The 133,529-nt window shown below is 40.4% G+C and overlaps 1 protein-coding gene and 1 pseudogene across 1 annotated transcript; one reads left to right on the top strand and one right to left on the bottom strand.

Annotated features, from left to right (window-relative positions):
- Positions 1 to 14,758: 14,758 nt before the first annotated feature.
- LOC115782310 (NT-3 growth factor receptor-like) lies at positions 14,759 to 126,734 on the bottom strand. Its single transcript, XM_030732420.1, has 18 exons — positions 126,457 to 126,734; positions 104,077 to 104,151; positions 92,308 to 92,379; positions 76,458 to 76,529; positions 61,165 to 61,319; positions 54,351 to 54,496; positions 52,071 to 52,212; positions 44,738 to 44,850; positions 42,381 to 42,564; positions 40,753 to 40,776; positions 40,185 to 40,231; positions 38,907 to 39,009; positions 25,724 to 25,912; positions 23,264 to 23,394; positions 20,927 to 21,099; positions 19,683 to 19,926; positions 19,398 to 19,556; positions 14,759 to 14,983 (listed from the first exon to the last, which is right to left on the bottom strand). The coding sequence occupies exons 1-18, from the start codon at positions 126,732 to 126,734 to the stop codon at positions 14,798 to 14,800; spliced, it is 2,493 nt and encodes an 830-aa protein (XP_030588280.1). The 3' UTR covers positions 14,759 to 14,797.
- Positions 94,118 to 96,329, top strand: LOC115782311 (protein ILRUN-like; annotated as a pseudogene).
- Positions 126,735 to 133,529: the final 6,795 nt, after the last annotated feature.

The raw sequence follows: 133,529 nt of genomic DNA, 5'->3' as shown, positions 1-133,529 counted from the left end.
ACCAAATTAGGATCCCTGTTTTGGGAAGAATTTAATTTTGCTCCTAGCAATACCTTTAATATACTCAAACCAAAAATACATTTCTGGATAACTTTACCCCAGTGGTGTCCCATCAGGGCAAACAGTGCTTGTCTAGTGAAATCTAAAATAGACATAAATTCTTCAACCAGGAAGGCTGCAGCGAGGTAGCAGCACAAAACGGTGGTTCAATTATTCCTGTTGAACTTGTTACACACACAAAAGAAAAAAATTTGTGTGTGTGTGTGTGTGTGTGTGTGTGTGTGTGTGTGTGTGTGTGTGTGTGTGTGTGTGTGTGTGTGTGTTTCGGGGGAGGGGGTGTTATGAAGAATAGATTTCTGGTTAATATCAGATCAAATAACAGGGGAAATCAAATCTGATATCCTACCAGCACCCCTCTTAGATCACAGACCTGATTCTTGAGATAAATGTCTCAGTACAATACACAAGAAAGGCAATATGTTGGAAAGCTGTGTGTGTGTGTGTGTGTGTGTGTGTGTGTGTGTGTGTGTGTGTGTGTGTGTGTGTGTGTGTGTGTGTGTGTGTGTGTGTGCAGGAGAGGTGGTCTAACTAATGGCAGATTGTGTGTCACTCAGGCAAAGAGCGTCCTGTGGGATGATGTGATAAAAGAGAGCAAATTAGATTAAAATACTGACAAGCCACACACACACACATAGAGTAGAAAGAGAGGACCGAGTGGGAGATGGTAAGATAAATGCAGTAAATGAGTGAAAATAATAGAAACATTTATGAAAATTGATTTGATTCTATAATCAGGTTAAAGAGTTTGATAACTGATGTTTTAATAAACCACACAATCCCGCTAAGAATCACTTAAAGAAAGATTTCTGCATTTTTGAAATGGTCACCTGCAGGTCACCCTGACTGTACTCTCCCACATAACAACAGATCTACTTTGACCTTTTGGAATTTTTTGAATATGCAGTTTTAACATGGGCAGAATCCAAATAGCAAACAATGAAGAAAGAACGCAGCAATATTGGCTGAATGTCTTTTCACTGGTTTAAAGCAATGGATGTAATTGTCATTAGAAAGACCCAATTAAAGTTCCAGAGGTTAATAAATTCTCACTTTTCCAACTTTGTGGTAATTGTAAAGAAACACGGGCTCCTAAATAACTCACTGATGGAAAGAATGCTGTGCAGTTAAGTCTTAGCAGCGCTCAGGGGTGAAGTACGAAGGAAGCTCAACACAGCTTTTCTTTTCTAGGTTTTCTTTCTGTTCGCTGTTGTGAAAAAACCCGAAACCCGAGTCAGAGGTAACGGGACTTTCTGCTTCAGGCTCGGAGCGCCCTCGTAAAAAGGGATGCTTTGTGTGAGACTCTTCTTCAGCATAAAATTATCCTACTAAATAACCCTACTCCAATCAGAGACATTAAAAAATGATGATGATAAAATGGTGATAAAAATATGTAAAGAACATTAAAAAAAAACAACAGTAAAATGCAACACTGTTACAAAAAGAGAAGAGATTAATGCTGCAGAGAATCTTGGAATTTAGCTCACAGAGCAGTAAGATGAACATTTTAACCTGAGATAATTATTTTAATTGTTTTAATGCTGCTGTTGAATTCTAATGTGATGGCTGCACATTAGAGCTCTGACACTTTAAACTAGATCCATCTAAACAGTAAAGGTTGCTCCCCCACAGCCTGCGGAGGGAGACGTGGAAATTACTTTAGTTTGTCAGCAGATTAAAGTGAAATTAATTAGAAAGGCCAGTATGAAGAGTTGAATCTGTCCAGAGACACAATGTGCTACAGGTTCACACTATCTCAGAACCTTTATGGACACTAGCACAGAATGATGAGTGATAATCTGCTTTCACTGTTTCCATTTTAACAGGCTTCTAAAATCAAACTGAATACCAAACCTAAACCATTATTATATTTAAATGCCTTTAAAAAAAGTTCAGCCAATTATAGCATCAATGTATACATTAATATTGATGCTGTAATTGGCTGAACTTTTTTAAAGGTTTACATGCACATGGCAGGTAAAGGCAGTGTACTTGGTGTTTAAGAGAATTAATGGTGTAGCCGTTAGTTAAAAAGTTAAAAATGAATACATCTTGGGATAAAGAGAAATTCTAAATGATTAAATATACATATAAAAAAATGTAACAATCATAAAGTTTTAATAAGCCTTGTTTAAAGTCTGGGAAATTAAACCTGAGGTCTGGACTTTTCAGATTCCAGCCTCTCCCGTCCCACTGAATGCTTGTCTGCCATATTTCCTCCATGTCAGTCCGGGGGAATCTGAGGTTCTTGCGTTCAGCCCTGACAGTTTCTCCAGGGAGGTCCGTCTGTACATCAGTCCCCTTTCCAGTAACATCTGATAATCTGGTAAAAACCTTGGTATCATCTTTGGACATTCGAGTCTTGAGTTTCACATCTCTAAGCTCATCCAGTCTCGTTTCCTTCATCAAAAATCAAACCTTTACTGTCATTCAGTCATCTGGAACTTTAATTTTCTCTCACCTTGATTATTGTGGCTCATTTTTCATGTAAATTTGTAAATGGAGTAGTTCTTATAGAGCGCTTTTCTGCCCTGACTGAGCACTCAAAGCGCTTATACAACACATTTGCACTCACCCATTCATACAAGCACTTCCATATGAGACTAAGTTAAATGCTTTGTACTGTCTAACATTCACACTCGTGTCAGAGATCAACTTGGGGTTCAGTATCTTGCCTGAGGATACTTTAGCACACAGCCTGGAGCAGCCAGGAATCAAACCGCCAACCTGCCAATTAGTAGGTGACCTGCGCTACCTCCTGAGCCACAGCCACCCTATGTGCGTCTCTCAATCCTCAACAGCCTGTCTCCAGTTGGTGCATAACGAAGCAGCAAGGCTGCTAACAAAAGCTAGCCGATGCTCACATATCACACCTATTTTTGTTTCCCTTCACTGGCTCCCAGTAAAATTCATAATCCACTTTAAAATCCTGTTATTAACATATAAAGCTCTATATGGACAGGCCCCTCCTTATACTGTATATCAAGGCTTCTGAGACCTTAGCACTGCAGCCGGCTTCTCCGACCCTCTACCCAGGGTCTCCTAACTGTCGCACGCTCTAAAACCGGAGGTGATCGTGCTTTTGAGGCTGTAGAGCCCAAACTTTGAAACAGCTGCCCTCAGCCTATCAGGTCGGCAGAGTCTGTGATTTGTTTCAAACAACTGCTGAAAACTACTTTTCATCAGTTAACGTTCCCTTAATCTTTCCCCATTATTTCCTGTAATCGTTTACATCTATGTGTGTGTATGGAAGTGTGTGTGTTGGAATGAATGTGAGACCATTGTGTGTCTGTATGTTGGAACATGTATACTTATTTTTTTAATGTGTGATCCACTTTGTAACGCTGTGTTTTGAAAAGTGCTATACAAATAAAGTTATTATTATTATTTGTGAACATTTCAATAACACACACACACATACAAGAAGGCTAAAAGCCATGAGTAACTACTACCAGAGGCAGACTGCTTGCTTTCATAAGCTACAGTAAATATGCTTCTGAAAAAAAAATGAGAAGATGGCAGCATCTGTAGTATGTGGTCATTCACTTGTATCATGTCTCCTTTAAAAATTCATGGCACCAAAAGGCTGCTCCCTTATTGCTGCTGATAAATTCACCCCAGACCATGTGGAGGCTGATAGGCAAGCATTTACCATGCAACTCTATACTAAAAGGTCACAAAGAGCAGTGCCAGAGTGTGTGTGCATGTGAGTGTGTGTGAGTGGCTCTTGCTCAGTAACTCTGCACAGAGAGGATTACAGCTTCAGTTAACAAATAATATGGATTTGGTGTGTCTGTGTGTGACTAGGCTCGAGTCTCTTCTGGGGATCAGTTTCATGGTTGACAATGTAAAAAAACGACTGAAAACTGAAGTGACAATGGATAAGCCCCCACCCACCCCACCCCCGCTTGTAATACCTAAATGGTTTTACAGTTGGCACAGCTGTCAAAAAGACTGGTGTTGCATCACACCACATCCCTGTGTTTTCTCAGAACCTTGTTCTCTAACAACAGCAACAACACAAGATGCTAAGCCACAGAATACAGAGGCCGCAGAGGTTCACTGAAGAGGTAAATTAGTATCATATTGAGTAATAAATTAATAAGTTATTTGGAATACTGTTTCATGCAAGTACGTTTGTATAGGTGGGGCTGCCGTCGAGATATGCTTGTGTTCCCCACTGGGTTGGGGGACAAGTCCTGATTGATTGTCACCATTTGGTGATGAGTTGGATCAGGTGGTTGAAGAGGTTGCTGGGCACACCAAACATGTAGTGAGGGTGAAAAGGCATTTTAGGCATTGTAGCTTTTAAACTTTCATGTGAGGCCACAAGAAAGTGAATATTCTATTGAATATTCAAAACATTTGGAGAAATATAGACATGTTGGATACATGTGTAGACTAATACAGTCACCTTCAAAAGTATTGGAACATTCTCTTTATTATAGACTTTTTTTTTTTACATTAAAAGCTGAATATGAGACAAAAGGTCAGCATCTCAGGTTTTAATCAGTTCCAGCAACTTTGGTGTTAATGAAGGTGCACTAGAGGTGCAACAATGAGACAACCCCCAAAACAGGAATGGTTTTACAGGTGGAGGCCCCTGACATTTTTTATCTCCTCAGACCAACTCTGGTTATTGGCAGCTCTGTTTGGAAAAACATGAAGTTAGCGACACCAGCAACCATAGCTGATTGTCTTCCAGGGGGCAGAGCCGGCGATATTCAAGGAAATCTAAAACTGCTGGCTAAGGCTAAACATAGATTTGGTAAAATTATAATTCACATCAGCAGTAATGACACCCGGATACATCAGAGACCACTAACGTTAATACTGAATTGGTGTAACTTTGCCAAAACAATGTTGGACTCTGTAGTTTTCTCTGGACTCCTCCTGAATTGGACCAGAAGTGACATGTTTAGCCGCATGTTCTCCTTGAATCGCTGGCTGTCTGAGTGGTGTCCAAAAAATGACGTGGGCTTCATAGATAACTGGCAAAGTTTCTGGGGAAAACCTGGTCTTGTTAGGAGAGACGGCATCCATCCCACTTTGGCTGGAGCAGCTCTCATTTCTAGAAATCTGGCCAAATTTATTAACCCTCCTAAAAACTGACTACCCAGGGTTGAGACCAGGAAGCAGAGTTGCAGTCTTACACGCCTCTCTGCAGCTTCTCTCCTCCTGCCATCCCCCCAAAACCCCATCCCCATAGAGTCGGTGCCTGCTCCCAGACCACCAAAAACCAAAGCTAAAATCAGCAAAAAGCTATTTAAGCATAAAAATTCAAAAACAATAACTAATACAGCTTCATCAACTGCACCAAAGAATAAAACAATTAAATGTGGATTGTTAAACATTAGGTCTCTCTCTTCCAAGTCCCTATTAGTAAATGATTTAATAATTGATCAACGTATTGATTTATTCTGCCTTACAGAAACCTGGTTACAGCAGGATGAATATGTTAGTTTAAATGAATCAACACCCCCGAGTCACAGTAACTGTCAGAATGCTCGAAGCACAGGTCGAGGAGGAGGATTAGCTGCAATCTTCAATTCCAGCTTATTAATTAATCAAAGACCCAGACAAAGTTTTCATTCTTTTGAAAGCCTGACTCTTAGTCTTGTCCACCCTAATTGGGAAAATCAAAAACCTGTTTTATTTGTTATTATCTATCGTCCACCTGGTCCCTACTCAGAGTTTCTGTCTGATTTCTCAGACTTTTTATCTGATTTAGTGCTCAGTTCAGGTAAAATAATTATAGTGGGTGATTTTAACATCCATGTAGATGCTGAGAATGACAGCCTCAACACTGCATTTAATCTATTGTTAGATTCAATTGGCTTCTCTCAAAATGTAAAGGAGCCCACCCACCACTTTAATCATACTCTGGATCTTGTCCTGATATATGGCATAGAAACTGAAGACTTAACAGTATTCCCTGAAAGCCCCCTCCTGTCTGATCATTTCTTAGTAACATTTACATTTACTTTAATGGATCACAAAGGATATAAGGATAAAGGATATAATTCCACAGTGCAGAGCAGCTGCCTAAGCTCTGCTCCCTCAGAGGTCGATTATCTTGTCAGTAGTTTTACATCCTCACTTTACCATGAAAAGCTGACACAACATCACAGCCAGTAAAGGCACAAAAGGACAGTATGCTGCTGGATTTCTCTGGACCAAGATTCACCACCATCTCATGAAGTGGCAACGATCCAATAGACTGACCTTGGCCACATTCTACCCAAATCATGTCTAAGCCTGCATCCCAAAGAGGCGGAAAAACACTGACTGCAACAACAAGAATATCTGTGTCGCATGCCTTTATCAACATAGACTTCATCTGTTGCTTGGCTCCATGAAGAGCATGTGTGAATATTCTGGAGTCAGCTTCTTCATGGTTGCAAGGACTTAAGCCTTCAAGGCTGATGGGACACAGGGTCACTATCTTGTCAGCTAGGAACTCAGTCCTCTTGTTGCTGTCTTGCAGGAAGCTTTTGCAGTTGGGTAGTACTTTGGCTTTGTCTGTCGATCTCCCTTACCTCTGTTTGACCTTGTTTCAGACATCAGGCTTGAAGTCCAGTAGACATCAGAAACAATGTCTGTTCTCTCATACCTTGATGAGTATCTCTGAGTCTTTGGAACTACATCTTGGACCACATATTTCTCAAAGGTCTTTGATGTCTTAGGAGACAATGAATACACAAGAAAGGAACCGTCTACAATACAATTCTGGTTGTGTGTCAGGATGAGAAATGGTAGCTTCCAGAATGAGACTTCTGACCAGAGTGGAGTTTCCCTGTGTCCCTGCTGCAGGGAAATACAGATTCTCATGCTTAAAGAGTTTTATCTGAATTTAAAGGCAGGAAATTAGAGGTCATCCAGGTCTTTATGTCTTTAAGACATTCCTATAGTTTAAATAATTGGTGCATGTCATCCGGCTTCATGGCTAGATAAAGCTGGGCATCAACTGCATAGAAATTAAATTTTGTGACAGAGGTCCATGTATAATGTAAATAAAATTGGTCCCAGCACAGAACCCTGTGGAACTCCATAATTAACCTTAGTGTGTGAAGAAGACTCCCCATTTACATGAACAAATTGGAGTCTATTAGATAAATATGATTCAAACCACTGCAGTGCAGTACCTTTAATACCTATAGCAAGCTCTAATCTCTGTAATAAAATGTTATGGTCAACAGTATCAAAGCTGCACTGAGGTCCAACAGGACAAGAGCAGAGATGAGTCCACTGTAAGAAGATCATTGGTAACCTTCACTAATGCTGTTTCTGTACTGCAATGAATTCTGAAACCTGACTGAAACTTTTCAAGTAAACCATTATTATATATTAATTTTATTTATTTAATATTTAATGTTTAACCTCTGATTGGTGTAACCTGTGTCATTACTGCTGACGCTATAGCCTCAGCCAGCAGTTTCATATTTCCTTCTATGTCGCCTGCTCTGGCTACAGGAAGACATTTGACTATGGTTGCTGGTGTCGCTAGCTTCCCATTTCTCAAAACAGAGTTACCAGTAACCTGAGTTTGTTCTGTGATGGGTGTGTCACCGAGTGGGGAAAAGTGATTTGAAAAGTAAATGGTGTGGTGGTGTACCGGGGCTTCTGTTTAGGACTACGTTTCCTTCTCACAGTCACCCAGAAGGCCTGTTTTCCCAGCTGCTGGGGACAACCTGCTAACAGTGGCTCAGCGACATTTTTCTGCAATGACTACAGGTGCCTGGCTGGATTTTCCAGGGTGTGAAGCCAGATCTCCAATTCACTATGGTTACTGTACATGAACATAGAGTGGCTGTAGCTCAGTAGGTAGAGCAGGTCACTTACTGATCAGAAGGTCAGCGGTTTGATTCCTGGCTACTCCAGGCTACGTGCCAATGTATCCTTGGGCAATATACTTAACCCCAAGTTGCTCTCCGACGCAACTGTCGGAGTGTGAATGTTAGATAATTAAAGCACTTAGCTTAATTAATCATGGACGTGCTTGTATGCATGGGTAAATTTAAAAACGTGCTGTATAAGTGCTTTGAGTGCTCAGACTGAGTAGAAAAGTGCTATATAAGAACTAGTCCATTTACCATAGAATAACAATTTTGATGATAGGGTTTTGAATGTGTCACATATGTGTTTACTTGATGCATAGTCGTGACCTGTTTTGCTGGATGGAATCAGGTTTGAGAACAGAATAGTTTGGAGTGCTGTTTCATTTTGCGTTTAGTGTTTTGAGAAATTGATCCACAGTGTCCAGAAATGTGTTTGAATGTCTGCCAAAAACTCAATGAACTGATATCGTGTAATGAGAACAGTCAATCATTTCCAGTTTTCCTGTTAAAAATAAAGTTAACACAACACTTAATTGAAGTCAGATTTAATCAGAATTAAGAGTCAGAATCATACAGAGGGCCACCTTAAAAATTCACCACATCTAAGCTTTTCAGAAAGATGTTAAACAAGTTATACAAGTCAAATGATCCAGATACATAGATTTAGGTATGTAGATGGATATACAACACTTCACTTAGAAAAGACATGGATTCATTTCTAACACACTGAGCTGAGAAAGTGACTGTGGTAAAGGGGATGAGAGTAAATAGGAAGATGATCGGGGAGTTCAGGGGATAAAAATAAGAATAAATGTAAAGTTGAGAGCTAGTAGAAAGAAACAGACGTTTCACTAATAATACTCTCACTCAGTGAAAAGCTTAAGGCTTTGATAATATGGAAACATCTTAGTAGTGATTTCTGTTTAGTCACACAGTTTGAGGTTTGCTAGCCAGTTTTGTCCTCCAGGAAGTTTGCATGTATCAGCATGTAGGGTTGTAGTATTTTAGGAAAGTCTCCTGGGTGTCTACCTTAACCAAAGTAAACATGTGGTTGACTTTGTCCTACTTCTCTCATTCATCTTGTAATACTTGTATGTCTCATACTACAATTAACCTGTGAAAGTGAACAGTTTCAAATTTTTCTAATCCAAGATAATTATAAGCAGTGATCTATCACAGTGGCTGAATTCCTGATCTTGACCTTTCTTATCCTTGTCTACTGCTTCTGCCTCTCAGATTGTTTCCAACCATTCCTGCACACCTCATGCATTTTGGCTCACAGTGTTGTAGTTCTTTCCTTCTGCTTCTGGTGAAAAAAAGTGTTTCATGTAAGAGAAAATTATTTATATTTTATAACTCCACGTCTCACAAACAGAAAGAGCACTCCATACATACTCTCTCTTCTAAAAGAAGTAAATAAAACAGTCAGAAAAGATGAGGAGGCAAAAAATGTCAGTGGCCTCCACCTGATGAGGGTTGTCTCATTGTTTCCCCTCTAGTGACACTGTTTCATGAACACCAAAGCAGCAATTTTTTTAAGCAGTGTATCTGTGTGTGTTCTCACCCACTTAGACAAATTGTGTCTGAGCAAGAACTCCTCTGAGCTTTTGCCAGAAGAGTGATCAGTCCAATAAAGTAGTTTATATCATTTAGTCGAGAAAATGGGAATTTTTGTTTTAGAAATTTAGAAAAAAACAATGTTCAAGAATGTATTCATCACATTCCAGTCCATGGCTTACTGGCTGCCTATTTTTGATGCGAGCACAAAAACGAAACTGAGTTCACTTCATAAATTATTGTTTCCCCAATTTATATACCCCCAAAATTTTAACTATGTACACAACTGTGTATCAACAGCATGACTCCAAGCTGCTAAACTCTAAACACAGTTGCACTGCTCTCACTCAAATAGTTTTACAAATTTCAGAACACAAATTTCATTATTGAACAAACACACTGTAAAAAAAAAAAAAAAAAACACGACCTCAAAATGCAACACGCTGACCACCAACCAGTGTCACTCATGCTGTGCCCGTTCAGACTCAAGTGTTCAAGTGATTATTGAGGAGGACAAAGGAACAGGAAGCCGAGGGCATTTTTTGTCAGTTCAGCTGAATACTTCGGATTGCGGTAAGAAATATTTATTTTGTTACTTTTTTGCATCTGTGCAGTGATTTGATCCCATTGAATTTCCACGACATGTGTTTTACTACATAAAATAACTGTAAAATGGATTTCAGGATAAAAAAAACAAAACTTTAGACTTCACCCAAACATGAAAAAGGAAACTTATTTCCACACACTTGTGTATGTCCTCATGAAGCCAAAACACACACAAACACTGTTTATTTGATGCTCTGTCAGGCATAAGCATATAACAGCTGTGTGTATTGTTTTGGCTTGAAGTGCTGTTTCATTTTGCAAGACGTGGAGTTTTGACAAAGCAGTGAACTCTTATCAGTTTGTGTTAGTGTGTCTAGAAATGTGTTTAAATGTCTGCAAAAAACTACAAATATTTACTCGATTTTCATTTGTTATTTTCTGATTTTCATTTGCGTGAAGAAGACTAACGACACACAAGTTCAACTGTGTAATTCACTGCAGAATGAGGTTCTAATGAAGCACCTTGTAGACCTTATAAATAACACACAACTTCCTGGAGGACTGAGTAAGTAAACTCTGACAGTGAGAGAAATATACATGTATGTAATGTAACATGCCATAATGTATGGACCTTGCATGTATGTCTAATTTACATGTTTGACTTTTGCCCCTTCATCAGCAGGCTTTGTAACAAGTGTGAAGACAGAGGCTGTGAACAGCGCTGCAGCAGCAGCACAACAGTGAAAATCCAGCTTCATACATATTCACACTGATCCACACATCTGCTAACAGTTAAATCACCCGTTTATTAATGCAGGATTACTGTATGATGCAATAGTTGCTGAATGGCTTAGAAATAAAATTCACATCGTGGGTGATATTTAGCAAGCAACTCTGCTGTAGGATCATTTTAACACGTTTAATCCTTGCATTATGATTAGAATATTGTTTTGGAACAAATATGCTTTTGAGAAACATACATGACACTCAAAGATGATACACACAATAGGTGACAGTGACTTGCACATACCTTTCTCACAGTATTCTAAATCTGTCTTAATCATTTTCTGCTAAGGGACAAAATATCCAAAGTCTGCCTTTAACTCTAATAATGCATTCAAATATCAATAAATAATTATTCAAAGGCTTTTCATTTTTCTCTTCAGACGACTCTTCTAATGGCTTAGTAGGGGTTTCATGTATCAAGTTAATGGACAGCATTGTTGATTCCAGTAAAATGAAAGATTACTGATTACTGCATCACAAGATGCCTGCTGAAAATTGAGGTATAGAGTCAGTAAGGCAACACTTAAACCAGGACCCGCTCACTGACCGAGAGCCTGTGAAGCCAACAACTCCACTGATCAGTCATTCACACTGATCAACAGTTCACGTCTCACACACAGCGCTGCCACACTAGCTGCATGACCCATCAGTGACACACCGATGATCATTTTCTGACTCTGGGTGATGAATAAACTGTTTCTTTAAAATGAAAGAATGTGTTGGCTCCTTGAACTTGAAGAGGGTAATAACACAATGGCTTTGTAGCTTTAATCTATTTTCCTGACTTACTATTTTTCATTAATTTGCTCATTGATTTCATACTATTCATTAGTATGAAATGTCCCACGACCCTGAATTGGATAAGAGGAGGAAAATGGATGGATGGATAGTATGACATGATAAAAAAAAGACACTTCTTAAATCTAGATTATTTTGTCATTCTCTGACTAGACAAATACAACAGTAAGTTACAAGTGGAAAACAAATCAAAATATCTACTGGATTTAACTTAATCATATAATAATGAATTGGGAAACAAAACATAACCAAACAAAAGAAAATGAAATAAGTTAACATACCTCAAGACAGAGATTTACAGTATATACATCCTTTTTGAAAAAACTAAATTTCATTCATTGATTGGTGTCTCAAATGTTATCCTTTCAGCTCAGAAATCATTTGTCAAAAAAGATGTTCCTTGGTTATCGCCAGTATTTGAGGTCAGAGCGGGTCAAGACAAACTGCATTGCACAAAAAGCTCCTAAACGAATCATTTAAGGTTGTTTCTGTGTTCAGTTCTTTGATGTTGTGTTGGCTTGGGAGAAGTGAAAAGGCTCATCTGTGAACTGGCCAGATGTACACTTTGCTATTAGTGGGTTCTGCTTTCAGAACGGCTCTAATTCTTTGTGCCACAGACTCGAAAAGGCGCTACAAACATTCCTCAGAGAGTTTGGTCCGTATTGGCGTGATAGCATCATTCAGTTGCTGCACATTTGTTGGCTGCACATCCATGATGCCACTCAGACTCCACCACATCCCAAAGGCGCTCTATTGGATTGAGATCTGGTGACTGTGGAGGCCATTTGAGTGCAGTGAACTCGCTGTCATGTGATGCAGTCAACAGAAGACGGGTACACTGTAGTCATGAAGGGGTGGGCATGGTCAGCAACAATATTCAGGTAGTTTGTGGCAGTGATAGTAAGGCTCAGTTGTTATTAAAGGGCCCACCACCACCAGCCTCAATTACTGACACAAGGCAGGTTAGATCCATATTTTTAATGTTGTTAATTCTGACCCCACCATCCGACTGTTGTGGCAGAAATCAAGACTCATCAGGCCAGGCAACGTTTTTCCAGTCTTCTATTGTTGAACCACACATTGCGCATTCACAGATGCTTCTCGAGTGGTTATTTGAGTTCCTGTTGCTTTCCTGTCAGCACAAAACAGTCTGTCCATTCTCCTCTGACCTCTACCATCAACAAGGCATTTTCACATAGAGAGCTGCTGTTCACTGGATATTTTCTTTTTTTTTTGGACCATTCTCTGGAAGCCCTGGAGATGCTTGTGTGAAAAAAATCCAGGACATCATCAGTTTCTGAAGTACTGACCAGCCCGCCTGGCAACAACAACCATGCTATGTCCAAGGTCACTTACATCACGTTTATTCCCTAGTTTGCTGATGGGTTTGAGCTTCAGGAGGTCATTTTGACCGTGCCTAGATGTGTAAAGGCATTTTGTTGCTGTCACACGATGGGCTCATTTGCCATTTGTGTTAATGACCAGTTAAACAACTGTACCTAACAAAGTGACCGGTGAGTGTATATGTTGAAATGTTAGTTCACCTTGGGTAGTTTGTTTTTTAGTCAGTATTTTTCTACATAACTTTCATTTTGTTCTTGCTTTTAAGTTTTTTTTTTTGTTGTTTTTGCAGTAGATAGTTATGAAAGAAGGCTGGCTATAAAAAAAAAAAGAATTTACAGCTAGTGGACATTTAGGCAGATAAACAAAATGTAAAAGTGCTCTTATTTTAAAAGACTACTTTCCTGGTTCCTAGTATTTCGAAAGAAGTGGGAGGCACTTAGGTCCTTCTCTGCATGCTTCCAGGCTCAGGATTGGAAGGCATGGTCAGCTTCTTGCACAGCCGAGTAGCTCCGTGGACTATCATGAGATCATGATTCAAACTAGTAATAAAGATGCTTTAGATAAAAACTGTGTCGCAAGCTGACACTGAACTAACACATAACAGCAGTCATGTATAGCTGTACATGGAATATTTGATTAATATGCATTGTCCTGTTTTGTCACCTCCTTTAATTTATAAGTGAACAACAAAGTCATGAAATATAATCTGCTCATGGCCATATGAGCGGCACATTCCTAGACCTTCAGATCAAACTGCCCGGTCCTCCTGGATGCTCAATAAATGTGGTGCATTCCTCACACACCAGCATCAGGATCATTGAGCCACGATGATGCTGCTGGTTTCAGGCAGGGGCAGAGCCAAACTATGTTAACACAATTAACAACCAACAGCAAAGCCCATTATGGAGCCGTGTGCTAATCCACAGAACTGAATTACATCTAGTAAATACTGTTTCTCAAAAAAACAAAAACAAAAAACAAACCCCTGAAAATAGTTTGGCTCTGCCTCTGGATTCTGGGGCAGAGTCACAGCTGCCATCACAGATTATGAATGTTCATGATGTTCATAATTTAGAAGCAGAAGTATTTCACAGCCAAAAAGTAGATCATTCATTAGAATCAGAAAACAGAAGTGTTAGTACTTTCAAACTGTATGGAGTCTCATCATCACTATGTATATTATATTAACTGGGGGGCAGTAAAACAGAAACACGTTGGAAAGTTGACGAGCCTGAGCAGCCATCTAAAAAAATAAAATAAAAAAAGATTCATCCTTCTGAACATTCACATTCCATAAATGAAGACCAGGCAAAGATGAGCCAAAGGAAGACTGGAAAGTTATTTAAGACATACTAAGGGATACATGTTAGGGTGAGATCACTGTACTCCTGGGCAGGATTACTAATGATATTACCAAACTACAGCAGTCCAAGTCAGGCTTCATTAAGACTTAATTAGAACTAATGCTGCTATGATCTAAACAGGGTGAAACCCACATTATTTCGATGTGACACCTTAACCATATCAGATCAGAAAAATCATCATAATCAGTCCACATTGTTGCAATAAATACTTTATACTGAAGTCTTTTTCATTAGAATTCCGTTTGAAAAAGACTTGGGCACAGAATTTCTGTTCCAAATTACTACGTACTGATACACTTCAGATCATCCAGTCCAGTTAAATAAGCATCATATAAAATGTGTTAGTTCCAGTCCTTAAAGATCAGGCAGTTGAAAATGGCATATTTCAGCCCCAAAGGTTCACCACAGACTTCTGCTCTGAGGCAGTTCAGTGCGTTATGATCTGTTTCCATTAATGTTTATTTTCAACTTAAAATATATCCCATTACTGTCCCGCTGCATCTCTTGTTATCCCAGTATATCCAGATAGACTGGTGTGGCTTTCATCAACGTAAACAGCATCTTCTGGATGTCCTTAATGTTGAGACGTTGTTGCGGTTCCCTCTGCCAGCAGCCAAGCATAATATCGTAGACTTCCTTGGGACAGAGCCTCGGGCGTTCCAGTACCCTGCCCTGAGTAATACACTCGATCACCTGTAAAGACACAGAGACAGGTAGTTAAAGGACTGTTATGCAACCAAACTTAGTTGTACACTGCACTGCACATTGGCTGTATTGTGGAGTGTTGTACCACTGATAGGCAACAACTGATACATGTACTGTAGTGTATAATGAGTGCAACATACAAATAAAAGGAATGGTAGTGGTACTGTATGCTTTTTAAAGAGAGGGAGGGGGGCAGAGCTTATCCCATCTGTCACTGCGTACACAAGTATGCTTTACTTTGTCTTTCATATTGGTGATTTGGTGTGGGTCCTTTGTGTCACCAGCTCTTAGTTCAATCCCGTAACAGTGTCCACACAAGGTCTACGATCCACAAAAAGAAGCAAGCAACAAAAGCAGGGACCATGCAAATACCAACAGACACACAGCCACAGACTCACTAATACACAACAGTTCTCAAAGCAGTGAGACGGTGAGTTAAATTTGGGTCCATCAATCAACTTTTTAGTGATGACTCTTTCAAAAGATTCTCTCTTAGCATCATCGTGGTAAAATAAAGGTTAAACAAATTAAATACAAGCAGTTTGTGCCTGTTTTCCAGTTTCACCACTGGACATGTGCTTCTGTCAGCTGTTCAACAGCTGTTACAGATTCAGGAAACACAAATTAGTGATGATCACAGCTTAACACAGGCAGCTGCGACTCATTACAACATAATATTGTGGCATTATTTTGAATGAAATCAATAAACGTGCATCGTCTTTCATCACTTCAGACACTTAGGCTGCTCAACGAATGTGTAACCATAACAGTAACTTATTTGATTTAAAAGTGGTGCATTAAAAGATGAAGCAGTGAATGTTTCTGTGAGGAGTCGTCTGAGAACCAGGGTGGATAATATGATTTCAGTAAGCTGCAAACATTAACAGGACAATCTAATCAACAGATGATCGTTCTCCCTTTGTGAGGTGTGCCGAGATGAAACCTGCAGTTGTTTAATTCATGATAATTGATATTTTAGTTTAGACTACACATTTTCACTGTGTGCCTTTCTGGATTTGATAAACATGAAGCCTCGTGGGTCCTGCCATTGGTTATGGTTTGGTCTGTGTCATTCACTCACTGTCAGTCCTGGTCTGCTTTCAATTCAATTCAATTCAGTTTTATTTATAGAGCTCCAAATCACAACAAACAGTCGCCTCAGGATGCTTTATATTACACCCTACAATGACTACAGTTTTTCTCAGAATGTCTTCTGTCCTGTTGGTGTGTCAAAGCTGTGTTTTTGTTCTGTGTGTTTGCTGTTTGAAGAAAAAAAAAGGACGCCATGACTCGTCTGTTTGAATTTATTCAGTAATTTATTCACTAATGGATTTTAGCAGCTGTCACAGGTCAGTGCTTGAGGCTAAACATGAAGTGGCCAATACTTCAAATTCTATTTTACTCAACCTTATATTTTTGATCTTATGTTAAAAAAAACAAGACAAAAAAAAAACTGTGACGGCTCTGCAAAGTCTGTCATCTTCCGTTATGACAAAGGATCACAATTATGGAACATAATGACCATTAAGCAAACTAATAAAGGTTAAAATAAACAGGACACAAAAATAATTTGATTCTCTTTGATTGGATGTTTGAAATGTGTGTATCAGCACTGGCTACAGCTTGTTTTGGAACAGCAGCTGAGGGAAAAAATGATCTCAGATATGTATTTGATCTGGCGCTATTCAGGAAGGTAATCTGTCCCAGTTTTCTTTTTTTTTTAAAACGCATGTTGAGGTCGCCAAAGCAACAAATTGTTGCAAACTGTAAAAGTAACTAATAAGAGATGAATAAAACATTTCCAAGCCTGATGTGTCACTAAAACCCTTAAAGCCTAACAAAGTAGAAAAGTAGCGCGTCTGTCTCCTGAATCCAAACTGAGAGCTGGATCCACTGAAGAAAAATAAAGTTAAGTTTCTTTATGTAGCGCTTTTCACAGACATAAAAGTCACAAAGTGCTGTACAACAATTAAAACACAATATCAAAAAGGAACCATGTTAAAACAGAATACAAATAAATAACAACATGCATAATAAAACAATGTCAGAAGCTGAAGGCTCTGCCTCCCACTCAAGGAGCCAGAAGTTAACCTGCAATCTCAGAGCGAAGCGGGTAATATGAGCTCTTTTAGTATGGACTGGACTCAAAGTGCTTATAAGCCACATTGATATCTGAATAGAGATCAAACAGATCTAACAGAGTAAATAATCTATTAGTTTTTGAGAGCTCATTTCCCCCACAGACATCAGAAGAAAGAGACCATAAATAAAAAAAAAACATGACATTCAAAGAATCCTGAGTAGCAGTGGACTGATACACAGCACCTTTGTACTCTACCTGAGCCAATCTACACGTGAGCTCTCTAATGGCAAACAATGTGGCTGCTATGCCACTGCTACCAAGAAGCCAATCAAGAGCCAATCAGTGGCATGCTGTTCTTCGACGTCACATTTTTAGATCGACTCGGATCGCTTGGAATCCCAGCTGAGTGGGTACTAAAAAAGTACCTGGTACCAAGGTCTACATTTTTTCTCAATTGCCAAAACACTAAACCCTATTGTCTGAACGTAGTGCTCAGTGCCCTGAACCCATTTGTTGAAATGGTCACATTTTTGGCAGAACCTTAAGCACTTTTCACCTTGTTGCAAACATATTTTCACTCTCTAAAACACATTTTGCACTGTGATGCTCTTGATTTGCATAATGGTAAGCACAGGTAGCAAAAGGGAAACTCAGTGAAAGCACAGTAAACACAACAACTCAAAATTGATCACACTTGTGGCTAATGATGTGAAGAAACCAATATAAGCCAGTACAAGGAGCCCTGGTCAATGAGGTTTCACTATGGACAGAAACAATCAGAGAGCAAGAGGAGGAAGAGGAGTAGATACTGTATGCACTTTTGTTGTTGTAAAGTTTTAAAGTTTATATATATATACAGTCATCCCTCGTTATATCGCCGTTCACCTATTGCGGCTTCACTGTATCGCGGATTTAAAAAAAATATAAAAAATATATTACTAATTCTGTTACGCAGAGTTTTCACTATATTGAGGGATTCTGCGGTATATAGGTATTTCTGTAACACTATGTTCATCACTCGGATGAAGAGATCAGTTACGCCTAGGCCAGTAGTGGAAATAGAAGTTACGGCTGAGGGCGAAGATACTGCACCACCTTCATCGCCATCAGTACTGCACAGCTACATGATTCATCATCTTCATCATTCAAGTTTTAGTACGAGAGTGGGAAAGGTTTACATGAGTGTGGGAAGGGTTTATAAAGCCTTAAAATATATATAAATAATAAAATAAATATTACTTCGCGGATTTTCACCTATCGCGGGGGGTCTCTGGAACGTAACCCCCCGCAATAGGTGAGGGATCACTGTGTGTGTGTATATGTGTACTACAATTGCTAAACAGGAGTTTTGTTTTGAAAAAGCATTTTTGTGAACAGTAAAGATTATTTCTTAAGACTTTATGATCTGATCGTTGTGTTTTCCTTTTTTCTATATTGTGCATAATGACTGCTCATTAGTGTTTTTCATTTTGATTGACTCGAGGTCTGATCTGACAGCACTGTTTGCTTTTGAGCACTGTTTGAACTGTTTTGAGGCATTAGTTTGGTTTTGCAGGAAGAGTCAGAGGTTTCGTGAAAGTAGTTAAAATTGAGTGTTGTGTTTACAGATTAGGGACATGGAGGGATGGTTTCAAGAAATGTGTCTTGGCAATTGAGAAAAACTATAATGGAAAAGCCTACAAACCGTGCTCAGTCAAGTCAAGCCGCGTTAAGTAGGTACTAATGGAAACGTGGCATATATGCCTGCAAACAACAGTGATTCTCTGTGTTTCATCTTCTAAAGATGTGTTCAGCTGCTCTGTGAATTTTCTCCTCAGTTCAACACTAAAATCATTCTTTGCCTGAGACTAAAACCTTACGTCCTTTGCTCATTTCCCAGAGCGCAAAATCCCATAAATCTATAGATGTTTGTTGATCACTGTGAGCTTCTGAGTTCACCTGCGTTCTTCATCATCTGTCAAGGATTTAATTCTGGTTTTGTTAGTTCTGCCATATTCCAATCAATTTTAAGGCAACATTATAAACATATGAAAAATCATAGAATGAACACTTGGAGTTTTCAACCTTGGAGTGCTTTTGCAAAGAAGAGTGGGCAAATACTGCCAAGCCAAGATGTGCCGTGCTGATAGACTCCTACCCAAGAAAAACTGAATGCTGTGATTAAGTCAAAAGGTGTGGACAATTAGTTTTTGAACAATTTATTGTGATGTCATTTTTTAACATCACAAAAACCTGGCATTTTAAGAGGTGTGTGTAAACTTTTTATCTCCACTGTACATACTCATTCCATATTGTACACATGTGGAAATAACAGCGTACCTCATTATTGGCGAGCTGGAACCATGGCTGTTTTCCATAAGTAAAGATCTCCCACAAAATGACTCCAAAGCTCCACACATCACTTTCTGTGGTGAACTTCCTGTACATGATGCTCTCTGGGGGCATCCAGCGGATAGGCAGCATGGTGTGACCTCCCACCTGCACGCACGCACACACAGGTCACAGTGCTTTTTGGTTAAGGTATAAACACTATTGTAAATTCAAGGACTGACGCACACGCCACACTTAACATGCTGAATCTGACAGGCAGAAAATTGTTCTTACCCTGTAATAATCTGTGCTGTAAATGTCTCTGGACATGCCGAAATCTCCTATTTTAACCAGAAGACCATTCCCCACCAAGCAGTTCCTGGTTGCCAGATCACGATGCACAAAGTGCTGAGATGCCAAGTAGATCATCCCACCTGCAATTTGGCTTGCTATATGAAGCATCTGGGACAGACCCAGTTCACCATTGGTCTGTAAAGGCTGTCCGTCCACCAGGATCATGGCATCTGGCCCATGGGCTCTGAGGAAACCATTAGAGAGTTTGTTAGAAATTCAGGACATTTCAACTCAATTCAATTTTATTTATATAACACCAAATCGCAACAAACTGTTGCCACTTTATATTGTAGGTGAAGACACTACAATAATTACACAGAAAGCCCAACAATCAAAACGACCCCCTATGAGCAGCACTTGGTGACAGTGGGAAGGAAAAACTCCCTTTTAACAGGAAGAAACCTCCAGCAGAACCAGGCTCAAGGAGGGGGGGGGGTCATCTGCCGAGACCGGCTGGGGGTGAGGGGAGAGAGACAGGACAAAAGACACAGTGTGGAAGAAAGCCAGAGATTAAAAATAACTAATGATTAGATGCAAAGTATATCTCTGTGTATAAACACAGAGAGTGAGAGAGGTGAATGAAAAAGAAACACTCATGGGAACCCCCGTAGCAGCCTAGGCCTATTGCAGGGAGGGTTCAAGGTCACCTGATCCAGCCCTAACTATAAGCTTGATCAAAAAGGAAAGTTTTAAGCCTAATATTAAAAATGGAGAGGGTGTCTGTGTCTTGAATTCAAACTGGAGCTGGTTTCACAGAAGAGGCAGGGTTCTAGCCAGCAGTTGATCGCCCAGCGATTGATCGCCCAGCGCTGCGACATGCTGAGTGCCGGGTTTACAATTTCATCGGTTTGCTACTGGAACTCTTCGCTATCACTGCAATTAACTGCTGCCAATATCAGACTGTTTTTTTTTTTCTCCCTGGCTAGATCTGGATCATATCATACATGCGGAGCACCTCGTGTATGATATCATTAAATAATTTCAGGATAATAATGATTTAAGATTATGTGTCTTCTTTTACACCCACACAAGTGCATGCCCTCACACGCCCTCATGCAGTTATTGCTGCTGTTATAAGTAGAATCTAAATATTTCTAAAAAACGAATTAGCTCCTCATGTGAATAACGTATTTCCAAAAAGAAGAAGAACTAAGGCACACCTGTCGCTTTTCTACTCGACTTACCTGAGAAACTTATTGAGATCGCCATGCTTCATGTACTCAAAGACCATGATGAGAGGGTCTCCATCCACACATACTCCATAGAACTTCACTATGTGCTCGTGCTGAAGGTTGGTCAGGAGCTCAGCCTCACGCTGGAAATCCTTTCTGGCTGCAAGCGTGGGATCCTTCAGAGTCTGGGAGATTGAGAGAGCATGTTATTGTTACATGATCATATGGTAAATGGACTAGTTCTTATATAGCGCTTGAGCACTCAAAGCGCTTACAGTATACAACACAAGTAACTTCATTAATTACTTACAATATGATCCTAAAATTGGGACAAATTTTACCAGTACAAATGACAATTATTTTGTTTATGTAACAAAATAAGGCAACAAAAATTCTCCCTTTTTTTTTGTTGCTGTGTTGAGTGACAGCTCGTTACAGCAATTACAGTTGTTGTTTACTGTTTTACTAACTTCATAACCTGACTAAGGTGGTTTTCCATGCTTGTTTTATTTCTGAAGTGAAACAGTTATAAGTCTAAAAAAAGGAAAGTTTTCTTCTCTTTATCCTCTTGGCAATTGGAAATCTGCACCAGGGGTTCACACTGGCAGTCCTACAGCCTGGAGAAAGGCCTGAAATCTTGAGGTAGCTACATGGGAGACTTAGTGGAGTGCTAAGAAGAAGAAATATAAACTGGCGATTCCAGTTGTAATTAATGTGAAGTCCTTGGAAAACAGATTGACAAGCTTAACAAGCTCATTAATACCAAAAGGGAATATAGTGAGTGTACACATCACATGTTTCATGGAGCTGTGGTCACACTTTCACTTTCACCAGTACATAGCTTCAGGAATTTTTGGGTGAACAGGGACAATAATCTGAGCATTAAGAAGGAATGTGTATGGACCGGTCTGTTTGTAAAAAGAAAGCGGTTTAATCGCAGACACATTACTGTGAATACTAATATTGAAAACTGAACTGCTATCTGTGAAATGCATCCAGTTTATTTGCAGAGGGAATTGTTTGGATCCCTCCATGAGCTGATGCAGAGGTCATCCCAGTGACTCTATGGTCAAAGTCCATAGATGATAAATGGATATTCCAGACCTCCATCTGCACCACTTAGAGGACAGAGACAATAGAAGAATTTCTTACATCTGTTTCACTTCCACTTCCAAGCTTCCTTCTTTAAAATAGTCAGATTTTAACATTTGCAAATATAGCTTTTGGAAAATGAAAATCAAAGGTTCTGGATTTTCCTGGTACTGCAGTCAAGACAACTGTTGCATCCAAAGATGACACATCATCACTGTTGTTCAGTCACCTCTCCTACATGGTGATAGGACTCTTCAAAATCTACCCAAAAGAACTTTTTCAAGTTTTCTTCATTGAAAACAGATACTGTAAAGCATCCGGGGTACCAGTGCTTGTTTCTGTATCATAGACATTAAATTTGAGGTGTTTAGTTATTGAAACTATGATATATAGGTGCAAGATATTGATGCCAAAGTCAGTTATAGAAAAAAATCATGCTGAACATGTAATTCACAGCGCAGGTGACTGCCAGGAGTGAGAGTGCATGCAAAATTAAGTAATTTTGGCACTGGTCAGTTCAGTCAGAACCAGGACTTCAGTGATGTGTGCGCTCCCCTGGGCTCATAGTAATTTGAAACTGTATTGTAGATATGGGAATAGACTGCATTCCAATGTTCCTTCATTGACCTACACAATTTTTAGAATTACTAATTAACCTGTCATAATTAGGCCCTAATCTGCATAAATATACATGGATATAAACGTTATTGTACTTATTATGGCTCCATGACCTATAAATGCTTTTCAATGAGATGACTTCCTGAACCTTCAAAACTTTCAGTGCTTTTTTGTTATACAGATGACACGTTGGCCATTGCACTCATATTGTGCTTTGAGGCGACTGTTTACTGTGATTTGGCACTATATAAATAAAATAAAACTGAATTGAAAATGTGGGGTTACTAGTCCTTAGGCAGCATTTGAAAAAGACTGAAATTAGCATGCAGATAAATTCAGATGAGATTTAAAATAGAAATTTTACTGTAGATCTTTAATAGAAATTCCATAAGAGTGTACAGCAAAGCTGCTGGTGCTCTGCCTTGTCCCAATACAAGAGAAGTCTGCTTCATTTGCCCTCAGTGATGATGGACCAGTTGCCTTAACATCTCACATCTGGTCTCGGCCCAGCATGACCCACTGCAGTCTGCTTGCTGCCAGAACCCTGAGCAGCATCTTAGCTGTGCACTCTTCTGACAGAGGATCTGAAGTTAAGAAACACACACATACCAACCCCTGTGGGGTATCTATGTAATTTACCTTTACAGCTACCAGCATCTTGTCCTTGGTGGGACTCAGGTTGTAACACTCAGCCAGGAATACCTTCCCAAAGGCTCCCTCCCCAAGCTCCCTTTTCAGAATAATGTCCCGCCGTTTAATATGCTGAACATCTGAAAAAGACAAAGATAGGAAGGGAATGTTATCAGACATTATGCTACAAAGTAGCCACTTAAATTAAACCTTCCCAGTATTCCTTCCTACTGCTTCTGTTGTGTCACATAAGAGGTTATGTTATGGTTGCCACCTGTTGGCAGGATTTATATGAATACTATCGCCCAGTTGAACCAAACTGCAAACCTCATAGTTAGAAGTTTTAAACACATCTACTTTAAAATCATTAGAAACAGAAGATTACTGACACTGTTCTCTGTGGATGATCTAAAATAGTTTTTGATGTGTCTTATGAATTTTATAAATGTCATTTTTCATTTGAACACTGTTTTGGCTATTTAGCAGCAATGGGTTTTCTGTACAGACGATAATTTTTGTAGCAGTTAATGCTTAATCGATATACTTTCAGAAGGTAGAATTAGCTTATAGCATACTATAATATTTCATCTCAAATAGTGGATATTTATAACTAAGTGAACAGGAATTGTTTGGATATTAATTTATGGGAGTTTATGCCTAACTGGTACAGTTACTGTCATTAAGGGGGCAGTCGTCACAGACTGACCGACTGACCACTGGGTCACAATTAGTGCTACTGAAATATTCTTTGGGGACTCAGACCATTCAGCAGCATGCATACTGTATAGCTGCTACAGCAGCGCTGAGGAAGACAATGGCAGCAAAGTAAGTGAACATCATAATAATCATCTGAAAATCTGAATGTAACATTTTGTGGAATGATTTAAAAACATCAACATCAGGATTTTATTTAACAACAAACCGATCTATTAATATCTGTCCATTAAAGGACAGAGGTATTTGGCCCTTCTTGGTGCTTCAGGACTTCAGCTCTGTCTGAGACCCATTAATAGCTTCATTTTGACATTGCAGTTTGATGTGTAATTGCTCTTTTGTTAGAAGGATGTAAAAGAAAAGAGGAAAAAACATAAAAGTCACTTTGTGTGCAATGCTGGGAAAAGATATGGAGGGATGTTTTCATTGTGGATCCATCTTTATGAAGAAATGTGTCTAAAACCAGTTTCATCAAAAAACCTGTTTTACTGAGGCGCAGAAATATGTGGGGCTTTGCTCTGTCACAACTGTCACAACCTCAAGCACAAAGCACAATTTGCAGTACATTGCCATAATCATTATATGATTCATTTAAATACTTTCCTCCCCAAATTTTGCAAAACAGAAACGTGCAGCAAGAAATGACCTGTGTCCACATCTTGTAGGCACACAACTCACATCGCAGCTCTTTAGTAAATACTCAGTGACTTTTTAACACCAAAAGTGGGTTTTGCACAGGTGCAGACTGTAAATCTGGGCCTTAAAATACATAGAAAATAAGTGCTGTCTGTGAATGGTAGAAGCACACAACACCAGTGGAAATAAAGCTGGTGATAATCATACAAAGTGACTTCTGTGATGGATCAGCACTGCCACTGGTAGCAGCAAGAGGAGAGTGCATTTGTACTTCTGTGTGCGTGTGTGTGTGTGTGTGTGTTTGTGTGTGAGCTGAGCTGAGATTTATATGGCTGTAAAGGGAGTGCTGTAAAAAAAATTCTGTGCTTAGAAAAGACAAAGAGAAGGTGGAGAGACTACAGGTGGAAAAGGAGAGAGAGAGAAAAACATTTCACAGAACTACTGTGGCTAAGACCTGTGATAATAATGTATAGTGAGGCTTTCATACATTCATGCTTATTTCCCAAAAATACAGTTTCTAATAAAGCTTCCACTCTGTTTTTATGGTAATTTGATTTCTCTTCTCAACACTAGAGACAAACATATTGGACTAAATCTAACTCTTTAAGTCCACACTGTATGTAGTGATGCTACTACATACATCACTACATACAGTGTTAACAGCAAACTGTTAACATTGTTCCTTCATTTATCATTCAGTAGCCATGTTTCATAGTAGGCAAGAAAAAACAAGCACTGGACATTTAAAATACTTGTGTTGTGATACATCTTGACAATTCCTGACAACAGGGACAGTCTCCCCACGGCGCTGACCGGCTAATTGTTTTTCCTTCTGCTGCAATAATTTAACATTGACAGATCTGAAAATTCTGTGTAGTAGATAGATTCAAAGGTCTGTTCAGATGTGATTGTCTATCATCTTTATAGCGTCTTTGGATTTATATTACTGGATCTCACACATCTGCCTCTATTTGACCTGCATGTGAACTACCTCAATGTTGTAGGGTTTTTAAAAATACAGATTTTATAAAAATCTGCAAGATATATCCATGAATATACTTCAGCACATGCACAGTGCCTGGCTTTTTAAAACATTTTTTTTTAGATGTCTTCACTTACAGGTGGTAGGTTTGTTGCAGTTGTGGCCATGTCTGAAGTACTGTGGGTTCTCTATTACAGGAATTCTAGTCATTCCAATCACCACCGCAGCTGGCCCAGCATCCAGAGTACAGGGGCTAATGATCCCATGGTTAACATGATGAAGGGGGCTGGTAGAGTCTTCCTCACCACTTATCACTGCTACTGGACCTACAAAGACACAGAGGCGAATGTTTAGACTGGATGTCTGTATTGTCGGTCACCAATTGTTTCTGAGCCCAGGATGCTTTACTCCTTCACACAGATCCTGCCATATCAGGAAAACCTATGAAACAAAGGGAGTAGAAACTTGCCCTGAACTTTTATCCAAATCTTTTTAGTCACTCCTCAGTTAGTGAAGATATAATACATATTCCAGCAAAAATGTGTTTTTAGTATTAATAGTTATCATTTAATCAAAACAATTTTAAGCATGGTGTAAGAGATTGATATTCTGTGATTATATTTAACATTTCTGCAAATATTTTTGGTAACCACATCCCAGAACAGACACAAAACATTTCCATGGTAAACAAATTGCACTCTTGTACAAGGGTGTGTATTACATAATGCATTTATATAATAAATAACAATAAATAAATAAATAACAGGATAAGCGGAAGCAAATGGATGGATGGATGGATAAACCAGACATAATCCATATTTAAAAGGTATTCGTATCATATTATACTTGACATGACATGACAAATTGCTAATTATAAGGCAACCATGTTGTTTACATTTGAACAATATTGCTGAGCAGTAGGTATGGCTTTAATATTGTTCAATGATGAGTCACAGTCTGTACTATTTATGGCCATGAGTCGTCCCTGACCAACATTTTAGACAATGCTCAGCCAATCAGTAGTTGGCATCTCAGGCTAATCAATAAGGCTGCAGCCTAGAACTGATATTACTATAAACAGACTGGCTCTTTACCTAGAAATTTGGGACTTGGCTACTGCCAGCTGTTCAGAAACCCGTCAGCTGCTAGATATGGGGAGTCCCCACTTTCTCCATTTTAGTCAATAATGGTCAGGTAGGTATAGCCAATCACACAGCACAATATGATCACGTGATTAGACTAAGCCAATCAGGCATGAGAAAGTGGCTGCATATCATTAACATATATTATCATTGCATTAGCAGCCTGAAATCCTCCAGATGAATAAAGATGTCCCTCGCTATATTGCGGTTCACTTATTGCGGCTTCGCTGGATTTTAAAAATATATATTACTGATTCTGTTTTCACTATATTGCAGGATTTTGTGGTATATGGGTATTTCTGTAACACCCCATAACTATGTTCATCACTCGGACAAAGATACCGCACCACCTTCATCACCATCAGGACTGCACAGCTACATAATTCACCATCTTTATCATTCATGCTGTAGTAAGTGCGTGGAAAAGGTTTATAGGAGTGTGGGAAGGGTTTATAAATCCTTAAAATATATATAAATAATAAAATTAATATATAATAAATATATCGCTACTACTTCGTAGATTTTCACCTATCGCGGGGGTCTCTGGAACGTAACCCCCGCGATAGGTGAGGGATCACTGTACAGCCAAAGTGTACAAAGGGTACTAAACATCCAGGAATATGAACATCACTTTGCACATCTTTGAAGAATAAAGAACACATGTCAAATTTCATGGCTCTACTCCTTGTGGTTTTGGAGTCTATAGACTGGAAAGGTAAAACCTCATGGACAGCCAGGTGGTATGATGAAAATATCCTCCTGCTTTTTATTGGGTGGGAAGATAAAAAACAGAATTTGATCGTTGCTTATGGGTGACCAACATCTAACTTTATCAGAAAATCAACAAACAAGAATCCAAGCAGTGTGATTGCCTTATCTACCTCCTCTTACCTTGATATGAGCAATCCCACTAAGTTGTCACACAAAGGCAATTAATTACCAATGTGGTGCATTTTTATCACTTTGACATCAGTATTTACTATCAATATTTTATATCATGTATTGCTACATATATTAATCACACACACACTGGATTAATGGTCACATTATATATTATTTGTCACCTATATTGTCACACACTGGAACGCTGCATGCTTTAGGTGAGTGGAAAGGACTGAGGCCTGCTCAGCCCAGGGCCTTGGGTTTTTTTCCACTAGTAGAACTGCACTCATTCATATTTAGAGGCTCTTTTGACACTGTATCGCCAGTGTGAAGGTCAAGTAGCTGGGAGTTGTGTGCCCCGAAAGGGGGGGGTTGAAGTCCCACCTGAGCTAATTTAATAATGTAAGGGAGTGCTAAGATAAGACCGCCCTAAAAGTGGTTCTAGTAATGTGAAAATATGGATAGAAGGGCGGGGTAGTGCTCCGGTGGGAGGTACTTTCATGTGGTAAAGTTGGTTGTTTCGACAGCCCCCAGAGAACAGTCATGGAGCCATTGCATGAGGATCGAACTAGTATGGTTCATAGTGGATTGGGAGCATCCTTCTATGCCCACTAGCCCTGATAACAGCAGGGGGAGGTGTGAGTTTGGGCAATAAAAGGTGGTGGTAAAGTTGGGAGGGAGCGCTCTTCTTGCTCTTCCTCTGTCCCCTTTGCAGCAGCTCTGAGGCACTCACTCCCGGGAGGGCTTTTTGCTTTCTTGTACTCTTTTAAACTCTGGCCTTCTACTTCTTCTTTCACCCCATTTTACTCACTTTTCTCTCTCACTACTTTCTTCCACTCTTTTGTACTTTACTTCTCACTTCTTACTTTTTAACTTCACTCACTTACAGTCCTGTCCTCTCCTTCTACTCCTCCTGTTCCTGCATCTTTCTCTGTCTGTGTGCGTATTTCTGTCTTGACTATGTTACTGTCTGTGTTTTGTGTAACTAAGATGTCTAATAAACAGCCTGCACCAGAACCTGTTCACCTCAGTGATTTATTGGAAACTTTGGATTTAATGGGGTTTGAATTTTTGGCTAAAAGGAACATGGAAACCCTTAAAAATGTTACCAACACCAGCTCAGTCAGTCAACCCAGAGTTTTCCAATCTAGCTACTCATCTAACAATAATCTGTGCTGCCCAGAGGACTGCACTACAAACCAGGATTTGGTCTTATCCAGGTAACTTCAGAGGTAACTCTGCTTCTTCTATACTACAAAAGTGGTTCACTTCCTATTGGGTACATTTCTATGGTAACTTGTACTGCAGATTAGAGATGAACCCGTTTGAAATCACAGCTTACCGACCAATCAATTCTAGCATCATCATTCCTGGAAGATCGTTCCAACTCTGAGCACAGAGAGCAGGACAGTCTCCAGTTTTTTTAAGGGCATCTAAAGTCTTCCCCTATGAGCAACATCAGTCATTTCTTTCTTTCTTTCTGTTGACTGCAAACATTTTTACAACAATTTTATTGTTCTATCTGCATTATGGCTCAAAAGAGGATACAGCATATACATTTGAATTATGTTTCTATAAAACTATTTTAGGCACATCTAAACATTAATTTAAATAACTAGCCAAAGCAGCCAAAGACAAAGTCTATTATTTGAATGTGTTTCAGTTTATTTAAATACATGTTCATTCATTCATAGATAATTGGCAAAGTTTCTGGGGAAAACCTGGTCTTTTTAGGAGAGACGGCATCCATCCCACTTTGGATGGAGCAGCTCTCATTTCTAGAAATCTGGCCAAATTTATTAACCCTCCTAAAAACTGACTACCCAGGGTTGAGACCAGGAAGCAGAGTTGCAGTCTTACACGCCTCTCTGCAGCTTCTCTCCTCCTGCCATCCCCCCAAAACCCCATCCCCATAGAGTCGGTGCCTGCTCCCAGACCACCAAATAACAAAGCTAAAATCAGCAAAAAACTATTTAAACTATTTAAGCATAAAAATTCAAAAACAATAAATAATACAGCTTCATCAACTGCACCAAAGAATAAAACAATTAAATGTGGATTGTTAAACATTAGGTCTCTCTCTTCCAAGTCCCTATTAGTAAATGATTTAATAATTGATCAACGTATTGATTTATTCTGCCTTACAGAAACCTGGTTACAGCAGGATGAATATGTTAGTTTAAATGAATCAACACCCCCGAGTCACAGTAACTGTCAGAATGCTCGAAGCACAGGTCGAGGAGGAGGATTAGCTGCAATCTTCAATTCCAGCTTATTAATTAATCAAAGACCCAGACAAAGTTTTCATTCTTTTGAAAGCCTGACTCTTAGTCTTGTCCATCCTAATTGGGAAAATCAAAAACCTGTTTTATTTGTTATTATCTATCGTCCACCTGGTCCTTACTCAGAGTTTCTGTCTGATTTCTCAGACTTTTTATCTGATTTAGTGCTCAGTTCAGATAAAATAATTATAGTGGGTGATTTTAACATCCATGTAGATGCTGAGAATGACAGCCTCAACACTGCATTTAATCTATTGTTAGATTCAATTGGCTTCTCTCAAAATGTAAAGGAGCCCACCCACCACTTTAATCATACTCTGGATCTTGTCCTGACATATGGCATAGAAACTGAAGACTTAACAGTATTCCCTGAAAGCCCCCTCCTGTCTGATCATTTCTTAGTAACATTTACATTTACTTTAATGGATTACACAGCAGTGGGGAATAAGTTTTATTACAGTAGAAGTCTTTCTGAAAGTGCTGTAACTAAGTTTAAGGATCTAATTCCTTCATTGTTATGCTCTTCAGTGCCATGTGCCAACACAGTGCAGAGCAGCTACCTAAACTCTGCTCCCAGTGAGGTTGATTATCTCGTCAATAGTTTTACATCCTCACTGCGTATAACTTTGGATACTGTGGCTCCTCTGAAAAGGAAAGCTTCAAATCAGAAGTGCCTGACTCCGTGGTATAATTCACAAACGCACAGCTTAAAGCAGATAACCCGAAAGCTGGAGAGGGAATGGCGTCTCACTAAATTAGAAGATGCTCATTTAGCCTGGAAAAAGAGTTTGTTGCTCTATAAAAAAGCCCTCCGTAAAGCTAGGACATCTTACTATTCATCATTAATTGAAGAAAATAAGAACAACCCCAGGTTTCTTTTCAGCACTGTAGCCAGGCTGACAAAGAGTCAGAGCTCTGTAGAGCCGAGTATTCCTTTCACGTTAACTAGTAGTGACTTCATGGATTTCTTTACAAATAAAATTTTAGACATTCGAGAAAAAATTATTCATAACCATCTCAAAGATTATTCTTCATGTTCGGCTGCTTTCAGCACTGCTGGTATTTGTTTAGACTCTTTTGCTCCAGTTGATCTTTCAGAGTTAACTTCAATAGTTACTTCCTCCAAACCAGCAACATGTTTATTAGATCCCATTCCTACTAGACTGTTCAAAGAAGTCTTTCCAATTATTGATGCTTCAATCTTAAAAATGATCAATCAGTCTTTATTAGTTGGCTATGTACCACAGACCTTCAAGGTGGCTGTAATTAAACCTCTGCTTAAAAAGCCATCACTTGACCCAGCTGTCTTAGCTAATTATAGGCCAATCTCCAACCTTCCTTTTCTCTCAAAGATTCTTGAAAGAGTAGTTGTAAAACAGCTAACTGATCATCTGCAGAGGAACGGTTTATTTGAAGAGTTTCAGTCAGGTTTCAGAATTCATCACAGTACAGAAACAGCATTAGTGAAGGTTACAAATGATCTTCTTAGAGCCTTTGACAGTGGACTCATCTCTGTTCTTGTCCTGTTGGACCTCAGTGCAGCTTTTGATACTGTTGACCATAACATTTTATTACAGAGATTAGAGCTTGCTATAGGTATTAAAGGTACTGCACTGCAGTGGTTTGAATCATATTTATCTCATAGACTCCAATTTGTTCATGTAAATGGGGAGTCTTCTTCAGACAGTAAGGTTAATTATGGAGTTCCACAGGGTTCTGTGCTAGGACCAATTTTATTTACATTATACATGCTTCCCTTAGGCAGTATTATTAGAAAGCACTGCATCAATTTTCATTGTTATGCAGATGATACTCAGCTTTACCTATCAATGAAGCCAGATGACACACATCAATTAGTTAAACTGCAGGAATGTCTTAAAGATATTAAGACCTGGATGACCTCTAATTTCCTGCTTCTAAATTCAGATAAAACTGAAATTCTTGTTCTCGGCCCCACAAATCTTAGAAACATGGTGTCTAACCAGATACTTACTCTGGATGGCATTACTTTGGCCTCCAGTAACACTGTGAGAAATCTTGGAGTCATTTTTGACCAGGATATGTCCTTCAATGCACATATTAAACAAATATGTAGGACCGCTTTTTTGCATTTGCGCAATATTTCTAAAATTAGAAACATCCTTTCTCAGAGTGATGCTGAAAAGCTCATTCATGCATTTATTACTTCTAGGCTGGATTATTGTAATTCATTATTATCAGGCTGTCCTAAAAGCTCCCTGAAAAGCCTTCAGCTGATCCAAAATGCTGCAGCTAGAGTACTGACAGGGACTAGAAAGAGAGAGCATATTTCTCCCATATTGGCTTCTCTTCATTTGCTCCCTGTTAAATCTAGAATAGAATTTAAAATTCTTCTCCTCACCTACAAGGTCTTGAATAATCAGGCACCATCTTATCTCAAAGACCTCATAGTACCGTATCACCCCAACAGAGCACTTCGCTCTCAGACTGCTGGCTTACTTGTGGTTCCTAGGATACTTAAGAGTAGAATGGGAGGCAGAGCCTTCAGCTTTCAGGCGCCTCTTCTGTGGAACCAGCTTCCAGCTTGGATTCGGGAGACAGACACCCTCTCTATTTTTAAGATTAGGCTTAAAACTTTCCTTTTTGATAAAGCTTATAGTTAGGGCTGGATCAGGTGACCCTGAACCATCCCTTAGTTATGCTGCTATAGGCCTAGTCTGCTGGGGGGTTCCCATAATGCACTGTTTCTCATTCACCTTATTTACTTTGTTTATACTCCACTCTGCATTTAATCATTAATTGATATTAATGTCTGGCTCTCTTCCACAGCATGTCTTTCTCTCCCCTCAGCCCAACCGGTCGCGGCAGATGACTGCCCCTCCCTGAGCCTGGTTCTGATGGAGGTTTCTTCCTGTTAAAAGGGAGTTTTTCCTTTCCACTGTCACCAAGTGCTGCTCATAGGGGGTCGTTTTGACTGTTGGGTTTTCTCTGTATTATTGTAGGGTCTTTACCCACAATACAAAGCGCCTTGAGGCGACAGTTTGTTGTGATTTGGCGCTATATAAATAAAATTGAATTGAATTGAATTGAATTGAAATTGAATTGAATTGAATGTTAACACATATGTAAGCTTGCAACTACAGCCCAAGTTCTGTTTTAGAGTCTTCAAATCATTTCAGGCTCATCTTTACTCAAATACTCACATCACCTCTAAGATCCCAACTGTGACAGACATTTTTAATTGATGTGACCCATGACAACACAATAAATAACACAACTAAACTGCTAATGTTTTGTGATTTTACGATTAGAGTTTGGCTGTGCGCTGACTGACTGACCTTTGAGAACATTTGAGTTTGAAACTGTTTGTCCTTTTTTTAGTTAACTCTCTTTTCAGTCATAGTTGCCAATAAAAGTCCCAATTGGCAGAACAGTAGCGAGCTTACAGCCACTCACTGAATATATAAAGATCGCTAAAATACTTACTTTTCACTGGGTTGGGTGAGACAACTCAGAGAGAAGACTCAGTTGTCACAGCAACAAACTCATTGTAATGCTGGTTGCTGCTTTGTGCCTTGAATGTTACAGCAGGGTGGACACGCTGCAGACATGGTATTCTCAGAAACCATCAAAAATACATGCAATGAACTGCATATAATGTATTCATTGTGATAAATCCACCAATGAATACAGTACAATTTTTACATGCAGTGGAAGCAGATTATGTGCAGGAATCAGAGGTGCAGGCCAAAACTAAGTCAAACACACAGCACAGTTTGGATCTTACACCTAAATCTAAGTTTTATGCCCTAAACGCTGAACTACATTCTGGATTGTCAAATGCAGAATGTATACATTCTCTGTATGGCTTCACCTTCAGAAGACTTATATAAATCTATGATCATGTAAATAATGAGTGAGACAGACGGAGACACAGACTGTAATGACCTCAGCTCATCGGGGAGTGACATTTGATGGAGAGGTTAAGAGAACGTTAATGGGGTTTACAGCAGAATAAAACAGACAAAAACAGGTCACACAAAAGAACCGACCCAGGACCATAACACAGACAATGGCAGACATCTTTACGACATAAAATAAGATTACAGTGAGATAAAGATGTCAATATTCTTTGCCTCCCAGAGGAAAGAACCGAGTGTCTGAATAACAGGATTTATAGTTTATTAATTCCTTTAAAAAGCATGCATTTGGAGCATCAGTGACTCAGTATCAGTATACGTCACCTCTGGAATCATATATTTTCAGTATATATGTATGTGCATGCACGTGCACACCCATGCTGCAGGCAGTAATGTAAGTTGACTGTAGGGCAGCCCTACATGAACATATGGATATAATCAACAAATGGCTGGCATGGTGTTTGTGTGTGTGTGTGCTCATGACTTGGACATCAAATTGAGTTTCACCAGCAGCCACACTGTCAACTCAGAATCCCATCAAGGACCAGACTTAGTTTACTGATGTGTTTTAATTTGATGTAAAATACATGTCTCATTTACTCTTCTCACGATCTCTTTTCATAATCTGGTCCACCTGCAACTCAGTACATATTGCATTGACATCAGTAGTTAAACAAACTAATGTATTCTGATTAATGTTTAACTATTTTGCAGCCAACTCACGACAAACTGTTTCTAAAGACACCCAGAGAGTCTGATAGCTGCTGGTAGTAAGAGAAACATAAGAAAAACATCCTGATGTTAAAGAAAAATAATTGATCATTAAATTTGCTGTCAGATATGTTTTGATGAAAATAATTGAGACAGTGTCGGGAATTTCATAAAAAAAATTTTAAACTGAGCCGTACAGTCTAGCCTTCTGGCATGAAATAAGAATCAGCTGTCAATTTTGCAAATCACCTCAGCAGAGTGAGGATGACCTGCTGCAGTAAATCAAAACGGTTGCAAAGAAACTTTTCACTAAAAGTTCCTGACTCAGCTTTTTTCCTTTGTTTGTCTTTAGATCTCCATCTCAAACATGCTCTTCTGTAGAAGCTCAGTGACGTTCTGTCGTTATTCTCCTGCCATAGTTCTGTCAGATCACACAAATTTTATATTAGAAATTTATAATAGAAATTGTATCAAATGATTACACAGGCCTGTGTTTATAATTCACAAAGAAGTTCTTAGTCATCCTTTCATAACATTGTTTGCCTTCAGCACTGACTTTCATAGATGTGCCAAGTTTCATATTTACAGGGGCAATAGTAGTTGCGTGATATGTGTGTTGGTATTCAGTTGTTCATATGCACTGCAACGTTGCCAATGAAAGCTGGTATTTAAATGTGGGCGGATCAGCACAAATATCCAAGTGTGAGGTATTAGTAAGGGCTGAAAAAAACAGCAATGGGACATTTCCTTTATTATATTGGCTCACATGGAGTTGCACAGCACACAATCAGTGCCATTACTGCAGCAGGACAGTCAGGTCACCCTCACTCTGCTGAGGCGATTTGCAAAATTAACAGCACAAATTAACATGAAACTGGCTTTTTTTTTAAAAATCTGTTAAATCAACACTCATTACCCTACATCAGCTATGAAGCATTTTATGTGAAACAGGAAGTGTCACTGAACAAGTATTTGTACAATGACATGGCTTTTGTATTGTTCCTACATGTACAGTGGTGTGAAAAAGTGTTTGCCCCCTGCCTCATTTCCTGTTTTTTTGCATGTTTGTCACACTTAAGTGTTTCGGAACATCAAACCAATTTAAACAATAGTCAGGGACAACACAAGTAAATACAAAATGCAAGTTGTAAATGAAGGTGTTTATTAGTAAAGGTGAAAAAAAATCCAAACCATCATGGCCCTGTGTGAAAAAGTGATTGCCCCCTAAACCTAATAACTGGTTGGGCCACCCTTAGCAGCAACAACTGCAACCAAGTGTCTGCGATAACTTGCAATGAGGCTTTTACAGTATTCTGGAGGAATTTTGGCCCACTCATCTTTGCAGAATTGTCCTAATTCAGTTACATTAGAGGGTTTTCGAGCATGAACGGCCTTTTTAAGGTCATACCACAACATCTCAATAGGATTCAGGTCAGGACTTTGGCTAGGCCACTCCAAAGTCTTCATTTTGTTTTTCTTCAGCCATTCAGTGGTGGACTTGCTGGTGTGTTTAGGATCATTGTCCTGCTGCAGAACCCAAGTACGTTTAAGCTTGAGTACACGAACAGATGGTCTGACATTCTCCCTCAGGATCTCTTGGTAGACAGCAGAATTCATAGTTCCATTTATCACAGCAAGTCTTCCAGGTCCTGACGCAGCAAAACAGCCCCAGACCATCACACTACCACCACCATATTTTACTGTTGGTATAATGTTCTTTTTCTGAAATGCAGTGTTCCTTTTACGCCAGATGTAATGGGACACACACCTTCCAAAGAGTTCCACTTTTGTCTCATCGGTCCACAGAATGTCGTCCCAAAAGTCTTGGGGATCATCAAGATGCGTTTTGGAAAAATTGAGACGAGCTTTAATGTTCTTTTTGCTCAGCAGTGGTTTTCTTCTTGGAACTCTGCCATGCAGGCCATTTTTGCTCAGTCTTTTTCTGATGGTGGAGGCATGAACGCTGACCTTAACTGAGACAAGTGAGGCCTGCAGTTCTTTGGACGTTGTTGTGGGGTCTTTTGTGACCTCTTGGATGAGTCATCGCTGCGCCCTTGGGGTAATTTTGGGTGGCCGGCCACTCCTGGGAAGGTTCATCTCTGTTCCATGTCTTCGCCATTTGTGGATAATGGCTCTCACTGTGGTTCGCTGGATTCCCAAAGCTTTGGAAATGGCTTTATAACCCTTTCCAGACTGATAGATCTCAATTACTTTCTTTCTCAATTGCTCCTGAATTTCTTTGGATCTCGGCATGATGTGTAGCTTTCAAGGATCTTCTGGTGGACCTTACTGTGTCAGGCAGCTCCTATTTAAGTGATGTCTTGATTGGGAACAGGTGTGGCAATAATCAGGCCTAGGTGTGGCTAGGGAAATTGAACTCAGGTGTGAAAAACCACAGTTATAGTATGTTTTAACAAGGGGGGCAATCACTTTTTCACACAGGGCCATGATGGTTTGGATTTTTTTTCACCTTTACTAATAAACACCTTCATTTACAACTTGCATTTTGTCTTTACTTGTGTTGTCCTTGACTATTGTTTAAATTGGTTTGATGTTCCGAAACACTTAAGTGTGACAAACATGCAAAAAAACAGGAAATGAGGCAGGGGGCAAACACGTTTTCACACCACTGTATGTCCACTACCACAGCGCACTTTAAATATATTAATCAAGGTGTGACGTGATCAATCCAAGAGCTTTTCCCTCAACTGTCAAATTACTTTGAGCTTCTGAAAATCTGACTGTGTATAAAAATGTAATTCCTACACAGTGAAAGGTACCATATTGTACCACTTTAAGAATTATTAATGTTAGCTTCACATGCCCCCAAGATTGTGCATTTCAAGTTTCAGCCCATAAAACCCACACAGATCATTGTTTGAACCATGCCTGTATACCCCTGGTTTGGAGCTCTGTTTCTAACAGTCTGTTTCAGTGTCTGTAGCTTTGAATCAAACTGGAACTGCTGCTGAACAGCTCATTCTGCCAGTCCAGACCTGACAGAGACGCTCTGTGGCTTCTAAAGTTCACTCTGAGCAATGATTTTACTTTGAAATACATTTGCTGTTTTTAAGCAACATGAACGAACATAACCTCAAACTTGCTTGCTGGAATGTCAGAACTATGCAAACACTCGGACAACAAGGTCGTCATTCTCAGCGACTTTAACACCAAGGTGGGGCATGACTCAGAAATCTGGAAAGGAGTATTAGGCAGGCATGGTGTGGGCAGTTGCAGCGACAGTGGTGGTCTGGTGCTGGAGTTCTGTGCTGAACAACATCTGGTCATTAATAACAACTTCTCCCAGTAGAAGGACCGGCTGAAGATGACCTGGATGCACCCCCGGTCCAAACAATGGCACCTCATTGACTACATCCTAGTGCATCAGTGATTTCTTGCACACCACTTTTCAGTCTTTTATTTGTAAAAAATGTTTTGAATCATGTATAAGTTTCTTTCCACTTCACACTTGTATACCACTTTGTGTTGGTCTTTCACATTAAATTCCAGTGAAATATATTTATGTTTGTGGTTGTAATGTGACAAAATATGGAAAAGTTCAAGGGGTATGAATACTTTTGCAAGCCACTGTAAGTGCTTTTACTGTCTAACGTTCACACACATTCATACTCCAACGCTTGCGTCAGAGAGCAACTTGGGGTTCGGTATCTTGTCCAAGGATACTTTGGTATGCACCCCGGAGCAGCCAGGAATAAAACCACCAACCTTCCGATTGGTGAGTGACCTGGTCTAACTCCTGAGCCACAGCCACCCCCCAACAAGTACACAACAAGACGATGGAGCAACTCATTTGTGAACTCTTGTTTGCCAAACGATGCAGTGCATTGTGATCTACTTCGCTGAGGCTGCCCAACTCTAGGGCCTGGAAATGGGAAAACTTATGGAAAGCGTATGTGCTGCTTTTTGCAGTACTATATATACTATATATTCATATAAGTGTATGAATACATTACAGAAATGTGTGTCTTTTGTCCTCTCTCCCTCTACTCTACTGGTCACAGCAGATGACTGCCCCTCCCTCAGTCTGCGTCTGCCGGAGGTTTCTTCTCGTTAAAAGGAATTTTTCCTTTCCACTGTCACCAAGTGCTTTGCAAGTTTTCTCTGTATTATTGTATTACAATGTAAAGCACCTTGAGGCTGTGATTTGGCTCTATATAAATAAAACAGAATTAAACCTAATTGAATTGATCAAAGTTCACACTTTCAATTTGTTTATTTGTCAATTAAATTCAATTTTATTTATAATGTTAAAGTTCAAAACACTCATTTCAATCACTGGTGTTCACCTTCATACAAGCCACACAGTTGATTTTATTCAAGACCAAAGACAGCAAATCTTCAGAAAGACGAACCAAAAAGACTGAAAAACACATGACCTCTCACCTTTCATGCCAAACTTGGATCGTCCACCATACTTATTGATGAGAAGAAAGAGAACCACCAGCACCATACAGGCAAACCCTGCCAGGCCTACAGCTATGGGTACCTGTAAAACACATGGGAGCTCAACATCACAATCACACAGTTTGATTGCACTGAGCTGAAAGTATCAGACATCTAAAGGAACGGATGGCCATTTTCGAGAACAAGGACCATTTAGCAGGCAGTAATATTTGTGATGTTTGTGGTTCTTGACACCAGTGTTCTAACAATAAGTTGCTAGGAGAATCTATCAATTTCCAAAAAAGATTGTTGACATTCAGGGGATCACCAAACATTAGGTCGAGCGACACCACTACTATTCTGCCAGAACTTTACATATGAAATGTTTTTTTCTGTATGTTAATATTTTCCTTCCTAATTTTATCTGCTATTCTATTTTACAGTTTCTCTGTAATTATACAAATACGTAATGAAAGAAAGTTTTCACAGGACTGCACGTGGCCTTCTGAGAAACATTTTTTACATGACTGTATGCAACTTTATCTAAAACTGTCTGTGTGGGTTCTCAGTCATCCAGGTCATGACTGAGAACCTACACAAACAACTTTATCTAAAAAAGGCTTAAGTGTGTTTAAAAAAAAAAAAGTAACTTATTATACCCAGTAAGAGCCACAGTCTCAATAGTTCTCTTTTCCTGTCAATTACAGGTCAATATTGGACTCCATGACATTTCTAACAAACTTTAAGGTTCACCAGCAACCACAGAACCTCAGCAAGAACCACAGTACACAGCTGAGAGAAAAGGAGGAGAAAAGGCTGGATTAAAATAGCTCCTCTGCTCTTTTAACCCCATTTCCTGTTATTACTCTTTCTTCCTTTGCACACATTGGTATTTTTCTATAATGGTGATTATTATACATGTGAGCTGAAAGATAGCTGCCATCTTAACTGTGAATAATAACTCAATGAAAAGTAGACAACTGTGGATGTGAGTTATACGTGTACATGCTACAAGTTTTGGCAAAAGTGTACAATGGAATAACCACTTGCAACTAGTATCTTTCAGATATTTAAAAAATCTTGCAGCATATGCAAATACAAATATAAAACTGTCTATACAAATACAGTAAATACACTTAAATACGGTAAGGTGATGATCTAAAAAAGAAATTGTTTTTTGGCAAAGAAATAAGTAGAGTTAGTAATCGTAGTAAAGTAAAACTGTAAGAAAAGTGAAAAATCTCAACTCTTAATATGTTTGATATTTCACTCACTCACCCCAAAAGTATCGTCCTCGGGTTTGTGAGTCTCTGCAGTTGGAGTTACTGTTGGAAAAACACAGAAAATGTTAGTCTGCTTTCCCAGCTGGAGGTAAAGAACAGGGGTGAGCAGCTGCTAGATGTGGTTGGTTAGTTTTAGGGTCACCGCAAATGAATTGTTTTGGGCAGTGACCTCTTTTTCCATTGCCCTGTTGTTGAGGCTGTTCAAGCAGCCTATAACTCAAAGGCATGGACTAAATGCTAAATGGAGTGAGAACATAGACATGAAAACATGCATATTCTACACAGGCCAGGCCAGACAGTAGATTTGAACCCACGACCTTCCTGCTGTGAGGCATTAGTACTAATCACCACGCCACCATACTGTATTAAAAAAATTTAATTTGAAAAGAAAACTTGACAATGTGTACATAAACCATGTAATATAAATTCAAGTCCATGCAAGATTGTGGGGCCTTTTACAAAAGTATAAAATGTTATAATGAAGAGCAAATTTATTTATTTATTTCTTGTATAGAATCGAACTATAACCATGACTTTAATAAGATCCTTGTAAAAACACTTACCATAATCATAATCAGGTTCTGAACCTGTGAAAGAAAGAGAAGAGAGAGACGAGATAGAACAATCCTGTGTACGGCATACTTTGCAGAAGGATCTGCTCAATCATGTGTTGGTATAAAAACAGATGGAAACAGTCGTAGCAACAAGCTCAGACATTATTTGATGAAAAGCAGGTGTAAGTTACAAACTGAAACTGCTTTCCTTTTTTTCCCTCCACATCTCATTTACACTTTGGCTAAATATAAGCATTATTTCACAACTACATCCAGTGCAAACACAAGGTACTGCTAAGCGGTCGACATCACATGGGGAGCGTGCTTATCTTGGTAAAAGAGTTTCGTAACACTGAATCAAACTGAATGCTAAAGCATGGCAGTATGTTTAGCATTAACAACTAAAAAGCTTGGTTAGGTTTATGGACATCTGGAAGAGCCACCTCAGCAGGACAAGACTCAGCTGTAACCTTGCACCTAAAGGTCAAAGGTCACTCTTTCAAGGATGCCAATGTTCACATTTTGGACCAGGAGGACAGATGGTTTGAAAGAGGAGTAAAAGAAGTCATCTATGTCCGCTGAGAACAACCATCACTGAACAGAGGAGGTGGATCACATCACCAACTTTCCCCTCTACAATGCTGTCCTGAGCTCCCTCCCCAGGCACCTCAACCCCCATTCACACCTTTGTACAGGTGACCTCAATAGGTCACTTAATACAATGGGATGAAGTGGGTCATTACAATCAGGTATCACTGCTTGTAATGACCCACGCCTCCTTTCACACCTTGGCACATGTGATTATGCACATGAACAATAGAGGGTCATAACCACCTCCAGGGGACTACGCCCAGCGGGGGTTAAATTCCTGGGTCTCTCCACATTTTGGTTTGAAAACTGAAGAAGCCTTTTGGATGAGATGTGAAACGCCTTCAAGAAACAAAAAGAAGTCCAGTCGCCTTTTTTTTTCAAGCTCCAGAGACTAATGGTTGTTCTCTTTGTCTTGTGTTGAGTTGAGTTTAACTTCCCCCCCTTCTCATTATGTCTCTTGTCTCCAGCTGTGTGTCCCGCCTGTGGGTTCCTCCTGGTGTACAACAATGTCTGGCCTCGTGGCCAGAGTATGCAGGCAGTTCCTGCAGGATGAAGACATGATACCATTGACTGGCCCCCATGCTCACCTGACCTAAATCCAATAGAACACCTCTGGGACATTACGTTTCGATACATCCAACACTGCCAGGTTGCACCTCAATCTGTCCAGGAGCTCAGTGATGACCTGGTCCAGATCTGGGACGAGAGCCCCCAGGACACCATCCGTCATCTCATTAGGAGCCCCAATGTTGTTAGTCATGCATACAAGCACAAGTACTGAGTACCATTTTGAGTTGCTGCAATGAAATGTTGCCAAAATGGTAGTCCATTTTGGCAACATATTTTTCAGGGTGTTTTTGAATTCAGCCTCTGTAGGTTGATAATTTTCATTTCCATTAATGATGTGACATCCTTTCATTCCTAACATTATCCAGTCCATATCAGTATATATCCAGTAGGATTTGTTTTCCCATTGAGAGCTGATGTGTTTTCCTTTAATTTGTTATGCATTGTAACTCAGCATGACTCTCAATGATCCAGCTTACCATCAAAAGGCTTGTCCAGGAAGTGCCCATACACAGTACTGGTTGCTACACCCAGGAAGTTTGAGGCCTCCAAGGTATAGTTGCCATTATTGTGGTGTGTTGGGTTTTTAAAGGTTAGGCAGCCCTCTATGTAGTCCTGGTAAATAGCCATGTCAGGACGCACATACTCAGTGTGAGAAATTTCCTGGGTAGAGAAAAAAAGAGAAAAAAATTTATTTTGATTTTTTCCCCTGTGTGTCCTTTAAAGTTGGAATTTCTGTGGATCATCCCGCTACTTTTGGGAGTTTGAGACCTGCTGTGCAATATAGACACATTTCCCCACCCCAAAAAGAAGATGTCTTTATTATTATTATGTTATTATGACTTATACTGTAGTAAGTCAACATAAAGCAAGGGTTAGAATATATCAACTTGGAAACTAAGGAATAAAAATAAAGTCATCTTACAAGATGAGCACCGTACCAGGGTCCAAAAAAAACACCTTAGCAAAGCATATTTGCACATTTAAAGCCAGGATAGCAATATGGTGGGGTAGGGAGGGCGGGAGGGGATGCAGATGGAGATGAGAGGGTCAGGGCATTGTGGGGTCAGATGCCAGCTCCTTGCCAAAACACTTGGCTGATACTGATAGAAGTTCATTAGCGGCCATGGTACACCAGATCCAGCTCACACAAATCACAGAGAGGGCTGAAGGGAAGAGCGACCATCACACAGTGTCCCAGAGAGATATGATTACCAGCCCAAGGCCGGCTAGGGAGCCGAATTCCTGATAATGCAGATGTTGTTTTGGAACAGGCTGCTTGTTTTTTTCCAACAGCCTTCAGTTTCACTGGGGAACCCATTCAGTAAATCCAATAATCCAAATTCATTAGTTACCATCCTCACCGTGCAGGAACCGAACCTTAGCTCCAGATCTGATCCCTGTCGCCTGCGAGCACGTTCTCAGCTGGACTACCCGTCCGCTTTAAGGCTCAGGTCCAACAGGCTTTGAGTCTGAGTCTGTACGACTCTGCACAGCCCGTCCACCTGGGTCTGCAGCCTCGGCAGATGTCGAACTGCTGCCCAGATTTTCTTAATTTAAATCAGGTCTCCTCCAAGCCCAAACAGAAGAGATCCTGTTACCAAATACCTGAATATGTAAACATCTCCCACGTCCTAAACCTCCAGAGCTGAGAAGCACACAGGTCTCCACGAGCTCCAAGAATCGATGACGTAGCTGACCGGGTCTGTTCCACTCGGACACGCAGGCTCCCCTTTCCCTGATCTCATAGTGGAGAAAATTCGATCAATAGTGTTTAGGGCCCAGTTTTCCAGATCCATGTTGCTTCTAATCTTATTCTTATTTGGACAGTGTGTGAGAGACGTTCTTACAGCAAGCAGCAAGCAGGAGAGATGGGGAGGGCAGGGAGAGAGATTGAATGCGACCATCTCTGTCAGAGAGCAGGAGGGGAAAAAAAGTGTTCCAAACATTGCCATTTCCTGGGCAATGGCAATATAAAAATTCATTTTAATGCTGTGACTACCTGGATGATGATTGTTAAACTAACTTTTTCTACTGCGTTTAATAATATTTCCTCAAATAGGATCAGAGAAATTTATCTAACATTTCTAACAAACATGTGATCTATATTAACATTCAGTGGACCCAAATTGTATTTTTACTGTACGCTAAATCTCTATTTTCTCTTGTTTTAAAACCAGAAGTGCAATGTCACATACATAAGAGCAGGGTTGTTTCCAGGATTTTTCAAATGACCTGGCACATGGGGAGACATCAAGAAGTCTGAGGGGTGTCTCTCTAACTTTGTCTCAGCCTGAGCTGTCCCTCTGATGTATTCATGTCTAATTCTAATTTCAATTATTTTATATACTGTTGTCACTATTAGTAGAGTTGTATTTTTAAAAAAAATTGTTTCCAAACATTTTAAATGTATTAAGTTGTGTTGCATTATTCATTCTGTGGTCCATGGTGTTGCATGGGCACTGTTATTGCCAAAAACCACAAACAAAATTCATTATACTCACGTTATCTTCCTGAATCACTTCACAGCACTTTGAGTAGAGTTGAGTTGCGGAGGGTTTTCTTAGCATTTCAGTATTTTTTCTATTTGTTTTTTACTAGTGACATTTATCCAGCAGTTTGTTCTAATTTAGCATGAATTTACTGAGGAAATATTTAGAAGTAACTAAGGAACCGTAAACATAACTGGTAGTGATTTTTTGATGGGCATGGAGACTTGAATATTTTTATGAACAGAATTTACATAAGCAAACAAGTGAACGTTCAACAGAAATGGCAATAAAATAAAATTTAAAAATGTTCACAATGGATTTATGAGAATGAATCAAAAATATACCTTATCTTTGTAGAACCATCTTAAGGCTGGGTGAGGTGAACCACGAACGGTAAATTCAATGCACGTGTCATGGCGGCGTTCTGGCTCCTTCAGCCTAACAATGGTGGGAGGAACTTAAGAGACACAGAGAACAAAGAATAAGGAAACTCGCATTTTAACTCAAGCGAGTGTGTACAATTTCCTGTATTTCTCACACACACACACACACACACACACACACACACACACACAGCAGTAGTCCTAGTAGTCATCGGGCAAGAGGCGGGGGGGGGGCTCTCCTAGTAGTCATAGGGCAAGAGGCAGAGTGTACTTGTTTTAAACTGTGTGATGGCCAAAGCCAAATGTGTAAGTGCAAGACGGTTGTACAATAGTTAGTTCTCATTGAACATTTGCGAGATGAAATGTTGCTATGCAGCACTCCAGCCAATCATGCTCCATCAGCTGGATGAGCTCGGCCTACTACCCCAACCAGACCCGGAGATGCTGCTGTCTATGACAACATCAGCAGGAGGTGTCTGACACATTGCAAAAAGACACGGAGGAGGAGGAGGAGGAGGCCTGGCAGTTCACACCAACAATTCATGGTGTCTGGATGCCAAGGTGGTTTCAAAGATCTGCATTCCACACAAAGAGCTGCTGATGGTGAGATGTCCCTTCTACCTGCCTTGAGAGGTTACGCGGTCATCATCATGGCTGTGTACATACCGCTGTGGGCCAACACAGAGGAGGCTATGGAGGAGATGTACAACGTCAGCATGCAGCAGGCAGCTCATCCAGATGCCTTCTTCATGGTAGCAGGGGATTTTAATCAGGCAAGTCTCAAATATGTCCTGTCAAAATTCTATCAATGTGTGGACTTTTCAACAAGATGGAGCAACACATTAGACCTCCCTCCCTCCCGTGACAACCTACAAGTGTCGTAACAACAAACACTGGATGTGTGCTGAAGTGTGTGTGCTGCTGAGAGCCAGAAACACAGCATTCATATCAGGAGATGCAGCAGCATACAGACTGGCTAGGAGATAGACACTGGCATCTGCAACTGAGTCTTCAACTTCCTGATGCAGCGGTGGCAGACAGTCAGGGTGGGAAAAAGAATATCCAGCTCCATCATGGTGAACACAGGGTCCCCTCAGGGCTGCGTCCTGAGTCCCCTCCTGATCACCCTGTTCAGCCTGCTTACCCATGCCTGGACTGCCACCCATGCCACCAATCATTATCATTATCATTAAGTATGCAGATGACACGACTGTGTTGGGTTTCATTAAGAACAATGAGGAGGCCACATACAGAATGGTGGTGGAGCAGCTGACGTTGTGGTGCAGGTCCCATAACCTATCCCTTAACATAGAAAAAACAGAGGAGATGGTGATAGATTTCAGAAAACCTGGTAGACACGCCTACCATCAATGGGGCTGCTGTGGAGAAGGTCAGCAGTGTCAGGTTTCTTGGAGTCCACCTGGCAGAGGACTTGACCTTCAGCACAAATACTGCAGCCATTGTCAAGAAGGTCCCAAAGTGGCTCCACCCACTTGGGAGACTCAGAAAGGCAGGTCTCCCCACCATCCACTCAACCACCTTCTACAGGGGCACCATTGAGAGCATACAGAGAGCCTACAACCTCACCTCCTGGTTTGGTAGCTGTAAGGACTACCAGAAACAGCTGAATAGGTTGATGAAGACGGCCAGAAGGAGCATAGGGGCCTCCCCTCCTCTTGTTGCTGGAAATCTACATTAAGTGCTGCATCTGTAGGGTGTCAATTATCCTAAAAGACCCTTACCACCGATCTCATAGCGTGTTCTCCCTGCTACCACCTGGGAGAAGGTTCATTTAATTGCACAATACAGCATATATACTTCAACACCTAAGCTCTCACTACTCAGTGCGAATGCCACTGGATGCTGGACTTATTGCTGTTTTTATATGTTAGTATATTTATATTTCAGCTAGATTGTTTTTAACTTTATTTGCACTGCTTCATTCCAGGTGAAACACCCTTTAGTTTCTGTTGTACTTTGCAATTGCAGAAATGATAATAAAAGACTCTTGAATTTCACTTTTGCCGCTATATTTGGCTACATACAACATGCTGCAATTCCTGGAGAATGGCAGTGCATTGTTTGCTACTTCTATCGTCTGTCTGGTACTTCTGGCTTAAAAGTTAAGCCATAGTGTGCTCTCTGATTTTGCAACACCTGATGAGTTCAACAGTCTAAGCGGTTGACAGTGAGTACAGTATGACTGCCATGCTTAAGATACAAGTGTGTGTTTGTATATTATTGCAAATGTATGTTTTTTTAAATTACATTAAAATAATGTGTAGGAATGATCTCTGAACATCTACTTTCACTGTTGAACCAAATTTAACCCAAACTTAGCCAATGTATCAATTAGACCTCCAATCAATGCAAAATCTCTCAGTGGGTTTATGTGCAGAGGAATTTTTTTTTTGGTCAACATTCAGTGACCTGAGAAGACATCTTTTTACTTTTGACTTACCAACCAAATCTCAAAGTTGTTGAGATCTCTGTTGTTTTTTTCAATAACTTTTCAAGCAGTTTTTGTTATGTGGGTCACTGCCTGCTGTTAACCGTGTCTGTTGCGCATTCCAGTGGCGTTTCATGTAACTGTTCCGGTGTGTTCCAGTGGTATTATACTTTCTGTGGTAATTTATAACGGAACCTGTGGTCTCGTAGTATTGATTTACCAGCCTGTGCTACCACACAATACATGCTCTGTGGTACTATACCATTAAGCTACTGTCCAGTATGAAGTTTCTGAGGTCTGATTCAAGGTGCCATGATGACCAGTGTTAATTTTGACAGCAAATTTTGATTTAGTTTTAGTCATAGTCTTTTGATGAAAATGTCATTTAGTTTTAGTCATAATTTAGTCATCAGAATAGTTTTAGTTTTAGTCTAGTTTTAGTCGACTAATTAGTGTAAGAATATGGTCGACTAAATCTACAGTGGATTCAGTCAACTAAAACATAAAGGGTATAAAATGTAAATGCTTTTTCTTCAGTTCCCTTGAATTAGTCGTTATACACACACACAAAATTAATTTAAATTAATTTATTAATTTATTAAAAGTTATGGAATATTATTGAGGCTTGAATGTTTGTCACAATGTCAAAGGACAAATGTGTCCATACATCGGCTCTTCTCTTTCTCCCTGCTGACACTGTTAACATAACTTAGTTCTATCGGAAGTAACGACAAATCACAGGCTAGTTTGGCCATTACCGTGTTTAGATCAATTTTGTGCAACTGTGCGTCTAATTGTCCCGCCATGTCACAAAATGAAATAAGTTCTGATTGGATGTCGTCCCCGCCAAGCATTTTTATCTCGTTTTCATTCGTTGATGAAAGTGTCAATTAATTTTGTCATCGTTTTTTCCTTTTAGGTAGTTTTTATTTAGTTATTGTCGTTGACGAAAACTATGACGAAAATAGTTTGTCAATGAAATTAACACTGATGCTGACCAACCATTCCATTAGTAGATGACTCATACTACCTCCTGAGCCCCGGCTGCCACAAACGATGCAGTAATTTGTAGTAAAGCAGCCCCAACCAAGTACTGAGAGTATAAATTACCATAATTTTAAGAAGTTGGACATTTCAGTATTCCAAATTCATTTTTTAATTATTAGAAAATATTATAATATGAGATAATGGCTTTTAGATTTTCATGACCTATAATTCAATTTCAACTGAATTTTAAATCTATTTTATTTATATAGCACCAAATCACAGCAACAGTCACCTCAAGATACTTTATATACTTCGCCAAGATTAAAACCATCTTGTCGAAAAATCATTTTCAAGCAGTAATCCACGCCTTTGTTATGTCCCGGCTAGATTACTGTAACTCTTTGTATATTGGCGTAAACCAGTCCTCATTGGCTCGTCTTCAGATGGTCCAGAATGCTGCTGCACGGCTTTTGACTGGAACACGTAAGAGGGAGCACATTACCCCTGTTTTATCTTCATTGCACTGGTTGCCTGTTTATTTTAGAGTTCATTTTAAAATCCTTTTATTTGTTTTTAAGTTTTTAAATGGCCTTGCCCCATCGTACCTCTCTGAGTTACTGCATCTACACTCCCCTTCCCGCTCGCTCAGATCAGCTGATAAACTGCTCTTGGACGTGCCGAGGACTAAGCGGAAGCTTAGGGGGGACAGAGCCTTTGCAGTGGCAGCCCCTAAACTATGGAACTCGCTCCCATTGCATATTAGACAGGCCTCTTCACTGACAACTTTTAAAACCTCTCTTAAGACCCACTTATTTCACCTGGCTTTTGACCAGGTTTGAGATGCTGATTTTAGTTGTTGTGTATTTATTTTGTATTTTATTTCACCTAGTTATTTTATACTGTTTTATTATTTGATTCTTGATAAACTATGTATGTTATTGTTGCTTTTATCCTCTGTTATTTTTATTTATTTATTTATTTTTATCTGCACTTCCCTTGTGTATTGTTGTCTTGTTTTCCTTGTTCAGCACTTTGTCAGTGCTTGCTGTTTTTAAAGTGCTTTATAAATAAAATTGGCTTGGCTTGGCTTATATTCTTAAGTAAAGACCCTACAATAATACAGAGAAAACCCCAACAATCAGATGACCGCCTATGAGCAAGCATTTGGCAACAGTGGGAAGGGATAAACTCCCTTTTAACAGGAAGAACCCCCCGGCAGAACAAGAGGCAGCCATCTGCTGCGACCAGTTGGGCTGAGGGGAGGGAGAGAGGACAAGCGAAACACTGTGGACGAGAGCCAAAGATAAAAATATCTAATGATTAAATGCAGAGTGGTGTATAAATGCAGAGAGTGAAAAGAGGTGAGTGAAGAAGAAAACTCAGTGCATCATGGGAACCCCCCAGCAGCCTAGCCCTCTAGCAGTCTAACTAAGGGAGTGTTCAGGGTCACCTGATCCAGCCCTAACTGCTTTATCAAAAAGGAAAGTTTTAAGCCTAATCTTAAGTAACAATCATCAGACTTGGGAAAAAAATCAAGGCTTCACATCTTTCACTTTGTGTGTAATCATATACCCAAACCATGAAAGTTTACCTTTCTAATTTCAATGGTGAAAAATGATTTTTAGTAGATTAACAACATAGGCGGAGTTCATCCAGATGTTTTTGCTGAGTCACGTCCATCAGCCACAGAGATGCCAACACAGTGTCTACAAAACACAGTGTGTGACTATTTAGGTATCACTAGAATAATTAGAATGTGTAATTCCTATAGAAAGTAGAAGTAATATTGCTATAACATTCATGTGGCAGCTTCAGCCTATGCACTGTATCGTGCAGAAGGGGTTTGGGATTGGACGTCTAACCGTCTTACAGTGTTTAGCCCTCTGCATGTAGACATTGCCGAAGTTAAGTGTAAACACTGTGAGGGTTTGCTTTGGTTCTTAGGCTTTAAAGCAAGTTTTGTCTTTTTTTGGGGGGGGGGGGGGGGGGGGGGGGGCAGCCAGGTCTTTCTCCTGACAGGTAAGATTTTGTAGTTTGACAGCTTTGCTACAAACCACACAAAGACGCTAACACGTTACTCTCCACACACTGAATCACAGAGATAACACAGAGGTCCTGCTGTCCATGCCCATAATTTTCCAAGGTTTAAAAAGTTGAAGTAGAATAACTTTCATTTTATGGTCATTTTCATTTTTTGTAAAAGCTTTATCTCTGATAATATGGCTTTATGCGATGTGTCAGGGAATTGAGTGATTGGAGTGATAGAGAGTTAAAAGGTGTGTGATGTATTTGTGTATCCGGATCATATCCCAATCAAATGTTACATGTCCATGGACAACAGTGATATGATTCTTACTGCAGCAAATGAGGATGATGTGTCTCTGTTCAGCTGAGATGTGTTCAGCTGGCTGTTTATGGCTACTTTTGGTTTTACCTTCATATTTCACCTTAATAACTGTTTACCTCACCTTATTTGGTATCATTTATTTTCAGTACAAACTCACATGTGTGATGACATACTGTATTAACACACTGGACCTAAAATAGCACAAAAACTAAATCAGAGTAGAAAAAATTTAAATTTTTTTACTATGAAAACCATAAATATGTTTAATGAACAATTGCAATAACTTAAAATACAAATATACGTGGAAATTTTCAAAATCCTATGTACAAATTTAGCAAACAATAAAGTTGTATGCCATTTTTTAACTTAAATTAATTAATTAATCAATTAATTAATTTAAAAAAGAAATGCAGTCAACGTCTCAGGTGTATTTGTACAACTGTCATATAACAATCAGGTGTTAATAAGCTGCCACACAAATTATTTTTGCCATTCCAAAATCAGTTCCTGCCACCCACAGACAGAGGGCGCCATCACAGGCCTGACACCTCCAGCTGTGTCCCTCCTCCTGCTGTACACCTGGAGCTGGCGTTTACATTTGAGTCTGCCTTTGGTGGCTTTTTGGCAGCACCTGCCTTGCCCATGACTACACAACACATTAAACACACTACACTACACTACACACTAACTATAGACTCAAAACTCACTATCAATATCGCTGTCACTCTTTCGCCCTATCACTCTCACAATTTTCACCTGTTCCTCAGCAACCAAATGCCAAACGTTGCCAGTCTTTTGGATTGGTTGATGTGGTGCATTTTTCCCAAATTTTTTTTTTTTTTTTTGCTTACAAGTACTTCACTGCTTCAAACACACATCAAACGTGAGGACAATATACAGGAAAAAGCATGGCATAAATTATTGATCATAACTCTGGTTTTACTTGGCCTATCAACACAATTTAAAAACTGGTACGTAGTTTGAAATCTGCACTTTTGACACAAGTTGAAACTCGTCCTATCCTAAATCCTATGATCACTGGGAGTCCATTCTTCCATGATGGGTCAGTGGAGTCTAATCGACAAATTAATTAATTTCTATATCTCAATAAATCATGGTCAATTCTTCCAAATTATCTTTCCTTATTGAAATAACTTTAACCATGCATTCATACACACCTGTATTTTCCTTATTGTTAGTCTCCTCCACATGCTCTCTCACAATTGCCTCACAGAATCACACATGCTCTCACAGACAAATGGACACTGCATTCGAGATGTGGGGGTCTAAGCAGAGATGGCCAGACCTCCCTCACCCCACCCACCTTCTCTAGCTCTTTTGGAGGACAACAAGGTATTACAGTACTGCCAGGGGAATTCCTCTGTGTTGCCCCTAAATTCCTGCATTGTCAAGAGTGCATTTCCACAGCAATACAGTGTTCCTTTTCCACTTTTCATGGAGTGCAGTTTTTCCTAAAAACACAACATTGTGTCTGTGGTGTATCTACTTACAGTGAACAGTTAGCTGAACTGAAGCATTGGTCATGCCCACTATGTTGGTCGCAGTGCATATTAGCAGGAAGTTGTTGTCATCTCTGCTTACATTGCCCAAGGTTATGTTGAGGGAGTGAACAGTGTTGCCGTAGACTGTAGCCTGGAGGGACAGCAAGATAAAATAAGCGAGAATAAACAAAAAAGGACTGAACATGTCAGGCAAGTGTGTAGGAACTGGCAGGCTTATAGAATTACATACTGTACAGAAGGCAAATGTTACTACTACTACTACCTCAAAGGTATGGTACTGCATTCTCACAATGGGCTTCATTCACTTGTCCCTAGTCTTGTCTTTGTGGAGGCTCTGAGTCTTGCAAGGTTGAAGAGCTCGCCATCTCATCTCGTCTTCACGTAAACTCCTTTGCTGAGGTTGGGTCCCATAGTTTGTAGCACTGCTGCCAAGTAGAGTATAAAGAGGGTCGGCGCTAAGTCACAACCCTACTTGATGCCATGGCTAATAGATAAAGCGTTGCTGATATCTCCATCAATCTAGACCTTGCCTGACATAACTTCATGAAAGTGCTTGATGATTTGCACTACTTTCTCTGGGCAGCCATACAGCTCCAAAACCTACCAGAGTGTCTCCCTGTCCACAGTGTAGAAAGCCTGTGAGAAGTCCACTGGCTCTCTGGAAGCATTTCTTCTGAGATCCTCTTGATAAGGTTCAGGATAATTTTGGCCAAGATCTTGCCAGCTATTGACAGCAGAAAGATACCACGGTGGTGGCCACATTCACTTCTCAGGCCCTTCTTCTTGTAGATGGTTACTATGACCACATTTTTTAAGTATTGTGGGACACAGGAGTTTGTCCAGTATGCGTTTTAAACCCTGAGTAGCTCTTTTTTCAGGTTTTGACCTCCGTTCTTCTACGAGTCTGCTGGGATGCCAAGGGCTTTGCCGCATCTCGTGGCCTTCAGTGCCTTCTTCTGTTCTAGTTCTGTGATTGGTGCTGAAAGCTCTTTTGTTTTCTCTTGGCTCAGCTGAGCCTTTTTGATTGAGGAGAGTCCAGAGGTGCTCTTTCATGATGTCCTACATGTTTTAGTCTCCAAAAGGGGCCCATAGTTCATCTCCCAGGTGTGGAAGACCTGTTGCTCTGCCCTAGGGGCCAAGGCTGGTCTGAGTTTGGGCTTTCATCCCAAAACAAATGGTCAGACAGAGAAGCAGAATCAGGAGATTGAGTAGGCACATAAACTCTGTTACTCTCTTCCTTTGAGGTTTCCTTAGAATAACAACCACCTTGTTTCCAGAACTGAAATGGGGTACTCCCTGCTTCTTTCAGAATCCACCTGACCTTCCACATGGCCCAGATTAAACCTGTTTTGTCAAGTCCTTTGTGCCTTCCAGTTGATCACCTGCCACCCGCCCATCTCATGGATGGCCACCTGGCATACGCCGTTAGTCTGTTTTTGGATGTGTGGTGGCAATTAAAAAAAAAAAAAATAAGAGCTACAACCAGGTTTTTTCCCAGAAAGTTTGCCAATTATCTAGAAAGCCCACATCATTTTCTGGACACCACCTAGACAGTTATAAGTTGTCTAGGTGGCTCCCCCTTTTTGTTTTAGAACTAAAGAAGCCTCTTGGATGAGATGGACTAGTTCTTACATAGCACTTTTCTACTCAGTCTGAGCACTCAAAGCACTTATACAACACATCTTAAAAAAATACCTACATAAGTCCAGTCTTCGTTGTTCAGGCTCTTGAGACTATCCATTAAACACAGTTTTCTGCCAGTTTTCTGGGTGAAATATTGCCTTGTTGGAGATGATGTTGGAGGAGAATGACCAGACTGAGCTGACAATAACGCAACAGTAACTCAAATACTCACAAGGTATGCTGAAGAGCATCTCTGAATGCACTCCACATCAAACCTTGAAGCAGATGGGCTATAGCAGCAGAAAACCACACCAGGTGCCAGTCCTGTCAGCTAAGAGCTTGCAATTTACATGAGTTCACCAAATCTGGACAAAATCCAAAGCCAGCTCTAGTTCACAACATTTATTTACAACACTACAATTGTTGGTTGTAATTTTGCCCCCCACCATATTATGTAAGTGGCTACAATAAAATAAATCTAATCCAGTCCAGTGGTTTATTTCTAGTGTAAATCATGATACCAAGAAGACACAGAAGTTATTTATGAAGGAACTGCCTATAGCCAGCTAATATCAATTTATGCAGCAATGTCTAGGTTTAGTCCATTCTCTGTGAAACATGTGAATTTGTGCATGTCCTCCCTACCTTCTGTGCCGTGATTATGGAGTGCAAGCCATCGACAGGCCAATCCACTTCAGGTAATGGTGAACCAGAGCCGTTACAGACTGCCGTTACTTGATCACCTTCGACAACTGTGAGGTTGCTGTGGCTGACGCTAATTTCTGGCAGGTCTAAGAGGAAGACACAGAGGGACAGAATGTCTAATACTGTAGGCTTATCTTCATTACATGTTTTGTAGCAATTAGCTATACAGATATTAGTTATAAGGGCCACTGCAGGTTTTGTTCTCTCCTGATCTTCCCTTCTTTGAGCTCTTCACTGCATACTTTACAACTCAGCCACACTGACATTTCCTCTCACTGTAGCGAAGCAATAACCTGCAAAAGTGACCTTGTTCCTAGAGCACACTGCTAAATGAATGAATAAAGTTTGGCTTGCAACAGCAGCTAACTTTACAAAATAGGAGAAACAAAAAATGGTAACTTGGAATTTGAAATCTGAGAACACAGGGAGCCATGCTTTTTCTTGCACCTGGACTTCTCCACAGGCAGCATCTGAAATGGGATCACAAGCTTCACAATGGACCAACAATGGAATTGACAAAAATGCAACAAATCATTTGACCTATTTAAAAAAATCTGGACTGGTAACTGGTCACAGCTAACAGCACAACCTAATATAGCATATGACTAAACATGCAGATGCTTTGACATATTTTTACTGATATGACACTGTTATCTTGTACCAGTCCTTTATTTAAATGGCTTTAACATAACACCATATGACTAGAAGAGTCAAAACTCCCTGCATGTATTTCCTACATTCAACCACAGCAATGTGGAAAATATTTAGCCCATTTTTGCTTATTACAGCATTTGTTATGATGATTAAATAATAATAATCATAACAATAACAACTGAAAATCACAATAATAATAATGATGATAATAATAATAATCTTCAAGCAGCAGTAGTAGCAGCAGCGCCTTGTACCAAGGGCAAGTCCAGAAGTTTCTTATAGTCATTTGAATGCCTTACATCCTGGATTCTTTTCAGTTCTGGTACCCACTAGATGGAACTGGAGAACATCAACTAATTACACATCATTTTGCTTTGTATACAATGTGCAAATTACAATGAAAATTCAATGTACATTGGGTGATAATTTTCACATATTGCTGACTTCCTCTTGCCTCTATTAGACACCATGAGTGTGACCTAATATTGGCACAATGATGGCTCAAGACTCAGACTCTCATCAGGCATGTAAAGTTTGGGACAGATTGGACAAAGGGTACTTTGTCCCCAGTTTTCTGTGCTGGGGCAAAGGATTGAAATTCAGTGTGCCTTCATGGGCACACACTTCAACAAAAACTCAAAAGCTTCACAAGTTAGGATCGCCAAGGTCTTTAGACTGAACTGACCAAAGATTATGTCAATCCAATTAAATTTCTAGGAGGATTTTGTTGAAGTGCACAACCTGAAACTGGAGAAATGCTTTAAAAAATTGCATCATAAATTCAAAATGACTGACCTTTTGGGTTCAGGGTATGGATTCAAGAGACTTCACAGAATATGGGGCTACCAACTTTCACACATAAAGATGAAATGTAGTGCCGGGGATGGTAAATTGATATTTTGTAGGTAACGCTATACAGTCATTTTGCCGCACCCACTTTTTATCATGTCAGAGGTGTGTGCCAAGTTTCATGATTTTTAAGCTTTATGAGCCCCTTGACAACAACTTCCTGTTTCATGAGGAATCACCGTACAATTAGGGTGTGAAGTTAAATGAAAACTCACAATTTTCTCACACAAGCATCATCAAGGTCTGAAGTTTATTCAGACCACTGTCAACCTGTGATTAGGAGAACAACAAAGTATAACACATGACATTTCCTGGTCCCACGACGTGGTGCTCTAACTATTAGGAACTGTTGGCATATGGATGTCTTCAGGTCAGGACTCTTACCAAACATATGACACTTTGGACAGACTGGACAAAGTGTAATTGAGTTAAAGCAATTTCATGCTTCATGACAAAACATCAAAATTCACCACAGTGCAAGGGTCACGCCATGTGATGAAAACTCACAGTTTTTAAAACAAAGTAAGACAGGAAAAAAGACACGCTGTTAAAGAGAGTCAGAGATTCATAATCACTAATGATTAAATGCAGAGTGGAGTTTAAACAAAGTAAATAAGGTGAATGAAAAGAAACAGTGCATTATGGGAACCCCCCAGCAGACTAGGCCTATAGCAGCATAACTAAGGGATGGTTCAGGGTCACCTGATCCAGCCCTAACTATAAGCTTGATCAAAAAGGAAAGTTTTAAGCCTAATCTTAAAAATAGAGAGGGTGTCTGTGTCCTGAATCCAAGCTGGGAGCTGGTTCCACAGAAGAGGGGCCTGAAAGCTGAAGGCTCTGCCTCCCATTCTACTCTTAAGTATCCTAGGAACCACAAGTAAGCCAGCAGTCTGAGAGAGAAGTGCTCTGTTGGGGTGATATGGGACTATGAGTTCTTTACAATAAGGTGGGGCTTGATTATTCACTGCTTTGTATGTAAGAAGAAGGATTTTAAATAAAATTCTGGATTAACAGGGAGCCAATGAAGAGAAGCCAATATGGGAGAAATCTGCTCTCTCTCTAGTCCCTGTCAGTACTCTAGCTGCAGCATTTTGGATCAGCTGAAGGCTTTTCAGACCTCTAATTTTAGGACAGCCTGATAATAATGAATTACAACAGTCCAGCCTAGAAGTAATAAATGCATGAACTAGTCTTTCAGCATCACACTGAGACAGGATGGTTCTAATTTTAGACATACTGTACAAACACAAGAAAACTGTCCTACATATTTGTTTAATATGTGCACTGAAGGACATATGCTTTAACAAAAATGACTCCAAGATTCCTAATAGTGTTTCTGGAGGCCAAAGTAATGCCATCAAAAGAAGGTATCTGGTTGGACACCATGTTTCTAAGATTTGTGGGGCCGAGTAAAAGAACTTGAGTTTCATCTGAATTTAGAAGCAGGAAATTAGAGGTCATCCAGGCCTTAATGTCTTCAAGACACTCCTGCAGTTTAAATGGTTGGTGTATGCCATCTGGCTTCATGGATAGATAAAGCTGGGTATCATCTGCATAACAATGAAAATGTATGCCATGCTTTCTAATAATACTGTCTAAGGGAAGCACTGCTTAAAAAGCCATAACTTGACCCAGCTGTCTTAGCTAATTATAGGCCAATCTCCCACCTTCCTTCTATCTAAAAAAAACTCTTGAAAGAGTAGTTGTAAAACAGCTAACTGATCATCTCGCACTGTTGGTGCTTGGGCCCTAATAATAATATCTGGAATTTGCCTCTCTGTGAGACAGATTTATTGTATTATAGAGGGTGATAGCATGTGCTACAGTATGAAAGATTTCCTGTATCTGTCCTTGTGGCAGTGGAGATGAATCAGTCTTTCAGGAAAGTGATCCACTGGCTGATCAGTAGGTGGTGCATAGGATGATTGGGATCCATCCAGTTTGTTAAGTGACCTCTCCAGCAGCCAACCAGAGCAAGCCTTTCTAATAAGTGTATTCAGCCTACTGGTGTCACCAGCTCTTATGCTGCTCTCCCACTCTGCTCGCCAAAAAATGAGTGATAGAAAATCTCCAACATTTTGCTGCACACAATGAAGGAGCTCAGTTTCATTTGGAAACTGAGCCTGCTCTTTCCCTTTTTGTATAAAGCCTCTGTGTTGGTCTTCCAATTCACCATGTTGTCACTGTAGATGCCCAGGTACTCCTCCACCACATCAATATCCTGTCCCAGGATAAGCACTACCTGTGTAGCCGTCCGCTTCCTTCTGAAGTCAATCAACATCTCTCTAGTCTTATTCACATTCAGAAGCAGATGATTCCTCTCAGACCACTCCACAAAAATCGTTCACCAGTGCTTGATACGCCTCTGACTGCCCATCAATAAAAGTACTGCAAAATCATCAGAGGATTTCTGTAGGTGGAAGAACCAGAGATTTTACTGAACATCTGAGGTGCACAAGGTGAACAGGAATGAAGACAGCAGACTCCTCTGTGGATTTCCTGTGCTGCGTATCACCAAATCAGACCGAACACTGCCCAATCTCACATGGTCTTGTTTAGTGACATTTCTTGCAGCTTCTGTGCCTGCACCAGCAGCTAAATCATGCTAAATGTACTTAAGAAATCAAAGGAGGTGATCCTTACTGTGCAGCTGTAACTATCTAAATGGAAGCAAGGTCTTTGCAGCATGTAGATGATCGCATTATTCATTTCCAGATTTGTGTATATGCAAACTGAAGAGGGTCAGGCGATTTTAGGTGGGCCAAGATTAGTCTTTCCCAGTGATTCCCAAAGCGTGGGCTGGCTGTGAAGATACCGCAGGTGGGCCGCAGTAATAACATAAATTCAGACTGAAATAACTCACATATATGTACAGTTACACATTTATATGAATTTATCGATTTATATAAAAAAGTAAATTAAAAATGATAATAGGAGGTGGTTAGTTTGTGATGTTGCTCTTTACTCTTGATCTAAATTTACAGATCTTGTATTAAAGTGTCCCACATTGGGCTTAACAGATTACATATGGTGGGTAGCATTAGCAATTTATAGCAAACAGCTTGTGTTCTTTATGTTTTTTGAATAAAAATTTAAAGGACATAAATCACTTTCTCTTGTACTTTAATTAGACTGAAGATTTTCTGTTTTTTAAGTGGGCCACAGCAGTCTTGACTCTGGGAATGGTTGGTCTATTCAGTACCTTCATCACATGTAATATAAGGGCAATTGGTCAACACTGTGTTGACTTCTTCAGTACAGGAACTAGACAGGATATTTTCCATACCACTGCTATCTTCTCTTATGTTGGAATCAGGTTGTAGTCGTGACTCAGTATCACAGACAGCTGGCTAGCAGAAGTTCTTGGAACCTTGGAGCTGAGGCCATCAGGGCCAGCAGCCTTCCTCTGGTGTTGTTTCTCCAGCTGTTTTTTTAAGTCACAGTCAAGCAGTAGCTGTTTGTCACAGGTGGGGACGTCTGATACATAGACTTTACTTTGAGGGAAAGTGGAGGTATATGGAGCCCAGGGTGTGTGCTGGAGGAGGCAGCAGAGGGCTGTGAACTAAATCTGTTGAAGAATTTGTTCAGCTCATTTGCTCCCTCCATTCTGCCTAGTGGATGTCTGTCACATTAAACAGGGAGTTTCTTCATTCCACATATCCTATGTGTTGTTCTGTTCAAATTTGGCCTCTAGCATTCTCATGTAGGAGTCCTTGCATTTCCTCAGCTTCACCCTTAGGTCGTGCTGTGCTATCCTCAATTCTTCCCTGTCCCCAGACCTGAATGTTTTATACTTTTTATTAAGCAGTTCCTTCAGGTCACTAGTGATCCAAGGCTTATTGTTCTTTTTTTTTGTTAACAGGACGTGATAAATTTTGTGAACAAAATGTGCAAAAATTAACAAAAGTTGAGGTGGCTGTCGCTTAGGGATAGAGCAGGTCAGCTACTAATTGGAAGGTTGGTGGTTCGATCCTTGGCTGCTCCAGAGTACCAAAGTATTCTTGGGCAAGATACTGAACCCTAAGTTGTTCATCGGCGTGTGAATGCTAGATAGAACGCAAACAGGGGTAGAAAAAAGTACTTGTACAGTATGAATGTTCCCTTCCCTTCCCAACCTCATTCCTCATTCCACCTCCTAACAACTTTTGTGGATACAAGTTGCTGTTCAGCAAGGGAAACACACATTGGTGTCAGCAGGGCTTGATTATAATCAGATGGTCAGAAAGGAGACTGCAGTGCCACTACATGCACTTGCATACAGCAAGCCTAGTACTTCTCTGGTGGCACAAATGACACACTGTTGAAAAGTTGGTAATATTCTGTCCAGTAAGATGTGGTTAAAATCACCAGTCATAACCAGAAAAGCACTACAATGCTGGGTTAGCAGGCGTTATACAATGGAATGAGTGATGTCACATGCTACCTCTGCATCAGCTGAAATTGAATGAAAACAGCAACAACAATAATGGATAAGAATTCTTTCCACAAGTACTATGGACAAAGCTGTCAGGTCGACAGCCTTCCCTCAATAATATGTCCTGGATTAACAGCGCAATTGTTCCACCATTCTTCTTGCCACATGGATTAGCATCTCTATCTGCCCGAAAATTTCTGAATCCAGGTGCTGTTACACTGTCATCTGGGATGTTTGAGTTCAGCCATGTTTCCATGAAGCACATCATACTGTACCCGTGGTATTCCCTCTGGGTCTTAATCAGTACTCTTTCATACATCTTATTGCCCAAGGACCTCTCATTCCCCAAGAAGATAGCAGGAATAGACAGTTTGTGCCCTATTATCTTATCCTTAGCTCCAGCTTTGCAGCCCCATCATCTCCTCTGTTGCTCCTTGGGGATAAAAGGTTTTGTTCCATTCAGTATTTAAAAAAATAAATTAAAGAAAAAAAAAAACACGATGAGAGAAAAAGGTGTATAAAGTAGAAAAGTCATAAACACAACTGCTGCTGTAACAGTCTTCCTCCCAGCACAGTGCCATGGTAATTTGAACAGAGAGACAGAACGAAGGATCCCTAAATCTATTTTCCTTCAAACGGGCTGTGCTGAATTTTCTTTATCCTGATTTTATGAAGTTGCCAGGAATACCCCAGTAGCACCTAAAAACTTACTGAAAGAAAGACAAATACAGTGACCCAAGCTCTCTCATTTAAATGGCTGCACTTAAACAAATCAGCAGTCAGAATTCCATATTAGATGTGTATGTTTAGTGTGTGATTATTATCACACAAGCTTACCACAACTGCTGATGTTCATATCCTGAAGCAGTATTTTCCTGTAGCTGTCAGCGCAGTATAACTGTTGGCTGCTTAGACCTGCCTCTCCTCTCTGTTGCCATAGTTGCAGCCAGCGAATCTCACAGCCGCAGGTGAACATCACATCCTCCAAATGCCTGGAAAGAGAAGAGCACTGGCAGTATCAGCGATGCTCTAAATCTCATACTCACCTTCAGCTCACTGCCAGCAGAACAAGCATGATTGTCACTTTCAAACATTTTTAAGAATTAACAACAGTGCTAACATTTAACCAAGAAGGTGCATTGTTCCAGGAGACTCCCCACTGGGCCTGACGCTGGCCTTAAATCCTCTAAACCAAATAAACTCTGCAGCTCCGGAAGTCCTGGAATCCATGGCAACACAGACTGGTGTTTATATAACGCTGCACACTAATGGGTCACACTTTTTTGTGAACTGTGCATTTTCAAGCTGATGAAATGAGTCAGCCTGGGAACTATACTAAAATAAAACGCATCAGTCAGCTTGCATTTCAGATATTTTAGAAACTTCTGGCAAATGAAAAGAAGTCAGATTGACAGAAACTGGTAGATAAACAGCCTGACTGGAATCTCACCAACACCAGGACAAAAACTGGAGGGGATAATTAATTTGAAACTTAAAACTGATGAAGCTGAGCAAATGTTTCAAAATAAATAAAAATAATAGTATTTTGGTAGCATAAAAACTTGGTCCTAAACATAGCACTGTGTAAACATACTTTCTGTAATATCAGTGTGTCCTACAGTCACTTTGTATATCCAGTATGTAAAAACTTTCCAAACAGCGCTCACTAGCATGTGATGGTTTTACAAAACATATCCATCTTCTCTCGCTGTGCTATTAGAATAGAAAAATAAGGCTGCATTTTTACAAGCACTGCAGAGATGGGCAGATCTATCTATGAAAACAAAAAAGTACTTTGATGCTTCAAAGCTGCTCATTTGGTGGCAAGTCCCGGAACTTTTATAGAATACTTGTATTATTAAGTATTTTTATAACTTAATATGCAAATATAAGTGGTAATTTTCAAAAATGCATGTAAAAATTTAGCAAACAAAGTTATATGCAACAATTTACATTAAAATACAGGCCTGACACTTCCAGGTTTGTTCCTCCTCCTGTTGTACACCTGGAGACCGTGTTTACGTCTGAGTCTGCTTTTTAGTGGCTTTTTGTCCATACACAACACACTACACTATCCACTAACTATACACTCCAAAGATGCTAAAATCTCTCAAATGTCAAAACTGACTGTCAATATTGCTGTCTGTTTTTCACCCCGTCACTCTCACAACTCTCATCTGTTCCTCAGCAACCAAATGCCACACGTTTGGTTGATGTAGTGCATTTTTACAGCATTGTTTTTTTTTGCTCACAACCACTTCCTGCTAGCGTTTCTTTCAGTGCCAAACACACATTAAACATGGGGACAATATACAGGAAAAAGCATGGCATAAATTACTGATCATAACTCTGGTTTTACTTGTTCTATCAACACAATTTAAAAGTGGTGTGAAAATTACAGGCCCCAGACAAATCCCAGCTCATGACATAAGGAGACATGGTCGGGAGAGTTACTCATCTCACTCCCCTTCTAACCAGTACATGAAGCATCTGCAACTTTTGCATGACTTGACTCAATCACACTAGAGTAAAAATAGGACAGCAACCTCCTTGTGACTAGAAAAAAAAATTTCGTAGTTGCCCAATGATTGCATTGCTTTTTTTTTTTTCTTCATATTTGGCAAACAATTGCAATTAGTTTTTGCAATTAGTGAACAAATCCTCTTTTGAGGAAATTGCACAAATCAACCTATTGCCAAACAGCCAAGCCCCAACTCAGACTGACTGCAACCATTCTTAGACAGATTGCTGAAGATTTACATATATGCCAATAAACAGCGAGATTGCCAATGGTAGCGGTAACGGTAGTGCCTGTATAACGGCTGCATGACCACAGACACCTGTCTCCCTTGGATGGGTGTTCTGGAACATACTTTTTGTTGTATACTTATGAATACGAATACAAATACCATTTATTAGTCCCACAATGGGGAAATTATAGTTAACACTAATACTAATACTAATACTTGCGTACAATGATAATAAATTTGAATCTAATTTAATCTAAAAAAAAAAAACAAAGCACACTGCAATCAGTCTGAGTCAGTCTGTGCCAATCAGTGCAGTTTAATTGCCATCCTGCAGCAACTCATATCACTATTTGTAGAGGACACTTTGCATGCCAAAGTATCTTTGGGCAAGATACTGAACCCCAAGTTGCTCTCCAATGCAACCATTGGAGCATGAATGTGTGTTAATGGGTGAATGAGGCATGCTGTATAAAGTGCTTTGAGTTCTCAAAGTAGAGAAGAAAAGTGCTATGTAAGAACCCGTCCATTTACCATTTAGCATGCAGTCCTGAGGAGCTCCTATGCTGAGCTGTCAGAGTGACGTGTCCCCAGTCTAACAGACTGTGGCTGGTTTGTTTAGAAGCCCTTGATCCATCTGCATGTGCCCTCACTGATACCCAGATTTAGCAGTTTGGTCTACAGAGGATGGTGGCATTGAATGCATATAAACAACATTCTCACAGATGTCCCCTGATGTTCTAAGTGAGTCAGTGTTGCATGGACAGCAGTGTTGATGACACCCTCTCTTGACTTGTTTGTTGACCCTGTAGGTGAACTGGTGTTGGTCCAGGGTGGCTGGAAGTGAAGATTTAATCTGTCTTAGGATCAGCCTTTCAAAGCACTTCGTCACAGTGGGAGTGAGAGCCACAGGTCTGAAGTTGTTCCCCCTTTTTTGGAGACAAACACAATGGTGGCATACTTGAGGCATTTAGGGACAGTCTTTGTGACAGTGAGAAGTTAAAATGTTTTTAACACCTCTGCCAAATGATTTGAACAGTCTCTGAGTACCCTCCCTGGGATTCCCTCTGGACCTGCAGCTTTTCCATGGCTTACACTGTGGAGCACTCTCCTGACATCATCTGCGCTAATAGTAACAGTAATATTCATGCTGTTAGTGCTCGTTGGTGATGCCGTGCTCTTTTCTGCCTCCTTTACTCCATCCATCTCAAAGTGGGAAAAGAAGTGGTTGAGCTCCTCAGCTAGCGAATCATTGTTGCAGTTGATTGCATCTCTGTTGCCTTTATAGTTTGTGAGATGATGGACTCCTGTCATATATGCTAGGTGAGCCCCAGCCTGAAATGACTCTCAGTTTCCAGCCTGTAGACTGTGAATGCATCCTTGCTGACTCTCTTCAGCTTGGATCTGGCGGCACTGTAAAGTTTACCATTTCCTGACCTGAAGGCTGTCCTGCATTCTTTCAACAACAACTTGACATCCGTTGCTTGTTGTTTGGGCATGCTAATCAGCAGTGATGTCAGTAACGAGTTACTTAGTCAAGTGTTACTTGAAATGAGTAATCTAACGAGTTAATATTTACAATCCAGTAATCAGATTAAATTTACTTATACAAGCCACTGTGCGTTACTATTTTTGTCATTTTCTTCAGTCCAAAGATATATTTTTGCTTTCTTCTTGCATCTCGGGGAGTGACGTCTGACCAATGCAACAATTAAGTCCCGTTTGCAGCATGAGGACAATAACAGCACAGCGACACAAACGGAAACAATGGAGGGAGGAGAGAGATGCGCGTTTTCTAGCTAGAAATACAGGTGCTATTTTGAGTTTGTGTCAGCTAAAGATGACAACATCAAGGTTAGTTGTGCACTCTGTGCTGGCGACAAAGTGCTATCTAGCTTCAAAAACACTACGTCAGATTTGAAGAAACATCTGGAGTCGCAGCACGGCACAGTAACACTTACGCGGGGGGGGGGGGGGTCGTGCCATAAAGTGATCCTGATGTTTCTGTGCATTTTGATGTGTAATGTCTTTGCTTATATTGGTAAATAGAGGGCAGTCAGCATTGATTTATGAAGGGCTTATATATAAAACGAAGGAATAACCTGTCTTGCAAGAATCTTTAGGAGTCTGTGTTATTGTACCTACATTATAATCAATCCAGAGCTTTTTGGCCACTAAAAATATCTTTATAGAACTGTGATGTTATATTTGTTGCAATTTCTGCAGCCCTATTAGTCAGATTTCTGTTTAAAAAGACATTTTTAATGTCAATGAATATATAAAAGTCACTTTGCCAAAAATTGAATGCAGTGCCTTCCTTGTGATAGAAATGCTGTTTCTCACTCAAAATGACCTGATATCATTCATGAGAGATATGTTTGACATGTTTCACAGATTATAGGTCAACAAGTCATTTACAGCCGTTTAAATACAGACGATCATTTTTTGGCAAATACTGGCAGCTGTACCTAAAGTAACTCATAATCCAACTTATAATTACTTCCAAAATTAAGTAATCAGTAAAGTAACTAAGTTACTTTTTAAAGGAGTAATCAGAAATCAGATTACTTGTTCAAGGTAATAGATAGATGCCAACACTGTTTATCAGTAGTGGCACTGTTCACACAGTTCTTTCTATAAAACAGGACAGTGGTTGTGTAGTTTTTAGTGCTTTCAGGTGCAAACAGCTCAAATCAGTCTTGCAGTTGAAAGGAAGCTCCTACTGGCCAGATCTTGATGGTCACAGAAAGCTTTTTTTAGCTAATGACGGGTCTGTATGCTGGTGTGAGAAATCATGCTAGGTGGGGGAGGGTGGAAGCTCTGTATCTATCTTTGATGTTGAACGTTCTGTGTATTTTGCCACCTGGTGGGACTTGTCACATGTTGATACAAATTAGGAAGGACTGTTTTCAGATTTGATTAAAGTCTTTCGCTAATAAACATCCCATCAGGGTGAACGAACTGTAGTTTGTTGTTAGTTGTTAGCAAGGTGCCCTGTGCTGTCTTGGCATTGGCGCTTGGTGGAATGCACACAGCCACATCAATGACAGCCATGAACTTATTGATGAGCAATTTGGCACTGGCAATGTAATTACTGGGCAGTGCGGATCTATGAGGAGCCTTCTTTAGCCGGGTGTGTATTCCAGCTCTGCAACCTCCCTTCTGCATTCTTTCTCTCCACCACCTGTTATGTCAGCCCGGAATGGTGATCCGTGGCGCTCCTGTCCCATGTAAAATCTTTTTTGAGACGTGTTCTTGTTAAAAGCTTGCAGCAAAATCTATTGTACTGCAAGAAGTGCCAATCTTTAGCACTTCCTCTCAGTTACATACTGGGTTTGAGAGTGAACAGTAGACTGAAAAGTAGGCCAAAAAAAAAAAAAGACAAGGAAAAAGCACGGCTCGGAGGTGAACAAAACCACTCCATCTTACTATAACTCTTTATGTACACATAAACCTACATAAAGACTTCTACCAGTGTCTGCATCTCCCAGTCACTTTACCATTTACCTGCTCTTCAGATCAGACCACAGTTATATGACACGACAAGTTATGTCATTAAATACATTTAGTACCCCCCATAAATCAAAATGTGCCAATATGTGTTGATAATCTCTAACATCCATGAATGCTACACGAATATTCATTCACACACACAGTGCAAGGGTTGCTGGAGCAGTCCTGATCTCTTAAGTACAGTAAATTACACACAAACCAGAGCAGACAGGCATTAGTTTTTTACCACCCTGCAGGCGTTCTGTGATGAATTAAATGTGTGCGTTAGTGTGTTTGCAAAGGCGAAAAAGGCAAGAGTAATGAGCAATTTTGTACCTAAACTCAAGCTGATGACACACACATACACACACAGTCATCCTTGAGATCAATTGTTATATAATTACAGCCACAGGTCTGATAAATAGAGTAAACTGCAGAAACTGTCTGCAGAAAAACCAGAGAGAAAGAGAAAGACCCACATATTAAACAAAACTTTAATCTCAAAGAAAGCTAAAATATTTTTCCATCCGTCCATCCATTTTCATCCAGGTATCCGTGTGGTATATTCTAGTGAGCACTCAGTGCCCAACTATGTTGCGCTGTCAAGATCACTATGTTTGGTGATTGATTACTATCATCTGTGTTGTAGTGTTATTGTTTGAACTGCCAAGTAAAGACGTTGTACTGCATCCTCGCCTCCGTGAAAACCACGGCAAGTATTGTAAGGTAATGTGCACAAAGGCGACAACAATCGCTAAAGATCTTTTTAGAGAAATACCTAGTGCAGCAGAAAGTATCAACATAAATCTATCAGATATGTCTTGTGTGACAGCATCTGAGCTGATATCATCCAGAAATTCAGACACATTCCTGACTATCAGCAAATACAAGTACAAGCCATTCTCAGGATTTCAGACATGCTATGCTCAATATCCTCAGTAGACCTCAACATGTCTGAAGTAGAGTGTGGGATGACGTATCTTGATTTTACAATATTATATCAACCAAACAACTGGATTATAAGGAAAAGGAGCGTTTTAGTGTAATCTGGAAAAGGATCAGCTCTAATGTAAATTCAAAGATTTTTTTATTGTCAATTCACGGTATCTACAGGACATACAGGAGAATCTAAATACTGTTTCTCTCTCACCTTACAATAAAAGAAGAGTTAAGAAAAGTTAAAAGGATACTTTAGGGAATGTATAAAAAAATAAACCTATGTACAATAGTGGCACTAGTGTAATGCAGTAACAGAGATGTACATGGACATATAATACTGATATAAATAAATAAATAGAACAGCTTGTGAAATATACACTATATTGCCAAAAGTATTCACTCATTCAATCACTTCCACGGCCACAGGTGTATAAACCAAGCATCTAGGCATGCAGACTGCTTCTACAAACATCTGTGAAAGAGTGGGTCGCTCTCAGGAGCTCAGTGAGTTCTACCATGGTACAGAGATAGGATGCCATCTGTGCAACAAGTCCAGTTGTGAAATTTGATTGCTACTAAATACTCCACAGTCAGTTGTTAGTGGTATAACAAAATGGAAGCGATTGGGAACAACTGCAACTCAGCCACTAAGTGGTAGGCCACATAAAATGACAGTGGCGTCAGCAGATGATGACGGTCATAATGCACAGAGGTCGGCAACTTTCTGCAGAGTCAATCACTACAGACCTCCAAACTTCATGTGGCCTTCAGATCAACTCAAGAACAGTGTGTAGAGAGCTCCACGGTTTCCGTGGCCGAGCAGCTGCATCCGAGCCTTACATCACCAAGCGCAATGCAAAGCAATGGATGCAGTAATGGGAAGCATGCTGCCACTCTTTGTCGGGCAATCCGGTGGTTGCCAGCAGAACGGTACCTGTCTGACTGCATTGTTCCAAGTGTAAAGTTTGGTGGAGGGGGGGTTATAGTGTGTGGTTGTTTTTCAGGAGTTGGGTTCTGCCCCTAAGTTCCAGTGAAAGGAACTCAATGCTTCAGCATACCAAGACATTTGGAACAACTTCACGCTCCCAACTTTGTGGGACCAGTTTGGAGATGGCTCCTTCCTGTTCCAACATGACTGCTCACCATACACAAAGCATGGTCCATAAAGACATGGATGAGCGAGACTGGTGTGGAAGAACTGACATCAGTGTTTGACCTCACAAATGTGCTTCTGGATGAATGGTCAGAAATTCCCTTAATCACTCCTAAATCTGTGGTAAGACTTCCCAGAAGAGTTGAAGCTGTCATAGCTAGGGCGCTATGCAAAGCGCAGGTCGCTTCATTAAACCCTCTGGATTAAGACTGGGATGTCACTCAAGTTCATGTGTGTGTGAAGGCAGATGAGCGAATATTTTTGGCAAGCGGTTGCAGTACAGTGCAATTAAGCGTAGATACTGATGAAGTTCAGCAGCATTAAAGATTTGAATGTACTGATAAAGATAAAGTCTCCTGACAGCCTCGTGAATAAAGCTGTTTGACAGTCTGGTGGAGCGAGCCCAGATGCTCCAGTACCACCTCCATGAAGGCAGGAGGCCGAAGATAAAGTGTGAGGGGTAGGAGGGGTCACCAGGGATGCTGATAGCTTTGCGGGTGAGATGGGTCTTGAAAATGTCTGCAAGAGATAGCAGAAGGGCACCAATAATATTGCTGGCTGTATTCACTATGTGTTGTGGGGTCTTTCGGCAGGAGGCCCTGCAGCCTCTGTACCACACAGTGATGCAGCCAGTGAAGACACTCAATGGTCCCCCGGTACAATGAACACATAATGGGCAGCGTGACACATGCTCTCCTCAATTTGTGAAGGAAATAGAGGCAAGTTTGAGCCTTCTTGGCCAGCAATGTGGTGTTCCCAGACCAGGAGAGATACTCAGAGAGATGCACCCCCAGGAACTAGGGGTGCTGCTCACCCTCTCCACAGCAGTGCCGTTGATGGTCAGAGGGGGATACTGTGAATGTCCTCTCCTGAAGCCTATTGCAATGTCTTTGGTCTTTTCCATATTCAGGAAGAGATTGTTGTTTTTGCACCACTGGACCACATGGTTCACCTCATTCCTGTAGTTGGCTTCATCATTGTCAGTAATGAGGCCCACCACAGTCATGTCATCCGCAACCTTGATGATGCTTTTGGAGCTGTAGGTTGGTGCACAGTCATGGGTAAGTAGAATGAAGAGCAGTGGGCTGAGCACACACCCTTGTGGGGCCCCAGTGCTTAGCATAATGGTCCTGGAGGTGTTACTACGGACACACACATTTTGTGGCCTCCCTGTCAAAAAGTCCAGTACCCAGTTACAGAGAGTGTTGAGTTTTGTATTAGCTGCTGAGGAATGATTGTGTTGAATGCTGGACTGAAATCTAAGAACAGCATCTGTACATAAGAGAGTTGTCTCCAGGTGGGTGTGGGCTGGATGGAGAACAGCAGATGGCGTCCTCTATGGACCTATTTGACCTATATGCAATTTGAAACGGGTTGTGGGAAGGAGGGACGATGGCTTTGATGACCAGCTGCACTTCATGATGATGGAATTCAGTGCCAATAGTCATTATAACTGGAGGGACTTCTTTGGTGCTGGTATTATGATTGAGACCCATGGGGACAACAGCTTGGCTCAGACAGAAGTTGAAAATCAGCAAAGACATCCTTGAGCTCTCTGGCACACTCCTTCAAAACACAACCAGATACATTGTCTGGCCCAACTGCCTTATGTGGGTTGATCCCACATAAGGCAGGGTTCTCTTCACGCTGGCCGGAGCCAGAAATGCGACCTGCTCATCTGGGAGGGGATGGGAGGTTAGTGGTCTTCTGTGCCAGTGTGTTGTATTGTGTGCATGCCCTGATATCCTTCTTTTACACAACAAATCTGTTTTGCATCCCTTAAACAACTATAAAAATTTAACTATTGTAATATATGTGGTCACATGGGGTACCTGAATTGAAACACTGCATGACTGTAAAAATAAAATGGAGCAAAATGCAAGTATGCTAACAATATTCCATAAGAACAGTATTCTTTCAAATACAGTATCTTCACTCTCTGCTGCCAATCATATCTCATTCTGTGTTGTTAGTACAAAAAAACTGAAATATAGTAAATGATTGGTTTGTCCATCCATTATTAGTGATGCCTGTAATTCTCTTGTTCTTCAGCGGGCTAGGTTGAAAGATATCAGCTGAAGAAATCAAACAGACTTCTGGCCAGAACAGAGGAGCCAGCCTGCCCATAATGTCCAGCATGTTCATAATAATAATAATAATGAGAAAGTTAAATGAGCAGGCCAAATGTAACAGGCCGCATGCACAGTTGGAGCAGCGAGAAGCATGAACACTGTGTGGAGGTGTTACATTGTCAAGGAATATTAGAAAGAATGAACAATACAAACTAAGTAAAATAAGGTGAGCAGAAAATCCACCATCAGTCAGTCTATCCTTGTTTTTCAGTCAGTGCTTATGTGAAGCAGCAGAGTGTTGATCAAAAGCTAGGAACGATGTACACAGTGAGTCACCATATGGAGATGGAAAACACTTGCTGGGTATTTAGATGTAACGCTCAGATTCTCAACAACATATTAATATATTGTATATACATATACTAACGTGATGCTCTCCACTGGTGATTCCTCTATCGATACAATTGGTTTACTTAAATAATGCTTAATGTGCATTTGTTATTATTATATTGTTATGCATCAGGTTGAACCATTTAACACAAGACAAGCAGCGAGCACACTTTTAGTTCATCTGACACAAATGTAATTAACTCCTTTCTCTCACTTTAATAGTACAGATAACCATTCCTTTTCACTAAGTGTGGGAACAAACTAAAGGTGGAAGAAGAGAGCATGGTGCTTCAGCTCAGTGTGGCATTTGTGTGCTATCTGAGATCCACTAATAGCTATTTTAAATTACTTTGAATGTTCAATAAGAGTAGAAAAGTGCTGTAAAAGTTCTAGTTAATCTAACATTTATTTTAGACCATTTAAATTGAAAGTAATAAAAATTATCTTTCAAACATCATGAAAAGAGAAATAGAAGTATTAACCCAAGTATAATTAACATTTTTTTTCAGTTTTATAGAAAAAATATTCATGAACTCCCTAAAAGAGCAGCAGCCACCCCCTGCATCTTTTTTTTTTTTTTTTTTTTGGTCATTAAAAAGAGATACAGTAATCCCAGCCTGGATAGTTTTACTTGTTACTATCCAAGGATACTTGGACAGTATAAGTATCCTTATATATAGCTATAAGTATCCTTGTACAAGCTTTTGACCCCTGAGGTGGTCTCTGGAGCACCTCGGGTTCAGTATCTTGCCCAAGGACACTTTGCAGACTGGAGCAGCCAGGGATCGAACCACCAACCTTCCGATTAGTAGGTGACCTCCTCTACCTCCGGAGCCACAGCCACCCCAAGTACATTACATTACATTTCGATTTAAGCTTAATTCATAAATGTACAGGCCCGTCATCCCGTCCATCATCATGGGAAACGTGAGATCTCTTCCCAACAAAGTGGACGAGCTGGCGGCGCTAACGCGACATCAAAGGAGCTACCGGGAGAGCAGCCTCATGTGCCTGACGGAGACGTGGCTAACCGAGCTAACCCCGGACTCACACATAAACATGGACGGCTTTCATTTGATCCGTGCCGACAGAACCAAGGAGAGTGGTAAGAAGAGGGGCGGGGGTCTGGCTGTGTTTGTGAACGATAGATGGTGCAACTCCAGACATCTAACCATCAAAGAGATGCTCTGCAGTAAGGACATTGAACTGCTCGCTGTTGGTATGAGACCGCACTATCTTCCTCGGGAGTTTTCACATGTTATTGTGATAACTGTGTATGTGCCGCCCTCTGCTAACGCTGCTGCAGCCTGCGATGTCCTCCATGCTACTACCAGCAGACTCCAAACACAGCACCCACAGGCCCTCTTTCTGATCTCAGGGGACTTTAACCACGTCTCCCTGTCCTCCACTCTCCCCACCTTCACCCAGTATGTCACCTGCCACACCAGGAATACCAACACACTGGATCTACTGTATGCCAACATCAAGGAGGCATACAGCTCATCACCTCTGCCTCCCCTGGGGGGCTCAGATCACAACCTGGTTCATCTCCAGCCTGTGTACAAACCCTTGGTACACAGAGAACCAGTTGTGACACACACAGTGAAGAAATGGTCTGAGGAGACTGAAAAAGCTCTGAGAGACTGCTTTAGCTCCACTGTGTGGGAAGAGCTTTGTGCCCCTCATGGGGAGGACATCGACAGCATCACGGACTGCATCACTGATTACATCAATTTCTGCGTGGAAAACACTGTGCCCACCAGGAGGGTACGGTGTTTTTCAAACAACAAACCCTGGATCAACTCTGAAATAAAGGCTCTCCTGAAGGAGAAGAAGAGAGCCTTTAGATCAGGAAATAAGGAGGAGCTGAGAGCCGTGCAGAAGGATCTGAGAAGGAAAATCAGGGATGGAAAAAACATCTACAGGAAGAAGATGGAGGACCAGCTACAGCAGAGCAACATCAGTGGGGTTTGGAGGAGTTTGAACTCAATTTCAGGCCACAAACCAAGCCCTAGGGTTGTGGGAGACTTAGAGTGGGTTAACAACCTGAACCAGTTCTTTAACAGGTTTGACCAGCCACCCACCCCTCCCCCAGCCCAGTCCCCCCTGCTGTCAGCCCCACCATCTTTAATGACTGCCAACCTTTCTTCTTCTTGGGACCTCACACCTCTCAGCTCTCAGCCATCACCCACCCCCTTCACTTCTGAGGACTCCATCTCACAACCCCCATCCCCCACCTCCATCTTGTCCCTCTCAACTCATCATGTGAGGAAGGAGCTACGTAAGATCAAGGTGCGAAAGGCTGCTGGTCCAGACGGCATCAGCTCCAGGCTCCTGAGGTGCTGCGCAGATCAGCTGTGTGGCATCATGGGATACATGTTCAACCTGAGCTTGAAGCTGGGGAAAGTACCACAACTGTGGAAGACCTCCTGTGTGGTACCGGTACCAAAGACCAAACATCCAAAGGATCTTAGCAGCTACAGGCCGGTAGCCCTGACATCGCATCTAATGAAGACCCTCGAGAGGCTGGTCCTCAACCATCTACGCCTCATGGTGTCGTCTTCGTTGGACCCGCTGCAGTTCGCCTACCGGCCTGGCATCGGGGTGGATGACGCCATCATCTACCTCCTGCACCGAGCTCTGACCCACCTGGAGAAGCCTGGAAGCACTGTGAGGATCATGTTCTTTGATTTCTCCAGTGCTTTTAACACCATCCAGCCAGGACTTCTGAGAGACAAGCTGGAACTGTCAGGAGTGGACCACCACATCTCCGAGTGGATACTGGACTACCTCACTGACCGCACACAGTACGTGAGGACACAGGGCTGTGTCTCTGACAGGCTGGTCTGCAGTACGGGGGCCCCACAGGGAACTGTGCTGGCACCGTTCCTCTTCACCCTCTACACTGCAGACTTCTCCATCAACTCCCCACGCTGCCATCTGCAGAAGTTCTCTGACGACTCTGCCATAGTTGGCCTCATCACAGGTGAGGATGACTCAGAGTACAGACAGTGGACTCAGGACTTTGTGGACTGGTGCCAGCGGAACCACCTCCTGATCAACGCCGCTAAAACCAAGGAGCTGGTGGTGGATTTCCGCAGGCGCAGACCCACCACACGGACACCGGTGAACATCCAGGGAGTGGACATTGAGATAGTGGACTCTTATAAGTACCTGGGTGTTCACCTAAACAATAAACTGGACTGGACTCATAACACTGATGCGCTCTACAGGAAGGGTCAGAGCAGACTCTACCTGCTGAGAAGGCTGAGGTCTTTTGGAGTGCAGGGGACACTCCTGAAGACCTTCTATGACTCTGTGGTGGCATCAGCCATCTTCTATGCAGCAGTATGTTGGAGCAGCAGCTTATCTACAGCTGAGAGGAAGAGGATAGACAAGCTCATCAGGAAAGCCAGCTCTGTCCTAGGATGTCCTCTCGACTCAGTGCAGGTGGTGGGAGACAGAAGGACTCTGACCAAAATAACATCACTGATGGACAAAGTCTCCCACCCCATGCATGAAACTGTTGCTGAGCTGGAGAGCTCCTTCAGTGACAGACTGCTGCATCCTAAATGCACAAAGGAGCGTTACCGCAGATCCTTCCTCCCAGCAGCTGTAAGACTTTATAACCATCACTGCTCCCAACAAAAACCACAATAACCTACACAATGTAGGATAATATATAATATACTGTAAATAGTCCGGCCTGTTAAGGTTCAACACACAGGCACATCATGTACATTGTATATAGTGTTATTATTAGCAGTATTAAGGTTAATATTGTTTGTTGATTTTATATATATTCTTTTCTTAATAGTGTGAATTATTATATCTTTATTTATATTTATAATAACTGCGGCTGCTGTTACACCCAAATTTCCCCTCTGTGGGACAATAAAGGCTGTTTCTTCTTCTTCTTCTTCTTCTTCTATCAAATCAAAGTACAATCACTGGACACTTAATTATGTACACATTGTGTATGGGCTGGACTTGCTTTTGAACAAAGATTGAAGTCTAATAATTTGACTCCTGAATTTCAGGAGCTCTTTAAGTGTGCGGACTGTGTTCAACTATTGTTTTTGTCCCGCACCCTTTGTTACGCTTTTGGATGTGCATGCTTTTTCTGTTCGTTGGACTTGCTTTTGCCTTCAGAACTGCCTTAATTATTTATAACAATTCATCAAGTTGCTGGTAATATTCCTCAGACATTTTGGTCCATATCGACATGGTAACATCACAAAGTTCATGCAGATTTGTCAGCAGCTCCATGATCCATCACATCCCAAAGGTGTTCTGACTTGAGATTTTGTGACTGTGGCGGACGTTTGATTACAGTGAACTCAGTGTCATGTTCAAAACCAGCTTGAGATGATATTTGGCAATCTTCTGCTGGTACAGTCCATCTGTTTCAAGGTTTGACGTGTTCAGAGATGGTCTTCTGCATATCTTTGTTGTAATGAGTGGTGATCTGAATTACTGTTGCCTTCCTATCAGCTCGAAGCAGTTTAGCCAATTTTCTCTAACCTCTGGCATCAACAAGGCATTTTCAGTCAGAGAAATCCAGAGCTCACTGGTTACTTTTTCTATTTGGGACCAAACCCTAGAGATATTTGTGTTGGAAAATCTCAGCAGATCAGCAAGTTTGTGAAATACTCAGAGCAGCCTGTCAGTCACCAACAACAATGCCATTTTCAGGATCCCTTCAATTGCATTTCTCCCCCGTTCTGATGCTCAGTTTGAACTTCAGCAGGTCGTCTTGACCATGTCTACATGCCTAAATGCCTAAATTGAGTTTCTGCCATATGATTGGCTGACTAGATATTTGTGTTAACATGCAGCTGAACAGGTGTAACTAATCAAGTAGGCAGTGAGTGTAAAAACAATGGTGATATGGGAGAGTGCTGGGACCCTAGGCAAAAATGGGCCCCTCTTTTGTCCCATTTCCCTCTGCCCTCTTTTTTGCCCCTCACCCCCACCCGGTTGCAGCAGATGGCTGCCCCTCCCTGAGCTTGATTTTGCCAATTTCTTAAATGGGAGTTTGTGCTTACTCATGGGGGGGGGGGGGGTCATCTGATTTCGGGGGTTTTCTCTCTATTGTTGTAGGGTCTTTACCTTTACCACTGTAAAGTGCCCTGAAGCAACTGTTGTTATACTTTGGTGCTATATAAATAAAACTGAATTGAATTGAACTAAATTCTGTGTTTTATACTTTAAATAAAGGAAACAGGTTATTAAACTGGAGTACAAGAGAACAGACAGACCATTTCCTTTCAGGTGTATTCAGGTTTACCGTGTAGCAGCAGGAACGAACTAAGAATGAGACATGGGTCAACTTACAGTTCTAAGAGCTGTAGATTCTCAAAGATCTGCCAGGACAGTGAGGTCAACATGGGGCTCTTCGACAGGTTTCTAAAGGAGAGAATAAGAAAGTCAGAGAGACAAAAGACAGATGCCAGAAACTTCACTTCAACATGACTACAAATGCTCATGGTGGTTAGACTTACTGCAGGATGTTTTGTAGCAACTTTTCTCCAGAACATCATGAATTTCATCACAATTACAAGTTTAACCATTAGAGAAAAAAATGGCCCCAATCATGCCTCAGACACATCAAGTAAAACAACACTTAAAATTGCTGATACACTATATTGCCAAAAGCATTCATTCACCCATCCAGATCATTGAATTCAGGTGTTCCATTCACTTCCACGGCCACAGGTGTATAAACCAAGCACTTAGGCATGCAGACTGCTTCAGTGAATTCCAGCGTGGTACCGTGATAGGAGGATACCTGTGAGACAAGTCCAGTTGTGAAAATTCCTCACTACTAAATATTCCACGTCAACTGTTAGTGGTATTATGATAAAGCGTAAGCAATTGGGAACGACAGCAACTCAGCCATGAAGCGGTAGGCTATGTAAAATCATAGAGTGGGATCAGCAGATGCTGAGGCGCATAGTTCACAGAGGTCACAAACTCTCTGCAGTCAGTCACTGCAGACCTCCAAACTTGTGGCCTTCAGTTTAGCTCAAGAACAGTCCATAGAGAGCTTCATGGAATGGCTTTCCATGGCTGAGCAGCTGCATCGAAGCCTTACATCACCAAGCACAATGCAAAGAACTGGATGCAGTGGTGTAAAGCACGCTGCCACTGGACTCTAAAGCAGTGGAGACGTGTTCTCCTGAGTGACAAATCACGCTTCTCCATCTGGCAATCTGATGGACAAGTCTGGGTTTGGCAGTTGCCAGGAGAACGATACCTGTCTGACTGCATTGTGCCAAGTGTAAAGTTTGGTGGAGGGGGGGGATTATGGTGTGGGGGTGTTTTTCAGGAGTTGGGCTCGGCCCCTTAGTTCCAGTTAAAGGAACTCTTAATACCTCAGCATACTCGGACATTTTGGACAATTTCATAATCCCAACTTTGTGGGAACAGTTTGGGGATGGCCCCTTCCTGTTCCAACATGGCTGCACACCAGTACACAAAGCAGGTCCTCATCCTGCAAACCAAAAAGAAAGAGGAAAAGCCACATTGAGAAACTCAGGATACAGGTGCTGACAAAAGTGAATATCATGAAGAAAACGGTGAAAAACTGTTTGAAATTAGAGGTTCGAGGAAAACACAGAAAAGGACAAAAACAAAAAAAAAATAGAGGAATAAAAAAGAGGGAGGAGCGGAGGACAAATGAGGAGAAAAAAGGAAGCTGATGGTGTGAAGGAGAGAAAGTCTTGTGAAGAAACAAGAGATATGCCCAATTTCTTTCCAGTCACCAAATTTGCTCAACAGAAGATGACCTGATAAATACACACACACACACACAGTGACAAACAGTCTGACAGAATTAATGCACCATGCAGCCAAGAGTGTGAATGTCCTGTCTGGATTCGGGTGAATGATACAGTCTCCGACTCAAAAATGGTGCAACTTGGAAAGCTTTTGTGTTCAAGTTCCATAATAAACTCCCACTTACACTACAAACAGTGATGGAGAATAAATAGCCCACTGAATGCATTTACTGCAGTCTTGGTGCTGAGGCACTGCGCTTGATTATTCCCAGTGCATTTATCTGACAGCTGAGTTTCTAGTAGCTTCTAAACTTTACATTTCAGATTCTGTGAGCTGGCAGGCATTCCACATAGCAGGGCCTTCAAAATTTTCAAAAGCTGTTTGTGTCCCAAACAGGTCAATACATATCCAATATTTCACGAAAAAGCAAAGGGAAAACAAAATGGTCCTATCAAACTCATTTCTAGTACCAGTAGTCTTTTTCTCCTTCCCATTTACACCTTCATCCTCCCTTTTCTCCTTGTTTGTCTTCCTCTCCTGTCTTCTGTCTTGTTTCTAGTTTTACTTCCCCCGTTTTGTTGTACTTAATTTAATTTCAGCTGTTTCTTGTTACTCAAATGTTTTCATTCCTCCTGATTTCCCTCTGTGTGTGGATTTAAAGTCTCAGTTTGCTTGTTCTTTATTGCGTCCCAATTGTTCTTCTGCGTGCTTCTTTCATTTAGTTTCTCTGGCATCTGGACATCCTATGGGACTTTTATGTTTTTGATTACTATCAGCTGCAATAAAGGCTCATTTGTTGTTCTGAAATTTGCCTTCCTGCATCAGAGCATTTGGATATTCACTTCATCACACATCAAACTATGACAGACGGAGATTTTCTATTACTTAGTTGTGGTGAGTGCAGCGTACTTTGCTGAGAGAGCAGCATTAGAGTCAGTGACAGCAACCAACTCAAACTGATCAGGAAGGCTGGTTCAGTGATTGGCTGCAAGCTGAACACATTTGAAGCTGTGGTGGATAACAACAAACTGTTACCCATGATGGCTAACCCTGACCTGTTAAAGGCTGCACCAACCAGAGCTGAGCACCTGCACATTCCAATTAGCATATTCTCTCACTCACTTCTTATAGGGCACACTATTCAGACCTTTGAATAGAAGGACTCAGCATTAATGGTTCTCCAAATGATTCTGCATAAATCACATCGTCACAGAAAACATCAGCTGAGAAGGCAAAGGAATAGGTGAACAGATACAACAGATAGCACTGCTGCCTCACACTTAGAATACCATCTGGAAGGCCTGGGTTCGATTCCACCTTGGCCCAGGCGTCTCCGTCTCTCTGTGTGGAGTTTGCATGTTCTCCCCGTGCTTGCATGGGTTTCCTCCGGGTACTCCGGTTTCCTCCCACATTCCAAAGACATGCACTTACTGGGGTTAGGTTAATTGGCTACACTAAATTGCCCATAGGTATGAATGAGAGTGTGAGTGGTTGTTCGTCTCTCTGTGTTGACCCTGCAACAGGCTGGCGACCTGTTCAGGGTGTACCCTGCCTCTCGTCCTATGACAGCTGGGATAGGCTCCAGCCCCCCCGCGACCCTGAACAGGATGAGCGAATGGATGGACAAAACCTTTTTCACTCACTGAAAATCCACTGACCAGGTGGAGGGTGCATACAGGGGAGTGTCCCCTTTTGACTCACCAAGCAAAGCAGTAACTTTGCATCCCTGGGACCAGTGTTCCTTCTTAACAAGTTGTCTCAACCACTGGGGACATTGTTATTGCATAAAGGAGCTGTCTCACTCCACAACATTTAGACCAACTCCTTTTCTTGAAGCAAAGTCTTACAATCGCCAAGAAGCATGAAAGAAGTCATGAATAGGCTTCATTTTCATGGACTTCACAGTTCCTAATGTCAACAACAGAGGTTTGAAAAAACTGTTTAGCATGTTCCAAAAAATGAAGAAAAATCCTCACTGGCACAGTGCTGGTATCACAAAACAAAAGAGTGAACACACTAAAGGCTGTCTGCAGTGAAAAATACACATGAATCATGTTCTTTGTGACGTGGACACTGCACCCGTCCTTCCTGCTGAAGAAAGAGCTGAGTGTGAAAGTGAAGCTACCGATTTACTGGTCAGTCTACATCCCTGCGCTCGCCTTATTGAGCTTTGGGTAGTGACCGAAAGAATGACCTCACAGACACGCTTTCTCGGACATGAGCTTTCTCGAAAGGGTGGCTGGACTCTCCCTTAGAGATAGAGTGAGGAGTTCAGTCATTCTGGAGGGTCTCAGAGTAGAGACCTCCACATCAAAATACCTGAGGTGGTCAAGACATCTGATAAGGATACCTCCTGGACAAGATTTTCCAGATATATCCTGCTGGGAGGAGGCCCCAGGGTAGACCCACGATACGCTGGAGAGATTATTATATGATTGAGGTGGGGGAGGTGGCTGTGGAGAGGGAGATCTGGATGAATGGTTGGATATTCTCTTGCCATTGGCCTGCTCAGCCACACCATAGGGAAATTTTATGTACCTATGAGATATACAGATTATGCCAACCCATACACAAGACATATTTGCTATTTGGCAAGGATTTTGCTTTTATTTAACAGAGCCAAGAACGACAGCTGTACATTAATTTCATGGACTTTGAAAATACATTTAACAGCATTTACCCTAAGAGACTCTGGAAAATCATTGGCTCTTATGGAATTCCAAAATAATATAGTTCATATAATCAGAGGTGATCGTAAGTATCTAATGTTTTCTTGCACTGTGGAAGCACAGATCTCAGCTTCCAGATAAAGACAGGAGTGAGACGGCTGTCTAATGTCTGCAAAACTCTTCAATCTAGTCATTGATTGGATAATGAAGAGGACAACCAAGATGACATCCATTGGACCATCTTTTCTACCCGATAAAATTTGGATTTTGCAGACAATATCGCTCTGTTATCGCTCATGCAGGAGAAGACAGATCAACTATGTCACTATGGAGGGCAAGATGGACTGTAGATCAGCCAAAAGAAAACAAAACATAGACACTAAGAACCAAGCTTCTCCACTGAGAAGCTGGCTAAGAAAACACAAAAATGGAGACACTTCATTGCTAACCTAAGTGCCAGCAGGCATGAACTGCTGTTTTTTTTTGTTTTTTTGTTGGCAGATTAGATTCCAGTGCAAGGAAATGAGTGTATTCTCTTCTTTGTCCAGTTTTTCCAATTTCCTCAGCCACCCTGCAATGGCTCATGGACCAGGTGGTGCTTCTGCATGCTGTCACCTACCAGCAGGCATAATAGGTGTACCTAATACACTTGACATAGTGGAGATAAGAGATCATTTAAAATACACATATGGTCATCCCATGACCTTTGGAAAGCTCATCTTACAAGGAACCAGATTGTGGTCAGAACTTCCAGTATAAGTCAGGTAAATCACTGCGTGCATGCTTCCATAGGGAGATGTTGTCTCCTGTACAGTAGGTCAGGGTTGTCTATGCAACTTGGCAATTGTACAGTCCATGTATGCATTAATTGTTCAGTTTACTAGTGACCTTAATTTTGTCAAGATCTCTGTGGAAACATTGTTTTACTAGCTTTTCCTTGGTCTAAATTAGCAAAGATTTGGGAGATGAAAAATTCTGTTTTCTGTGGGTAACCTGATAGACATAACACAGTAAATCAAGTGTGAGTGACAACCAGTATACCTAACACATTAGAATATGCAGTCAGACCCCACCCCCACCCCCACCTGAAACTAGCTTTCCAATATGGGATGTAGTTATTTTTAATGCCATCAACTTCTGCATTTCCTGCTACAACAAACCTAAATTCCCATCTGGATGAAGTTCAGCACATTGACATCTAACAACAAGTTATCGAGGAAGAACGTGGGATGCTTGAATATTGATAGAATCAATCCAATTTTATTAGTGACAGTATCATTGGTGTTGGCAATGAAAATCTTCTGTAATTAGCCACCATCTATGAATGAAGAGGAAATCAACCTGTAACTGTGTTTGTCTCTTCTGTGGTCACACGTTCTTTGATTTCAGCTCCATCTGTTCCTCTCCTTTCAGCTGGTGATGTAACAGTGTTTATTATTCATAACTGCTGAGATTCAATCCCTCATCAGTATTCCACTCAGGATATGGGGAGTAAAAGAGAGCAAGAAATATAAAATACATATTTCGTATACAATTTCTGATTAGCCTTTAATGCTGTCTGAAGAACAGTGGACTCTGAGCCTACATGGGAGCTTTTGAAGCCTTTGACTGTACCTGATTACTAACAATAGAGACAGAAATAAGTAATTCTAAAGATCCAGATCTCATTTTATATGACCCTCCAGACTCCTGTCCCTCTCCCCTTGCCATTTTGGAGCTGATCTGCCATCTGCCAGGGCAAATTTGCTACACAAACCTGTAACCACAGGTCTTGATGGCAGCATTTCTTGCTTTAAAATAATTTAGACATAAATGAAATAAAAATGCAAAGTATTGTACACACGGTAGTGCCGGTCTCTGGCTGAATGACTGCAGTTGCCCGTCTCTGGATGAGTGATCTGGAACGATCATTTTGTTGTGTGCCTTGTGTGCACAGTGGCAATGAGTTGAATCTAATCTAATCTAATCTAATCTAATCACAGTAGTGCATACACTATTACAGTGTAATAATCACTGTAGCTGATCATATAAAAACTAACATTGCACCAGTCTCTTATTTATGGTTGCTTTGAGCTGAGCCTTTGTGCTGCATTTTATGCACGCTGACAGTGGTGGGACTACACACACTTGCCACGTTAACCTTCTTAAATGATAAAGAGAGGCAGACTTTTTTTTTAATCTGGAGAGCTTGGTTAAACACAGGTGATTTAGGACTGGTGGTACCAACAGTCCCAGCCTACTCTATGATGGCCATCTCACACCCCTGCCAGGGTGCACAAACACCATACAACATCATGCTTACACTCACCTGAGTATGACAGTGTGTTCACCCATGACCCTACTGGTTCACTCACTCAGTCATCTTCATCATTCCTTGAGGGACATAAGGTCCCACCCTACTGGTTACCAGACCTGTTAAGAGCCCCTGGTGATTATGAAGGAACTGAAAGCTATTTTGAAGACGGGAGTACCAGAACAGTGCAAGAACTGGGGTCATAGTGCCCCATTGTGCTTGTTGTCAAGAAACAACAATAATAACGTTGTCTGTATGGCTCTGGTTAAACTATCACAAGTTGAATGAAGTGTCAGAGTTCGGTCCAATCCAAAGCCACAGCTTGATGAGCTCCTGAACTGCTTGGTTGCTAATTGTTTTTTTTTTTTTTTTTTTACAAGCTGTTGACCAAGGGCTACTGGCAGATTAGATTCCAGTGCAAGGAAATGATTGCATGGGTGGCTGTAGCTCAGGAGTTAGAGCAGGTCACCTACTGATCGGAAGGTCGGCGGTTCGATTCCTGGCTACTCCAGGATGCATGCCAATGTATCCTTGGGCAAGATACTTAACCCCAAGTTGCTCTCTAATGTTGGAGTGTGAATGTTAGATAATAAAAGCACTTAGCTTAGTTAATCATGGAAGTGCTTGTATGAATGGGTAAATGTAAACGTGTTGTATAAGCGCTTTGAGTGCTCAGACAGAGTAGAAAAGCACTATATAAGAACTAGTCCATTTGTCTTCTCTTCTTTTTCCAGTTTTTCAATTTCCTGAGCAACCCTCTAATAGCTCATGGACCAGGTAGTGCTTCTGCATGCTGTCACCTACATGGATCATCCAGAGTTACACCTGGGTGAAACATGTGCAGCATGTGGTCACTGTCCTGGAGTTACTGCAGGCTGGACACCTTGGCGACCCAAAGAAATGTGAAGAAGTATGTGGGTCATAACTTGAGCAACATTTGGGCAGTGGGCAGGTGTGTCTTCAATTATACAAAAATTGCCACTCGGTAATGACCATCACAGCTAAATGATGACTATATAGGAGATGAGGCATTTCTTGGAGTGCATCTGCCGAAACTAAACAGTCTCAGGTGTAGGACCCAACAGAGACTGAATTATTCAATTCACAATATTTATTTAACACAGGTAGCACAGAGTTAGAAAGACAGGAATGCTTATATGAGTCTCTAGGAGTGGAAACATAGATACTGGGGGGGGACTATGGAGATGAGTTTGGAGCCTAAGAAAAGTCACTGAGAAAAGGAGAGCTGTTAGATCCATGGAAAGCAGGTAGGACAATTTATTTCCAAAAACAGGAGGGAATGAAGGCTTACTTGTGGAGATTAGTAGTTCGTTCCTGGGGGAAGGTGCACTGGTTTGCTGATGAAAACAGGAGGGCTGGAAGTTGGTGAAGCAAAGGCACTTCCAAAAAGTTCCCAAAAGCATACCACCTCACCAAAACGGTTAGGGACTTTCAAAAACAGCAACTCCTCTGACCCACTGGAAGGTGAACATGCTGGCTAAGCAGACAATCTGGTGAGGACTGGATGCAGAAGCCAGTTCTTAAATACCAGTAGAGAGATCAGAAAGATGAGCAGCAGGTGTGTAGGCCAAGGAGGAAATGATGACAACTTCACCCAAAGCCAGAACCCTGCCTGCCCAACCCAACTTAGACCTGAGGAAGGAAAACAGGGAGAGAAACACAAACTAACCAGTCCCCACCATAACACTTCCAGGATATTGCCGAAGGTTCATCCCAAACTTCACAGATCTGACCAGCCCCCAAGTAGCCTCACCCACGTTAGGCTGAAAGACTCCTCGGCCTAAGCTGAGTGGCAGCGGTAGGTAGTGGTGGGGTGTGATTTCTGCTCAGCTGCAGGAGAAGAGGTGGGTGTGATTCAGGGAGCAGGTAATTTGAATTTACCAGTCAAATGTTTCCTTTTATACACAGCAGTATACTGGGAGCTGGAGGCTCTGACATGGACTGGAGGAAAACAAAACAGGCTTGCCATGCTGAATAATTAACTCAGTGAAGTTTAGTTGTTATGGTTTGTGTGTGCTTAGGTGTGCTGGGCAGTCATAGTGCAAAATATTTATGTTTTTGAGTGTGTATGAGCATAAATAAACACAGTTGGACTGTTAATGTATAATCTACATCTGATTATTGGGGCGTTTATGGTCGGCGGGATCACTGCTGCACTCTCCCTGTACTCATGGATGTATTACAGCAATGCTCGTGATCTGCAGTGACTGTCACAAGTGCACACATACACATACACTCTTGATTTTCACGTGCTATTTTCAGAACAAATGGCGAATGTGAAATGACAGGTGTTGTCGTGGTAATTAAAACTGTCAGTCATCCTGCCTGCGTCTGTGTTGCTGTGACACACTGCAGCGTCTGTGGCCATTTCATGCATCAATCAAATGAAGTTTGTCTACTGTCACAAGCCACTAAATGTGCTTCAGAATTCCCTACCTGTAAAAATGTTATAACTTTACAGGGATACTTTTTTATGTCTATTTATACACTCTGCTACCAGTATATATATTTAGGTATTTTTCCGGTCTAATCCAACAGTGCTGTATACACACTGGGTGTGTGCATGGTATACTAAGGACGAGACATCAGTCAATCAGAGGGCTGAAACATAGATAAAGTGCAACAGTGCAACTTTCCTTTAGATCCATTTATGAAATTTACTCCTGTAGCTGCTTAGTTGTCCTCTATGTGGAATTCACTTGGTAGTTTACCTTTTTCCTGAATTAATACAGTAAAAATCTAGAAGCAAAACCAAAACTTACTATTAGGACTATAATGAACAAGAGAAGATCTTGGTTAACTGAAATCAAACCTGTACTTTAAACAGTCAGTTGGGCATGGAAAAAAAAATTCATGTCTCTATTTCTAGAGTAACTAAATCAACAACAGCGACTGAGGGAACTCCACCTTTTACCCTTAACCTAAATTAAATATAAATAAATTTAAACATGTTATTTTACACTGCAATACTGTAATAACAAGAGACTTGGAGCCAACATGTCTGCATGTGTTCATAGGTGCATAACAGAATCATTCAGCTGGTGATCCAGGTACAAGAATTAATGCATCTCTATCAGGGCTCATGTCCAGAGCGACAAGATCATACTGAAATATACTTTTCTGTTTCTATTAGGGAGGAGACTTCACATAAAGCCAGCCCATCAATCATTAGATCAAACATATTAAAATATGTCACTTCTCACGTGTGGCTTCTACGTCAACTGTTTGTCATCAGTTAGCACACAACAAACTACATTTATGGTGAGTTGAGACTCCAGCAGAAGGAATGAGCTGATATATAGCTGGTCTGAGCTCCTACACCTGCAGGACTAACACCTCCACCAGTCCTGCTGAATGAGATACCCGACGAGCTGCTACAACAATTCACACCAAACTTACACCAAGTTAGGAAGCAGGACAACAGGGGCGGCATCAGGAATTGTTTTCGGAGCGCAACCAAACTGCCACTAGTACTCAAAAATAATTTTTAGGTCTTAGTTTGATATTGTGGATCATATCATACACATTTGTAACCCTTTAATTCTCTCCATACATTCCCTACTGAAATCCATTAGTTATAAACTTGTGTTCACTGACATGAAACAAAAAACGATTAATATTCAAGAACACAAAAAACAGATTTTTTGTGACTATTTTACAAACTCCCAGGCATTATCAATTTGATCACACTAAGAAAACTGGTAAGAAATATCCAAACTATAACATATTTCAAAAAAGGAAGTGTATTATGAGTCAGAAAAAGGCTTATAGGTCAACACTGAAGGACTGAAGGCAGCACAAAGAAACCTTAATTAGGGACTGATAGCAACACAAATACATTATAAGGAGCAGGCAGAACAAGACTTGTTTAGAACTCAATTTGAGTGATGAAAAAACGTGGACTCTAAAAAGGAAGCCCTTGGATGCTGAGAATGAAACTGCAAGGGCAAAAAATATTGAATGGCTTTTATATGTGATCTGAAATGCATGCTTATAAATACTGTCTTGAAGTTTTAGACAAAGTAATTCATAATATAAATGATGACAGAATGTTAATAGACTCGTTAAACATTACTAGGATTTTTAAGATTATACACATTAACAGAGGTGTGAGGCTGGACGGCATGTCTGCTTTCTTTTTGAGAACACTTGCAGAAGGACTCACTCCAGCCTGGCAATTAGCTTTTTCACTGTCTGTAGATATATTATTAGGTCCATAATTGCTTGAATGACAACACACATTTTGTAGTTTTGCCTCTGTACACCAGCAGTGGATTTTAAATCAAACAATCATGAGATTGGAGTGCATACGTTCAGTTTTAATTCAAAGGGTTTTACAAGAAATTGGCATCAACTGTTTAGGAATTGCATGTTCTCCCCGTGTCTGTGTGGGTTTTCTCCAGGTACTCTGGTTTCCTCCCACAGTCCAAAGACATGCACTTACTGGGGTTAGGTTAATTGGAAACTCTAAATTGTCCATAGGTATGAATGAGAGCATGAATGTGAGTGTGAATGGTGTTTGTGTCTCTGTGTTAGCCCTGCGACAGGCTGGTGACCTGTCCAGGGTGTACCCTGCCTCTCGCCCTATGTCAGCTGGGATAGGCTCCAGGCTCCAGCCCCCCCCCACGACTCTGAACAGGATAAGCGGAAGTGAATGGATGGATGGATTAATATGATTTACTCATTAGAAGTTAAATTCAATAAGGTGGGGCTTGTGTAACTATGAGTATGGTAAAGTAAAGTAGAGTAAAAATTTATTTGTTCGAAGCGCTTTACATCATAAGAACATCAAAAAAAATACACATGATAATCAATCAATGTGTAATGAGATATTTTGTTTAGAGCAGCTTCTTGTTTGCGGACTACTAATCAAAGGCAGCTCTAAACAGGTGGGTTTTCAACCTTGATTTAAAGGAATTTAGTGTTTTGGCTGTTTTTATGTTTTCTGGGAGTTTGTTCCAGATTAAAGGTGCATAAAAACTGAAAGCTGCTTCTCCGTGTTTGGTTCTGGTTCTGGGGATACAAAGTAGACTGGAACCAGAAGACCTGAGTGTTCTGGAGGATTGATACGACAATAATAAGTCTTTAATATATTGTGGTGCTAAACCGTTCAGCGATTTATAAACTAATACAAGTATTTTAAAGTCTATTCTCTGGGCTACGGGTAGCCAGTGTAAGGACTTTAAGACCAGGGTGATATACTCTGTTTTTCTAGTCTTGGTGAAACACGAGCAGCAGCATTTTGGATTATCTGCAGCTGTCTGATTGATTTTTTTTGGCAGACCTGTGAAGATACTGTTGCAATAATCAGTGTGGCTAAAGATCAATGCATGGATGAGTTTCTCTAGATCTTGTTGAGACATTAGTCCTTTAATTCTAGAAATGTTCTTCAGGTGGTAGAAAGCAGACTTTGTAACTGTTTTTATGTCTCTGAAGGTTCAGGTCTGAGTCCATTACTACACCCAGATTTCGAGCCTGTTCACAGGTTTCTAAATGTAGTAGCTGAAGCTGCGCGCTGACTCTTGATCGTTCCTCTTTAGGTCCAAAGATTCAGTTTTGTTTTTGTTCAGAAAGTTTTGGCACATCCACACATTGATTCGTTCTAAGCATCTGTTCAGTGCTTGGATCGGTTCTGAGTCACCTGGTGATAACGTGATATAGAGCTGCGCGTCATCTGCATAGTTATGATAACTAATCTTATTACTTGTTATAATCTGAGCTAGTGGGAGCATGTAGATATTAAATAGAAGGGGTCCCAGGATTGAACCTTGGGGTACTTCACATGTGACTCCTGTCCGCTCTGAAAAGAAGTTGCCTATGACACAAAAGAAGTTCCTGTTCTTTAGGTAGGATTTGAACCAGTTAAGTTCTGTGTCTGAGAGTCCGACCCAGTTCCCCAGTCACTTTCGTAATATATCATGGTCAACAGTGTCAAATGCTGCGCTAAGGTCCAGTAGAACCAGCACCGTGGTTCTTCCACAGTCTGTATTTGTGTGGATATTGTTGAACACTTTGACGAGGGCAGTCTCAGTGCTGTGGTGAGCTCGGAAGCCGGACTGAAAAACATCAAAGCGGTTTGTCATTGTTAAGAAGTTATTTAACTGTTGAAATACAGCTTTTTCAGTCATTTTGCTGATAAATGGAAGATTAGAGGTCGGTCTGTAATTTTGCAATAGTGATTTATCCAGATTGTTCTTTTTTAATAACTGCTGTTTTTAGAGCCTGGAGGAAAACACCTGATGAGAGGGATGAGTTTACTATTTGAAGCAGGTCAAATGCAATGACAGGCAGAACTTTCTTAAGGAAGGTTGTAGGGAGGATATCAAGACAGCAGGAGGATGAGCTTAGTTGTTTTAAAATTTCTTCTAAGTTTTTATGGTTGAGTTGGTGAAATACAGCCATTTTCTCTGACTTAATTATGTCTGGCCATAGCATTGTTATTGGGGTTGGTGTGGATGAGCAGGTTAACCCTCTAATTTTTGTAATTTTCTCTGTAAAAAAGTTGGCAAATTCATTGCAGGCCTTGGCAGAGTGGAGTTCAGGTGGTAAACAGGGCACGGGTGCTGTTAATGTTTTTATGATTTCTGCAAAAAACGTTTCCCTTGCATGTTTTAACGAGGTGTGATAGCTTCGCAGCCTTTCTTTGTAGATTTCATAGTAAACGTGAAGTCAAGTTTTACGCCATTTATGTTCAGACTTTCGACAGAGGCTTTTTTCTATTCTTACAGGTGAAGCATTTATCCACGGTGATTTCTTTCTACAGACACAATTTTCACTTTGATAGGGGCCAATGGAATCCGTTATATCTGAGATTTTGTAGAATAAGCTATATACCAGTTCCTCTACTGGTTTACAGCATGGAAGTGAAGTAGACGAGTAGAGTTGACCAAAAGTTTCAGCTGTGCTGTCTGTAAACAAGCGTTTTGTGATGACTCACTTAGAAAAACAGATGTTAACAAAGATTGTACTTTCAAAAACAACAGCAACACACACAGAGGTAAACAACCACCACCTGCCCACTAATTGCTTTGAGACAGTTGCTATGTCAAAAAGATACAAGATGCCAAGGTGAAGAAGAGACAATTCAATTCAATTTTATCTATATAGTGCCAATTAACAACAAAGGTTGCCTCGAGGAGCTTTAAATTGTAAGGTAAAGACCTTGCAGTGTTAGAAAGAAACCTCAACAATCAGACGACCGCTTATGAGCAATTCTGTTTTAACAGGAAGAAACCTCCAGCAGAATCAGGCTCAGGGAGGGGCAGCTATCTGTGCTGGGCTGAGGGGAAACTGCTTCTTATAAAGCGCTTTCCTACTCTACTCGAGCACTCAAAGTGCTTTATACAACATGCCTCATCCACCCATTTACACCACCACTTTTTTCTATGCCTCATTTTCTAAGTGCTTTCTATCTAACACTCCAATGAACACATGAGGGAGCAACGTGGGGTTCTTGCCCAAGGATACTTTAGTATGCAGACACATGATGTAACAAAGGGCCACAGTTTAATAATACCTAATGATTAAATACAGAGTGGTGTATAAACACACAGCGAGTGAACAGAGATGAGTGAAGAAACACTCAGTGCATCATAGGAACTCCCTCAGCAGCCTAGGCCTACTGCAGCCTAACTGCAAAAGGATGGTTCACCTGATCCAGCCCTGACTATTTTTAAGCCTAATCTTAAAAATAAAGAGGGTGTCTGTCTCCTGCATCCAAACTGGGAGCTGGTTCCACAGAAGAGAGGGGGTCTGATAGTTGAAGGCTCTGCCTCCCATTTTATTTTGATCTACGAGTAAGCCAGCAGTCTGAGAGTGAAGGTGTCTGTTCAGGTACTATGAGGGCTTTGTGGCTGTTCATCTTACAACCAAGCATCTCAGTGCTGTGGTATACATCAACTGATTGGTTTCTGTGATGATTTATATACACAAAAACTTTTGACAGTACCAGTCAAAACTTTGATGGTTCTTACAGGTTACTCTACCCATTAAAGTTTAATAGATCCCTTGGGCCTATTTTTCCAGGCCAATGAAATATTCCTAGCCGTCATACTAAGTGCACCAGATCATATGAGGAGGGCTGTGGTTACCAGACATGGCTGCTGATTACACTTAACAACTGCGGGTGGCTGGTTAATTAAGTCAACAGAGGGAGCAGGGTCATCTCAGTAGGCAGTAGAGCCAGGCATACCTCCTCCACTGGCTTACATAGTTTCTGTGAATACCCATAGATGCAGAAACTCTGACCCATCAAGACGGAGAGCCGACCAGACTCCTGTACAGGGATACAACTGGGATCTGACACCCCAAGACCCCATCCTCATAGAGACCGTGTCTGCTCCCAGATCAGCAAAAACAAACCAAAAATCTACAAAAAATGATTTAAGCATAAATATTCACAAAAAAGGAACAATATAGCATCCTCAGCTGCACCAAAGAGTGCAAGATCCATCACTGATGGGGATATCCTCCCATGATTAATGAAAATATAAAATAAATGTAGAAGTTAGGATAACATTACAACCCCATTTCTTAATGGCAAACCCTTCAGCAGGCATCTTATTACCATTTGTGTTTTATTCTGTGACAGGTCATTTCTCTCTGCACAGATATAGGATGAGTGAGCACTTTCTGTCTGACAAACTGTTACAATGGGATCGTCTGTTTTTTGGGGAGCAGCTTGGTGTCATTTGCATGTAATCTAATGAGGGCAGGGCTGTGGACAGTGGTGTGTTATTGCACTGCACTTTTCAAATCATTGCTGCAGCAGCTGCAGATTTATTAACCCCTGCTGCCTTCAGATATGGCAGGCATTCAGTGCACAGAAGGAGAGTGTTTATATACAGTAGCTATAGCAGCTGTGGAAAACAGGTACTGCTAGAATCTATTCATAAAAGCATGTAAAAACAGTGTTGCACTATTACTAGATTAACCAGACACTCCAAACTATTTATACATTTGGGGAATTTCAGCATATTGTTACACATTTGCTTTGTCTGATGCTAAAAATCACAAAACGGCAGCTTTGCTCCGTCTCATTTAAATGAACCTCTGACCTGTCATTAACTGCCAAAGTAGGACGGGATACTTGAGGTGGATCTGAAGTCTCACAGGAAAAACATCAGTGCATATATGTTTTGTCATGCTATATGCCATCCAAGTCGAGCTCCATGAGGAAAGAAGCAGTAGGAGAGTCTCTATCTAGCAAAGGAGCCATACTGACAGATGTTCTCAGTCACATCGCACAGACGCAACAGGAAAAACCCAGAAAGTGTAATGTTATTTCTGCCTTTGCCAGTATTAAAAATTTAAGTTAACTCCCATGACATCATAAATAATGGCCTTTGTATTTGCCCAAGAATGGACTGTGTTTTCATATGAATATATGCAATTATGTTTTTCCTTGTATGTGCATACTCACATGTAGCGCAGGTGGGGGTTGTTGGAGAAAACGCGAGTCTGAATCGTATGTAGGTTGCTCCTCGTAATAGTTCTACAAAACACAGACGCAAAAAGAGAGAGAAGAGAGAAAAAGCACCCTGAATAACTGCAGAATTATCACAAAGAAAGAATGAAAGAGTAAATACTTCAGAGCTATTAATACCTGTAAACAGAGGTACTAAAGGAAAATTCATATATTTAGGCTAAATAACACGAGTATTGCTGCAGCATCTACCAACCGCAATGGAATAGACAGAGAGGTTTGTTTAAGTTAATATACCCACAAGCAGCGATTATTAAATCATAACTGATTTATATTGGTATATTGGTGAAGAGTATAGAGTCTAATGACTTCTGTGTATTTGACACAGTGATGTATAAGAGCTCAGACATGGCCTGTGTAAGTTAATAAGTACCACTGCCCAATCATCAAGGCAGCAGTAAATCTGGCTATAATTTATAAAGATCAATTATGGAACTGAAGACAGTTTTAGCCTTTGGTGCCATGCTGAGCGGCCTCTTATATTTTTTATGATTTTCTTTCATTTTAATGATCATTTACAGTAATCAAGTTGATTATTGTTGTGTATTGCAATCCATGCCAAGGTAAAACATCTACTTTTTGTTTTGCAAGTCTTGTAATGGTTTTTCTTCACATTACACACAGAATCTTAGAGCGAGGCCTGTAATCCAACAGGAACTACGGAGGAAACAAGGAGGCTTCAGTGCTGGAGCTGTTCCAGCGATCCTCATGCAGACAATGGATGACCTCGGTGAACTGAGGTCAACAGTCGGTAACCCTTGGAAACCTCCAGGTGCTAGGGATTATCTCCCAACCAGTTGCTGGAGGGGTTGCTGGTTGTTGCTACATGAAACTGGTCACAAAGAGAGCTGCTCCAAAAACCTTCTTGTGTTTGCTTAGGTTGCTAGTAGAATGTCACTGTAGCCCACAGTTTGCTTTGGAGCTATAGTGAAACTTGAAAAAGTGCAACGCAGACTAGAAACAGAGAACATTAACCTTCAGAGCAAAAGTTGGGCCTTAAGGCTGCAATCAACACGTGTCAAAATGTGCAACTTTTACTTTGAAGGTGAACCGTCTCTGGTTCCAGTTTGTGTCGCACTTTTCACAGTTTCACTACAGCTAGTAGTTTACAAGAGTTTGCAGACAAGTTGACATGCAAACTAATGTTGACTGCTGCAACCTTTTAGTGACCACAGCAATTGCAAAGAGGTTTTCAGTGTACCAGTGTGTAACTCTTTACAACCACTGCCAGCAACCACTTCCCCACTGATCACGACAGGTGGTTACCAAATGGTCACTAACCGGCCTGTGCGGCTCAGGCCTTAAGCGCCAGAGGGAGCACCATGATTGGAGCTCGATGTATTTTATAGAGCATTAACGAGAGATGTCATTTAATCCTTAATGCCAAACTGTTAACAATGCATGCTAAAATACACACTGTCATTTAGACTGCAATATGAACGAGTAAATGTTGTTCTGAACTAAAAACATGCATGCTGTGGAGTGTGGAAATAAGAAAGGAACAGAACGAGATGGAGGGTGATGCACAGGAAGAGCAGAGGAGCTGCTGTTTGGCAGTTTTATGGTTTTAAAAAAGCACGACTTGAGTACCAGTACTTGACTATAGCGGGTTAAGCAGGTGACCCACATGTCAAAAGGCTCCTGTAGGTGTGATTCCACCCCCACGTCACTCCTTGCCTGTCAGCGAGGCAACCACATGAGCAGCATGATGACAATGAAAAGGAAAATACATAGGCACTAACGGTTGTTGTTGTTGAACTGGTTGTTATGGCTGATCAAGGCCTCGGACTCAATTGAGAGAGGACCCCCATACCACCCCCCCGTCTCCGCCACGGGACACCCGGCACCCATGGAGGGCACGGACATGGACGTGGACGCGGAGCTCATGCAGAAGTTCAGCTGCATGGGCACCACGGACAAGGACGTCCTTATTTCGGAGTTTCAGAGGCTGCTGGGCTTTCAGCTCAACCCAGCCGGCTGCGCCTTCTTCCTGGACATGACCAACTGGAACCTGCAGGCTGCTATTGGTGCATATTATGACTTTGAAAGTCCCAGCGTCAACACGCCATCCATGTCCTTTGTTGAAGATGTGACAATTGGGGAAGGAGAGTCTGTCCCTCCAGATACACTGTTCACTAAGACCTGGCGGATACAAAACACAGGTGCAGAGTCGTGGCCACTGGGGGTTTGTCTGAAGTACATTGGAGGGGATCAGTTTGGGCATGTAAACACAGTTATGGTGAAATCTCTAGATCCCCAGGAAATATCAGATGTGAGTGTGCAAATGCGAAGTCCCACAACTCCTGGCATGTACCAGGGCCAGTGGAGGATGTGTACTGCCACTGGATTATTCTATGGAGATGTAATCTGGGTGATTCTCAGTGTAGAAGTTGGAGGTCTTCTTGGAGTGACCCAGCAGCTATCTTCCTTCGAGACAGAATTCAACACTTAGCCCCAGCGCAATGTGCAGGGAGACTTCAACCCGTTTGCCTCGCCACAGAAGTACAAGCATGATGCCACTGACAACAGCTTCAGAGACCCAGGTGGAGCCTGGGAACGCACGCAAGAGCCAATCCAGCAAGATCAGAATGGACTGTCTCATAATGCTGTAAATAGGGCGTCAAATGGTCTCCAAACCAATCTTTCTGTGGTGACTTATGGCCAGGTATGTATACATAAAAATCATCAGCAAGTAACTCTTCAGACCTACACTCAACTTTAGACCTACTAATATTTTTCATATAAGTAGCACATGCAAGTTTCATAAAACCTATATTCCTCCTACTTAAAGCATTGTTTGCTTCTTACTATGCTTTCTAAGTGTGGCCTCTTTTGTGGTATTGATGAAGAAATTATATATGATGAGCAGTTGTTTAAACTTGTTTAAATATTGAGTTATACACAGCTCCAGGCGTGTGTTGCAAAGCAAGTTTGACATCGCCAGACTTTCTTTGCGGTTGAACGTTTGACAAAACCTCAAACCCCCTGACAGGTATCGCAGTGGCAGTTATCAACTTCCTTTGTTAACCCGGGAGGGAGTGTCGAGCCGTCATTTAACTCTTCTTCTGCACAAAATGCACCGATCGAGTACCACACACTCTTACAGGAACAGGTGATAGGGAATGTAACAGAGAATATGATGGAAAAACGCAGTACTACCACAGCAAATAAGATAAGAGAGCAGTGCTGGCAGAAAACGGTTAATTTTGTGAATTCAGACCTTTAGTATATTTATTTTACCATTTAGTGCACTCTGCAGCTGTCATGTTATAAATAAACATATTGGAGCTCTTAAACTTTAAACATTAAAGGTTACTCAGTGCTTTCAGCTCTGACGCGGTCCCATAATCTAATGAAGGAGATTTGAAAATCACCATTTTCACCAGATCAAAGAAATTCATTCTACTGAATATTCTTGATAAGTAACAGATCAGTTTTTTTTTTTTTAAATCTGTATTTTATCTGCAATGTCCTCAATGTAAAACTGACTTGGCAGCGCAGCGGGACCAAGTATTAAAATATGTATATTTTCTGAATGCGTGCAAATTCATGTGATAATGTGTGATGTACAGTTTGCGCTGCTTCCTGCGCTGGTATCACTAATGGAAGGTTCAACATGTTGCATGTATACAAATGCACTCCTTCAGTAGAGAATCTACATCGGACTGAGAGCACTGAGAGTTCAGCAAACACTTTATTCAACAATTAGATGAGCAAAGATAAAATAGAGTGAGACACAACTTTCTGTCCCAAACATATTCATTATTGAATAAAAATCTTTCCCTGAGTCCGTTGACTTTGTGTGAAAACTCTTGGAATAGTCCTTTAAATATCTGTCATTTGCTGCAAAAGAAACTCTGCTCTCATTCCTTCTGGAAATTCTTGTTTTTTTTTTTTAATTATTATTTTTATTATGCTTTTGTTTTTAAAAAATGCTTAAAAATGTAACTTATTGTCAGCAGTGTTCAAGATTATTTTTTGGTAATGTTCATCAATGGTTTAGTCTGTTCAGTGTTCAGTTCTGTACATGTAAGTACAACAGTCTGTCAATAAAATACTTCAGAGAAAAAAAAAAAAAAAAAAAAAAAAAAAAAAAAAAAGAAAAGGAAAATACAAAACTATAATAATATTTTATAAATAAACAAAATAATATAAAAGCCCAGGACAGAATAACATACAGAGTCAAGTAAAAATAAATTAAATAAACTAAAAACAGAAACAAGAACTGAAGGAACAAAAGGAAAACATTCACAGTGGACTTGAGAAAAACCACGAGGCACCTCAGACTTGAGGAAAAGCAAGTGAAAATAATAATAATAATAATAATAATAATAATAATAGCCTTTAGAACTCCACATATATGGAAACCCAGCTTTGATTTAGGAATGGTTTTCAGCTATTTCAATGATCTTTATTATCAGCCAGCAGTATGAAACATAAAAACAAGTATAACATGACAAAATACATAAAATCATTTAAAAGCCTGATCGCTGCACGGACAAACGAGTCTCTCAGTCTGCTCATCCTGAATCTTGGCAGCAGATATCTGCGTCTGGAAGGAAGCTAAACTCACGGTGCATCGTACAGTCTGACCTTTTTCACTGACCTTTAATGAGGAGGTACTTAGGTTGCTCAGGGCTGTGCCGGCAATTTTTCTGCACACCTTTATAATTCACAACAGTTTGTTCCTGTTCTTAAACGTTAAAAGTCTAAAAAAGAAGATGAAGTTAAACGTAAGAACAGACTCAATAAAACAAGAGTAAAACATTCTCATAAAAGCAGAGTCCACATTAAAACCACAGCGCTCCCCATAAAAATGCATCCTCTGATGAGCCTTTTTACAAAGCGAACCTGCGTGGGCTTCAAAAGTCAGCCTGCTGTCAAAGATCATTCGCAGCCATTTGTACAGGTTCACGACCCCGAAATCTTCACCAGGAATAACCACAGGCACACGCCACTGACTTTTCTAAAATTAACAACCGTCTCCTTGGTTTTAGAAACATTTCCAAATGACGGAAATCTGTTGCAGTGACGGAGAACTTTAATGCTGCTAATGCAGGCGAAACGCTCCACTTACACTGAGCTGCAGCAGGGTTATAATAGTTTTAGATTTTACATTATAGTTTTAGTTAGTTTTTACTTTTTTTTCTCTAATTCAGTTAGTTTTAATTAGTTTTCAGAGTGGATTTTCTCGTTTTTATTAGTTTTTATTTTTGGTTTCATGCTTAGTTTTAGTTAGTTTCAGTATTAGTTTTAGTATTTTCATACCTAATCAGGTGCAAGATTCAAGGCGCAAAAGTGACTATTGTGTAATGAAAACTTGACAAAAGATACAGTTTAAAGAAATATAGTCAACAACCAACTGTTCACAAGACATGCTAAATGTGTGTAATATTAAGGACACACATGAACATCAACAGGGAGAAACAAAGAAAAACATGAACTCCCAAACTCAATAAATTCTACAATAAACTCCACAATAAAGTGCAGCATCAGTGCAGTAGATTAACAACACCTACATGTGGTGTTTGACAAAAACAAACTCTTTGAAGGAGTCAAAGCTCAAATCCAGCTGCATCCTGATGTTCTCACCACCTGAAGCTGCTTCTGTTTTGGAGCTAGCTTGGTTAGATGCTGCTAATTAAACCTGCAGGGTCTTTGTATATAACCTACGGAACTTGCCGACCTCATGTCCACATTTATGCTTGTGTAGCTGGATTGTGTGTGTTAATTACCTTGTGGTCGTGTGCAGGTGTTTGTACTCAAAGAACCTCCATACGGGACTCTGCCGCTTTCTCGGCAGACCGCAGCCATTACTTTGCGGACCAGCGCGGTGAGCGCACGCACATGCGCACTCACACACACAGTTGTCCTGTGGTGCTCCCAGCTTAAACTCGGAGAGCGGAAAAAATGATTTCATATCAATCCACAAGGCTTAAAAAAAAAAAAAAACAAGTAAATGAAAGTCAGTTTATCGATAATTTCAGTTAGTTTTAGTTAGTTTTGTAAACTCACAATTCAGTTTTAATTAGTTATCGTTTTTTCCTTTTAATTATAGTTTTTATTTATTTCAGTTAACGACAATGTTTTTTCAATTTCAGTTTTCGTTATTTCGTTCGTTTTCGTTAACTATAATAACCCTGAGCTGCAGAGTTTAAACGAAGCATCAAAGCAACAAATTTGTGTCGAGGATTTTTTATTTTTTAATCATTTGAGCTACTCGAGGAATCGTTGCACCCTACTATCTTCAGTTCCTTCTTCATTTGTGAGTATCTGGTATCGAGACATATCCCCATTATTAAAATATATATAACGCAAGTGAAAATCCAAGGTTTATTTTTGGAAATAATAATAATATTAAAGCTGCAGGTGATGATCCTCAAAACAGAGTGCAGGAAAATTTGAAAGATTACAACTCCAGGTGAACTGAATAAAGAGCAACATGTCTGAGCACAGGTAAGCACCAAACACCAGCTACAGTGAATTGTATTTAACTATCTGTGTACTCATAAAAAGTCTACATTTATGTCACAGTAATATTACATTCTGTCCGACAGTGATTTTAGCTTCATACTGACTCGTTTACTTATCTAACGTAAGCCACTACAGCAGTCTGGAGAATAAGCCTGTAAATGAGCTGTTTGACAGACTGATTACATTAACAAAGTGAAAGAAGTTTTATCTCTTTGTTCATACATTTAGATTTGTGAGACCAGAACAGTGTAATCAGATGAGAAATCTGCCCCCTTAGCATCTTCTACAGTCAGTGATTAGATGAGGCAGAAACATCCCTGCATCTGAGCGCTGATGACATCGCGTCTGCGTCTAATATCTTTTGTTTTATTCTAGTCATACTCTTATGAGCCTCAATAAAAGAATTCGCCCCTGCCTCAACCAACCCGACCTGTATCGCCTGTCCCAAGGAAACCCTTCACAAATGTGCGTGTCAGTACTGTCATAGACGGTGGTGAGGAGGACCCGGAGAGGCTTATGGGCTATACCTGACATCCTACATGGAGCAGAAGACAAGTGCAGGTCAGAGTGCTCATACTGAGCTGTTCACTGTGAAAGATAACGTCCACAAGGACAACGTAGGGTTGTTATTGCCTAGCTGCTCTTACCCTTGTATAATACTGAGTTGGACCACTTTTACCTTCAGGGCTGCCTTAATTCTTCATTTTGACCATGTCTACATGCCTAAAGTGAGTTCCTGCCATATGACTGGCTGACTAGATATTTGTGTTAACAAGCAGCTGAAATGGTGTCCCTAACTAAATGGTCAGCGGGTGTTAATAGTTTAAGAGCTGGCAATGTAGTGTACATGAATCATTTACTCTCTGAACTAAATTACTACATTTTTTGCAACATTTTACTTTTTACATGCATTAAGCTTCCAGCTGCATAAATGAAAAGAAGAAGCACTCTGAGGGTGCAAACCTCCACCGAGGCAGCTCACTCTGGGCAGCATTCCCTTTAAAGGGAACAGTATTAGTTTTTGTAGAGATTCATTTTGTTTGCTTTAAATGTACTTTAAGAAGTCTGTAGTGCAGTAAAAATCAGATAAGGGCAGCATGGACTCCTACTTTCTCAGCTGGATTTTCTAAGGGCTCTTCTAAATTCCTGTTAGTACATATAGTTAATAATTGATCAACATATTTATTCTGCCTAAATTCAATTCAATTTTATACTACTAGCCTGATTAACATGCCCACAAACACACACAGCACAGCTCTCTGGGAACTGGTGTGAATGTGTCTTATTTATTGTAAAGTAAGTGCATGCAGTAAAGAAACACACACACACACACACACACACACACACACACACACACACACACACACACACACAATTAGCAAAACAAGTTAAAGTTTTCAGCTTAACATACAAGTGAAAACCTTTTACCTTAACTCAGGTTTTATTTAATCATGTCAAAACATATCCACGTATGCACTCTCCATGCCGCTGACTACAATCAGCATTAGAAGCTGAGGCCTTACTGTTTAAGTTAAACACCAGACCAAGTCACAGGGTGCGTCCCAATTTAGGGGCTGCATCCTTCGAGGGACCCGGGCTACATAGACCGGGTCCCTGGACGGCCGTGAAGACCCCGAAGGCTGGATGTGAGCGTTTTTAATGGGGCGGTCTAGCTTATGAAGTGCTGCTCAGGTTGCCTAGCAACCATGACACTAGCTGCCAGAAACATTTTGTAGCAGTGACAGAAACGAAGGCGACGGGCTTCATTAGACCTCATTTATCTTACTTTTACTGACATGCTTCACTGGTCTGTGCTGTATCTGAGGCAGAGAGAACATTAGCCTATAGAAACAGGACTGTGAGGCGGCATTAATAATATAGCCAACAATAAATATATTGTATTAATATATTAAATATTTTTAACTAAAAATTACCAGCAGTGAAATTGAAGTCATTTGTTTCAAATATGGAGTATTAGTAAAAGTTCAAATTGTCTTTATTTCCATTTCATAACACTTTATATCTTCTGCCACTCATCTCTGTTCTTTCAGTATATTGGGAGAACTTATATGGGTAAAAACAATTATAATCAGTTAAAATGTAATTAAATATTCCTTTATTGGGTGAGAAAATCACGCCATACCATTACTGTCTTAAATCAGATGGAAAACATATCAGAGCCTTAAACGGGTTAATGTGTTTGCTAAATTGGCCCAACAGGACAGAGATGATATAACATCCTTATGAAAACATGATGTAGACAAACTTACCTCAAATACATAAAGCATATAAACATCTGCAGCAGTAATATGCAACAAACACATACATGTAGCAGTAATAGTAATCCAAAATACACCATATTTCATATCACTGAAGAAAAAAAACACTGACAGTTACTTTGCTTGACATTTATTTTCTGAAAATACATCAAATCTCTGAGAATTTTATGACCAGCACCTATAGACGCTTCTTTTACTCCTCCTTCAAACCATCTGTGTTCCCAGTTCAAAATGTGAACACTGGCTTGAATGACTGAGAAACCACACACAGACATGTACATCTGTGACATTATGTTTCAGTCCACCTTAGGCTGCACCTCAGACCGTCCAGGAGCTCCGTCGTCTCCTTTACCGCAAATTACCATTTTGAGTTGCTACAATGAAATTTTGGCAAAAATAGACCAGCCTGCTGCATCATTTTTTCCACTTTGATTTTCATGTGTCTTTGAATTCAGCCCTCTGTAGGCTGACAGTTTTCATTTCCATCAAACGATGTGGCATCCTGTCACTCCTAACACATTACCCAGTCCATATGAGCCTGGATATCAACATGAATTTTTTCCAATTGAGATTTGATGTATTTTCAAAGTGTTCCTTTAATTCTTTTGAGCAGTGTACGACACCAATTACACAGATAGTTCATTCTAATTGATTTCTTGTCTTCATCTGACTTTCTCAGTAAAATGCAGATTTCACTGTCAGTACATAATTTGGTATTTTAGCCTTTGTACTTATTTTCATCAGTTAATTTTGAAAATTTCCACAAATATATTGCAACATTAAGACAACACAGTGTATTCAACACGGAGTGGGCATGTAAGATGATTTGTCCGTGTTGTCACTGGGTGCTGATGGAGTCTGGACCTGAGGGCAGCTCCTGTGACCACATAACGAGAAAAATCATCAGGACAGTTAACGGTTTCCCTCAAAGCTGAAATAAAGCGATCCATCCCCGTCCTGACAGACTTCAGGTTCTGATTTTCTCTGCTCTTGCTTTTTATTCAGTCCACAGTTCTGCTGACAGCTTACATGCGAACTGCTTGTTCTAAAGGAGGCAGCTTTATACACTCACACATCATCCAGCAGAGCATTTCACCACAGAGTTGTTGGTGCTTTTTAAACGGAGTGCTGCAAAGATGAGATGATGGCGCAGATTTCCAGTCTGGGTTCAGCTGTGCTGCTGAATTGTGTTCACCAACCGAAGAACTGAACACAATGGAGTTATTATTGCCAGTGTTTTGATCAGCTGCCTTAGAAGTGGACAGTAAAATACTTCATATTATTTCTCTCAAACTGCACGTGTGATTTTGAAATCCAGAACAATAATTCAGGCGGCTTTGTTACCTGAAATAAAAACTCAGCACCAAAGCTGAATGTCTTAAACGAGCTGGTGCTGAAAGAATAACCTCAGCAGAAAAATGAAACATAAATTCTGACTTATTAATAGTCTGCCAAATGGTTTCATCCCATAAATATTTAGCTGTTCATGTTTTGTTGAGTTAGATAGTTACAGTTACTGTATGATCCCAGTGAAATCTCCTGGAAAAAGATGTATGAAATATTTTCAACATCAGTATACTGACTGAAGACAGAAAGGACGGGCTGTTGGTCTCAGACTGTGTTTACCAAACTTTAACTAGTTTTAATCTTCACTACAAACAGAAATAAAACACTCAGCCACATTCTGACAGCTTTAGTTAAACCCTGTTTCTTTCATTTTGTGGGCATCGCCCACATTATCAGTGTTTCAGTTGTAATTCAATGAATTCGCATCAGCAAACTCCGATATCAGCTAGAAACTGGTGAACGGGTCTAACAAGCTAACTAACGGGTGAATATTTGTTTTTTTACATTTTGATTCTGATTTTACTTTAGTGGTACTGTCTATACGCGTGGAGGGAGTCATGCTGCTGTTTATTCAATAATATTAACTATTTAATAATAATTCAGCTCTGCACTGGAGCTGAAGAAGAGACCAGCCTGCTGCTCTTACAGTATCTCGACCAGGTGGGCCAGTGACTTTCACGCTAACATCCTTCAGCATCAGAGCTAATGTCTGAACTACAGCACTGGACCCAAATACAGATTCACATGCAGGCTGATATAAAAAACACAAACAATCAAAAAAGAAGTCCACAACATAAATCTATATGCTGAGGGAAGAGAGAGAAGAAGAAACTAAATCCAGGAAACAATGCTGGGACGCACACAGGCAGGAAACTGTACAACACAACAGAGAACTCAGCCAAACTGAGGCTTTAAGTACACACAGACACACAAAGGGCTAATAAGGAATGAGACACAGCTGGTGGACCAAAGACACCTAAATTAAATCAGGCTAATGAGACAAGGGAAATAAAACAAAACACAATGGTACCAAAATAAAACAGGAAGTGAGGCACAATAACAGGGAAACACAGGCAGCGCTAAACATAGGGGAATTTACACAGAAGGAAAATGCAGGAAAGCACTGAGGGAATACACAAAGGTGAAAATTTAAACAATAAGCAGCCTAAGAAGAATAACAATAAATTGAATTTGAAAAACTAATAACACAAAACAAGATGCAAAGCTCCAGGACACCCAGGACCACGACAACTGTATTCAGTCACTCAGAAATGGATTGAAATTCAGCTGTTAAAGGGACAGATCACTGCCTGCCACTGCGTCACTGAGCCCACACAACCATTTCAACTATTTATCAAACACTCATTAAAGGCTTATTGGACAATGATCAATTGGTGGCTGATCAAAGTCCAGTGCAGACGCTTGCCTCAGATCAGGGTACATGTTTTCAGAACAAACATTTGCTTTTACACAAATGTTTTCAAAGCATTGATCAGATCACAGGAATAAAGTTAATTATTCCTTCCAGCTGAGCATTTGAATAATAATGTGCTGTGCAAAAAATACTTGAACAAAAAGAAAAACAAAGAAATTCTTTACTACTTACAGCCTCTGTAAGCCGGTGTAGAGCTCCATATCAACGTCCCTCAAGGTCTGTAGACCAGTCCAGTTTTCAATGTGTCTGTAAAGAAGGACAGACGAGACATTGGAGTAATGGTCAGAAGTTTGCATGCACTCAGCATGAATGTCATGCTCATTTTGGGCTTTAAATGATTTCTTTGAGTGGTATTTTTCCACGGTGGAATAATAAATAAAAGAAAAATGTAAGTTTTTGTTTTATTTTTCTTTGAGTTTTCATTAAACAGTGATGCAGTGGCGAGCGCCGTCTCTCCACAGCAGGAAGGCTCCTTTCTCGAGAGTTTGCATCGTCTCCCTGTGGCTCACTTGGTCTCCAGTTGAGCCGGCTTCCTGCCACGGGTCAGCTGGTCATTCTAAATTTGCTGCAGGTGTGGATGTGAGTGTGGATGGCTGCCTGTCTCTCTGCATTAACTCTATAGGCTGTTCAGCATGCACCCCACCTCTAGTCCAATATAAGCAGAGATGGGCTCCATCTCCACTGCAACCTGAATTTGATAAGCACCTAAAAATGCATGGATGGATTTTCTTTTTAATATATTTAATATATTCATGGTTTATAGTTGTAAATATATTAGGCAGCTGACATCAGCCCTCAAAAGAAGAATAAGATTCATTTTGGTTTTCAAACTTGAGCCATCGTGCTGCAACGATTCCTCGAGTAACTCGAATAATTCGATTCTAAAAAATCCTCGACCAAAAAAAAAAAAAATTTGTGGTGTCCAAAGCAGCAGCGCGTTTTTCCTGTAACCATCATTAAACCTTTACCGGGAAACAGCTGGAGGTCCATCATCAACCACCTGATCCGCAGGTGAAGAAAAGCTGCTCCACCCACCGCTGTTTGTTTCACACAGAGAAAAACTGCAGTAAATCTACGGAAGTTAAAATATGCAGATGAACTGTTAATAAGACAAAACAATTTCTTTTCTGATTACTTGATTAATGGATAGAATACTCGATTACTAAAATAATCAATAGTTGTAGCCCTAATAGAAAGTAATGCTTCAGCAACTATGGTTTTATTGCAAAGTGTTTCATTTTTAATCAAACCGTGTCTTCTCATATTGATGCTCATTCAGACCTGGTCTGTCTTTGGAAATGAAAGTTTGCAGCATGAACTTGTGGGAGACAGAAACGAGATAGCTGAACATTTTGGATCTTGCAGCAAAGAGCAAAAAATAAAAACATTAAAATCACAGGAATCGGTTCATCGCAAAACCACATTTCTATGTTTGGTTCTTTCTCCAATGGTCATTACCTGCCTGGGTCTCTTATCCCTTCAACACACCCACACACACCCCCACACTCACACCAGTCTTTAAACATACAGTACACGGTTACAGTATTAGTGAGTCAATATAGCCCATAACGCTTAATGTGCAATTTGTGCACACTGGTGGCTCCCCATTGTGAGCATTTATATGTGTGAACTGATATGCTGGAGTTAAATAATACATAAATGTTCATGACCTATGAACCTGTATTCACACAGGAAGTGATGTGAAGCAACACTGGTGATGTGGAGTGGGCGGTTCCCAAGATAAAGATTAGTGGGTACATCAGAGGGTAATCAAGGCAACCACAGCCTGGACGTCCAGTAGCAACCAGCTGTCAGCTTTAAAGCAGTGCATGACAAGTGAATCGCTTCCTATGGGGATGCGGTTTAAGCTGTAATCATCAATATTAAAACAGTCAATGCTCATCGAAGAAAAAAGTTTGTAATGAAGGCTGTCGATTTGAGTTCAGAGCAAACAACCCTGCAGAGGAACAACATCACTGGCAACAAGGGGCAAAAAAAGCAAATCAGTTCACAACAGAAAAGCAGACTACTAGAAAAGTACACGGCTATTTATAAATGTTTTTATTTTCTGACCATTACCAATAAATTGGTTCCGTTTGATAAGCTAATTCAGTTTCTGTGGAAAACCAGGCTAGCTTGGAGCTAAACTTGCTATAGCACACAAAAAGAGAGCAGCTGCTGAACACTGATCAGAGCTGAAATTTTTCTCAAGAGCTGGTGGAGATCAGAGAACATTGTTCTTTGGAGACTGATCAGCTAGACACAAACACCAGTCCAAATATCTCTCTGAATATTTTTCTCAGGACTGCACGTTTACAGCAGATACAGTTACAAACATGGTCGATTACGTTTTGTGTACTTGTGTCATTACATAACCCAAAAGCCTGTACATACAGTAATGTTTAGATTACTGTACCTGAAAATGCTCAAACCAGCTATTTTTGTGCAAACAGTACTACTACTGCTTCTGTTCTCACTCCTCCTCCTCTCTCTTTCTCCTTTCTAATTCTCCCCCTCTCCTCTCTTTCCTTCCTCAACTTGGCACCGTGTGAAAAGTCACAAACACAAACCATCAATGTTTGCCTGCCAGAAGGAACAGCAATGTTACACCAGCCTCCTACACACTCTGCCTCCAAAGTGTGAGACAGGCAGAAGTAAAGAGGGAAAGCAAATTTGGAAAGAAATTAACAGACCAAATGTCAGCTGTTTTGATCGCAGGGATAACGCCTCGACGAGCCGTTTATTGTTAAGGTTTTTAAAAATCTGTTTCGCTTCTTGTTTGATTGTTATAGATGACAATCGGTATATATCAATACATGATTTTAAAAAGCACGTTTTATTGCATATACAGTGCTATGCAAAAGTCTTGAGCCAGCCTTCATGTCTTTATACTTTGCTTGCAAGGAGCCAGACCTCCTCCTAATTTTTTAAGTGCTCTTGAGTAACAGCTTTTCTTTGGACATCTACTGCTTTTTTCACCCATTTCCAGGCCAGTGCTTGTATTTGACCATTTTCAGAGGAATATTTTTGGTTTGTTTCCTTATTAAGCCACTTAGCACAGAGCATAAAAAAGGCACCTGACTCAAGGGATGCACGGTGTTGTGTGAACACATAACTGACAAATTAGCAAAGAACCAATTTTAAATTTTTATCTTTAGACACTTTGTTACTAGCAGCCTTTCACAAAAACATGATTTGTTCTCATTTCATTAGATGAATCTATGAAAAAATGCCAGAGATCAGTTTGACAGGCATAAAATTTTATTTCTGCACCAACGAGGTGATTCCCAAAGAGCTGCTAGTCAAAAACGTGGCATTTCTCTGCATGGTGTGCAGTGTGTGATTAAAAAATAAATAAAAAAAATTGAGGAAACTGGACAAGCGCTTACCCCTTTAGTGGAAATAGAATTTACAGCTGAGGGTGAAGATGCTGCACCACCTTCATCACCATTACTACTGCACAGCTACATAATTCATCATCTTCATACTTCAGAAAAGTACTGTCAGATTTTGATCTACCATGAAGTACATCTGGAATCATCTGATTGGCAATAGAGTCACTTTTTTAGTTTGACAATGGTCCCAAACACACTTAGAATATAGAAAAACATACTCAGTTATAGATTGCATTCCCCAGAGCCCGGACCTGAACATTATTAAGCAGTGTGAGATCACTGCTAGAAATATATATATATATATATATATATATATATATATATATATATATATATATATATATATATATATATATATATATATATATATATTAGGGCTGGGACTTTAACGCGTTAATTTCGATTAATTAATTACAAAGCTTGTAATTAATTCGATTAATTTTTTTAATCGAGTCCCACCCCTAATATGTTTTATCAACATCAAGCATCAAGGGAAGTGGAAACAGGAGGTTAATGAGACACAGCTGAAACTAATCAAATGAGACAAGGAAGGAAAACTCAATACAAGGCACAAGAGACAAAGGACACTTAAGTAAAACAGGAAGTGATCAAAACACCAAGACAATAACTAACATTCAAATTGACACTAAAGGGAAGGCTAAGAAAAATAACAAAACAATGGAGCATTAAATAATAAAAACTCAGAGCCCAAAACCCAAAGTGCTGCATTAATGGAAAAATAAAACCTCACTGACTGCAGTAGCTGGTCAAGTTCAAGCAGTCAGTGAGAACTGACCAAAGTGACCAAGCTCAGCCTTTGTTGGCCATCCCTCAGATTCTGAGCAGTCAGGAAGAGAGGCCTGGGTAAGGACAGCTCAAATCCTACATGGGACTAAACAAGTCAGCAGTTGACCACCAGCCAGTCCACACTTCAAATCCCTTTGCCCCGTTCAGCAATATATATATTCAATGAGAAGTGAACCCGGGTAACTGGCAACTCTGTTGTAAAAATCCTAAAGCTGAATCCCATTTTAAGCTGTTGGCTAAGCTTAAGGGCAGTAAGATAGTTAGCCACACACCTTTAATGAGATCAGACAGCATCGTTTGGGACTAGGCTTAAAGATTTGCTTTCTGACATTCCTGATAAGCTGTGTCCGAATTCAGGGGCTGCAGCCTTTCAGAGGCCAATAATGTCACTGCAAAGCAATGAAAGCAGTCCAAAATCAAATGCATCCTTTTCTCAAGAAGGACGCACTGGGTGAATCTTTCACAGCCCACCCAAAATTCATTGCATGCTGCTTTTGGTGGAATTTAAAAAATAAATAAATAAAAGGCAAACAGGTAAAGTAAACCACCATGCTATACCATCTGGAAAGCAAAAAGGGAAAAAACTTTTAAAAGGTTATTTTAAAAGGAAGTATTGGGTTTCATCTGGCGGTACAAATGTTAAAATAATAAAGAACTGTAAAACAAATCTGGCAAAATTTTGGTTCCATGGCATTAGTGATGTGAATCGCTACTCAATGCAGCTCAGGTCCTACATGCTTTTAAACCCTTTACCACCTACAGAAAGGACCATAAGGGTTCAGTGCTTTGTGGATCAGGCGGCAGTTAGAGGGGGCAGTCCTGGTGGTCTGATCCCCGGTGTCCAAAACTGGCTTGTGGCACATGGAACATCACCTCGGTGGCAGGGAAGGAGCCTGAGCTGGTGTGAGGTTGCAAGAATCTGACTCACCTCAACACAAAACTCAGGCTCTGGAAACAGTTTCCTGGAGAGAGGTTGTACTCTGCTCCACTCTGGAGTGGCCCTAGGTCAGAGCTGGTGGGCAGAGGTAGGTATACTTGTATCCCTGCGGTTCACTGCCTGTACATTGGGGATTTCCTCAGTTGATGCACCACAGTACCGAGCCTTCTCTAAGTCTCTGGGTGGGGTGCTGGAGAGTGCTTCATCTAGGGACTCCATTGTTCAGCTGGGGGGCTTCAATGCTCACGTGGGCAACAACATTGAGACCTGGAGGGGCGTGACTGGGAGGAAGAGCCTTCGCAGTCTGAACCCAAATGGTGTTATGTTATTGGACTTCTGTGCTAACCACAGCTTGTCCTTAATGAACACCATGTTCAAGCATAAGGGTGTTTATAAGTGTACATGAAACCAGGACATCCTAGCTTGCAGGTTGATTGAGTTTGTAATCACATCATCAGATCTGTGACCATATGTTGTGGACACTCAGGTGAAGAGAAGTGCTGAGCTGTCAACTGATCAGCACCTGGTGCATCAGGTGATGGGAGAAGATGCTGGACAGATCCAGTGTACACGAGAATATAGTGAGGGTGCGCTGGGAACATCTGGCAGAGGCCCCAGTCCGTGAGATCTTTGATTATATTCTGAGGGAGGCTGGGGACACTGAGTGAGTGTTCTGCACTTCCACTCCTTATGTGGCTGCAAAGAGCTGCACTAAGAAGCAGTGAAATTACTGTAATAACCACATGTTGGCTGTAAAAGGCAATTCCTCAGCTTTGAGAAACTATTTGAATTTTCTGATAGGATGAACTCTTGGACAAACGTGTTGGTGATGATACACTCAGTGTTTAAGGGTTAAACACTGGCTCTGGATGTTGGAGGGCTGTCCTAGCTGACATCTCTGCAACACTGCGTGGAGCTCCGGGGCAGTGCCTCTGGATTGTCAAACTGGGGTGATGGTTCCCCTTGGGTACCAGAGGGTGTGTTCCAACTACAGGGGGATCACTCTCCTCAGCTCCCCAGGAAAGTCAATGCCAGGGTTCTGGAGAGGAGAGTCCAGGATTCAGGAGGAAATGCCATTTTTGTCCTGGTCAGAGGGGGGTTGGGCTACTGTGGGGCTGACTCAATCTCCCTGATAAGATGTGGAGTTTATCAGCAGCTAGGTCAGGGAGATCAGTCCAACACAGATCAGAAGAAGACAGGACAGCGGGGGGTAGAGCATCTGTTTCCAAAACATCCCGAAGAAAACTGAAATAAGCGGCAGTCCAAGGCCGCCAGGGAGCCAAATTTCTGATTTTATGACTTGTTTTTGGTACAGACTGTACTGATTAATTTGTTGACAGCCTTTTTTGTTGTGTACTTTGATGAATTTACTAATAATAATAAAGTTAATAAAGCTAATAAAGTTTTGGAAACTTTTACCCATTAAATTATATTTAATTTTGATTAAACTGATTAATTCTAGTTGGTTTTTATGACCCCCTCCCCCCATACTAAGCTGGATTTACATGTCTATCATCAAACAAAAGCCAGAGTAAGATTTGCAAAAACGCTAATAAAAATAAAATGTTTTCTCACCACACGAGCATTCAAAATCAGGGCAAATGAGCCAAATTTTAAAAAATATCAACTGCAATTATCTCACCTGCTGACAGGCTACTGTCAGTGATCACATAACTGAGGAACAAAACATACAAAAGAAGAGTAGGTTAAATAAACCAGTCATTCATCCATCCGTTCTCTTCCACTTATCCGGGGCCGGGTCGCGAGGGCAGCAGCCTAAGCAGAGAAGCCCAGGCTTCCCTCTCCCCAGCCACCTCCACCAGCTCATCCAAAGGGACCCCAAGGTGTTATAATCTCTCCAGCGTGTCCTGGGTCTGCCCTGGCGCCTCCTCCCAGTGGGACATGCCCAGAACACCTCACCCAAGAGGCACCCAGGAGGCATCCTAATCAGATGCTGGAGCCACCTCAACTGGCTCCTCTCGATAAACCAGTCATTTCCATTAATAATTAAAACTTTAAAATTATGGGATAATCGTAACTGTAAGTTTAAATGTAATGGTAAATGGTTATCAGTACACTCAAATTGAACTGTAAAGCCAGGGGTGCTGAGACACTGAAAAACTTGCTTTGAGTATTAATAGCAAGGTTTTGTTTACATTTCACCTGACTTAACTTAAAACCAGGCTCTAAAGCTGTTGTCACGCATGACGATCAGAGGCAGCCAGGCTGGAACGTTATCCAAAGTTGCCCTTTTTTGTATGCGGCTCACAAATCAGACACATTCTTCCTACTAACGATGCAGACTAGACAGATGGGACATAAGGCACAGGAGCTGCAAATAACATGGACTATTATTGCCACGCCGCTGCAAATTAAACATCATACGGACTTTGAAGATTATTTAATTTCCATAAACATTTAAGACTTTCTTGAACATTTTTGTTTTCACATGTGTCTTCAAATAAAGGCCACAGTGCACATGTTTAGGTATGGCATTCAATTTTAAGAACCATGATAACATTTTACTTACGGAGTTAATACCTCACATCCCAGGAACACAGTATTATTACTAGAAAGTCTTATGATTCAAGAATAAAGCGATACAGCTTACCACAAAGATCCAAACAAGTCAAATTTATTTATTTCACTACTTTTGAAAATGTTTTCACATAATTACATACAGCAATGTAGTCTGGCTTAAAACTCAATTTAAAAGGCTTGTGGTCCAAATGAAAGACAAGAGATGAAGCCAAGGTAGCCATGGCAACCGCTACACACCCTCAAACGTCTCTGATCAGCTGTTCTCTTCAATTACTCTGCATTCAGCTGGAGGAGATGCAGTCAGCACAGCTGTCCAGTGCTGAATCTCAGCAACCCTCCACTGAGGCTTCTAAGAGCTGCTGGTGAGGAAATTCCCGACTATTATGATCACATGATTCCAAAAGAAGTAGTTATCAAGACAATGTATCAATACAAGAACCTACTACTACAAGAAACTACAATAAAGGGATTAATTTCATTCATTCATTCATTATTCTTTCATTATCCAGGGAAATACTAACTTCAATAGTTACTTCCTCCAAACCATCAATGTGTTTATTAGATCCCATTCCTGCTGGAGTGTTCAAAGAAGTCCTTCCATCAATTGATCATTCAATCTTAAATATGATCAATCTATCTTTATTAGTTGACTATGTACCACAGGCGTCTAAGGTGGCAGTAATTAAACTTTTCTTAAAAAGCCATCACTTGACCCAGCTGTCTTAGCTAATTATAGGCCAATCTCCAACCTTCCTTTTCTCTCAAAGATTCTTGAAAGAGTAGTTGTAAAACAGCTAACTGATCATCTGCAGAGGAACGGTTTATTTGAAGAGTTTCAGTCAGGTTTCAGAATTCATCACAGTACAGAAACAGCATTAGTGAAGGTTACCAATGATCTTCTTAGAGCCTCTGACAGTGGACTCATCTCTGTGCTTGTCCTGTTGGACCTCAGTGCAGCTTTTGATACTGTTGACCATAACATTTTATTACAGAGATTAGAGCTTGCTATAGGTATTAAAGGTACTGCACTGCAGTGGTTTGAATCATATTTATCTCATAGACTCCAATTTGTTGATGTAAATGGGGAGTCTTCTTCACACACTAAGGTTAATTATGGAGTTCCACAGGGTTCTGTGCTAGGACCAATTCTATTTACATCATACATGCTTCCCTTAGGCAGTATTATTCGGCACTCCACTCTTTTCCAGACAAGAACCGTGGCCTCAGACTTAGTGGTGCTAATTCCAACAGGACTGCATCATCCACATAAAGCAGAGATGAGATCCTGAGGCCACCGAGGTTGAAGCCTTGGCCATGCCTAGAAATTCTGACCAATTGGTGACAAAGGGCAGCCCTGGCCGAGTCCGACACCTACCAGAAACTAGTCTGACAGCAATGCAGACGAAGTTCTCACTGCAGTTGCACGGGGATTGAATGGACCATAACAACAGGCCAGATACCCCATACAACTGAAGGACCCCCCCCGACAGGATACCCTGATATCCAGGGGTTTTAAATTCCTTTACATTTTTTGTTTCTTTAACTTTAGGTTTCTTAGTCTTTAGTCTTTTGCATTATGGTTTATTCTCTCATATCTTGTCAAGTATTTGTCTCCATGTTGGGTGTTTCTCTGTCATATTACTTCCTGTTTTATTTTGATAGTGGTTTGCCTCCTGTGACCTGTTTTTAGTTTTACCTCCCCATGTCATGTTGCCTAATCTAGTTCAGCTGTGTTTTGTTCCACAGCTGTCTCCAGTCTGCCTGATTAGCTTCTGCGTGTCTCAAGCCTGTCTTCATGTTTGTTGTCCTCGTGTGTTCCACGCCTTCGTGTTAGTGTTTGGATTCTGCTGTTTATTCTGCTCTGGACTTTTGATGGACTTCCCTTACTCCATCCTTGTTCCCTTATTAACTGAGGTTCTTTTGCCACAACCATTACAAGAACAATACAAAACATTAATGTCAATCCAACTTTATTTTTAAGTTGCTTGACATAATGCAAAAAAATAAACAAGTACCAAATACAATAACAACTGTTTAAATATTTGTAATATACATATAATATGGATTCTCTTAGATAACGATAGACTTCAGTTTGTTCATGTAAACGATGGGTCTTCTTCACACATGAAAGTTAATCATGGAGCTCCACAGGGTTCTGTGCTGGGACCAATACTTTTTATACATTCTTCTCTTAGATAATATTGTTAGAAAACACTGCATACATTTTTCATTGTTATGCAGATAATTGGTTTATTTATGCATGAAGCAAATTACAAATCAATTCATCCACAGGCATAATTAAAGACATACAGTAAAGGCCTAAGTGATCTCTAATTTCCAACATCTAAATTCAGACAAAACTGAGCATATTGTACTTAGAAACATGATGCCTAACCAGATAGTCTGGATGACCGCGTATAGCCAGCCAGTTTTTAAATTTGAGAGATTTGTGACATTTAGTGTGTATGAAGTGTATAGTTAGTGTGTTGTGTAGTCATAGACAAGGCAGATGCTGCCAAAAAGCGGCTAAAGTCAGACTGAAATGTAAACACTGTCTTCAGGGGTACAAAAGGAGGCGGGACAGTGTCAGGCCGGTGATGTGGCCTTCAGTCTTGTGGTAGACAGGAGCCGATTTTTGGGGTGGCACGAATAATTTGCGTGTCACCTTATTGTAACACCTGATAGTTGTACAAAAAAACACCTGAAGCACTGCTTCCATTTTTTTTTTTCCATCAATATTTTTTTTTTTTTTTTTTTTTTTTTTTTACAGATATATTTGCCATATAGCCAATACAATCAACAAGACAAACAAAACCCCCTCTTAGATACATATCTGCATAAATTCCTCTAAGTGTACAGGAGATAGTAGTCCACTGCTGAAGCACCCTTGTTTAACATTATGGCTTAACATTGATCTTGTCTTTAGCTGGTTTCTTCATCTTGGGACAAGTCCATTCCTTCAACAAAATTCCAGAAGGGTCTCCAAATGTTTTCAAATAGTTCGCTTTTCCCTTTTTGGAGATAGGTTATGCGCTCTAAAGGTAAAGTCTTCAGCATTTGCCTGATCCATTGTTTGATGCTTGGTCCTGTTGTTCTTTTCCAGAATAGTGCTATCAGTTTTTTAGCTTGTAGTAGACACATATCAATCAATAAATGTTCATATTTGGTATACAGAGTTTTTTTTGGATACAGACCTAAAATTAGAAAAACCGGATCAAGTGCAATATCTTTTGAGACAAGACATTCTATAGTTATTTTGATTGTTTTCCAGAATTCTTGAATTTCCCTGCATTCCCAGATACAATGAAACCAAGTCTCTTTTTCTTCTAAACATTTTGTGCATGTGTCTGGTATACTAGGATTGTACCGATTTAAATTGACTGGTGTAATATAGATTCGCATTAACCATTTATATTGCAGTAACCTTAAGTAAGAGTTAACAGTTTGTTTTTGAGCTTTTGTACAAACCCTCTGCCAATCCTCCAGTGATAGATTTACTCCTAGGTCTGATTTCCAGGCTTCTAGTTTCCGTGTTGAGCCCTCTGGGGAATTAAAAACCATAAAGTTGTAGAATTCTGAAATCGCACCTTTCCTTGTGCTATCTTTGCAAGCCATTTCTTCTAGTTGGGATTTTGGTGGCTTTGTCAGATCTTTGTTTTTTGTCCTAATGTAATTTCTGAGCTGAAGGTATTTAAAGAAGTATTTTCTATCTATATTAAATTTTTGCCTGAATTCTTCAAAAGACAATATGTAAGCTGAATTTGCTTGATACAAATCATGAATTTTATCAATTCCCTTTGAGGCCCATTGTTTAAATACAAAGTCTGCTCTTCCAGGAGTAAAATCTTGGTTTCCCCATATAGGAGTAAACTGTGATAGTATAATTGGTTCTTTGGTGAGTTTCTTTACATCATACCATATTTTAATCATGTTTTTAACAATAGGGTTAACTGTTTTTCCCAACAGTTTTGGGACCGAATCGGAAAAAATGTACAAAGGTAAAGTTGGACTTAACGATTCAGATTCCATTTCTGTCCATTGAGGGGCGTTCCCGGTATTAAAGTAGTATCTAATAGTCCTGAGTTGGGCAGCCCAGTAATACCACTTCATATTCGGACACCCTAGTCCTCCCTCCTTATGTGGTAAATGTAAGAGCGACATTCTAACCCTGGGCCGTTTATTTTGCCATAGAAACCCAACAATTAACTTCCTAAAATTATTTAACCAGTTTGCGGGAGGCGGCAGGGGGATATTTTGAAAAATATACAATACTTTTGGAAGTACATTCATTTTGTAGGTGTTGATCCTTCCAATCAGTGATAAGGGAAGGGGCATCCATCTATTGATATTTTCAGTGATTTCTTTAGTTAAACATTCATAATTCTTCTTTACAATCATATCTAGGTTTGAAAATATTTGAATTCCTAAATAAGTGAGTTCTTTAACAACCTTAAATGCTGAATTTATTTCTGGGGACCTTTCTTTTTCATCCAGCAATAGTAGTGATGATTTAGCTTTATTTAAATTATACCCTGAAATATGACCATATTCCTCTATTAAGTTAAGCAAATTTGGAATAGATTCTTTTAAGTTTGAAATGAACAGGATTATGTCATCTGCATATAATGAAAGTTTGTGTTCTACTTGTCTAATTGTGATGCCTGCTATAGATTTATGGGATCTTACAGCTATAGCAAGAGGCTCCAATGCTAAAGTAAATAGCAAAGGGGACAAAGGGCATCCTTGACGACATCCTCGTTTGATCATGATTGGTTTAGACACATTTTTATTTGTTAATATTTCTGCAGTGGGATTTAAATATGATAGGTGTATCCATTTTTTAAAATTATTTCCGTAACCAAAACGATTTAAAATGTTGAATAAATAGGGCCATTCGGCTCGATCAAACGCCTTTTCGGCATCTAGGGAAAGAAGTGCAGTTCCTGAATTAACACCCAAGCCATGTATAATGTTTAGGAGCCTCCTCACATTGTGTAGACCCTGCCGTCCCAAAACAAACCCATTTTGATCCCTGTGTATCACTGAAGGAAGTGAGTCTTGTAAGCGTATTGCTAGTAATTTACAGAGTATTTTTAGGTCGGCGTTAAGCAAACTTATTGGCCTCATGTTCTCACATTTATTGCTGGGTTTCCCTGGTTTGGGTAGCACAAAGATTAAAGCACTTGTCATAGATTTTGGTAGGCAACCACTGCAATATGCCTCCTGAAACATCTCTAAAATAGGTCTTGTTAATTGTTTTTTAAATTTTTTATAAAAGTCTATAGGGAACCCATCAGGTCCAGCTTTCTTTCCTGCCTTCATACAGTCAATGGCCTTAGCCAACTCTTCTTCTGTAATTTCAACTTCCAATTGTTCTCTATATCCTTCATCTATCGAGGGAATATCTAACTTATTTAAAAATGAGTCATGTTCCTGTATATTGGAGGTGTCTTGAGAATCATACAGTCTTTCATAGTATTTTCTAAATTCTTAATTAATCTTGATTGGGTCTACTAAAGTTTCCCCTTCACTATTAATAAGAGAGGTTATGTTTTTTTGCACTTCCAGTTGCTTTATTTGCCATGCCAAGAGTTTCCCCTGTTTTCCTCCTTGTTCATAGAATGATTGATTTAATCTTAATAAACTGGAGGCCGCTCTGTCTGCAGATTCTTTTTCATATTGCGCCTTTAGTAACAGCAATTCCTTCTCTGTTTCTGTGTTGCCATTTCTAAAAGTTTGTAGTTCTAGCGATTTAATCTTAGATTCTAATAGTTGCCTGCTCTTGCGTTGTTCTTTAGATTTTGACACGGTGTAACTGATTATATAACCCCTCAAACATGCCTTAAAAGCGTCCCATTTTATACAGGCTGAAGTTTGTGTGGTATTGATACTAAAATATTCGTCTATCTTTTCTCCAACATAATTAAGAAATTTCTCTTCATTCAGCCATTTCTGGTGTAAGCACCATCTAGGAGGGTCACTCAATAGGTTGTTGTTAGAATATAGTAAATTACAGGGAGCGTGATCTGATAGTAGTATACTATCGTAGCAGCAATCAGTTATATTTGAGAGTAATTCCCTTGAAATCAAAAAGTAGTCAATACGCGAGTATGTTCCGAATGTTTTTGAATGGCATGAGTAGATTGTTTCAGTAGATTTTAAATGTCTCCAGATATCTACTAAATTTAATTCGTTCATGAAATTACATATTGTTTCCCTACTCTTGGTGTGTGTTTGGTCAGCTCCTGAGGCCCTGTCCAGAGTGGGGTCCAGAGCACAGTTCCAGTCGCCCCCTATTATGTAATTTCCTGTCAGTGATGAAAGGGCAAGAAAGAAGTTGGTATAGAAAACATCATCATCAGAGTTGGGACCATACACATTTACTAAGTTCAGAGTTTCTTGTAAGATGGACCCCTGAATAATCAGATATCTCCCCAATTTATCTTTAATAACATTGGTCACCTGAAAAGGAACGGATTTATGAATCAGGGTCATTACTCCTCTGGCTCTTGATGTAAATGGAGCTGCATATATTTCCTCCTGCCACCTCCTACGTATTTTTATATTTTCTTCCTCCAAGAGATGGGACTCTTGTAAAAATACTGTTTTAGAGTTTAAATCTTTCAGTTTGTTCATGACTTGTTTGATTTTTTTTGTTTTATGCAAGCCTCTACAGTTCCAGGATGTACATTTAATTTCCGTCCTCTGCACCATGTCAACTTAAAAGACGCTGATGCGGTAACACCACAAATATGTCCAAGAGGGGCAACAAAAACAACTGAACAATTAACATACACCCACAATCCCTGAATTACCTGAACAAACAAAACCCCATTCCCAACCAAATAGTCAGGCCCTCCCAGTATATTGCTTCCAACCACAGACATGTATAGATCCTTAAAATCTATTCTTCCCATTTTAACCTCCACCAACAAATAAAAATAAATTATGTACTGTGCTCGATTCCTCCTGTATTTCCGACAATCTAATTATCCCTATATATTTGAGGTGGTCTCTAGTCTGTATTACAGAGGTAGAACATCAAAACAGAACAATGATCCTAGAAATAATAAGATATATATAACAAACAGTATAATAAAGAGTACAACTTCACGTTATACTAAACATTATGATGGTCTAACAAAAGGATATATTTAGCAGAGACACACCAACGCTGCATTCCGTCAGTATTGCATCTATTCAGTCACTCCGTTGCACTTATCTGTCCCTTCTGAATCCGATCGATGAATGTTTGGACCTCTACTGGTGTGTTGAACCTGAACGTTTCCCCTTGGTACGTTAGCACCAGTTTAGCCGGAGGGATGATGCCGTGTCTCAGCCCGAGCTCGCGGAGGCGCTTGCGGACTCCATCGTACTGCTTGCGTTGCTTGTGTATCTCCGTAGCGATGTCGTTGTAGAATCTCACCCGCTGGTTCTTGTAGAGGATATCCGTCTTTACTTTACTTGCTTTGAATATCATATCCTTTTGTTTATAGTTGAGGAACCGCATAATTACGGTTCTTGGGGGTGCTTCTGCGCTTCTTTTCGGGCCAACGCGGTGAGCTCTTTCGAGAATCAGTGGATGTCTCAGCGCAGGCAATTCCAACACTTCTGGTAACCAGCTTTCCAAAAATCCACAGGCATCGGAGCCCTCTGCACCTTCAGGGAGGTTTACCAATCTAAGGTTGTTGAGGCGAGATCTCATTTCCATATCAACTATTTTTTCCTCCATTACCTTCTTTGTTTCCTCCAAGCTCTTAACTTTGTTAGTTAGCGACAATTGCTCGTCTTCCATCATGGATAAACGTTCCTCAGCATGCGTCAAGCGCTTCGCACACTCACCCACTTCCTTCCTCACTGCTTCTATGGCTGTCATAATACCATCAAATCTTCCAGAGAGCTCAGACTTTAAGCTTTTTATTGCTCCAAGTATTTCTGCTTTGTCGCCGAGTGAGCTGTTTATTTCGCCGCTGTTAGCTGCTGGCTCTTCTTCACCTCCCTTGCTGTTGCTCGGCTCCTTGCTAACTTTTTTGTTAGCCTCGTTTGTGCTAAGCTCCACGTTTTGTGGTCCGTAGTCCGTCAACTTGGATTGCATAGTTATTTTTGGCTTATCTTTGGTCGTCCTTCCAGGGCCTGGCATAGTTTCACCAAAAACAGACTCAGTTATCGTTGTTGTAGCGTTCAGTAATATTTAAAAGCGAGTTTTCAGGATTTTTGTCAGGAGCAGTGTCGAACGCAACCTTCTACCTTGCGGTCATATCCGGAAGTCCCCACTGCTTCCATTTTAATGTAACCAGTTGTATATAGTTTTATTTTTTTGCTAAATTTGTACCTAAGTTTATGGGATTTACAATTTATATTTGAATTTGAAGTTTAAAAAAAAATTGTTCATTAAACATGTTTGTGGTTTTCACAATTTAAAAAAAAAAAAAAAAAAAAAAAAAATCGAAATTTTTTCTACTCAAATTTGATGTTAATTTTGAGATTGCAGCACGGTGGCGCAGTGGTTAGCACTGTTGCCTCACAGATAGAATACCATCTGGAAGGCCTGGGTTCGATTCCACCTTGGCCCAGGCCTCTCCCCCTCTCTGTGTGGAGTTTGCATGTTCTCCCCGTGCTTGCGTCGGTTTCCTCCCACATTCCAAAGACATGCACTTACTGGGGTTAGGTTGATTGGCTAATCTAAATTGCCCATAGGTGTGAATGTGAGTGTGAAAGGTTGTTCGTCTCTCTGTGTTGGCCCTGTGACAGGCTGGCGACCTGTTCAGGGTGTACCCTGCCTCTCGCCCTATGACAGCTGGGATAGGCTCCAGCCCCCCCCCGCGACCCTGACCAGGATAAGTGGAAGCGAATGGATGGATGGATGGATGGAAATTGAAAAGACAAATTTTGAAATTTGCTTGCTTGGGGGGAAGGAGGAGAAGGCCAAACTCCTTGAAGGAGGCGTGGGTGTGTATAGGTCAGGGTGTGTGGTGGAGGAGGGAGCAGAGGGCAGTGACCTGAAAGTGTTCAAGAAATTGTTTAACTTATCTGCTCCTTTCAGGCTGCCTACTGGTTATCTGCCACCTTCAAACCATTTTTTCATTCATTCCACTCCACACATACCTCGTACTGTTCTGCTCAAGTTTGGCCTCCAGCTTCCTCCTGTAGGAGTCCTCAGTTTCACCATTAGGTCACTCTGCACTCTCCTCAGTTCATATTTGTATTTATCTTGCATTCAAAGAATTGTATATATTCTGTGATACAGCCATTCAAGCTGTTAATGTCCTCTCCATGAGGGTCGCTCTGTTCTCTGTTCGGTCCTGCAGTGCCCCCACAGCCTCATCCATCCACCTCCTAACAACAGCTTGTTTAACAGCAGCAGCAGTTTGGTGTCGGCAGGAGTAGATTATGGACAGAGCTGCTGAGAGAAGCGAGTGCAGTGGTGCTGTATGCATTAGCAGTATGAGCATACAGCAGGAGTGGAACTATGTGGTCTCTAGTAGGGCATACTGGTTTAAAGTCTAGTGACACATGGTTAAAATCAGCAGTAATAACTATAAAAGCACTACAATGCTGGGTTAGCAGGCATTCTACAGTGGAGTGAGTGAGTCACACCCTTCCTCTGCATCAGCTGATGCTGAATATAAACAACAAGAACAATAACAAAGGAGAATTCCTACAGCAAGAAATATGGACGTATTCCAACAGCTCCACTTCAATATGCAGACCACTGGATTAGTTATTAAAATAGTTAGGTAAATATGTTTGTGGTTTCCAAATTAAGTTCTACTTGGATTTGATGTTTTTTGTGTGATTTTTTTCGGTGTTGTCTGTGATTCCGTGTTTGCGAGATGGACAACGTTAAAAATCAGCTGAAACGTGTGCCGCGGCGGCTTTATTGTTGTTTCCGTTCGACATCCTCAGACTGCATTAGTGCATTACTGACATCAATATTAAAATGCTGTCATAAATGATAGCATTTTAATATTGATGTCAACACAGTATTGATCCTCAGGTATTGATGTTCTGTCATAATGCGTTTCAAAAAAAGGTCAGCGATGAAAAAGAGGACGTCACATTTTTAATGTCAGTGTGGCTGTTTAATGAACACGGTTTGTAAAATCAGGGCGCTGCTTTGTTCACAGCAAATTAATAATCATCTTAAAATTGGGCTTTCACGCTATCACAAATCTCCTGAATATTCATTCAATTTATTACTTAACCACACAAAGTGCAGTAAAGAAAATGAGCCTTAAACCATTATAGCTTGGTGGCTGCTGCTTTTAACAGCATTATTAAAGAGAGGATGAATCCCTAAATTTATTATGCATCAAAAATCTTAAATATTTTTCTATTAAATTAAATACTTACAATTAAATAAACAAAAATCCAAATTCAAATTCATGCAAAAAAAAAAAAGTTGCTTAAATTTATATGACTTAGAATTTAAACAACTTTTTTGTTACAGTTTGTGTGAATTTACACATAAACTGTAAAGCAAAGGAAGCCCAAACCTGCTAGAAGGAGCATTTTAACATGACTAATACAATTATTTAACATGAATGTTTATTTCATTAATTAAATTAGCAGCACAATATGCTGGTGGTTTAGCAGTTACACAAAACTCTGTGGACACATTTCAGAAGTGAAAAAAGTCACATAAACTTCGTATCCTGTACTTACATAAGCTTTATCTCACAATTTAGTGCATTGTTTTCTCTTACAAATGAATGCTCGACTTTACCGTGTTGCACATGTTGCGGGAAAAAGACAAACTGATTTTCTTAAATCTATTGAGAGAAACCTTTGCAAAGGTCATCTTTGCACAGTCTTTGTACAACAAAATTGCAATTACATACCCAAGAGGTACACAGAGGTTATTAGAGTTGAAACACAATTTTTCCACTACAACACAACCCCACACCTGCTTTTCTCAGTCTTTCTCCACTAATGTGCACTGAACAACAGAGCTGACATGATAGGTGCTGACACCTGACACTACACATGCCTCATTCATTCTGCTTAGGTGTCGTGGTTATAAATATTATTATTACTGGCAAAAACCTGCCCTACGGGCCTGCAGCACTTTTTCAAATTCTTCATTCCATATTTAGCGGCGACTCAAATAAAATTCGGTCACAAATACAAATGTTGATGACCGTGAAGCTAACAGAGAACGAAATGTCACATTCGCAGAGGAAATGAATATATACAACACTCAAAAGATTGAGATTTATAATAAATCTTTTTTAAAAAAAAAACAAACACTTAATAATCGCTGCATGCGTGACGATGTTTGTGCAAAGTTTCGTTAAGATTGGCTCACCTGTTAATGAGAAGATTGGGTACGTACAGACATACATACACTATGACTGTCAGCTTACTATAACGCAGCCTTGAGGTAAACAGTTTTTAAGGTGAAATATGAAGGTAAAATGTAGAGTAGCCAAAAATGGCCAATTATACCCGACGCTCTACATTGGGCAAATTTAAAAAAAGAGAAAAAAAAACATCTCCTTCAGATTGGATTCATCTGATATTGGCTGGACAGCTGTGGAGGGCCAAGAACTAGTGCCAAACCGAACAACATCTGGATCCCATCCAGATTCTGGATCTGCAGGCTGCTTGGATTTAACATGGGAAAATTATGAGCACGGACAGCAGGTCCTCTGTGTCATCGCTGTGATTCAGTGTTTGTGAGACGGACAGCGTTCGGATCAGCTGAAACGTCTGCCGGGGCGGTGTTGTTCTGCCCGGCACTACTGTTGTTAACATCTGTGTGTTTGTCTGTGGTGTGCGAGTAAGATGTGTGCCTATCAGACAGTATAAAGCAGAGAGCATAAGGATGCAGTGGCAGTCGGTTCCACTTCAGTCCATAACAGGGATGTGATGGACTACAGCCTGTGTGTGTGTGAAAGGTCAAATATTGTTGCAAAGCCCCTCAAAGCATAAAGACGCACACACAGATGTTTGTGTTTGCACGTTACTATGAGGTGGTGAAAATAAATTGATGTAAAATCTTCATCTTTGTCCTGAAACCATGTGGTTTCTCTTTTACTCTGACATCACCAAAGCACAGTGACGTAAACGAATTCAGAGCCAATATCAATGAAATCATTAGCTCACGCCACTTCATCATATTTTTATATATATCAGTACACAGAAGCCCACATTGCCCCTGATGTATCCACTGATGTGTGTTAAAGATGATGCAAAAACCACATGTATGAGTGTGTGAATGGATGAATGTGGTTTATAATATAAAGTCACTTTGCGTGATCACAAACACTAGGTCTATATAAAGTCCATTTAAACCTCTCGTTTGCTTAATACTATAGTGGACCTTAATATTAATGGAAAGGTCAATAGGGAAGCACTTGAAAATATCCATAAAGTAAACCGTCAGTGCTGCAGGAGATGCAATTTTGGCAAAAACAGGAGACAAGAGGCAGTAATGATCTGGATCTTCTGATCAAAGTGACTGCAGTGCCACTCCCACAGCAGGATGTCCACTCAGCACGACCTATGTTCTTTCTCCAAGAGACTCTGATGTCTGGAAGAATATGACAAGTCAGTGAGGTGTCACTTCTTCTCTGATAAAACAATCTGTAGTTAAGTAAGAAAGTAACTTAGCATCAGCAAATCGCCTGCCACACTTACCCATTAACACATACAGTGCTTTATTTTATTATTAATCTACCCCACACACACACACACACACACACACACACACACACACACACACACACACACACACACACAACCAGTGTATTCTGGGGTTCCGTATGTCGCTCCACAGACACTTCAACATGTAGTTTAATAACTTGGGGTTTGAACCGCCCATCCGGTTAATGGATGATCTGGTCTACCTCCTGAGCCAGGTGAGTGAAGCGTAAGCCGTACAGTGTACGGTGATAGTTGGTGTAATTTAACGAACGGCATGAATGCTGAGCTAATTTTAAGCAGGTGACCAAAAAGACCACGAGGGGAAGACCGGACTTCTGAGCTGGACTCTGGTTTAGTCACAGACCTCTCCAGTGGACGCGTTCTTTTACTTAAACTGAGCACTCAAAATGTTTCTACTAAAAGCCACACTCACCCACTCACACACACACACACACACACGCGCGCATTCTTTGCCTTTAAGAGCTTTTTAGCTATCGGACACACTCTCGCTCCAATGGATGCATCGCAGCAATTTAGGGTTCAGTATCTTGGTCAAGGACACTTCAGCCTGCAGAGTGGAGGAGCCACAGCTGCCCCACTTCACAGCTGCTCCTTTAAAAGAACAAAACAATTCCCTCACTCTCTGACAAAGAAATTAAGATAAATGAAATTAAAAACCCTACAATACTGAGGAGTTTGTGCCACTCTCATCCAAAGATAGAAGGATTTCTTGAGAGAAATTCAGTTGTCTGATAGAAAAATGAACAGGCTCTGTGTTCAGTATTAGATGACATCAGTTTTCATGGATATTTCGTGACTTTTATCCCAAAGAAACAGACTTTTTAGACTTAAATTTGCTTAATCTAACTGAGTCAGCCCTTATAATGCAATAAACAAGCTATTTGTTGATCTCTGGGCCTATCACCTCTCAAGCTGGGCTGTTCCCACCAATCAGTGACTACAACAGAAGGTATTTAACAATGTACTACAGGAGAAGCTCAGAGAGACGCACGCTCATCAGAACGACAGAGTTTTACATCACCACTCGGTGGATGACTGTGTCTGAAAGTACCAAATATCTTCAAGCTTTTATATAAATGGATTCATTCACATGTTCTGGCTTAATTCTGCATGTGAATTAATGCAGAATTTGAACTCTCCGTGGTGTACTGAAGTAACAAAGACCTGTTATCAGAAACACACAAAGGTAAAACCTCCTCATATTTAGATAAATCATATTCATGCAATTTTTATTCAGTGAATCAGTGTTGAGTTGAACAAATCATTTCTGAAAGCAACACTAATTTGTTTTCTCAGGTGTTTCTGCCGTTTACATCACAAATAAGACGATGTGAAATCAGATTTATTAAAAGTATGCGGCACTAAATATTCAACCACCACTAATCTTTTCAGACCTGGTCAAAAGTTTTATATTAGGACGACATTTACAGGAAACAAATCCCAGAATTTAATAAACAAAAATCAGAAAGTAACTGCAGATTCCCGAGCTCCGTTTGGGATTTAACCAGCATCATTAATATAAATGGAAGGTGACCTTCCACTACAAGCGTAAGTTTGGAAAAGGCTGAATCCTCTTTAAAAAAAAAAATGAAGACGGTGAACAATAATATGAAAGAAGTGAATATTGTTATTGGGAGCTTGATTTCTGGATCCCCGAGTCCTCTGAATTGTTGTTGTTGTTAATAATAATAATAATAATAATAATAATAATAATAATAAGAATAATAAGAATAATAAGTAATAGTAGTATTGAGCACTGTGAACACAACAATTTAATGTGAGAATAAAACCAAACCAAACCATCACACCTTAGAATAAGTTTTTTAGAGGCTAAAGTAAATTATTTTAGGCATTATGTTTATAACTTGCCAGAGTTTCAAAAGTCCACATTTTCTGTACATTATTGTGAGTCTAACAATATTATTGTGAAATATTAACCAGGGATCTCTCCTCTTGCCCCAACTGAGGCACCTCCACTCATTTCTCTAGTTTCAGGGAATTTTCTTCTACTTATGAAACTGAAAATATGAAGTTTTTTGTTTTGTTTGTTTGGTTTTTTTTTTACAGGCGAATAAGTGAAATCATATTATTTTTATTATTCAAACTGTATTTCCACAAGCTGATTTTAATTAGTGTGGAATTAGATCCACTAATTGAAACCATAAATTCTTAAAGCCTTGTTTCACAAGAAGCAGCACTCACATGGAGGTGATGTTCTGGAAAAGGTCCTCGATGCTCCCGGTACTGTTCCCAGAATTCCCGGTGCCCTGGAATGGCAGCAGCGGGAAGGATTGACTGTTGTCAGACTTATTGCAGAAGATTTCAGTGGGCGAGCAGGTGCAGGTGAGGGGACAGTCCAACAAGGAGCTCAGGTAGCAGTGAGAGAAAACGCTGAGCAGAACCAAAACCTTCCAGCAGCAGCGGCTCCTGACGGAGCCACGCACGCCGAGTGCGCCAAATAATGCTCCCAATAAATCCATGCTGTCACGATTCAATTCCCCGGATTTTTTTTCGCAACTTCGAAGCTCAACGAGAATGAAAATGACTCAAATACTCAAAGTCCGCTCGGCGCTTCTCGTGTTGAAGGAGCGTAAACGCTGTGCTCACCTCATTCCGCTCAGCGGAGTCCAAACCGTCAAATATGTAAACATCTTCCTTCATGTATGAGCGCATTCATGCGTGTCAGAGTGTGCAGGCTTGTGGGGAATCAGAGGTTTTAATGATGCCAGTCACGCCCCCTCCCCGGCTCATTCCACCAACAACGTTTGGATAGAAGAAAAAGAGGAAAAAAGAGGAAAAATCCAGAATATTCTCCAGGTGTTTGAGATGTGGGGGTCTCGGTGCGCACTTTCCTCTTTTTCCTACATCGTTTTTGTGTCATTCCTCCATCTGTCACTCTCTCTCACGCGCTTTCTCTGCCGCTCCGCGCCGGTTCTGCCAGCAGGCGTCGGGAGTGGCGGAGAAACACAGTCAGACATTAAGAGGCAGAGAGAGACTCCATCCTCTGAGCTTCATCTCCCACCTACTAGGCAGGGTAGCGCATCGGAGTGTGGACAGGCATCAGCTTTGCGTTTGCCGTTTGGTGGTGGTATTACACACACACACACACACACTGCCATGTTGGGCACCGTGTTACAGCAATGAACTGTTTAAACTGCAAATACCACCTGGGATAAAAAAAAAAATGAGTCCAGGTCATTGTTATCATATACATCATAATAGTCTCATCAAGCTCTCCAGCTGTTGTAAAATAAGCAACTGCCCTTTATGAGGTGACAGTGCAGCAGCAAAGGTTTGGTAAGGTGGAGGCAAAGAGCTTGGGCCTTGTGCGCTTTTGCTTTGAGGCAGCTGCACTGATCGCCTCTGTGCTCACAACATGATTTCAGCCCTACAAACCGACTGAGACTATAGCCTTTTGTGACCACTAGAGGTCACTAAATGACAGCCTAAGTGTGGGTCATGCAGGCTTATTTTCTGGGATAACAGGATGTTTTGACTCTTGGGTCAACATGCTGTGTTAAGTGTATGAGCCTGCATACATTCTGGGTCACAGCAAGATATACAGTATTTGTACTGTGTTACTAAACTTTTTATAGTAACAGTATTTGTACTGTTACTCTAATCATTTGTATTATAGATTCTTTTTAAAGGTAAGGACTGCTCACTGAGGTTTCATGGAGCAGAAATTGAAAGCCAACTGTGCTGATGGTTAGAGTGACGCACCGTGTTGGATGGGTGCAGAACGGCCATGGTGTTCATGGTCAGTGTTAGGTATTTTATATCTTCAGTTGGCTAAATCCACAAAGCTGCAGCACAGGTCAGCTCAGCTGGGCTGTGATTCCCGTCATCATGCTGCACCGCTGCAGTGAACCTTAGGGTTCCCTCACCTACGACTGTCATTTCCCTCTGTAAGTGTTTTTGCTCGTGTTCTGCATCGCAGATGTTTAAGCTGTGGGAATTCATTGGAATTAGAATTTAAGTTGAAATAAAGTTTGTATTTCTTTATTTTAATATTAGTATTATATTAATATGTGTAAGTTCAGTAAGCTTCGTACAAAAATATCTGTTAGAAGAGCTACTTTTTACTTTTATACTTTAAATACATTTCAGAGCTTTTTAAACTTTTGCGTAAAGAGGTTGAATCAGTACTTCAACATTCACCAGAGTACTTTTTTTAACACAAGTATCTGTGTTTTTATTTAAATGAAGAATGTGTGTACTTTTTCCATGCCTGGTATATAAACTGCAAAAAAATTACACTATGTACATCTGGCCTTAACTCAGAAACAAGCGGAAGTATAAATGATATTAAAGCAATTATTTACACTAATACTGGTTTATTTTCATTTTAGTTCCCTTTGTCTGTTCCTCTGTATGTCTCACCATTTTGTTAGAACCTTTCCCCCTGCTGTTCTTCATTCTTGGCTTTTGATTACTTCCTGTTTTACTTTGAAGGATAGTTGTCTTTCTTTGTCTTGAGTTTTATTTCCTGTCTCAGTCTTTCCCAGATCCCCTGATTGTTCTATCCTGTGTTAATCATGTTCAGCTGTGTCTCATGTCTCACTTTCCTCTTGTTGTCTAACCACTCGTCTCTGTGTACAGTCTGCTCTTCCCTTTGTTAGAGCATCCGTGTCCGTCAGTGTGTCCTTTGTTTTCCTGGTCTCAATGATTACTTTTGGACTTCTGTTTGTTTTCCGTTCCGTGTGGATTAAATCAAAGAAAGAAAGAAAAAGCACATATGTGAACATTAAAGGAAAGACAATAACAGAAATATACTCTTCAGAATGTGTTTGTAATGTTAATAGAACGCTGTGCTTATATTTTTCATTTTGTCCTTGCACTGTAAATCACTGCATATCTATTTTTATTGCACTGAGGTTTGGGGCTAAAAGGGTTTGGTGCCAGTGCCACCCATTCTGATGAAATCAATCAGATGTTAATGTCATGACTTCTTAATGTACCTACTGTATGACCATAATGCATTATGGATGAGCCATTGATTCCTAATGGCTTGTTAATGTAGCACATGTGACTGAGCTGTGGTTTCATGATAGATGGAGCTGAAACAAACCTCTGTTTTTGGCTCTTTAAGCCTCACACACACACACACACACACACACACACACACACTACAGCATTTATTAAAACAAGCTACTGATGTTTAATATGTTTTATTGGTCTCCTGCATTTGATAACAGATATTTAAATTTGATTTATTTCAGTTTTCAGACCTATAGCAATACTGTCAGCACAAAAATGCTGGCTTGAATGCCACGATATGACTTTATCATAACATTATTACTAAATGGTAAATTGATTGCTGAGTATTCCTTTAACCTTAACTAGTAGTGACTTCTTCTTCTTCACAAATAAAATTTTAACCATTAGAGAAAAAAAAAATCATAACCATCTCACAGACATGGAATTATGTTTAGCTTCTTTTGATGCTGATATTTGTTTAAACTCTCTCGCTCTCCGATTGGTTAACTTTAATAGCTACGTTGATGGTTTGGAGGAAGTAACTATTAGACCCCATTCCTACAAAACTTCTCATAGAAGTTCTTCCATCTATTAATGATCAATCTATCTCTAATAATGGGCCATATACCACAGGTCTTTAAGGTGGCTGTAATTAAACCTCTACTTGAAAAGCCATCTCAGCTCCTATTGGACTGAAATCTTACTGACGGGTTTTTGACAGTGTTACCATCATCCACATATTAATCGAAAAAGATCAGATGAATGAACCACACATGAAGCCTCGAGAAATGAACCTTTTTTTTTTTTAACCAATTGGATGGAGAGCTTCAGGGCTTCGTGAGGCTTCATCTGGCCATCACACACGCAGAGGAAAACAAACAGGTGCGGCATCGTTACAGGCTGAAGGAGCCGGTTTCACTACCTGAAGGTCTTCCTCCATCCTAAGTAGTGATCAGCAAATCAGACAATTATCAACAGGGGAGTTCTCACCCCCAGGTGTGCAAGACTCCAAGGGCGGGAAACAGAGGAGACAGAGGTGTGGGTATCTCACACACAGGCAGAGGGAGAGTGGAAACAAACGAGCAGAGATAGCGACAAAAGGGTGAACCAGCACAACATTAATCTTCATCCAGTCAGACCTGAGCAACAGCACTACAACCACACTCATATCCACACCAGAGGGCTGGTACGCTGCTGTGTGGAGGACTGTTGCCACAGTCTCAGGAACACATTGCTTTTTGAACCAAATAGATGTTGCACTGTCTTTGTAGCAACAGCAGTGCTTCATAATTACCTCAAACAGTGTGGCTGCCCAGACCCACAAAATAAATATATCACAATGACCTACATGTTCCCATGGTAGAAGTAGCCAGTGACATAACTGGACACACTCACAGAGTCTTGAGTGATATACAAATAATTGACATCTGTGTTATTTTGCTTTATATGTTACACTCCCCATTATCTGTATTATGCATTTTATTTTGGACATAAAAGATGGTCCATTGCTCTAATAAATTTTGCCATAATGCAACAACAGTACAAAGGTTTTTACTTCACAGGGGTACATGATTAATAGAGGCACTGCTACCAACAACTCTGACATATGAAGCATTTTCAGTGAATTCAAGTTCTTCCTTTAAGTATTGAAATTTACACTCATGGACTTCAATAGCAAGTTTCTCATGAATGGTCAGCTTCTTCCCTCTGTTCCTGTTGCCTGGGCTGCCAGTTAGACTGGCTGCTGCTGCTGCTGCAGGTGCGGTGGGCTGATTTTCAATCAAGCTCAGGTCATCTTTTGTCTACAGGAGAATTCTAGCACTGGGCTGAAGCATTCAAGGGTTGAATAAATAATCTTTATTATCAGAGTGCTAAAGCAGGATATATGTCTGTGTAGATTCTCAGTCATCCAGGTCATAGTAGTCTCTGGAGCTTGAAAAAGGCGACTAGACTTCTTTTTGTTTCTTGAAGACGTTTCACCTCTCATCCGAAAGGCTTTTTCAGTTCTCAACCAAAAGGTGGAGAGACCCAGGTATTTAAACCCCTGTGGGCGTATAGCTCATGCTAAATGAATGAGTCCTATACCACATGAGTATTGGAGTTTCTTCCCAGCTGAGCTGATCAGATGGTCATCATCTGGTTGTTGGCTTTCTGTCATCCCAGTCAACACGTCTCCCAGCTCATGTGTGTCTGCTCCAACTGTCATGAAACACTCCCTACAAGCAATGGCAGGTTTTTTTTTCCCACAAGACCTTTAAAAGGCAATAAAGGAATTGTATTAATTGTTGTGTTCTATGAGAACATGCACACATCAAAGTGAGTGATTAGTGCAATCAGGCCATCATAAAAAAAAAAAAAAATATATATATATATATATATATATATATATATATATATATATATATATATATATATATATATATTTTTTTGTTTTTGGGTTTTTTTTCCCGTGGTTGAATCATGCTGTTTGTTTTTGATTACCGAGTACTGCTGAAGCTTATATGGAAACACACACACACACACACACACACACACACCCATTTGCTGAACTATGCAGCCAGTGGTTTTTAAATAGGTTTCTGGAAAATTTTAAATATTGCACATCTAAAGTGCCTGTTTTGATTCTGTAATTTTCCAAAGAAGCAAAACCAGTTTGTCTGCCTTTGTGCTAACATGCAGACTTTAATGTCACTGCCCTTCACAAGCAAGACACTTCTTTTTGGAACTGAACCTCATTTAACCAAGTTTAGAAAATGAGGTTCAAATTTAGCTCGGTTATCTTTTTCTTTTTTTTAAAGAAAGGTTTTAATGGCCATTTTGCCTTCATTAGATAGCGAATAGTGAAGACAGACAGGAAAGAGGGGGAAGAGAGAGGAAGACACTCACCAAAGGGCTGCAGGTCAGACACAAGCCCGGCCTGCACCAGGGCCACATGGGTATGGTCACCTGATCAATGAACTGTTTATACCCACACTATGATGTACCAGCTGGTGGACCCTTCTCCATTTTTACTTCTTAAATACTCAGAATGTAATTTCTTTCTGCACCGCATCTCGATGACAATAAAACTGAATCTGAATCACTCTGGAAATCTCTTTTTATGCCCACTCAAGTTGTTGACCAGTTTTCAGTTAATTAATTGTGAGATAAGCTAGGCTAGTGACAGCTAGCCTGTTTCCAGTCTTTGTGCTAAGCTAGGCTAAAAATAAGCTACATCTTTCTATTAGACACAAACTTATGAATCTTCACATCTCAGTCTGTTGAAGTTATTCAGAATCTATTTCCAAAAATTACACTTTACATGGTCATTAATTGTAGTGCATTATCCTTTGCTACAGTCCATAATAACTGAGCAGTATTACCCCTGTTGGGCCTCGAGACTACGAGTGTCACAGGACATCTAGAAACTGATGCAGACAGCTGGGAGTGAGATAACGCTACAGATTCTCCCTTCAGCCTGGTTAGCTTTCTTAATAATCATTTTAGCCATAACAAATATATTTATGTCCTCCCTATTGAATTATTTCACCCTCTATCTATGGACTCCCAGAGCTAGAAGGACAGATGACTCCATTTAGGAATGTAATGTCCTTATTTATTCTATGAAAAACAACACATACATGCACAACATGTGCCCACACACACACACACACACCATTACAGACTGTGCTGTGCCCCTGGCAGTATAACCCATTAGCCTTTAGCCATTAAGAGGGTTTTTCAGGACCAGACCACAAACAAATCTTTTAAAATCAAAACACACACACACACACACACACACACACACAAACACACTCCACTTCCCTTTTTTCTTCCTTCTACTTACATCATTCCCTGTTACACAGACGATACCCAACTGTGACTCCTGCTGAAACCTGGTATTCCAAGCCTAGCTACCTGACACACTGCAGAAATTACAAATCCTCATAAAGCCACAAAATGTATAAAATAGTGATACTCATGCTCTGCAAGTGTGTGTGTGTCTGAATTTTAGAGGGGAGATGAGTTGATACCAATCATGATCAAGTACAGGACAACACAACCGTCCCTGGTTGGCCTGCACTCTAAGTACTGTAGGACACCATAAAAGTACTACAGGGAATCATTTTCATGACATTAGTGAAGTTGTTCAATATTTTTATAGTATATATATATATATATATATATATTTACAGCCAGTTGAGTACCAGTGGGCCTCATTTATTAACAGCTTGTCAACACAAATCTGTGCATAAATTGTGCATGTGTATGTTTCACACACAAATCTGTAATTTATCAATATTTTCATACCTGAA

This window comes from Archocentrus centrarchus, chromosome 6, assembly GCF_007364275.1.
Source record: "Archocentrus centrarchus isolate MPI-CPG fArcCen1 chromosome 6, fArcCen1, whole genome shotgun sequence".
Taxonomy (NCBI): domain Eukaryota; kingdom Metazoa; phylum Chordata; class Actinopteri; order Cichliformes; family Cichlidae; genus Archocentrus; species Archocentrus centrarchus.
Note: the sequence above shows the minus strand (reverse complement) of the source record. Positions and strands in the feature narration are given on the sequence as shown.

What these genes read in the sequence shown, in the direction of transcription:
- LOC115782310 (XM_030732420.1), bottom strand. Translation starts at nt 126,734, where the DNA reads ATGGATTTATTGGGAGCATTATTTGGCGCACTCGGCGTGCGTGGCTCC. An exon ending in TACACCGGCTTACAGAGGCT is followed by an intron (nt 92,380 to 104,076) that starts GTAAGTAGTAAA and finishes TGTGTTTTGTAG; the next exon opens with AACTATTACGAGGAGCAACC. An exon ending in ACAGCACAGATTATTACAGG is followed by an intron (nt 19,557 to 19,682) that starts GTAAGAACAATT and finishes GCGTGCGTGCAG; the next exon opens with GTGGGAGGTCACACCATGCT.